This window comes from Lethenteron reissneri, chromosome 21 (genome assembly GCF_015708825.2).
Source record: "Lethenteron reissneri isolate LAM-NWPU_2019-01 chromosome 21, ASM1570882v1, whole genome shotgun sequence".
Taxonomy (NCBI): Eukaryota; Metazoa; Chordata; class Hyperoartia; order Petromyzontiformes; family Petromyzontidae; genus Lethenteron; species Lethenteron reissneri.
Window position 1 is genome coordinate 11,376,693 of NC_083799.1, and position 110,893 is coordinate 11,487,585.

General features: G+C 44.9%; 3 protein-coding genes across 3 annotated transcripts in view; 2 read left to right on the forward strand and 1 right to left on the reverse strand.

Annotated features, from left to right (window-relative positions):
- LOC133345231 (Golgi reassembly-stacking protein 2-like) overlaps positions 1-9,138 on the forward strand; it is a 9,634-nt gene extending 496 nt beyond the window's left edge. The window contains exons 2-10 of the mRNA XM_061555809.1: positions 793-873; positions 1,423-1,626; positions 3,874-3,960; positions 4,433-4,563; positions 4,735-4,849; positions 5,354-5,525; positions 5,836-5,889; positions 6,033-6,122; positions 7,155-9,138. Coding sequence (XP_061411793.1) covers positions 793-873; positions 1,423-1,626; positions 3,874-3,960; positions 4,433-4,563; positions 4,735-4,849; positions 5,354-5,525; positions 5,836-5,889; positions 6,033-6,122; positions 7,155-7,501 — 1,281 coding nt within the window. The 3' untranslated portion in view covers positions 7,502-9,138. The remainder of the gene's footprint in view (positions 1-792; positions 874-1,422; positions 1,627-3,873; positions 3,961-4,432; positions 4,564-4,734; positions 4,850-5,353; positions 5,526-5,835; positions 5,890-6,032; positions 6,123-7,154) is intronic.
- Positions 9,139-11,252: 2,114 nt separating this feature from the next.
- On the forward strand, positions 11,253-45,355 carry LOC133345232 (uncharacterized). Its single transcript, XM_061555810.1, has 8 exons — positions 11,253-12,762; positions 23,450-23,579; positions 36,640-36,847; positions 39,184-39,321; positions 40,498-40,699; positions 42,700-42,794; positions 43,574-44,049; positions 44,326-45,355. Exons 1-8 carry the CDS (start codon positions 11,856-11,858, stop codon positions 44,330-44,332), a joined length of 2,163 nt encoding a protein of 720 aa, XP_061411794.1. The 5' UTR covers positions 11,253-11,855; the 3' UTR covers positions 44,333-45,355.
- Positions 45,356-65,582: 20,227 nt separating this feature from the next.
- On the reverse strand, positions 65,583-110,557 carry LOC133345233 (sodium channel protein type 4 subunit alpha-like). Its single transcript, XM_061555811.1, has 23 exons — positions 110,478-110,557; positions 109,117-109,245; positions 108,264-108,355; positions 107,925-108,125; positions 105,866-105,923; positions 105,113-105,254; positions 103,860-104,072; positions 102,064-102,297; positions 99,920-100,201; positions 98,975-99,086; positions 96,940-97,178; positions 93,630-93,803; positions 91,471-91,830; positions 88,953-89,348; positions 87,345-87,489; positions 86,053-86,207; positions 84,958-85,131; positions 83,142-83,264; positions 82,023-82,292; positions 80,225-80,285; positions 78,049-78,149; positions 76,666-76,936; positions 65,583-71,357 (listed from the first exon to the last, which is right to left on the reverse strand). The coding sequence occupies exons 1-23, from the start codon at positions 110,507-110,509 to the stop codon at positions 70,156-70,158; spliced, it is 5,166 nt and encodes a 1,721-aa protein (XP_061411795.1). The 5' UTR covers positions 110,510-110,557; the 3' UTR covers positions 65,583-70,155.
- Positions 110,558-110,893: the final 336 nt, after the last annotated feature.

The following is a 110,893-nucleotide window of genomic DNA, read 5'->3' on the forward strand; positions in this document are numbered from 1 at the left end:
CGCCTTCGTGATTCCTCCGCCGCTTTGACAGCTCCGTGTTGACTCGAGCAAGCCGCGGCCCTCATTCAGTGCTTGCAAATGTTTAAAACTTCGCACAATGCTTGAATGATGGGCCCCCCCTCCCGACCTAATCTTCCCCCATAGGTTTGTTCACCCCAGTCTGTTATCAGTATTGTTGTTTTAGTGCTTGAGATCCGCCTCGTTCTCTTAGCAGCCGCCACCGCCATGGCAAAGGTGACAGGGAGTGGCTGTACGATGGACGTCTCGTACCATAAATGCTTTTACGTTGACGCGAGGCCATAATTCACCTTAAGGACTCTCCATCTGGTTACCAGAGAGAGCTCTATGTTTTGCTACAATGCCCACGTGTCGCGAAATTTACCCAACTATATTTACACGCGGAATGTAACATTTGCACAATTATTGATGGTGTGGCTTATGGCAACGGTAGTGGTATGGTAAACTTCTTTCACACATTTCGTTGCCAATCGAAGGTGCGGGTCTCTACTTACCTGATTGATGCATGCTCACCAGGACTTACCCACCCAACCGTGGTCACTACCTACCTGATGCCGATGATTACCTGATGCAAACAGCGTGGTTGTCCTCTTGAAAGTGCTGAACAATAATGAGCTGCGCATGCTTGCATAACGTGTGCCTCTGGTTGTTTTACAAAGAGGAAAACACGCTATGTGTCGTGTTTAACCACCATTCATTCAAGATGTGTCTGTATGTATTTTGCACTTCGTTCGCACCGTACGTAGCCAACCGTGCTAATCTGTATGTTTACAGGTACAGGAAAATTCTCCGGGACATCGAGCAGGTCTGGAGCCCTTCTTTGATTTCATTGTATCAATTGGAAACACGAGGCTGGTGAGCTGATGTTATTTGAATGAATATCAATGTCACGAGCTACTCATTCAGCGTTTGAACATTACAACGTTTTCGTTCACAGTACATGTGAAAACATAATTTGTATTCGCGAATAACATAACGTTGATAGATCAACTAAGTTTGGAATAACGCCAGAAATTAACGTATCAAAGTGAACCAAGATTGTTAGGTTCGAAATGTTTTGTTTTGAAAAGGTTTTTAAATAAGATGTGTACAGTAAGCTTCCTTCTATGGGCTACATGGGGGGAGTGATGGTTACAGTTAAAACAAAAACAAGTGGAAAAACAAAAGTAGAATGGGGGTTAAGACGTAGAATGCGTGGTCTGTTTTTGTTCTTGAAAGTAGAGTATTTAACGGGTGAGAAGCAGATAATAATCAAACTGCAATTAAAGCCATGAATGAGTGTAGAATACCATTCCTCCATTCCTTTTTCCCTTTTTCGTAAACACAGTTTTATCTGCAACCTCCGTAATCTGCGCAGGAATAGCGACGTTAACCGTACTCATTGTTGCGAATTGATGTGGCCAGGACAGGGACAACGAGACACTGAAGGACCTGCTGAAGGCCAACGTGGAGAAGCCGGTACGAATGTCCGTGTTCAGCAGCAAGACGTTGAAGGTGCGCGATGTTTCCATCACTCCCAGCAACCTGTGGGGTGGCCAGGGCTTGCTCGGCGTCAGTATCCGCTTCTGCAGCTTTGAGGGTGCCAACGAGAACGTCTGGCACGTCCTGGTGAGCATGCATTGCCCCCACACACTCGCATGGACCACATGGCGCACAGAGCAGACATTTGAATCTGTGGATTAGTGGGATTACGTGGAGGAAGTATAGGAACTACTGGCAGTATTTATGTGGCTTATGTGTCAAATGGGACACACATTGTGAGTAGCTCAGCCACATGTGGCTTTACAGAGTTGAAGCCTCTCAAACATGGGAATAGTGGGAACTTATGACTTCTCGAATAACATGATATCTATTTAAGAATCTAATCTGTCCTTCAGTTAGTCACAGTTCTTGAGCATTTTTTGTCAAACAATATTGAGTGAAGGCTCAATCTTTTGAAGTAACCAGAAATGTATATTGATGGTTATAACTGATGACCTTTGAGTTGAGTAAAATAAAAGGTGATTGACTGGTCACCATGCTAATCACTTGGGGAAGGCTTCATCCTGCTGTAGATAGATCATGGTTGATGATGAATGAGTAGTTTCCCACCTCACAGGCAAAGCACAGTCTTGCAAGTCATGTAAAAAGTGACCGGGTGTTTGGAGCACCAAGCCAATCAGTATTAAGGGACTCATGCATTTTTATCTACTATTTTAGAATTACCTACTATAATCACTCAGAAATGTGTGTCCGTCCCACGCGTGACATCACTCCACATGAGGCCCACCCCCCCTCATTAATTTTCATGAGTGGGTGGATTTTTACACTAACGCAGAGGAAGTTCGCAAAATTGCTTCAAATATGACGTTTCTTTACAGAAAGTGACGGTAAAAAAAAAATATTCGCAGCACAGTGCTACATCCGTGCGTGACGTTACTGCAAAAGAGGCCCCCCCCCTTCATTAATATTCATGCCCGCGTGGAAATTTACACTAACGCACAAGGAGTTTGCGCACTCCACATGCCACACACCTCCCCTCATTAATAATCATGAGTGGGTGACGTCACTCCACATGCTGCACCCCTCCACAATAACCATGAGGGGGTGACGTCACTCCACATACCGCACCCCTCCACAAATCTCATTGACGGGTGACGTCACTCCACATGAGCCAACCCCCCCCCCCCCTCATTAAAAATCATGAGCTGAACAATTTTTCTATTGAATGTTTCAGATTTACTGCAATATATACCCGTCCTTGGATGGGCAAAAAAGCTCGTAGAAATAGAATCATCCCATTCGTAACATGGGCTCATAGCAGTGTGTATTTTATTACTACTATAATGAGCCAAGTAGGTCTGTTTGTATTCATGAGCGGGTGGATTTTTATACTCGTGCAGAAAAAGGTCGAGCGGAAATATGTTTTTTCGCAAATTCGCTTTTAGTTTGGCGTTTCTTTATTTAAAGTGAATCGAATAAATAATTATACGCAGCAACAAAGTGGATTTGGTCTCTATTTATTTCTTCAGCACTAGAGACAAAAGGTAAGTCAAATTAATGCTTCTACGTTATGGTAAAATAGACATTTCTCGGTGATTTTCCAGATATTGTATCGAATTCCAATTTATTTCAACCCCAGCGACCGAAAGCAGAAGAGAATAAAGTATCAGAGCAGTGAATTTAAACAAATTGAAGGTCAGTTATATACAGTGCTACAGTGACATGAAGTGAGGTGTTTTATGACGTAGTTTTGTGCAAGAATCACTGCCATTAATACAGTGCTACAGTGAAATGCAGTGAAGTGTTTGATGACATACTTTCGTGCAAGATTCACTGCCATTAAATTGACACAAGATACAATTATACTCCGCTCAATTTTTAAAAAAATATTACAGCTTCCGTCCTAGGACGGGCAAATATTACAGCTTCCGTCCGAAGACGGGCAAACAAGCTAGTGTATGTGTAAACACCGTCTTCATATATTATGGAGATTTATAATTGTAAATAAGTATAACCTGTAAAAACAAAGTTTTTCACTATAAATCCTTTATATGCGTGGCGGCTAGAGTCCTCTCGTCCTCTGGCTTGAGATGTCTGCCACCTATGGGTCAGATGATTGTCTGCCAGTATTAAGCAATTTGTAATTAAATATTTAATTTGTTTTCCCTAAACAGTGTAAAATTTTGGAAAAAAAATTTCACGAACATTAATTCTCTCGCACAACGAGTCTGTGTGCAAAATGTCAGCTCGATTGAATCACGGGAAGTGGGTTAAAACACTACCGAAAGATTTGCACGGTCGTAAGCAAGCAAGCACGCAAGCAAGCAAGCGAACTTAATATAAAGGATTTAAAAAATGTACCAATGTGTTTAGGACTTGGAGCCACACTCACCAGCTGCTCTGGCAGGACTGCGTCCTTTCTCAGACTACATCATTGGAGCCGATGCCGTGTTAAATGAGGTAATTGTCTTGACCTTTTGTACTGCAATTATCACGCGTTGTTGATTCATCTTAATATTAGTGATAACCTTTGGTGAATATACAGAGCAAAATAGGAATGAATTTAATAACCTGCATTGCTAAAGTACAGGAGCTCCATGGTGGCAAGATGTTAACTACCTATGCAGGAGATCGTTTGTTCGATCACGTCCCTGACATTTGCTGTATATTTGGACTTTGCACGTCTCTCCCCGTGGTCGTGTGAATTTTTCACCGGATCCTCCGATTTTTCCCTCCACATTTAGAATCAACATGCGTTTAGAGTATTTGGCTGCTGTAAAATTCCACGTGATAAGCCACTTGGTTGAGCTATCATTTGTGGCCAGGTCTTTTCTGAAAATGGATTTCATACCTCAGTGGGCCTCACCTGGTAAAATAAAAAAATGTTTTAGTTTACATTGACATGCGGATCCATTCTTTGCATCTTTTTCAGTCCGAGGATCTGTACACTATGATCGAATCCCATGAGGGAAAGCCTCTCAAGCTTTATGTGTACAACAGTGACATTGACAGCTGCCGAGAGGTGGTAATCACACCCAATGGGGCCTGGGGTGGTGAGGGCAGGTGAGTTTATGCATTTGTAAACTATGTTGCAAATAATGAAATAAAACAATGGAGATAAATTCAAAAGGAGAGAAGTACGGAATGATGCACAGTGATATATTTGATTTCATTGTTATATTGAAGATCATAATGCTGTACATTGTGATTATGGTGTTATACTTTCCACGACAGTCTGGGTTGTGGGATCGGCTACGGATACCTGCATCGGATTCCTACACGGCCTTTCACTGAGGGCAAACTCATCAGCCCTTCAACCACAACCAGTGCAAAGGATGGCTTCACTGAGGTGTGGTCAAGCTTCCACACTATTTTATTTGCACTTAATTTTCCTGAATATTGGTACCAATAAAACCCATTAAATAACGTGCACATATAGCTGATTAATACTCTTTGGTTTTTTCGGTAAAGTCACGTAGATAAAATATAAATGAAAAAACAACTAAATAAATCACAACGTTTCGGGGGCGACACAAGATTACTGTAATTTTGCTGTGACGGTTCCACCTGAAGACGGAAGCTTGTGTTGCCTCCAAAACGTCATGATTTAATTTAGTTGTTTTTTCATTTTGTTTTTACGTACGTGACTTTACCGAAAAAACCAAAGAGTATGAATCCTTGCAGTCACGAAAACTTCAAATCTAGAACTGATTAATAACTGGAATATTTTTCTGAATTTGTATTTAATAACCCTGCATCAACAATACATTGAAATGTGCTGTAAATGGAGATCATATAAACCAGTGCAATGAAAACAAAGCTTACTGTCCCTTTGCCTGTGGATTTTTTGTAGGTGTCCCTCTCAGCTGCCAACTCACTGCTGAGCTCCCCAACTCCAGTAAACGTTTCTTCTACCCCGACCATGCTTATCACCATGTCCGGTTTGGAGCCAGGAGTGACCAGCCTGCCGCTCAGCACCATGGCTTCCTCCACGCCCCCGTCTGTCACCAGTGCACTGAACGATGGTAAATAGCAGGCATGCACATTTTAACAGTTTTGTAATATAAAAACAAATCTGACGTATCCATGCTTTCTGTTACACACTGGGCCCAATGTTCATGGCCGGTTAATGACATTTTATCGCTGATTTCTTGGCTGAAAAGTGGTATCTGCTAAAAGGGGTGTTTTGCCAAAAATGAAAAAGGTGTTTTCCCGTGATAGAAATAGAACTGAGGACGTGTTGAAAAACCAAAACACGCTTAATATTCATACAAACAAGTTGGCAGTGAACTTAACCTTTTCTACAATGTTGCTGTCTTGCATATCACCCTGCAGGTGTACTGACAATGCCACTCATACCAAGCCATACGAATGCCTCCCTACCTCCTGGTAAATTTTATATATATACACAATTCTGCTCAATAAAAACGTGCGCACCATAACGTATAATTACAAAAAAAAATCTTTAAATAAAAATTTTATTCGTTGTAGTCATCGACAATATACCGTTAAATGTGTTGATTTTTTTGCAGGTGTCATGCCTGGCACACTACCAGACTTTCCTTTTACACCATTAAACCTTCCCATCAGCCAGCTTGGAATTGCTGATCCAAATGCAGCAGGTAAGAGGCACACGTTGTTATTCTCCGCTGGAGAATGATATGTATACAACATGCAGTCTGATTAGTAATCAGTTAATTAGTATGTGATTCCTCTATAAGGAATTGTATTATGTATTACTTAATATCTAAGCCTGTAGCTATCAGAGCGGTTAAAATTATTTGTATTTCTCTCTGAGTGACAACTCTTACTAATTGGCTGTTAGGTGGTGGCGGGTTTAACCACACATTTACGCGATCTCACCAAAAAAAACCTGTATTATGAATATTGGTCGGGAAAGCCTTCGTGTTAAAGTGAGGAGGTAGTCACGGGATTTCATTTAAGAGCGCTGTGCCAGTAACCACCAAGATCTCGTGATGGTATTTATGTCGTCACTCATGATTAAACTGGTTTCTGAACTATATCGGGGTTTATGGCCTTGGCCATCAACCAGCATATTAGATTTTTCAGTTAATTTGCCAAAATTTTCAGATTGTGGAATAAAAAAAAACTTATTTTTCTTGCCATGATATTAACATCTTAATAGAAGGATGCATGGGAAAGTGCAGCACCCCCTATTTGTGGATAAGAGATCACTGAAAAGGACCTGAGAAGTGGATCTATTTTGTCATTTTACCACGGGACATTCTCTATACAGGGTGATGCACTGCTCTGAGAGAGTTTTAATGGACATTTCATTTGCGCATGACATGACAACACAATTAGAATAAAATTGGGATAAAGGCAAACAAATATAAATTCCACAACATTGTATACACCTGCGAAGCCTATAGTAATTCAACCAACGTGCTTTATTGATTCCAAGACTTCACTTTTGAGGTGCCATACAGAATCAAGATAGTCAGTATTTCACAAATTCCAAATGAGTGCAGTGGTGTTATATGCAACGTATGGTCTTTGTTTTTAAAATTGTCTCCATCCCATTGCACAATGTTTGCAAGTATCAAATTATACATCGACAAGTTAGGTTTCTAGAATAATAAAAAAACAGCATTCTATTTCATTGAATAACAACACTGCATTATGCCTTTCAGGCCTCCCTGCCCTGCACTCATATCCGCCAGTGGTGCCCATCTCCTTCGCGGGCGGCCTGCCCGCATCACTCTCTGCAGTAATTCCTGCATTCCCGACAAGCCTGCCCGATGTGCCGCCGACACAGGAAGCCTCGTCAACCTCACTGCCACCCCCACCGCTGTACACAGCAGCACCAGGCCTGTCCTCCACGCCACCGCCAGAATCGGCCAACACGGACACGCCTTATACGCAGGGCTCGTCATCGCCACCACTGGATGTGGAAGAAACACCCGCAGCCACACTTCCAGCCTCTGAGATGAGCGGAACAGCCGCCGAGAACCTATTACCAACGGAGGAGTCGGGGTAATGGTAGGGCGTCCGTGGATAGGCTTGTGTGTGTGAGTGCGGTATGCTTTTGGTGTAGAGGGTTGTCGCTGTATACATGATATATTTCTACTGTTTGCTGCATTTGAAGGAACGCTGTGTGTGCAGAGCCGCATCTTTGCAGGGGTACGGTGTGAAGATAAAAATGTCATTTTGAGAATGAAGTACAAATGTTGCTCTGCTGATACATTATAATAACTGGCATGTTTTTAATGAAAGAGAATGTAGCCTTGCATAAAAATACAATCACTTCTTTTGGTAATATTGAAAGCCCAACATGCCTATCTTTACAAACATACACCGTTTTAACAGTTCTGTCAAATGTTATTTTTTTGCATTCTCAGCGGTGCACTTTTTATTACACAAACTGTTAACTTGCTGTACAGGAGACTGTTGAATATCGCGGCAGTTACATTCTTGTGAAGTTCCGCAAAAGCCAAAACCGCGATTTTCAATACTTAAGCCTTACCTAAATAATGGGGTTAGGTATACGGCAACCAAAAATAGACACCTCACAATTGAAATACTGCACTGTATGCCAAATAGACTAAAAATGAAATCCTTAAAATTAACATGTAAAACCCTATACAAATATTAAACAGATACTTTAAATACTGAATACTGCACTTACCGATGATCTAAACCAGGTGTGTGTTCGCAAGTGGGAAGCGGTAGCGTCAAGGTTAGCGCGCTGCGCGAGGAACCCGGCCACCCGAGTTTGATTCCCGCTCACGCCCAACACCGGTGACGATTATCTTAATCGGTCCTGGGCATCCCATAGGCCGACTCAGCCTCAAATGAGTGCCTGCCTGGTGCGATGTGTAAACATCGCCACTGGGGAGATGAAGGCGGCCGTGCGTGGTGCTGGTCACCCCCCCACCCTCTGTTTGTGCCATGCCGGCCTTCATAGGTGCTCACTAATACCCCAACAGTCTGTTAAGGCTATAGGGGGGGGTCTTTGTCCGCGAGATTCTTGCACGGCCAAGGTTGAGGGCGCCACTGACTGCCTTGCGTCGCTCGCCCGCCCAGCACCACGGTATCAGCCAATGATACAGTCCTTACAAGTCCAGTCGACCCGCGAAAGTCCAAAGCTGACCCCACGATAGCTAAATTGGTATACAAAGAGGTTGGCATGCGATAGGTCGAAGCTGCGAACGATATGCCCGCGATATTCAATGGTCTTCTGTAGTAACATCCGTTCAAAGCAAGGCAACGACCTGTTAACCCTGTTAAAATTGGTTAAATTAAACCCCCTCCTTATTGTAAGCAGCCTTAAATACATTACAGTTGCAAAGCTTGTACTGTTTATAGATAACTTGAAGATTTTTATAATGGTGTTGTACAGCAATAAAGATGCTGCTTTATGATGTGGGATAAAATAAGAATACATTTTGAATGTGCTTTGGTAATGCCTATTCCATTGCCAGCTCGTTTTACTTCATACAACATCTAAGGCATCACATCATCTGCCAAAAAAAACACGTAGCCTGCACTACCTGATCAAAACTAGTCAGCAATTGTTTTTCTACTGTGGAGGCAGAAAATTGTTCTTTCGTTCTCGGTTGGGATTGGTTTAATTTGTTGCTGTTGGGGAAAAAAATAAAGCTATTTATATCTTGATTTGTCTCAGTGTTATTCCTGGCGTGGCTGTGTATACGACGTCTTCCAGCTGAATCTGATAATGCCACAGCTGTTTTCAATGCTGTACAATTCAATTCACTATTTGATCTGCTGTGGACGTTTGAACATCATATACAATAGCAAATGAATGATTTTTATACACTGCAAAATAAGCAGTCAAAAAGCAAAATTGTTACTTAAATCGCGACGTTTCGGAGGCAACACAAGCTTCCGTCTTCAGGTGGAACCGTCAGCAACATTACTGATACTCATACAGTAATTACTGATACAGTACTGATACTGATACAGTAATTTTGCTGTGACGGTTCCACCTGAAGACGGAAGCTTGTGTTGCCTCCGAAACGTGATTTAATTTATTTGTTTTCTTTTTTAACCTACGTGACTTTAACGAAAAAAGTGTTACTCTTGCAAAGGCACAATTCGTAGCACATACAGATCAATCTCAACTTGGAAATGCTGCCATGTTCAACCAACTGCAGGATGAAGAAGGCCTTCCCAAGCAACTGCCATTTTCTGTGATCCAGCGAAGTAGAAATCCGCCCAGCGCTTTTGCATGAGGTGAACTAATCTCGCCATCTCGGTTAACCCAAGGGGCGCGTTCCATTCTTTGGCTGCCACTCCGTCACTATTCTTGACCATCAAGTTGTGCTCTCCAGAATAATTACAACCTGCTGGCGTCTGCCTCTCATTTAACTGCTTTAATATACGTACAACCGACGTGTACGTTAATAGAGATGTTAACTCTATCGCCTGGTATGCAGGAGGTCATCAAGTTGATCCCGACCCTGATGCCTGTATATTTGGAGTCTGCACGTCTCTCTCCCCGTGGTCGTGTGGATTTTTTTCCGTGTCCTCCGTTTTTTTAAAAATCCTTTACATTAAGTTCACTTGCTTGCTTGCTTGCGCGCTTACGACCGTGCAAATCTTTCGGTCGTTTTTGAACCCACTTCCCGTGATCCAATCGAGCTGACATTTTGCACACAGACTCGTGCGTGACAATTTTATTTTCGTGAAAATTTTTGTTCCAAAATTTTACACTTTTTAGGATTTTTTTTTATATTTAATTACCAATTGCTTAATGGTGGCAGACAATCATCTGACCCATAGGTGGCAGCCATCTCAAGCCAGAGGACGAGATGACTCTAGCCGCCCGTTTCAAAGACCAATGTGGACTGGGTTGTGGCCCATTGAACACGTACTGTAATTTAAAGGATTTATAGTGAAAAACTTTGTTTTTACGGGTTAAATTTTTCCCCCTCCACATTTAGAAACATGCCTTTAGAGTCTTTGGTTTCTAAAATTCCCAACAATAAAAAGCCATTATGTTGAGCTTTAATTTGTGGGCAGGTCGCTTCTGAAAAAGAGCTTTATAGATCAGTGGGCCTTACCTGACAAAACACATATATATATAGTTTCGTTCATGATAAATCGCAAACAATGATGGGAATACATTACTATTGATTTACCTGGGACTTACCTGGTTAATGTTTAGTTTAACCGTGCCCAAGTGCAAATAACATTTCATCATACCACCACGAGAGGTCACCATTGGGGGCTATATTGTACCGCTGATTACATTTGTGTAGCCCTTTCTACTCCCACTGCGAAACGACTCGATATAGTGTCCCGTGTTCGTCGTAGGGGGTGCCCGGGGGGGGGGGGGGGGGGGGGTGGTTGCCCCCATGCTTCACCACGCTGCCCAGTACGCGTTGATGAAATGAAAAGAACCGGTTCAGATATCGCTGGCACGCCGAATAACATAAATCTACACTTGAAATTGTACGTGCAAAAGTGACAATACATTAGAGGGGACAAAAAAACACATTCTAATGCCCAAAGCCAGCCAGGTTATGAAACTGAATCAGCCTCTTAAAGATGTGATATCTACAAAAGAGGCAAGTTGTATTAATAATCAAACCCCGTAAACTTAGAAAGTAATTGGCTGCGTACGGTGCGAAAGAAGTCCAACACAGTACGTACAATTGGGGTCAACTATGCCCCTCCATTTAAAACGTTTTCCAACTCGGGGTTGCGATAAATAACAGCGCATTAGCTGCGCGTGCCTTTCTGTCTGTCCGCAACAGTCGGTGCGCAAAGACTCCCGTCAAGATAATGAATCACGTCCAACGTAAACGAAACTTTCGTCCAAACTCGTTCGAAACACGATTCAAACAAGAGAGAACGGTGCCATCAGCCAAACGAATGTTTGAGAGCGGTATCCGCTGTGGTCTATCACACTAATGTGCGCACGTAGCTGGATCGGGCCGGGAGACACCGGCGAACGCTTCGTGAATAGCCGAACTCCGATCCACCCACGCCTCGCTGCGTCCCCCACCCCTCCCCCTGCCATCCTGCATGTCACAGGCGGACTCGCTCGGCCGTCCAGGTATGAGCGCACTTCAAGTATCATTTTACCGGCGTTAAAGCACACAGCCCCGTCCGTCAAAACAATCCGGGCCGCGTCCACCACTCGTCGTCCACCGCCACTTTGCGAAGGTCTCAATGACGGCGAAAGACCTCGGGCAGAAGACTCGCGATGGACACCGGGCGACGTGCTAAGGCGCGGCTCGCAGTCATCATCGTCACCGCCATCTCATCATACTGGGCAGGAAGGGGAATTGGAGGGATGCCCAACGCGTACTCAATGGTGACGGCGCGCGTGTTTTAGGCTGTAGCCGAGGCTCAATTGAAGAGCGATGGACATGGGAGCGAGACGGGAGCGCGCCCGCAACGAGGACGCGCGCGCCTCTTGCAGCGGTTCCGACAGCGCGCGCAGCCAGGCGAGCTCCGGCTCCCGGCACCGTAACGTGGAAGGGTCCAGCACGGGCTCTAGCAGACGCGCCAGCGCGGAGGGAGGCTGCAGTACAGGCTGCCGACATCCCCACGGCGCGAAGGGGTTCGGGTTATCTTCTGGATGTCACAACGTGGAAGGCGCTTGCCTGGGGTCACGTCCACACGGCCGGCGGGGGGAGTCTGGCTTTGACTCTCGCTGTCCCGTCGAGGACGGCTCTAGCTGGGGCTCACGGCAGCCGAGCGCGGAGAGCTCCAGCCTGCGCTCTCGCCTCTCCTGCGAGGAGGACTCCAAGCTTCGATGCCGACACCGCCACCACAACCACCAGGACGGCGGCGGCGGCGAACGCGACCGCGGCGCCAGAGGGGAACGAGGTGAATTCATCTCGGGGTCCGGAGGCACGTCTTACAGAAGCGACGATGACGACGAAGACGACGACGAGGAGGAGGAAGATAACGATGTCGGTGGCTGTCGACGCGTCGGGATCGGTTCCTGTGCACCCTGCGACCACACAGACCTTTCCGCCATGAGCAGCAGCAGCCAGCCAAGCGACAGCTGCTGCTGCTGCTGCTCGAGCGAGTGCAGCACGGAGCGCACTGGCACCAGCACCCCGTGCTGTTGCTGCACTTGCGGGGACCAGCAGAGCCAGCAGCAGGACCAGCTGCAGAGCCACAGCAGCGACTGCAGCAGCGAGCGCGCGTCGTGGCACACGCAGGGTCCGGAGACTCCGACTCGGCAGGAGCGCAATCACCGGCTGAAGGACGTCGGCACGGGCGGAGGGGTGGACGGCAAGGACCGCAAGGCTAAACGAGGTCTGGTGGTGATAATTGGTTTGTTTACCCTTCTATCTGGCAACAAAACTGACACCTTTTTTTACAAGGAGTCATGTTTGCATAGACCAAAGGTGTCAGTTTTGTTGCCAGATAGAAGGGTAAAAAAAAACAATTATCATGTTTTTTTACTGGCAAATTAGGTTTCAATGGTGTAAATGCTTACCCCGAGCTCTCATACTCTGATGGTGCATTGTCTTTGAGTTGTGCGACGTTTTGGCGTCATCTGGTCCAACCCATGTGAGACTAGGCTCTAAGGAAAGCTGTCTCGGGTGTGGGACCAATCAACTTCAAGGACAGTGCACACATTATCAGAGTTATGTTTTTTGTTTGCATTATGACTGCAGGTATTGTGGTCTATGCAAACATGACTCCTTGTAAAAAGAAAAAGGTGTCAGTTTTGTTGCCAGATAGAAGGGTAAAACAACAATTATCATATTTTTTACTGGCAAATGAGGTTCCAATGAGGTCTGGTGGTGTTGGTTGGTGGTGGGACTGTCGATGCGGAAAGCCTCGGGGTGGCATAGGCATTGACACATTCGTGGCGAGACTTACGCCGTCGTCCACTCAATGTGGCACATTTTGGGAACGAATGATGTAGACTTTATTTAAATCAGCGTGGACAGGGATAAGATGGGCAGTTTTAACTGTAAGAATTTCGCATTATGGATGAACGCAATTAAATGCGTAAAAATGTAAATTTCTATTGATTAATTAATTTAATTCCAAACGGCATCACTCGGTGGAGAGACGCCGTTCGCCCCATCCACCCCGCACGATACGAGGGAATTCGCCAGGTCGGTGCCTCCTCTTTGCTGTGACCTACGATCACCGCTGCTGATGAAATGTCTCGCCGAAGTGGTCGTGAGTCGTTTGTATGTACAGTGATTACGTTCAACTTCATTCGCGAAGTACGTAGGCAAGCGTGCTAATTGGAGGTAGCTGCTGCCTTTCTGTCAGAATGGTTTACCCTACACGTTGAACAGCTCTTTGTCAATCCGCTGCTGCATGAAGGCCTCCCGACTCCATATTATGCGTAGAGGTTGCTGGTAAGTGCATGGTGGTGAACATGGGACATCAGTTCGATATTACTCGCCACTGATGTTAACTCTGGCCGGGATTCTAAATTAGTCTGTTTGGTTCATTGCACAGCGTGCTAACCACTCGTGCACTGTTCCAATTCTCCCGAAAGTTGTGATCATCGCTAAATATGATACTGTGACTTTTTTTTTCTGTTCATAACGGAGGAGATGATCCACGCCCCGTTAATAATTATTATTATTTGTTTAATAATGAATGGGCCTTCCACAACAATGTTTCTCACGAACATTTGTATACACCAGGTGAACCCTCCAACCGATCCTCTTCCTCTGAATCACAGCAGCATGTCCAACGATTGTGCAGCACTGCCCTTCAAGCGCTGTCCAAGCATCGTGTGCATTCCGAGTGATATCCTCATGTCCCTGCAATAATTGTCTGGGGTATACGTAGCCCGATGTGTTTTTCACTTCCAACAAAGTGAACTTGAGTTTTCCTTTGTTGTACTCGTAATTATGTTGAACCCGACTACGTGGCCTTGTTTATTAACACTCAAATTCGACCATTTCACGGATTTAATTGTTTGCTCGATGACTATGTCATGGGCACATCTGAGATGGTTAATAATTTATCCATTCATCTTTACGGCTTCATTTGTTCCATGCGCTTTGTGGCAAAATGTCCTCTAATGATGGTGAAATTAATAGGCAAGCGAGAGCAGGTTGAAATGCTTTTGGAACATTGACCTTGATAATGAAAAAAACACGTAAGTGTCTAAAGAGTAAGGTTATCACTTGGTCGTATTAATTCTAGATTTGAAGCTTTCGTTACTGCAAGGATTCATATTCTTAGGTTTTTTCGGTAAAGTCACGTAGGTAAAACATCAAAATTAATCAAATAAAATGAAACAAAAATCACGACGTTTCGGAGGCATGTGTTGCCTCCGAAACGTCGTGATTTTTTTATGTTTTACCTACGTGACTTGGTGGTATATTACCTACTATTACATATGGGTGAGCAACATGGACACTGAACATTTTGGAGATAAAAAAATATGCTGAAATATTGTGGAAAGTAGTACGAAGAGGTGCATGCTAGGAATTACACCGAAAGCCCGAACGAGGAACACGTAGACAAAGAAGAAATGCAAGTAAGAGATATTGACCTAATACAAATCTAGAATGACCTAATAAAGTTTAGAGCGCTTGGGTAGGAAACGTCTCTAGAAAGACCGATGGCCGATTTGAGAGACTAATGATGAAGTGGCCTGATACAGTTTTTTTTGGGTTACATTGCGTAAATATATAAATGTGTCATTAAACCCGCCAACACCTGACACAGCCAATTAGTAAGGTTTGTCACGTAAACAGAACACGCCAATTCGTTACTAGTACAGCACAACCGGTGTACGAGCACGACGCTTCGCCAGTTCGGAGAGCTTCAGGCTTAGTGCTGCTTTGAAGCGAATCATCAAATAATACATTGTTTAAATGCATGCCTATAAGGTCACCAGACATAAATGGGAATTGCCTGTACGCAAACAGTAACAGGCACTGCAATTTTATTGCACGCAAACGACAGGAGGTACAATAACAATGTGCCTGCATAACGTGCGTGCATAATGTACGTTGATTACCATATCAATAACCCATCTGGCAATGGGTGCCAATTGTAATTTATATGCATTCATTAATTCCCCTCCCCCTTCGAACGTCATCACATCTATCCCTCTATTTAAGGAATGAATTAGGAGGATTTCTACACAAATCTGGCTGTCGCCTGATGAAGCTAGTTGTAATTACGGGCAAAACGTCGTTGCTCTCCAACACACCTGTGTGCTGTACTAGTAACGAATTGGCACGTTCTGTTTACGTGACAAACCTTACTAATTGGCTGCGTCGGGGGTTGGCGGGTTTACGGACACATTTATAATAATAGAGTTTTCCCCTTTTTTCTGGCAACAAAACTGAAACCTTTTTACAAGGATTCATGTCTGCATTAACCACAATACTTGCAGTCAAAATGCAAACAAAAAACACGCTATGATAATATATGCATTGTTCTTGAAACTGATTGGTCAACACCAAGGGACGGCTTTCTTTTGAGCCTCGAACCAATTGGTGCTCGACCAGAGGACGCCGAAAGGCGTACAGAGATGAGACACATTTATATTTACGCGATCTAACCCCCCTAAAAAAACCTATAATATGGATGATATTGGTCACGAAAGCTTGCTACGTGTTAAACTGATAGAGTGGCAGCCAAAGGGGGTTGTTGCATATCTTGTGATACGTTCATCGTGACGATGGAGCGATGAGGTCAGCTCAATGAGAAGAGCTGGATAGATTGTTGCATCACGAGGCCGTGATGGGATGGCGACAACAGCTGTCTCCCCACAAACCTGGTCTTCACCTGAGGACGGCTGCTTGCGTTGTGGCCGAAACGTCGTGGGAATTATTTTATTATGTTTTATTTTTATTATTTCCCTTCTACGTGACTTTACCGAAAGAACCAAGAAGATGAATCCCTGCAGTCACGAAAGCTTTAAATCGAAACAGTGGATATGCATCATGTATGATGGTAATATGCAATTGGGTGGAATGGCTACACAGTGCTTAGGGCACTGCTGCTTATGAAGGCGGCGCTAAGTTAAATTCCTGGCCACACAGAGCAGCGCGGTGTAGAGGCCTTCGCAAATTAATCGATTGTGAACATTTAAATAGGCCATACATGTCTTCTTACGAAATATAACGTTAATAACAATAGGCTCTCTCACCTGGTTAAATAGTAAATCAAATATAGCCATGTCCCTTGCCTCGTGGTGTTCATACGCATTCCGTATTTACCGAATTCCCCCTTAACTCTTAAGCTTCACAAACCTTGTACGAGCATTACAAACACAACCCACTCTCACGCAAACTCTGAGCCAACTTATCCTCCTCCCAATGACGGCGACGATGTCTCTTAACACCATACTCCAAAGTCGCTTCCGATTACACTGCAATCACATACTTTGTTGTGTTTTGAATTTCGGGGTTTCTTTTTTTTCACGCGACCCCTCGGTCCCTTGCGGCGAGAATTTCAGAACGCTCTGTACATCACAGCACAGGTAAGCGCACATCTACGGTGCGCTGACACTGAGGAATCTTGAGGAGGAGTGGGGGGGGGGGTGTCGCTACCCCGAGGAAATTCCTGAGGCAGGGCAGTGGCCGCCCCTTGGATCGCTCAAGTCTGCACACTGTGGGGATCAATTGGCTCTTTCATTCGATCAAAAGTACTCTGGGAAAGAACTGCTAATTATGAGTTAATTTTCTTCCGCCGAGATGGTGGCAATTTACTTTGAACTTCTTTCGCACCGTACGTAGCCAACCGTGCTAATCGGAGGTGCCGGGGGGAAGGACAACAAATTACGGTTTATATCGCGCATTTCATAAAATCTCAAACACATGGTTCACATCACCACAGCTTAAAGACTTCACGGTCTGCATGTGCCTGGTCTGCACACGGCTGCCCCTTTAGGCTGCTGAATGGGGATTGTTGGCGCATCGAGAGAGCATCTGCGCCGACTTGTCCTTCTAACACGACTGCACCACCCTCCTCTCTTGTGTAAATGCGCAACTGGCAGTGTTCCCAACAAACGTTCGTGTTGGATTCGAGTAATGTTTTGTTGCAGTGGATAAACAGTGGTGATTGGGTCACGTGAGCTCGAGTTCTTCAGCAGCAGCGGCGACCACGCTCCTTCTTCCACTCTTGACCTTTGAACTTCACCCCCATGGAACCTTCTTGGCCCAGAATGCATTATAGACATAGCAAGTCGTATTGTTACGCAATTTGTTTAGTGTTGAACATTTGTTTAAAGAGTTTGTTTTAAAATTGAACGTGTCGTGCCCCCTTTGAGTTTATATGTGTTTTAAACAAGGTTCACACTCCAGGGCCGGCTTGCAGAGTGGACAAAACGCAGTTTATTCATCACGCAGACAATGCTTGTTCTCCCTCTAAAGGACGTTAAATCACGTTAAGTCTGTCAGCAGAAGCTAAAATGCCAAATTGACAAGCGGGTCAATGTGTCAAGTATCAATAAAAAACATGGCTCATCTCACCAACCTCACCAGTCGCTATCTCAATTTCATCTGTATTTTTTAAGCCAGCACTGGATGAAGGCTTAAAGCCATTCCCTATGGTATAGTGCAGATGTGGTGAGGCCAACTCATTTAAAGGGCCTGGTCTCTGTCCTCCAGCATCCTCTGCCACACATTCCAGTATCAGAATATGTATTTATCCCGGAGGAATCCGATGAGTTACAAAGCTCTTTTTCACACATGTCTAGTATTTTGCCTACGACCAATTCACCCTGCATGTGCCAAATCTCGCAGAAGTCGGATCCTGGTTGGCAGTCGAATGGGAGGCTACCTCGAAATACCGCGTGTTGTAGGCGTGGGCCTATGAGGTGGCCATGAGATGGGGCTGGTGTGGACTCGAGTCATGTGACTTGGACTCGAGTCAGACTCGAGTCATGAATTTGATGACTTCAGACTCGACTTGGACTTGCATAACAATGACTTTGTCCCACCTCTGAGGTGTGGACTCGAGTCATGTGACTTGGACTCGAGTCAAACTCGAGTCATGAATTTGATGACTTCAGACTCGACTTGGACTTGCATAACAATGACTTTGTCCCACCTCTGAGGTGTGGACTCGAGTCATGTGACTTGGACTCGAGTCAGACTCGAGTCATGAATTTGATGACTTCAGACTCGACTTGGACTTGCATAACAATGACTTTGTCCCACCTCTGAGGTGTGGACTCGAGTCATGTGACTTGGACTCGAGTCAGACTCGAGTCATGAATTTGATGACTTCAGACTCGACTTGGACTTGCATAACAATGACTTTGTCCCACCTCTGAGGTGTGGACTCGAGTCATGTGACTTGGACTCGAGTCAGACTCGAGTCATGAATTTGATGACTTCAGACTCGACTTGGACTTGCATAACAATGACTTTGTCCCACCTCTGAGGTGTGGACTCGAGTCATGTGACTTGGACTCGAGTCAGACTCGAGTCATGAATTTGATGACTTCAGACTCGACTTGGACTTGCATAACAATGACTTTGTCCCACCTCTGAGGTGTGGACTCGAGTCATGTGACTTGGACTCGAGTCAGACTCGAGTCATGAATTTGATGACTTCAGACTCGACTTGGACTTGCATAACAATGACTTTGTCCCACCTCTGAGGTGTGGACTCGAGTCATGTGACTTGGACTCGAGTCAGACTCGAGTCATGAATTTGATGACTTCAGACTCGACTTGGACTTGCATAACAATGACTTTGTCCCACCTCTGAGGTGTGGACTCGAGTCATGTGACTTGGACTCGAGTCAGACTCGAGTCATGAATTTGATGACTTCAGACTCGACTTGGACTTGCATAACAATGACTTTGTCCCACCTCTGAGGTGTGGACTCGAGTCATGTGACTTGGACTCGAGTCAGACTCGAGTCATGAATTTGATGACTTCAGACTCGACTTGGACTTGCATAACAATGACTTTGTCCCACCTCTGAGGTGTGGACTCGAGTCATGTGACTTGGACTCGAGTCAGACTCGAGTCATGAATTTGATGACTTCAGACTCGACTTGGACTTGCATAACAATGACTTTGTCCCACCTCTGAGGTGTGGACTCGAGTCATGTGACTTGGACTCGAGTCAGACTCGAGTCATGAATTTGATGACTTCAGACTCGACTTGGACTTGCATAACAATGACTTTGTCCCACCTCTGAGGTGTGGACTCGAGTCATGTGACTTGGACTCGAGTCAGACTCGAGTCATGAATTTGATGACTTCAGACTCGACTTGGACTTGCATAACAATGACTTTGTCCCACCTCTGAGGTGTGGACTCGAGTCATGTGACTTGGACTCGAGTCAGACTCGAGTCATGAATTTGATGACTTCAGACTCGACTTGGACTTGCATAACAATGACTTTGTCCCACCTCTGAGCTGGTGTGGACTCGAGTCATGTGACTTGGACTCGAGTCAGACTCGAGTCATGAATTTGATGACTTCAGACTCGACTTGGACTTGCATAACAATGACTTTGTCCCACCTCTGAGGTGTGGACTCGAGTCATGTGACTTGGACTCGAGTCAGACTCGAGTCATGAATTTGATGACTTCAGACTCGACTTGGACTTGCATAACAATGACTTTGTCCCACCTCTGAGGTGTGGACTCGAGTCATGTGACTTGGACTCGAGTCAGACTCGAGTCATGAATTTGATGACTTCAGACTCGACTTGGACTTGCATAACAATGACTTTGTCCCACCTCTGAGGTGTGGACTCGAGTCATGTGACTTGGACTCGAGTCAGACTCGAGTCATGAATTTGATGACTTCAGACTCGACTTGGACTTGCATAACAATGACTTTGTCCCACCTCTGAGGTGTGGACTCGAGTCATGTGACTTGGACTCGAGTCAGACTCGAGTCATGAATTTGATGACTTCAGACTCGACTTGGACTTGCATAACAATGACTTTGTCCCACCTCTGAGGTGTGGACTCGAGTCATGTGACTTGGACTCGAGTCAGACTCGAGTCATGAATTTGATGACTTCAGACTCGACTTGGACTTGCATAACAATGACTTTGTCCCACCTCTGAGGTGTGGACTCGAGTCATGTGACTTGGACTCGAGTCAGACTCGAGTCATGAATTTGATGACTTCAGACTCGACTTGGACTTGCATAACAATGACTTTGTCCCACCTCTGAGGTGTGGACTCGAGTCATGTGACTTGGACTCGAGTCAGACTCGAGTCATGAATTTGATGACTTCAGACTCGACTTGGACTTGCATAACAATGACTTTGTCCCACCTCTGAGGTGTGGACTCGAGTCATGTGACTTGGACTCGAGTCAGACTCGAGTCATGAATTTGATGACTTCAGACTCGACTTGGACTTGCATAACAATGACTTTGTCCCACCTCTGAGGTGTGGACTCGAGTCATGTGACTTGGACTCGAGTCAGACTCGAGTCATGAATTTGATGACTTCAGACTCGACTTGGACTTGCATAACAATGACTTTGTCCCACCTCTGAGGTGTGGACTCGAGTCATGTGACTTGGACTCGAGTCAGACTCGAGTCATGAATTTGATGACTTCAGACTCGACTTGGACTTGCATAACAATGACTTTGTCCCACCTCTGAGGTGTGGACTCGAGTCATGTGACTTGGACTCGAGTCAGACTCGAGTCATGAATTTGATGACTTCAGACTCGACTTGGACTTGCATAACAATGACTTTGTCCCACCTCTGAGGTGTGGACTCGAGTCATGTGACTTGGACTCGAGTCAGACTCGAGTCATGAATTTGATGACTTCAGACTCGACTTGGACTTGCATAACAATGACTTTGTCCCACCTCTGAGGTGTGGACTCGAGTCATGTGACTTGGACTCGAGTCAGACTCGAGTCATGAATTTGATGACTTCAGACTCGACTTGGACTTGCATAACAATGACTTTGTCCCACCTCTGAGGTGTGGACTCGAGTCATGTGACTTGGACTCGAGTCAGACTCGAGTCATGAATTTGATGACTTCAGACTCGACTTGGACTTGCATAACAATGACTTTGTCCCACCTCTGAGGTGTGGACTCGAGTCATGTGACTTGGACTCGAGTCAGACTCGAGTCATGAATTTGATGACTTCAGACTCGACTTGGACTTGCATAACAATGACTTTGTCCCACCTCTGAGGTGTGGACTCGAGTCATGTGACTTGGACTCGAGTCAGACTCGAGTCATGAATTTGATGACTTCAGACTCGACTTGGACTTGCATAACAATGACTTTGTCCCACCTCTGAGGTGTGGACTCGAGTCATGTGACTTGGACTCGAGTCAGACTCGAGTCATGAATTTGATGACTTCAGACTCGACTTGGACTTGCATAACAATGACTTTGTCCCACCTCTGAGGTGTGGACTCGAGTCATGTGACTTGGACTCGAGTCAGACTCGAGTCATGAATTTGATGACTTCAGACTCGACTTGGACTTGCATAACAATGACTTTGTCCCACCTCTGAGGTGTGGACTCGAGTCATGTGACTTGGACTCGAGTCAGACTCGAGTCATGAATTTGATGACTTCAGACTCGACTTGGACTTGCATAACAATGACTTTGTCCCACCTCTGAGGTGTGGACTCGAGTCATGTGACTTGGACTCGAGTCAGACTCGAGTCATGAATTTGATGACTTCAGACTCGACTTGGACTTGCATAACAATGACTTTGTCCCACCTCTGAGGTGTGGACTCGAGTCATGTGACTTGGACTCGAGTCAGACTCGAGTCATGAATTTGATGACTTCAGACTCGACTTGGACTTGCATAACAATGACTTTGTCCCACCTCTGAGGTGTGGACTCGAGTCATGTGACTTGGACTCGAGTCAGACTCGAGTCATGAATTTGATGACATCAGACTCGACTTGGACTTGCATAACAATGACTTTGTCCCACCTCTGAGGTGTGGACTCGAGTCATGTGACTTGGACTCGAGTCAGACTCGAGTCATGAATTTGATGACTTCAGACTCGACTTGGACTTGCATAACAATGACTTTGTCCCACCTCTGAGGTGTGGACTCGAGTCATGTGACTTGGACTCGAGTCAGACTCGAGTCATGAATTTGATGACTTCAGACTCGACTTGGACTTGCATAACAATGACTTTGTCCCACCTCTGAGGTGTGGACTCGAGTCATGTGACTTGGACTCGAGTCAGACTCGAGTCATGAATCTGATGACTTCAGACTCGACTTGGACTTGCATAACAATGACTTTGTCCCACCTCTGAGGTGTGGACTCGAGTCATGTGACTTGGACTCGAGTCAGACTCGAGTCATGAATTTGATGACTTCAGACTCGACTTGGACTTGCATAACAATGACTTTGTCCCACCTCTGAGGTGTGGACTCGAGTCATGTGACTTGGACTCGAGTCAGACTCGAGTCATGAATTTGATGACTTCAGACTCGACTTGGACTTGCATAACAATGACTTTGTCCCACCTCTGAGATGGGCAGTACAACATTCGATTCGATTTGTGTCGTCTTATTGCTTTGGTTTTCTCCGTGCACTTTCTCGCACCCCAAAACACTTATTCATGGTATTGTGTAAACATTACCAATGCATGACTCTTCTAAAAAGATGCCTTGAGACTCAGCAATATTTTTTTTTCAGGATGAATAAAGGATATCGTTATCTTGAAGCTTAAGGACACATGCACACATCACAGCTCGTTTTCACAGATGTCCAGCATTCTCACAGATATCCACTCGGAATGGAAGGAGGTTAACATACATACGCACGTGCACCTGCTGTGTGTGACGATTTATCTGAACCGGTCCCGGGCCTCCCCTAGGTCGACTCAGCCTCAAATGAGTACCTGGTGCGGTGTGTAAACATTTCCACTAGGGAGACAAAGGCGGTCGGGCGTGGTGCTGGCCACCCACCCCCTCGTGTGCCGTGCTGGCCTTCATAGGTGCTCGCTAAAAGCACTTGCCCCTAAAGTCTGTTAAGGCTATACGGGGGATCTTTATCTTTTGTGCGTGCGCAGGAAGCGTGAGCAGCTCCCAGGACGACCAAGAGGCGGCTGGACGCGCAGTGGCGTTGGTCATCAATGGGGCGCGTCGCGGCTTCGTGCCGCTGTGCGTCGACGTAGCTGGCCTCCTCCGTTCGCAGCGCAGGTACCAGCGCCAGCGGCCCACGGGGCAGACCCAGTACTCTTATTTTTGTGAGCACAGCAATCCTTTGCCAACTGCCGGGGGTTCATCATCATCATCACGATCCATGGGGCAGATAGCAGAGGTCGCAACCGGGTACCCGATACCCGTACCCTACCCAATACCCGGCTACCCGTACCCGGCCAGGTACGGGTACGGGTACCCGTTTGCGACCCTGGTGCGGCCGGGTACGGGTACGGGTAGGCCGTGAGTCACTGGTGAGTAACCGTTTGTCACTCATTTCGGGTAGGGTACGGGTACAGGTAGGGAACGGGTACCCGTACCCAGCCGGGTACGGGTATCGGGTACCGATTTGCGACCCTGGTGCGGCTGGGTATGGGTACGGCTAAGGAATCAAAACCCGTTTGCGACCTCTGGCAGATAGCCCGTAGTAGGTGTCCACTCCACATTTCGTTATTTTTTTCCACTTTCCTCTGTCTCGTGCATATATTGCTCAAGTAAGTGGCCACATCTTTCTGGCATGAATCTCTTATGTGTCGTCGTCATCGTCGTCAGGCCATTCTCTCTGAGGTATTCCTCTCTTTCCGGTTCCTTCCAATTTTTTCATCCAACACAACATATATGTCCAAATAGTGCCAGTTTCGTTCTCATCACTGCCTGCGCGGAGTTAGGTGTCCTGAATGCTGGGGGTTGGCAAGTCCACAGTTGGCTAGAGGGATTGCGGTACGTTCCTGTTCACGGGTACTCTGCGTTGATGCTTCCGGATTGACCGGGAGGCTGCACCGGTATTTTCCCCCCTTGCCTCGGTCAGCCCCACCTGCTCGTGCATAGCCGCATTGACCAGCGTGGTGAAGTATGGTCAAACAAACCCCCTCGAGCAAAAACGTGTGGGGGAGACCTTCATCCAATAGAAGATGGACAATGGAGTGTGTTATTATAATTATTAATAAAAACAACGCTGTAATATTAAAGTAATGAATCATTATGGCAGATTATTGAATGGTCGCATACTGATATTCATGGTGAGATTGACATGATTATATGAAATATGCATGGCATATGACCCAGTTGATAAAGCAGTAGGACTCTTGATCATGAAATACGTAATGATTTACCATAGCACACTGTTTCTATATAGACACGTGCATATACTTTGCGTATAAACTCGGGTTCCTACCTATCTGCTTAAATACATATGTACATTATGCGATCTTTGTGTTTTTTGAGCACATGACACACGTGCGCCAACTTGCTGCTTCCAGCATGCACCTCGGTTTCTTTCCGCACGCATTTCGTACCTCCGAAAACCACGTTTGGCTACGTACGGTGCGAAAGAAGTCCAACATACATACATACCGTACGGTGCGATGGGCACTCGAGTATTTAGGCTGAAAGACTTTGTAGAGATTTCTATCAGCATACACCCTTTCCAAAGCATTGCATGGCATCAGAAGCATCTCATCGCAAGCGGCAGGCTAAATAGAACTTTCACATACCCATGGTGGCTGAAACATTGCTTGGCATTTTTGCTTCTTAAGATTTTAAAGAAGCAAAGTATAAACACGGTTTCGGAAAGAAGCTGAAAAGAAATGGGAACAAGAGGGCAGAAGTTTTGGCATTTCATTGTGTCTAAACGCCATTGTGAATACTGACGTCTCAGTTACTAAAGAAGGTCAACATGACATGCGGGAAGTATTTTAAGTTGTTACTTTAGTCCTGCTGCGGGTTACCGCCGCCGTGGTGAAAAGGTTCGCACACCGGACTTGCAATCCAGGATCGTCACCGGAGTTCGATCTTCCGGTGGGTGCAACAATTAGCAAACTTTGTTAAATCCCCCCCCCACCCCCCACGGTTCTGTTTCTTCAATGAAAGTCATTCATTCCCGTTCAACCTGACGCAAGGCAGAAACTTGTTTTGTTTTTTTGCCCTCTCGTTAAAATGACACAAAACGGACCAGACCCATTTGTACGATGCAAAACGCCAACAAAGTCAAGTGCCAGACGAATGCACACCGCGCATCGGGGACAGGACTGGCCGTGTAAACCCATGCCAGTGGTGCCATTTCCTCTCCCGCTTGAACCGCCTGCGTCTCGAATGGGCCGCGTGTTACCTTCACTGTGGGGCCCCTTTTGCTGTGTCATGGGGAGATGCTGGTCCAGGCATTGACCGAGGAAGCCAAGGAATGCAAATTACCCAGGGCCATCTCTCATCTGGTGGCGTTGAAGCCAGCGCAGGCACCTGCACGTTCATTTGCTCTCTAACAACCCAAACAGAATATAAGCTCGTTGTTGTTGAGCGTCGGCATTTGGTGAGAGAGAGAGAGAGAAAAATCATTGGAGTTTACTTCAGAATAAAATCAGCAGGCTTTGTCATACAGACGTTACACCTACAGTGTATACGTAGGGTGGGTGGTGGCAGTGGAGCTTTGCACATTGCAATTTGGACCAGACGAACCAAGTTCGATTACAAGGCTACGACTAGCATTGCGTGGTGTCTGAACCAGTCATACCTCTCACCCCCTTCACTAACCCGCACTGACCAATGTGAGGAAGTATGGTAAAAAAATTCCCTTGTCCGACATTGTGTGTGGGGAGGCCTTCATCAAGCAGTGGATTGACAAAATGGGTGTAAATTATTGTTCTGATTTGTAGGAAAGGCCTGCAATTAATTGCTTTTATAAACTAATATTTAAATCATAATGCAGGTTTTTTGGGGTTATATCGCTGATCTAAGCCAGAAAAATCCTGTATTTTGGATATTGGTCGTGAAAGCCGACGTATTAAACTGAATATTTAAGTCAATTGGCCAATGGGCCTTTTGAACCAGACGTGGATATTATTTAATTTTGGTGATGAAACAGAGACACCGTCACTGTTCATGAATGCATGCATAGGCTTCATTCGACTCATTGGTTCTATCGGTAAAGTCACGTAGGTAGAAAAATAAAATAAAATACAAAATAACATATCAATGTTTCGATCGCAACACAAGCGGTCGTCCTCAGGCGGAAAAAGGATTCATCCTGCTTGTACATACGGTGCGAAAGAAGTTCAACACATGTCCATATATGGGGGTCTCTCACACACCATTCTTCTGGTTGTGCTCGTCCCTCTCTTCGCTCTCAACAAAAACATTCTTTAAGATTCCATTCTTGGCAATGACCGTTCTGGGTCTATCTCCTCTCACTTGGAAAATGTCATCTCCAGTTTCAAAATTGGCCACAATTCCTGCGCTGATGACACTCAACTCCGCACTTCCATTGGCTCCTCTGACCCAGCCCGGGTGTGTTACTGTCCCCGTGCTATCTTGATGCAGCCTCAGCTTGAAAATTAGACTCCCTCCTGGTATGTTGAGTTCTTACGTCAGACGTGGTGCGAAATATAGGGAATCATGGCAACCCAAAAGCACATCGGATAGTCATCCTGATGTGTGGTGACACGCAGATGCTTCGTGTATACAACTTGTGGCAAATGTGTGTGTTTTAACCCCCAGGTGATAACCCATTGAGATTTATCCTCTTTTGCAAGAGAAAGCTTGCAAAACAGACGTACCTTGCAATTACACATATTTTGTGTTATCACAACCATCCTTACATCATCTTGTAGGTGAGAACATTGTAAAAAGTTCCCTGCTTCCTTCAATGAAGGCTGTTTGACTGTCCTTAAAGAACTAAACGCAAATCGAGGCAAGTTATTTGAACAACTCAATATTGGCTGACTTGGCTGACGTTGCTCGTGGCTGCGAGAACATAATTGCAGACAGTGATGGACCTATCCCAACTCACAAGGCCTGACACATGCTCTTAAAGAACACTATATTTTTATTCTTTGGGTCTTTCGGTCAAGTCACGTAGATAGGTTCAAAGAAAATAACAAACAAAAAACTATGACGTTTCGATCGCAACACAAGCGGTCGTCATCAAGAAAAGGGGGTTAGCTTCTAAAGGCAAACAGTTTATAAAGGTTTGAAATGGGCGTAGCCCAAATGTCAGCAGCATGGGCGGGGCAGCTAATGTTAATGTAAGTGGTGGGCGGCGACCGCAACGGTGGTGGGTTTTCCACCAATCAAAGAGCTGCCAGGTAAAAATTAGCATGTTAATGTAAGATCGGTGAGTGACCTCCACGGCGAGCGCGCTGAGGTGGCTATGTTAATGTGAGAGATTAGCGTGTTAATGGGAGATCGCAGAGCCATAACCTCTAGGTCGGCGCGCGAAGGTGGCTGTGTTAGTGTGAGAAAATTAACCTGTTAATGTAAAATCGGAGAGCCAAAAATAACAACTAACAACAGAAGGTAGCAGGTTGGGAACATCACAGCCAGTTATGACTTAAGCTGGTTGATAACGTCCTTACAATGATTGCTCAGTTTGTACCCATCTTCTCGGTTGAAATTGTGTCTGTGTGTATATATGGATGGCTTCATGAACGAATCTTTGTTGATAGCCAGTCTTAGAGAAATAAATTTCGTGTGAGCCCACCGCATTAAAACAATGATCAGCCACGGCCGAGGTATTGGTCCTACTGTGTCTCAGATCTACCTTATGTTCACGAACACGGTCCGAGACATGTCGCTTAGTTTCCCCAATTAACTACTGCCGCAGACACAGCTTAGTTTGTAGATGCCGGGGTATTGCATGTCAGGGATCACATCCTTCACAGATGGGATCAGATCACACATTTTATGTACTGTGTTAAATCGAACCTGGATCTTGTGTTTGCTCATGATTTTGGAAATATTTTTGGTGACCCCTGCTATGTATGGCAAGGTGATGGTTTTGATTGGGTCCTTAGATGGTTCTTTCCCAACGGTTGGGGTCACTTACGGATTGTGTAGTCTGAATATCCATTCATCTTGAGAGCTTGGTGTACGTGTTCCAGTTCACTGGCTAGGTGATGATGGTCGGAAATACATCGAGCTGTATGGTGTAGAGTTTTGATGAGGGAATTATGGGATGGATGGTGGTGGAAGTCAGGTTTTAGACAGGCATCCGTATGGGTGGCTTTCTTGTATTTAGTGTCCCATTGAGCCATCTGGTCTCTTTTCGATTAAAACATCCATCTTAGTGTACATTCCCAAAATGCAACTGTATGTCAGGCATGCACTATATATATATTTGTTAAAGTTAAGTGAAAAATTAGGGCAGCAGTTTCATTGGTATGTACGTTGAACTTCTTTCGCACCATACGTAGCCAACCATGCTAATCGGATGTGCGAATATCTTAAGTGGAACATCTTAAGCCTGGACTTAAAATGACCGATGTATCAGTCAGCAGGTGGAGAGCAAGAGGGAGTCCCAGGCAGCATTATTATCAGCAAAAGGATGAGGAGTAACCTCCCATTGAGTGGAGGTTGACTGAGGTTTTCACTAGGATTGACGTAAGAAGAGTTGCCGTAACTTATAGTTCACTTTCATCGGTCAACAAAGGCGTGGGGTGATATCGAGGCGGTTAGTCCACTGTGCTATGGACCTAGCAACACGAGTTTGGAATTCCCAGCCATGAGGATCACATCTGGTACCAATCCTGCCGGTCACTTTCCTTAACCAACCCACACTCACCAGCGTGGTGAGGTATGGTCAGACAACCCCCATGACTGTCACAACACGGGGAAGCTTTCATCCAGGCAGTGACTTGAAAAAGGGCTGTAAATATGAATAGGTTAACGAAAGCGCAGACATTTGGGATATAGGGGATGTGTTACTGGTCTGCACTGGAGATTCCAAAAAGTTTAATAATGCACTTATATCAGCTTGGAATTCCAAAAGCTCTCACAATTCTTGATTGTTCTCATAACATAGATAGGTCGTTAGTTATTTATTTATTAGAAATGTTACCATATGCATGCCTTTGTAAGCTACTTTTTAATATTATTAAAGTCATAATCAGCCACGGAACTAATCTGTTACAAAGCATTGTTGCACTCGCAGTCAAAGCTGCATTCTTGAGAGAACCAACGCTGATTGAGAGATGAAGAGAGGTGCTTGCACTGGCATGTGTTTGCATGTTTTGCATGTGTGCATGTACCCGTGCACACATGCGGTAGCGTAGCGGCCAGCGTGCTGCGCGACGACCCAGGTTCGATTCTCGTCCACGGCCAACACCATTTACAATTATCTGAACCGGTCCTGGACCTTCCCTAGGTCGACTCAGCATCAAATTAGTACCTGGTGCGGTGTGTAAACATTACCGCCAGAGAGACAAAGGCGTGGTGCTGGTCACCCACCCCATTGTGTGCCGTTCCGGCCTTCATAGGTGCTCGCTAACAGCACCTGCCCTAACATTCTGTTAAGGCTATATGGGGGATCTTTGCATTTGCTTGTGCACCACACATATTGGCGACCCAAGTTCGATTCTTGGCTACGTGCAACATTGGCAGTTGGCATTTGAAGCCGACTGGGCTTCTCCTAGGTTAGGTCAGCCTGAAATGGGTAGCTTTTGTGACGTATCAATTTCAGGAATGGGGAGATTTAGGTAGCTGTGCATATATTCTTGGCAATTACCAATTCACCGTCCTATATTGATAAATTGTTGCGATTCAGGGACCATGATTCAATTCAAGAATCGATGTTTTTTTCAGTTGCACTGACCACACTTACCCCTTTGTGTGCCTTGCCATACCTCAATAGGTGTCCACTAACTGCATTATTAGCCCCCCCGCCCCACATCTACGTTAGCTGTTGGGTCTTTGTCTTGTTACAGTACGTCCGTGTGGTTAAACTGTGGCAAGAGCAATGCTCAGTGTCACGACTCTGCGCCTGGCCAATCACCAAATGTCAGTGAAGTTAAGACACCGAAAGCAGTGAGATTGGGGGGAAAAATAAAGGTACAGGAGGAACTGATAAGCGTCCTACCTTCATCGCAATCAACGTGTTTGTTTTGTGGTTGTGGTTTGGTCATTGTGCTGTGTGCAAATGCTGTCATTTTTTTCGGAACTGGACGCTTCTTTTTTTAAAGGATTCCTGCGCGTGTGTGCATGCCTATGTGTGTACGTCATGTATAGCAACATACAGTGGATAAAAGTTGTAGATATGACGGAACAATATTCTCTCTCTTTACACGTGGGCACAAATTATAAATTGTGGCGTTCCTCCAAAGCATTTTTGCACAGCGCACTTTTATTTACTGCAATGAATGAAATGTCAGGCACTACTTGCCATGTTATAGAACAGAACAGTTGATTTAGAATTGCCCTGCGAGCTAAGAAGCTCTTGAATCGGGTTTCACCAACAAATAAAAAAAACTATTAAAAACACGTTTGCAATAGGTCGCATAAAAATTATAAATGCAAAAAATACAGCAATGAAAAGAGTAAAAAAAAATAATTATTTTTTACAATATATGACTTAATTATTCATAATCAACGTTTTTGGGTTTAGATCGCGTTTATTTATAAATGTGGCTTCAACACACCGGTGGGCTAAAGCAGTGAACTATTTGTCTTTGTCAACGTGACACATTTTTACTGATTGGCCGTGTCGGGTGGTGGAGGGTTACGACACATTTATAAATAAACGCGATCTAAACCCAAAAACGTTGATTATGAATAACATTGGTCGCGAAAGCCTACGTGTTAAACTGACTTAATTATTAATTAAATATTTCACTAAAATGAACATTAAGATTAGAGAAACATTACAAAATAGTGCATCTAGAGTGAGGAATAATATTCGATAAAATATTGCAAAACAAGGAACAGAAACGCCTTTGGTAAAATAATTTTCCTATGCAAACAACAAATGTTATTTTAACACTTGTTATTTTTCGTGACCAATATTAGTCATGATAATAGTTTTTGGGTCAGATCGCGTTATTTATAAATGTGTCGTAACCCTCCACCACCCGACACGGCCAAACAGTAAAAAATGTGTCACGTTTACAAAAGACAAATAGTTGACTACTTTAGCCCACCGGTGTGTTGAAGAGTGAATCAACATCATTTACAATTTTGAGTACAACGTTTCGCTGGTAATTACACCACTTGCTCCCGGTCTTAAATAGAGCAGCACGATGACGTCATCATTTAACCCAATCTGGTGCAGTGATTTTAGTTGAAGGGGGTTATTGTAATTATATAAGAGATTGGTAATCAATCTACATTTGAAATCATTAAATTATTATTAATTAGTATTTGTTTCCCCTATAAGGAAGAACATGCTTGTCAACAAGGACACTCAATTAATTTTAATAACGTTGAAGTGTTGTGTAAAACTAATTATTACTGGCCAAGACTAATTAGAGAATCCATTGAAATTGAGAGAAATACAAATAACTTTAATCGCTCTGACAGCTACAGGCTTAGTGCGGCCTGGAAGCGTATTATTAAATGATATATATATTACAATTACAATTCTTTGTAGGGGAAACAAATACTGATTAATAACAATTGAATGATTACCAATCTATTATATAATTACAATACCCTCCCTGCCTAAAATCACTGCACCAGATTGGGTTAAATGATGACGTAACCCTGCTGCTGCTCTATTTAAGATCGGGAGAAGGTGGAGGGCTTCACCATTCTGGCAAATTGCCCGATGATGCTGGATGTAATTACCAGCGAAACATCATACTCAAACATTTTAAATGATTATTCACTCTTCAACAGACCGGTGGGCTAAAGTAGTGAACTATTTGTCTTTTGTAAACGTCACACATATTTTACTGTTTGGCCTTGTCGGGTGGTGGAGGGTTACGACACATTTATAAATAACGCGATCTAACCCAAAAACCTTTATTATGAACAAATGTTATGGTGAGAAAAAATATAAACAAATAAAAAACAGGTCTGTCCAGTTTACTGAGATTTTTACAAACTGTAACAAACATACAGACATGCGGTTGCACTCAGTATTTATATACACAAGTTCAGCAATGACAGCGCATGCATAGCGTTTGGTAAAGAATAGAAAATGAACCATGCGATTGCGACTTTGGCCATACACATTTTTGTGTCGTGTGTCGTAAGGGGTGGAGGAGCAGTGGCGTCATGGTTTTCGAAATGCACTATTCACGACCGTACTATTTTTTTTTACCAGGTAAGGCCCACCGAGCTATGCAGCTTTTACTGGTAGGAACCTCCTGGTTACACCAGCCCACAGGGGATTATTGTGTCCGTCCGTCCGTCGTGCAGGGAGGGGCTGTGTGGGGAGGGGCTGGGTGGGGAGGAGCTGGGTGGGGAGGGGCTGGGTGGGGGGTGGGAGGGGTGGGGCTGGGTGGGGAGGGGGTGGGGCTGGGTGGGGAGGGACTGGTCACCACGTTGTGCCCTTATAAAACTCAACGTTTAACCTATTCACGCCAGCTTGTGCCCGCCCTCACAGTCGGCCATATTTGCGGAATACACCACGCCGCCGTTGACCCTGGCCATTGACCAAGCAACCCAACGTTCCTACCAGCTCCCTCCGCAGGAATGTGTTTTTTGAGAAGCGACCAGGCCATCACAATTGATAGCTCATGTGGACATTTAGAGCAGCCAAATACTCTAAACGCACGTTGATTAATTATAAATGTGGAGGAAAAAACGGAGAGAATCCAGATAAAAAAAATCCACGTGACCACACAGAGAGAGACATGCAAACTCTATATGTGAATCCGGTGACCCGAGTTTGATTCCTGGACCCAGCTGAGAAGCGGTAGCGAGTGATATCTGAACTGGTCCTGGTACCTCCCCCTCATATACTAACCCTCGCTTACCGGCGCGTGTGAAGTATGGTCAACCCCGCCCTCTCCCCCCAAATTGACCACGGAATCCAGAATTGCATTGGGCACCAGAACTCTGATTAATTATTATTTCATATAGAGAACGAAATGACACTGGACTTTAAATGCAAGCGCCCTGTACAGCCGTGTAATGTAAAGGGCGGTCCAGATGTCTTGTGACCTCCGATGAATTGACCCTTAAAATGTTTTTCGTTTGCATATTCATTTATGTTTTAAATAAACCTTAGTTAAAAAAATATGAAGTTTCACAGAATTAAAAGGGGGTCGCAAGACATCTGGACCACCCTGCATTACCCACGCGACTGCTGGCGGAAGGACCTCCAGCGGCGGGAGGTCTCGGAGATGCCCTCTCGAGGGTGATTTTGGCCTACTCTTCCACGCTGACCAGACATCTTATAAGATGTGGCGAATAACCCACGCTTGACCCCATCACACGCGACCTGGCGATAGACAAATTGTAGTGTACCCATGTATGTGTCTGCGTAAATAGAGGCGGGAGATGGACCCCAGTGACCTATGACCTTTACACTGCGGCAGCATCTATCGGGCCTCGATAAAAAAAAAGTATAACACTTTTCTTTTATCGACATTGATACACTATTATTGAAGAATAAATAATATTTAACGTCAAAAATATACATCTCATACTGGACCCTACAATCGAACCTCTCGGTTTCAACCTTCCACGTCTTCCAGTGGTCGACCATCAATGGAATCGGGACCGGGCCACGTGGCCGATGGGGCCACCTGATGCCACAAATGGCGCCATCAAAGATTCGGCGGCCTGCGAGTGCGGCCACGAACCCCAAACCACATCGTAAAAACTCCGTCGCTGTTTTCACTCCCTTAAAGGAGGAATGGACGAGATCCACTCTGCGTCTGAAAAGACAATTGATTGGATGACAAATCTAAAATGGCATCTTCATTCTGCTGCTATTGAGCCATACGAAAGAAGGAGAATTATTATTTAAATAAACATCAGCGCCTTGCTGAAGCTTAATGTTTTAAGGTGTGCTCGTTGAGTCACCAGATTGTGTCATTGTCATTGTGCAGTTTGACCGGTTTCTCTGGGGCGGCTCACGTGACAGATGGAGCTGTCGAAACAGTAATTGTTACTTTTATACCTAAGGGGCCAAGGCTGATGTTGTAACGCAGCACGTGCCAGTAGTACGTGTCCATTTAAGAAGTTCAACATACGTCCATACACAAGTACTATTTTAAATTTAGATTGAAAACTAAAATTATTTTAAAAAGCTTTTTTGTGTGTAGCTTGTTGTCCTGACCCCGCACCTCCGATTAGCACGGTGGGCTACGTACGGTGCGACATAAGTTCAACACACATAACACATTCTGATAGCAGTCTTGTTCATGTCCTGATTAAATCTGCTGCTAATAGAGGACCTCCCCACGCCTTGCGGGCTGTGAGAGCGATATGACGATACTTCAACACGTTGGCCAGTATGCGTTGATGGACGTGGGCGAAGTCCGGAACAATGTTTTTTTTTGCTGCACTGTCCACAGTGTCGATTGCAGGCTTTTATAGATGGTGGTCGCCCATCCAAGCACTATCCAAGCTCAATCAACTGCTTAGCTTCTGAAATCTGATTAAATGATTGCATAGTGCTCGGTATATTGAACTTTGTTTGCACCGCACGCAACCACCCGTGCTATTCGGAGGTGCGGAAGAAGGAAAACAACCTAAACACAAGAATCAGTTGTAAATAAATGAGTTTTCAACCTAGATTATTTTAAAGTGCGTAGCTCGCGGTCGCTTCCTAATTTCGGAAGGGTGTTCCAGATATATAAACACACAAATGCCTGATATTAAAACAACAATGCAAGTGGATTGATGCGTCAGCCAAGTGGTTTTCTTAAGGAAGCTTCGACGGGAACCGTTCCTTTAGTATACTGGAGAGATTGCGTGTTGCTTCACACAACACGAATTATTAGGTAATGTAACATTAAGTTTTTTAAAAAATAGTTTGTAACAAAAAATGACCATCAAGGTTGTTGTCTATAATCGTACTGTTGTTCATTGTTTAGCCCAAACGTAACGTGAGCACATCACTTGCATACAATTTTCATGAACACGATAATGAAACACATTTTCACAGACACAATGTGATGCGTGCATCGCGAGCATAACAATCCATTTGTGTTCGATGGATCAATGAAATGCATCGCTACATTGTGTTGATGTTGGTATCCTTCTGAGGGTCATTTGTATTTGCTAATAGTTTAAGGACTACAATTTGCTAGTCCTTGTTTCATAATGTATACTCCAAACAAAAATAAAGATCCCTTGTATAGCCTTAACAGACTGTTGGGGCAAGTACTGCTAGCGAGCACCTTTGCAGGCTAGCACAGCACACGAGGGTGTTGGCCGTGAACAGGAATCAAACCCGGGGCACCAGGTTCATAATGCAGAGCACTAACCGCTACACTACCGCTCCTCACCGTAAACACACACACACACACCAGTCTGTCCATATTTATTTTTTTAAACCATCGCAAAGTAAGTTGAATGGCCATACAGTAGCAACCCTTGACATTTTCCATCCTCGTACAGTCAACGATTACTACCAAACCTGTTGGGCAGGCTGTCTGGTGCAATTGCACCCAGGGCTGTGGATGCACGCGATTGAGTGGGCCAGGCGGCGGATGTAGATTGCAGCGGGCAGGGCAGGCCGGAGGGGCCCGGCGCTGGACTACAAAGAGGAGAGGGGCGGTGGTTGGGGCAGGTGACGAAATTTGACAGAGGGGCCCTCATTTAGTTCCTTCACGAGGGCCCCTTGATGCACGTATGTACGTTGAACTTCCTTTCGCACCGTACGTAGCAATCCGTGCTAATCGGAGGTGCGGGGGGGGGGGGAGACAATAAACACAAAAAGCAGTTCTGAAGTATTGACTTTTGCACCGATGTGATTTAAAAGTGCATAGTTCCAGTGGCTTCCTAATATCGGAAGGAAGAGCATTCCAGATGGCGGTAAAAGCTCATCTGGAAAGTGCGCGAAGCAGTGACCGTCTTTGTCCGATGGTTAGCCCGAAGCCGCTGCTGCGAGGATGACCAGAGTTTGCGTAATGGTTTATGCTCGTGTTCTTCGTTGCAAGGCCCGCGGGCCACTGGACTGGCGGCCCCCGTGGTGGCCTTTAGTGTGGCCCACTGACATGCGGTCCCCGACAATACACACACATGAAAAAAAAACCCTTGCAGGCGGTGTGGCGGCCCTCACACGGATGATGTCTTATCGGTGAAAGTGCCCCCCGAAAATTAGTGAAGAACGTTGGCTCCCGCTATTCGACGAGACCAGCAAGGTGCCAACGACGCGCCGTGTTTTCTGCTCGCTCAGGCTACGGAGAATGGTGGAGTCACAGGCGCTGGAAATCGAGCGGCTCAGGCAGCGACTCGGCCACGTGGGCCCTGCCGAGCTCTCGCCCGGAGGCTTCTGGGGGTCGTCGGCCAAGCACCGCTGCACAGCGAGCAATGCGGGGCAGCAGCAGCGTCATCATCATCATCACAACGGCCTTCCGCCTGGCACAGCAGCTGTACCCAAGCAGGTGCACTTCCAGCACAGCACGGCGACACAGAACACATTGCTTAGGACTTAATTTCACGTCACTGTTAGAAAGTTAATTTCATCAATGTCCTTCAAAGTGCCCCCCCCCCCCGCGTATTGTGGTCTTTTTTTATTCAATTCGTGGAAGTTGTTCTTGGAGATTAATTGTTCATGCATAACAAAAAAATTGCAATGCACCCGTCCCAATGTTTGGAAAAATATTGCAAAGGTATTTGCGATGTGTAGCATAAATCTCGATTTAGCAAGGGGTTTGGCAAGAAGTCTGGAAAAAAAGGAGTCTGTAATGGTGGGGGGGGGGGGGGATACCTCATGAACAAGAAATGTTTCATCTGATTGAGTGTAAAATTAGGATGCAGAATACATTTTTGTCATCTGTATCGTTGGTTAACCCCATGTATTCACATATCCTATATGTGTATCCCTCAAACGTCTAAGGCTGGCCAACAATTTGTCGTTGCCCTTTAACCTTCCGGTCACAGCAAGGACACATTTGTCAATATTCCCCCATGAACGTACACGCAAAAGAGGCTTCCACAAGCAAATACGCGTCTTTCACACTCCCACACTGATATGCATTGCTTTTTGAAACGTTAATCAACTGTACCACGTCATGGGACCTCCTTTGCCAGTATCAAAATATGATAATAGGTTTTTCCCATTTTTACGGCAACAAAACAGGTGTTAAGAGGACGCCTCTGGTCTAACACCGTTTGAGACGAGGCTCAAAAGAAAGCTGTCTCTGGTGTGGACCAATCAGTTTCAAGGACAATGCATATATTATCAGATTATGTTTTTTGTTTGCATTCTGACTCCAAGCATTGTGGTTAATGCAGACATGATTCCTTGTAAAAGGTTTCAGTTTGGTGTTTTGTTGCCAGAAAAAAGGGGAAAAAACCTATTATCAACTGCACCACGCATGAAAGAAAATAGATGTTGAACCCCCCCCTCCCTCCCCCACAAATTACACTGGAATGCAAGCTCATCTCAGTGTCTGCGACGGGAATGGAGTTGCAGACCTCGGCCAAGTCATTATGAACCATCAGTTCCGAGTGACAGAGATAGGGGCGGGGGGGGGGTGGTGGAAAAAAAACCACACACACAAAGCGGGAGAAGATGAAGTTTCAGGTTTTTATGTTGAACAGGCTGCTTGTTGTGTGCTGCGGGTGCATAACGTTTCTGCACCGTTTGCGAAGAGGAAACCCACAGCCAGTAAAGGGGAATCGGAGAGAAGAGCCGTAGCACATAACGGCACGTGCACTCTGCTCCGTACCACGCTCGCCGCTTTTCCGTAGGTGTTGTTTAAATCCGGTGGGGGGTGGGGGGAGGTTTGCATTACCGGTTACCGAAAAAAAAAAGTTTAACAAAAACGGTTACCCACAATTATATAGAAATATTATTGGTTCTTTCGGTGAAGTCACGTAGAAGGGAAATAATAAAATAATATAAAGAACCAAGAATATGAATCTCTGCAGTCACGAAAGCTTTAAATCAAAATTTATATAGAAATATTTTGACTTAAAAACCAATGGGTAACTGCTGCAGTGGCGAAACGCTACTGGGGCGGCAGTCTACCTAGCACAGGGGTCGTCAGACCAAAATAACAACTAGAGCCGCAATGCACTGTGTGGTGAATACGAGCTCGTTCTATATAAGAACGGGAGACACAGCAGAGCCTCACCATTCTGGCGAATTGCCCGATGATGCTGGATGCAATTACCAGCGAAACGTCGTACTCAAATTGTAAATGTTGTGGCTTCAACACACCGGTGGGCTAAAGCAGTGAACTATTTGTCTTTTATCAACGTGACATTTTTTTACTGATTGGCCGTGTCGGGTGGTGGAGGGTTACGACACATTTATAAATAACGCGATCTAAACCCAAAAACGTTGATTATGAAGAATATATATACCCTGGGGTTCAAACGCGATGAGGTCAAAATAGTATCTCACACCAGCACAGCACCGGTGGCAGTAACGCCATGACTACATGTGTGTGTGATCTAGTGACCCACTCTTTACAAGCTATACAATGTATTTATTTAAGGCTGAGCCACCCTAGGAGAGCTCCGGGCTAGTTTCAGACAGTGATCACCACTGATAATGTGCACAGGCAGGATTCAAACTTGGGTTATGAGGGAGAAGGGGGGGGGGGCGCTGGTAGCACAGCACGTGATCAACCACAACGATGCCCTTCGTGTCGGCTATGCACACCTTTGCACAGGTATGTAAAATAATAAACAAACAGTAAGTCATGCTTTTGGTAAAAAAAATATTTATTTCTATACTGCACTCATTTTGTCTACCTCTTTTTTGCAGTGCCCACATTGTGCTCTACAGAGCGACATCGACTGGGAGGACGAAAATGGCACCGAAAGCGACATCAATGGAACAAAACCCAATTCATGCTTCCTTCCTCCCATGCCCGGTGTAACTGAGAATGTGCTGCATTGTGCGGTAAGGGTCCCTTCACTTAGCCTAGCCAGCAGGGGATGAGAACACTTTGTCTCGCGCTCACGCCAGCCCTGCCTCTATTGTGGAAGCGTCTTGAATGCGAGTAGGCTAACTGGGGGCCACGTGTTACACCAGATGCCGACACCTCGGCGGCGTGTGTGTTAATCTGGCTCAGCAAGTACAGCACCACCGGAATGCATCGTAAGTTATTTCAAGAGCTCTCGTTTGTAAAATGACTTTTAAGATTCAGCCACCCAAAATGAATGATCGCTTTAAATTATTACAGTAATCCCAAGTGCTCAATTGTAAATGTTGTGGGTTTGCTCTCTTAATACACCGGTGTGCTGAAGTAACAACAGATTGGCACGTTTTGTTTGCATGACAAATCTTACTAATTGACTGTGTTGGATGGAGGTGGGTGTACGACACATTTATACTATGTAATCCAAGTGATAATAATGTACAACCCTTTGGCAATCCACTGCTTTGTCAATCATGGAGGTTGTCTGACGATACTTCACTGTGCTGGTCAGTGCAGATGGCCCAGGACCGGTTTACATATTACACGCCGCTGATGGGGGTGATTTGGGCAGAACCGCTGCTGGTCATATTTTGTATCTACGGTGCTTGTGTTATCGTACCATACCAGATACTCATTCTGAGTCGACCTAGGGGAGAACCACACTAGGTTTGCGTTACCACTTGCCATGGATATTAGCCATTGCCAGGAATCGGAACTACTGCACCACCACACCCCACTCACATCCACACACACCCACATGTACACACTCAACCCTTTTGTCACTCCACTGCTGGATAAGGGTCTCCCGACGCCCTGCAGTTATTTTACCGTCCTTCACCATATTCCACAAACCTGCACTGATGCCCCTCAGTGAAGGTTGGTGAAGTATAAATGTGTGTGGGGGGGGGGGGGGGACATAGCGCAGTACAACAATGGAGTTTGATGTGCTGCCTTTGCACTGTCAACAACTGCCTTCTGCCTTTTCTAGATTTGAAGCTTTCGTGACTGCAAGGATTCATATGCTTAGGTTTTTTTGTGTTGCCTCCGAAACGTCGTAATTTTTATTTGATTTTTATTTTACTTTTATTCATTTAAATTTTTTACCTACGTGACTTTACCGAAAAAACCTGAGAATATTCTGCCGTTTCGCCGGGCAGCGCCTGAACGAGGCCCTCTCAGCCGGCGAGACGCACCGGGCCCACGTGCACTCAGCTGCCGAACAAGTGGCGGCACACCTGGGCTCGCGGGCCCTCCGCAAGGGGTCTCGCGACTCAGCGAGGGGTCGCCAAGTGGAGGAATCGAGCAGCGGGTCGGCTTGCTCCAGCACCTGCGCTTTCAGCGTCGACGCGGATAGAAGAGGTTTATACATTGCCCTTAATGGGGGTTTAATATATATTTTTTTACATTTGAACGTATTTGGTGGTACACCGGTGCGCGGGGGAAAAAAAAAAGCAACAATTTTTGCAAGAATATTTTTTTTTCGCGCGATTCGCAACTCCGGTCAGAAAATCTAGGCGGAGTGGTTAGTACGTCAAAATCAGTTCTCGTGATGTCGAAGCAGTCGGAAGACGAATCTCAATTCAAATTTAGATTTCAGACGGTTTTATGAGGACCCAGTGTGTTATGCTGCACCGGTTTACCCACCAATACGTCCACTTTCCAAATGAGATTGAAAGCGACTATGCATTAGCTCCATAATGGGTGGGGGGGGGGGGACACATGATTAACTCTCGAAAATATGAACAAACTGTATTATACAGTTATGTTAGCTATGAGGGATTTTCCCTATTAAACAGCCAGCAAAATCAAAGGATTGTCCATATTTTGAGGCACAATCTAACGCAATAAGAGAACTATTTAAAATTGTGTAAACGTGTTTTCACTTGACAACTACTTTTCTTACTTGCAAATCTGATAGTTGCACAGACAAAAGCACTTTGGAACAATGAGCACGAATGGCTTTTTCATAACTTCTCCGTACTATCGTGGTAAATCTTCACAACAAGGTGAGAAGCCTTTGAGAATAAAAGTACCTTTTGTTCAAGCGAGGCCTCCATAGCACAGAGAGTAAATTTAGTTATTCAAAACAGCACCATATACAGTGATACCTCGGTTCACGAACGCTTCTGTTCACGAACAACTCGGTTCACGAACAGAAAAGTTCATAAAAATATGCTCCGGTTCACGAACGCTTCTGTTCACGAACAACTCGGTTCACGAACAGAAAAGTTCATAAAAATATGCTTCGGTTCACGAACTCCGCTTCGGTTCACGAACAGGAGCCGCGGCCATTTTATGCTAATTCCAGGCTGTCACATGGTCGTGACTTCCTGTAGGAAGATTGTGGAGAGAAGAAGAGACACCGAAAGAAGTACTGTGAGTACTGTGAAGACACTTTCAGTGACTTTTTGGTGTGCTTTTTAGCACATACAGTACTGTACTGTACTACTGTACTGTACAATACTGTACTTACTGTATTGTACAGTTCACCCATTTGAGTGCTTACTGAAGTCATCTCAAGCAAGGTTAGTGTTCTCTCTTTATACATTACTAAACTGTACAGTACTAATGTGTATTGTAATTTGTTTCATATTTTTGTGCTTCAAAAAACAAAAAAAAAGGTCAGAACGGATTAACCGGATTTACATTTAACCCTATGGGAAAATGTGCCTCGGTTCACGACCAATTCGGTTCGCGACCAGAGTCAGTTCATGAATTAAGTTCGTGAACTGAGGTATCACTGTAAATGGTATGAAGAGACACATCATTACTATGAGTGAGAACCTCAGTTTAAATATAACACCTATAAAAAAGACATTTTGCAGTCTATATCAACTTGTAAGACTGCTTGTAAAAGTGCCAGCTCCTGTGGAGATTATGTCGCACGGTGATTCACGTGGTTTTATTGGAACCAGGTTGACCTTGAGAAGGTTACAGGTGAATGGAATTGTTTGCCCTAAGGACTTTGACAAATAGAAATGCTCGTATGAATTGCAAGAAAACTAAATTAAATGTTCACGATAGTGATTTTTTTTTATATTGCCAAATACTGTACATTGACATAAAAAATAAGCTTTTGTGCATAATTATACCAGACAAGAGTGCAATAATAAATCTTAGATCATAGACATGAGAGACAAATAAAATAGGAGGAAACACTTTTACCAATCAACGCTCCACCAATTCGTGCAAGCCACAATTTAATCTCGCTCGCTTTTCGCCGACCAACATGAGGCACCGAAGAAGTTTTTTGTTTTTTTACCAATACAGGTTGTAATCGTTCTATTTCCTCATTAAATGAGAATATTCACCAGCATTCCAAATTTTGCCTACCCCCCCCCCCCCATCCTGAACTGTAGGTCAGACTTCAGTGAGCTGGGACAAAGACCGCGTGTGCGATCTGCCAGGGACATATGGAGGGATTTTCACGTCGCTGGATGGTGCGCGAGGAGAGGTGAGTCTCTGGCGTCAACAACACATTCCTCTCCGTCGTGTCGTCGAAGGTGACATTCACGTCTGCGCTAATCCCTTGGGGAGTTGCCCTGATAAATGCTTATTGTTAATAACCGCGTTTCACACAGGGTTCGTCTGCCCGCGGGACAACAGCGTGGCAACAAGGCGGGGGGACGAATGATGGGTGGGGGGGGGGGTAGCTAATTCTCATTGTACAACACCTGTAAAGGAAGCCTCCATCAATGAGTCGCATGCATTTATTGTGCACCGATTCTTCATTTGCATACAATTACTTTTATGGTGGTTGCATCTGGTATGCTTTGATGCCAGCAACAGGTTTAGTCTCTTTGCGGAGAATGTTTTTGCAGGCGCGAATTTTTTTTGTACAGCGGTGCAACTGCACTGAGGCCCGCAGGCCACGGGGGCTTGAGGGCCAGGCTATGAAGAGGGGACATTGGACAGGGCACCCTATTTCATGGAGTTGGCCAAATCATAGCACGTGGGATCACAGAGCTTCAGGCAATTGTTGGCACCAATTTCGCTTGCCTTTCCCGTGCCCCTATACAAAACCTATGCACGTTACACATTCTAAATTGTTTTGAGATTGCAATATGCATGAATGATGCCATATGAAAAGAACACATATACTTAATTATTTTATCACTTGCACAATATCCCGTGCCAACGATGCTACGATACTGCTCTGAGCCACCCCAAGCAGTAAACTGGGATTTGGATTGTGTGACCACATTCCGCGGTGTCTGCATTGCGTGCGCCCAGTCCTGCTGCAGCGCAGGACGTCGACGTAGCGGCCTCTCCCTGGACTCCAGCCGGCCCAGCGACGGTAGCATCAGCGAGGACGAACCGCTGAGCGGCACCGAGCGCCGCGTACCCCGGCGTCCCGACCTCTGGGCGGAAACTCAGAATCCAGAGCCCTTGGCGCTCCTTCCTGACGGGGCTGAACGCGAGGGCCGGGACGCGGATCCAGGCGCGGTTGTCGCGGTCGCGGACGGAGTCAAGGAGGTCGCGGTGGAGCCGGGCCTGGTGATCGCGCGCCGTCTGTCCGAGGAGAGGCCCTCGGCTGCCGAGATGGGCATCACGCACTCCTTCGACCCGGGGGGCCGGGCACAGCCCAGGGCCCGCCGGCCGTTCGCCCGCAAGAGTGGCCAGGCGGAGGCGTCCCCGCCGCCGCAGTCCAACTGCGCGCTCAGGCGGCTGAAGAAATTTCAACTGAGCCAGCTCACCTGCAAACTGAGGTGACTCGCCGAAATGGGGGGCATGCGGGGGTGCACTCGTTGATGTATTCGTATGTACACGCAGAATACGTGCAGTCGAGCTGTGCGTGCAAGAGTGTTGATGATTTGCTGCAAACCGTGTGCAAATAATATTACGTTTTGACTTAATTGGGTTTATAAAAATGTAAAAATTCGACGAAAATTTGGGAAAGGATACCAATGAAATGACTTCGCATCATGACACTTGGTAGAATTTCTGCTATGCTTGATACAACCCCACGTTCATTTTCTCTGCAGGAGGTGACGAATCCCAGAAGCTGTGAGCGAACATTCAAGGACCACCAGACACGCAAAGGCAAAGCTCCCATGTATGGCCGTATCGACTGTTGGAAGTGTCGTTCACGAGTGCCTATGCAGACGGCACAAGACACGAGGGGGTGATGTGGCCAGAACTGAGCCCGGCCGTATGTGGCTGGCCACTTCCGAAGTTAACACATTGTACTACGTACTCATTCAAGGCTGAGTCGAGAAAGGGGAGGCCCAGGATCCATTATTATATCACACGCCATGTTAGCTGTGACAAGGTATTGAACCATGGTGGCCGAACTTGAAATGCAGTGCGACAACTGCTCTGCCACCTTGAAGCAGGACATCACAGAGAGCATTCATAAAGAACAAATAAAACACATAACAGTGAGACCTCAATATTGAGACCTCAATGTTCTATGCAAACCCAGGAAACTTCCTGAAGACCAGATGTGTTCATTTACAACTCAAGTGTGGGGCTGTCAAGCGCGAGACAGTTTTGCACGAGGAAGTGAGTTTTGTTGCTCTCGTTTGCGAGCCACCGTTGTCGTGGGCCACCGCAAACGAGAACGGAGTGCTGGGGAGAGAGAGGATCTCATAAAATGTTATCACCCAAAGTGGGTTCGCCCAGAAGGGCCTTGATGTGGACACCAGTATCCTGATGGTGACGACTTCACAAAAAACCCACGTTGTGTTTCTACAGGAATGTAGTTTATATGACTCATTAACAACTAAAAAGATGTATTAGTATTTTGCCAGTTAAGGCCCACTGTGGTATACAGCTCATTTTCAGAAACGACCTGGCTACAAACGATAGCTCAGCGAAGTGGCTTATCACGTGGACATTTATAGCAGACAGCCACATACAGAACTCTAAATGCATGTTGATTCTAAACGTGGAGGGAAAAACCGGAAGACGCACAGAAAAATCCATGCGACCATAGGGAGAACATACAAACTCCAAATATACATCTCCTTGGTTCTTTCGGTAAAGTCACGTAGAATTGAAATAATAAAATAATACAACAATAAAATAATTCTCACGACGTTTCGGCCACAACGGCTACTTGCGTTGTGGCCGAAACGTCGTGACAATTATTTTATTATGTTTTATTTTTATTATTTTATTATTTCCATTCTACGTGACTTTACCGAAAAAACCAAGAAGATGAATCCCTGCAGTCACGAAAGCTTTAAATTGAAATCCAAATATACAGGCGCTGGGGTCGGGATCGAACCCACATTCATCCCGCATTACCAGGCGAGGTAGTTAACGTCTCGCCACTGTGGCTGATAGTATCTCTCTCCTTACACACATGCACTCCCACCGCTTCCCCACAACCCACCCACCAGCCCACATTCACAGCTGGTGCCGACTCACGATTTGATCGGAGGAGAAGGAGAAGAGTGGTGAGAAAAATGTTTAACCTAAAGTCACCGTACCACTATTGATTCTTTTCAAGATGTGCGTCTGTCAATCCACTTATAACGCAAGAACCAAATGTTGTCCAAAGATGAATTCAACAAAAGCTGCAAACAAAGAAATCCCTGTTTCTAATGGTGTGAGCAGAGCTGGAGAGAAGGCAAAAACATTTAAAAGAAAAGGTTAACAGCTCGGCAGCCACCTCCTCACTGCCATCTGCGAGTCGCACAACAATAGATTTTGAGTGAATACCAATTACCGCACAGCAGTGCTTGTTTGCACAAAGTTTAATGAGAGAGTAGGGATTGCAAGCCACTCACTCATTCATGCATTGCCACGTACGAATGACAACTGCAGACACAACTGTGGTTTTAAGATGGCCCTTGACGTACTACCGAAACTGTGCACGGTGCGGTGCTTTGTTGTATGATTCCTATGACATGGGAAGTTTTTTTGCAGAATCATAAAAAAGCAAAGTACGGAAAAATGTAGCATAATTTTTGTTATTATTGTTAACATTCAGTATCTTCAGTCCTGTGAAACAAACCGTTACACGTGGTTGACAACCACTCTCTTAGTTCAGATGCTTAAGGGTAGATGTAGCAGCTGTGTTGAGCGTTGTCTAACACATAGGGCTTTCGCGACCAATATCATCCATAATACAGGTGTTTTTTGGGTTACATCGCGTAAATATATAAATGTGTCGTTAAATCCGCCTCCATCCGACACAGCCAATTAGTAAGGTTTGTCACGTGAACAGAACGTGGCCAATTCGTTACCAGTACAGCACAACCGGTGTGTTGGAGAGTAAATCCACAACATTTACAATCTGAGTACGACGTTTTGTCAGTGTAATTACAACCAACATCATTAGGCGACAACCACATCCATGTTTACGCGATCTCACCCATAAAACCCCGTGTTGAGCTTTGTTAATAAAACATTATTCTGCACAACTGACATGTTACAGAGTCTGAGTTGTTCTGCTAAGTCTCAATACAATAATAACAAACGTGTTTTTAAATGATTGGTACAAAAACATATTTTTGAAATATACTAAGAACATATTCTTTTTTTTAAATGTACTAAGAATATATTCTTAGTATATTTAAAAAATATGTTTTTGTACCAATATATTCTTATTACTAAGAACATACTCTTACAATTAGAACACCACAAAATACTGCGGGTGTAATTAAAAACATGCTTAACAAAGTGTCAAGTCCGTTTTTCACAACTCTAAATGGTACGAAATGGAGGTGTAATAATGCGCTGATTTATGAATATATTTAATTCTTAAGCTTAACAATGCATTTGTCGAATCACGTAAGAATGTGGTTCTTTTTTTATTCAGAAAGGTGTATAATGGGTTCGTATGATCCCCTGCAGCTGCTCGTGCCTCTGACATTCATTACATTGCAATAGAAGTAAGGTGTGAACCGTTACACCTCTGGAATTTGATGCATTGCCATTGTGGGTAACAACTCGGCTGACACATGGGGCACTGTCATACACATGGGACAATTGACTATTATAGTAGCGAGAAAATGTGAAGATTAAAATAAAAATGTGTTCGCGCCGGTTGACAATTTGTTTTGAAAACAGCTTTCGAGTCGAGGTATGCAATTTGAACCCCAGCTTTTCCATAATGCCGTGGTCATGTTAAATTTCATGCAGCAATATACGCAGAAACAATTGTCATTAATCTCAGAAAATTAGCTTTACAATATGCAGTGAATTACAATTCAATTATATATCAATTGTGTAAAAGGGTATCTTTTTAAAAAACGTTGATATATTTAATAAAATCCAGGTGGTCACACACCAAGACAACATTTAGCACTGAAGGCATTGGACATAAACAGTGGCTGTGAGATGGCCATGATTTTTAGTGCCAGCGCCTCGTATGCGTGATGGGGTCTTCTCTCGTTCTCTGGCTTCCTCGCCCACACGAAGCCAAACGCTCATGCATTGAGTTGGCGAAAATCCCAATGCAGCACTCCCAGAAAATGTGCTTCTAGTCTCAAGCTTTCCTGGATAAATAATTGGCAATGATAAAGGATATTTATACAGTTACTTTTATAAAAATGCAGTTCACTTTATGGAATACACACATATATCAGAACATACATTATTTGCATGTGCTTATAAATACATGTATATCAAATACAATGAGCACAAGCAGTTTGGTGCACACATATGAACACAGCCAGTAGCATAGAGCATGCTCCTGACTCGTGCTGAGCTGACACCAGACTTTGTGAGGTATGTATGTGGAACTTGTTTCGCACCGTACGTAACCAACCGTGCTAATCGGTGGTGCTGGGGAAGGACAACAAACTAAACACAAAAAGCAGTTCTAAATACTTGAGTTTTCAATCTAGATGATTTAAAAGTGCATAGCTCCAGTGGCTTCCTAATATCGGAAGGGCCTTACAGACGGTCGCAAAAGCCTATCTGAGAGCGTGCGAGATGCAGTAAGCACCTTTGTTCGATGGCAAGCCAGAAGCTGCTGCGAGAACGACCGGAGTTGAGTGATGCTTTATGATCCTTGACGAGATCAGCGAGGTATCGTGGTTCATTTGTGGCAATACAGTTATGTGTAATGAGTGCGATCTTATAATGTATTCGGCATCGGGAAGCCAATATCAGCTCGGCGAGCACTGGACGTACACGGTCAGATCTTGCAGGACCCGTCACGACGCGTACCAAAGAATGTTGTCCACCCTGCCGCTTGGTGATGCTTCTGCCAGACGTTCCGTAGAGAAGTGAGTTGCAATGATCGAGCCTCGTCGATACTATGCAACACGCCGCCGTGCTGGCTATGTCACGCCCCGAAAATGGTCGAATGTGTCGTACAGCCCTGATATGAAAATTACAGAACCTGAATATTAAAACTGCAGGACCTGTGATCACGGCAAGCAATTGTGATCTGGTCATGTCAGTGACACACTACCACACCTTAACCAGATCTAGAACCAGTGACGACCGACTGATCACACGAGTGCCAGTCTGCCATCAATTGCTCGCCATTGTCACAGGACATGTTTACACGTGGGTGTGTGTTTGGCAGTGGTTTTGGCGCACGCGGTGAGAATACTGATACATTCATAAACATATGTTTCCGCAAACACATTGACATCTTTCTGGCAACAATTTCACCGTAGGAAAAATAATCATCATCGCATAACCCACGGACACGTGTTTTCATCGATGGTTTTTCTTGAGCCGCTTATTCGGTTGTGTGGCGTGACTAAAATGGTCCCCGGTGGAAGGCATGGAATTGTCCCCTCCGGCCTGCGCCATCGGTGCACCGCCTGCACGCTCGACAGCTCCCCCATCCTGCACTGGCGCCCAGAGGTCGCAAACGGGTTTTGATTCCTTACCCGCACCCGTACCCGGCTGCACCAGGGTCGCAAACGGGTACCCGTACCCGGCCGTACCCGTACCCTACCCGTACCCGGCCGGGTACGGGTAGGGTACGGGTATCGGGTACCCGGTTGCGACCTCTGGGATGAAGCCATGTTGCAGGCGCGGGTGGGTTGATTCTAGGAACTTGAATTGTGAGAAGAGACAAGACGTTGGGAAATGAGTGACAAACGGTTATTCACCAGTGACTCACGGCCTACCCGTACCCGGCCGCACCAGGGTCGCAAACGGGTACCCGTGCCCGGCCGGGTACGGGTAGCCGGGTATCGGGTAGGGTACGGGTATCGGGTACCCGGTTGCGACCTCTGCTGGTGCCCCATCCACCCTCGGCTGTGCCGCCTCCCAACGTGACTTTTGTCTGCTGGGCCAGCTCATATTGAGAACTACCACGAGGGGGCACACGCAGCCAAGACCAGCCACGACGCCACCGTCAGCCGCCCCTTGCTCAGCCATTCTTGTTGTCCTTCCTTCCCCCGCACCTGCAATTCGCACGATTGGCTCCGTGACAACAACAGCAACAAAAAGGCTCGAAGCTTTCGAAATGTGGCTGTATCGAAGAATGCTGAAAATCCCATGGACAGCCAAAACCACCAATACACAAGTTCTGCAAGATATGGGCACTGACAGGCAACTGCTGAAGACCATCATTAGCAGGAAGTGTTACTACCTAGGCCACATTGCCCGAAACGACCACAAATACCAGCTGTTAAAGCAAATCCTGGAAGGAAAAATCGAAGGGAAAAAACGACCAGGACGGCCAAAAACGACATGGCTCAGTAGCATCAAAACATGGCTACAATTAACAACAGCAGCACAAACTCTACACGCCGTGCTAGACCGGGACCAATATCATCGTGAAGTCGCACACGCCGTTAGGCAGCACTAAAGAAGAAGAAGGTGCAGTGACGGTACCGAAGCCCTCACGTGAGAATGGAATCTGCAAAATAGTTCTGGCATATGGCACAAATGCAGTGGACGCTGGATGTAAGCACACCGCATAAAAGCACATCTCTGACATGAGTAACACGTGTTTACATTACACTGGTGGTGAGTGTCAAAGGGCAACTTCTTGTACAAGCACACTTCTTCAGTTATAAACGCACTTTGCCTCGCTCCCATGAAGTGTGCTTACATGCAGCCTTTGCTGTATATCACTTGTCGAGAGCGGACATTGCTGATCGCTTTTTCTTCTCGATAGTCCCTTCACGTGGCGTGCGTTTGGGCAGTTCCAGTGACGGATTCAGCCTGTGCGGGGCCTGCAGCATTGACTACGATAACGAGCCAAGAGTGTCTGTGTGTCCCGCGCGTGACGTCACTCCACGTCGCCCAGCCCCCCTCATTAATAAACATGAACAGGTGACGTCCTCCACATGTATTTTTCAATTTGCTCTACAGCCGGATAATACGACAAATCGCTAACCTTAAACACCCAGTCGTTCATAAAAGTTGAAGGCAGTATGTAGTACTATAGTAATAGAGCAAGTGCAGAATCACTGAACCGGAATTGATAGCTTGAAAGCATTTAGCGCGGGGCCCTTGAAAGTGTGGGGTCCGTAGCATATGCTACTTTTGCTACAAGGATAATCCGGCACTGGGGAGTTCACCACTAGTGCAGTATTACAGAAGCTCATGCCCCGGACATATCTTCTCACCCTGAAGCACGTGGTAGACAGCCCTTTCGTCAATACACCGCTGGACGAGGGCCTCCGCTGCAACGTGCGGGTTGCGGGGGGGTATTTGACCATACTACACCACGCTGATCAGCGTGGGTTGGTGAAGGCGAGAGCATGGAAGCTCAGGAAAACGAAAGGATGTTGTTGATGCACTGGCTTAAAGGCATCCTTATCATCATCATCAGCAGCAGCCTAGGTCGTGACCTACACTGGTCAACAAAAAAAAACATTTTTTTCTGGCCTGGACTTTTGCAGCTGTTTTAGACTAATTTCAGGGTGCTGATTCCAAATCTGATCTCAGATTTGCTCTATCACATCTCCTTTTATGCTATCGGCATATCCCATTTTCATTGATTTTACCCGAAATTAACTCTGTCACTTATGATTGCAAGCTGTTGCGAGTCAGTGACTGCTTTAGTGTTAAAATATGGTGCTGTATTTTTAGGATAGTGTGTTTATAATATCATTTTATGTAGATATCCACATTTATTTAATATTTTTATTCTGCAGTTTTATTGAAAATGCAATATTTGATATCTCAAAAACCTGATGCGATAGACAAAAACTGATGCCAGATTTGGAATCAGCACCCCAAAATTACCTTAGAACCGTTAAAATACCTTATGACAGAAAAAGTGTGTTGACCAGTGCTCTCATTTGTGGCCAGGTCGCTCCTGAAAAAGAGCTATATAGCTCGGTGGGCCTTATCTGGTCAAATAAAATAAAAATAAATCCAATGCCAAATGAAACCCTCCTCAAGTCACTGCCGTCTCGACTTCCAACCCTGCGCTAGAACTTAAACGTTACACGCCAATGTGTGTGTGTATATGTTGAACTTAATTCTCACCGTACGCAGCCAACCGTGCCCATCGGAGGTGCGGGGGAAGGACAACACAAGGACATTGGCGGTACAGTTTACGTGCAGAACTAAACTAATACCCAAGAAGATTGCGCACTCAGCGTGTGCGCTCGCAACCATAATATTGACCAATGCGATTAATTTCTGTTTGTGTTTGTAAGTGTATACAGCATTTGGTTTAATGCAGAAAAACTATACATATATGTTCGGCTCTCTCTCTCTCTCTCGTGCTTTCAACCACTTTGGTGCATAGTTATCGGGTTACAAACACCACAACTGCATGGGTGTATGGCTAAAATCCCTGTATGCTGCAGTCTGCCCAGCTAATGTGTCACACCGGAGGATATGTGCACTAAACGCAGCCTCCCCTCCCCCGAGCGCTAATTCACCATCTCCACGCGGTACCACGGGGTGTGCCCTCCACTGCCGTCTTATCAATCACAGTTTTGATGAGACGGCGTGGGAGGGAGATGTGGGATTGTGTGTGGCGGGGAGAGGAGGGAAGCTACAGTGCAGGTTCAACTCTCGATTATACATGGGGAGATAATCCAGATTGCACACTGTATGTGTATCTATTTTGAACGTCTTTCGCACCGTACGTAGCCAACCGTATTAATCGGAGGTGCGGGAGAAGGACAACAAACTAGACACAAAACATGCTTTGTAGAAATTAGTTTTCAATCTATATGGTTTAAAAGTGCATAGCTCCAGTTGCTTTCTAATATCAGAACGACAAGCGTTCCAGATGCAGTGACCATCTTTGTTCGATGGCGAACAAAAAACATCTCCGACCATGAACACCTAACCAGTGAACTCAAACACGTACACCAAGCTCTCAAGGCGAATGAAAATTCTGACTACACAATCCGCAAAGCCATCACACCAACAGTGAGAAAGGAGCCATCTGAGGATCCAATCAAACCATCACCCTGCCATACATAGCAGGGGTCACCAAAAATATCTCCAAAATCATGAACAAACACAAGATGCAGGTCCGATTTAACACAGTACGTAAAATTCGTGATCTGATCCCATCTGTGAAGGACAAGATTCCTGATATGCAATATCCCGGCGTCTACAAACTAAGCTGTATCTGCGACAGCAGTTACATTGGGGAAACTAAGCGACATGTCTCGGACCGTGTTCGTGAACATAAGGAAGATTTGAAACACGGTTGGACCAATACTTCTGCCGTGGATGATCATTATTTTAATGCGGCTGGCTCACACGAAATGTATTTCTTGAAGACAATGGTACTTTGTTAGCATACTACCTATCAACAAAGGTTCGTTCATGAAGTCATCAATATATACAGACACAGACACAATTTCTACCGAGAGGAAGGTTATAGACTCAGCAATCATTGGCAAGATGTCATCAACCACTTTGGGTCATGACTGGACTTGTGTTTTCTTGTCAATCAACCTCCACCGTCAGCAGTGTGGTGTGTGGAGCGGGGTGCAGTGATTTCCTAGCGGCCCTTTGCTGCATTGGCATTGTTGCTGCATTGGCATTGCTGCTGCATTGGCATTGCTGCCCCACCCATGCTCCTGGTGCTGCTGATACACTTGGGCTACGCCCATCTCCAAACCTTTATAAACAGTTTGCCTTTAGAGGCTAACTCCTTTTCCTGATGACAACCGCTTGTGTTGCGATCGAAACGTCGTGATATTTTTATTCACTTTTTTTCAATCTACGTGACTTTACTGAAAGAACCAAAGAATATAGCATTAACTGTGCTTTCAAAAAATATATATATGTGGGCACTCTAGTTAAACATTTATCTGCTACTCACTCGTCGTTGGTCAGTGATTCTGTGCTCAAATGTCTGAAAACACCAACCGATTTTACTTTATATGAAGCAATTAAAATATTTGATAGCCTACATCATGACTTGCATTGTAGGGAGGTCAACAATACATACATTTGTATAGACTCATTTACATTTTCGGTATTATCTGTTTCCATTTTATCCAGGTTTCCCCTCTGCCCTATTACCCTGGGTAGATAATCAAGAGTCAAACTGTGATTGAGAACGCAGCGGGTGTCACTGAATGCCAGCCAGGGTAAATTGCACAAATCGATGTCTGCTCAATTATTTACTGGACATAACTATTGTGGAAGAAACCTTGCTTCGCCAATTAGCTGGTTAGCATGACACGGAATTCTCTTGCTGCATACGCGGTGGAGGTGTCTTGGGAGCAGGCAACCACGGAAATGGATGTGAGGGTTCGGCAAAGGTGCGAGTTGAGAGTCGCAATGTTGTGAGTTTAACTCGCAGTCTGAGTCTTGAGCACTTTATTTTGTCCTTGCAAAATGGGCAATGTGTCGCGAGTCTCAATGGGTTTACAGTTATTCATCTCCTGGTAAAATAAAGGACATGCACTATAGGGTGACCGAAAGGATGACATCGCGAGTACAAGGGGCTGAAATGAGGTTTCTCCGCAGGGTCACTGTCTGTGATCGGGTGAGGAGCTCGGTAATTCGGGAGAGCCTCAGAGTCCAGCCGCTGCTCTTCCGGACCGAGAGGAACCAGTTGAGGTGTTTCGGGCACTTGGTGAGGATGCCCACCGGTAGACAACCCCTGGAACTCTACCGGGAAGCACCTCCCACTTGGCGAAGACCCTGGGGCCGGCCCAGGACACGCTGGTGGGAATATGGCGCTGAGCTGGCCTGGGAACACTTGGGTATTCCCCAGGAAGAGCTAGAGTCAGTGTATAGTAATGTAGAGCTAGAGTTTGTCGCCAGAGAAGGGGAGGTCTGGACCGCCCTACTGAACATGCTGCCGCCGCAACTATCATCAGGACAAACGGACTTAGAAAAGAACGAACTATAGCGTCGATAAAACGAGTACTGATTTGTAACAAATAAAAAATGGTTGTCAGTGGGTGCCGGGGTGGCGAGATGTTAACTCCCTTGCCTGGCATGCAGGAGGGTATGGGTTCGATTACCGACCCTGACGCCGGTATATTTGGAGTTTGCATGTTCTCCTCGTAGTCGCATGGATTTTTACTGGTAAAATATATATTTTTATATATTATATAGATATGGTGTTAAGACGATGTGTCTTAACACCATAATTCACAGTCACTTCCGATTACACTGCAATCGTATACTTTGTATGGGTTAGATTGCGTAAATATAAATGTTTCGTTAAAGCCGCCACCACCCGACACAGCCAATTGGTAAGGTTTGTCATGTAAGCAATACAGCACGACGGCATGTTGGAGAGTAAACCCACATTTACAATCTACGCGTCTATCGTGCATTCTGCCTTATGCTCTAGCGCTGAACCGCTGCGTATGCGAAGGCCGCAGCACCCATTGCTTAATTCTACTGAATCTTGCAACATGTAGCTATGGAGCTAGGGCATCATCACCACACACGGTCGTACCACTCTCCCAGCTTCTTGCAAGTGCCCCATGTCGGGAGAGAGAGATTCATGTTGATAGGAAGTTACGGCATTTCTTCCCTGGATTAGGATTGAGAATTAGAAGGTTTTGAGTTCAAAGCTGTCTGGGTCTTCACCCCTTGAGGTCACTCATGCAAAAGGAGCAATAGTATTTCACGTGTATCAATGGGTTTACAGTATCGTATTTCATTTGATTTCAGGGTGAATAAAATAAGCACCATATTCTTGGGTCTGTCTGTAAAGTCACGTAGATAGGTTCAAATAAAATAACTAAAATAACAAAAAAATACAAAATGAGCACCGCTTCGTGGCAAATCAACATAGGTTGTTCAAAGGAATAACTGAGCCCTGTTGGAATTTCCACCATTGGCCAGGGCTGTAAACAGAAGTGACTTTACCGAAAGGCCCAAAGAGTATGAATTCCTGCAGTCACGAAAGCTTCAAGTCAAGATTTAGAAGTGTAATAACTTGTATTAATGTGTCCCCTTGTACTCTTCACGATGCTATTAATTTTTGGATTAAGAGTCACAATTTCGTTCAACAATTAACCATTCCCCGGATTCTAAGATATGCTTTTTTCGTTATATTTGAAAGAAAAACTTGTAAGTACGTTTAATAATCTGGTAATTATCTGGTAGGTGTGGATGCCAGCAGATTTTTTTTTTAATATGAAAACTTTATTGACACCAGCCACACATTTTGGGTGCATTTTACTTTCTGGAGCATCTTCTAATCTGGAGAGTACAGAATTCTTGCATGCAACGAGTTCGTCCCTGAACGCCAAAGGAGTCGCTATTATTTACAAAAGTGTTGTAAATAAGCAATCGTTTTTTTATTGAATCGAGACAAATCACCGAAGGGTGAATCATTCTACCCATGTCGACCATGTATAATGTATTAAATATTAGGTGTTTTATTTATTTATCATATATTGACGTCAAGGTGATAAATGGTTCGGGTAATTTATTCTGGGAAAGGTCGCATACGGCAGGAGTGAATAATGAAGTACGTATTCATTCTGGTGTGGGCATAATTGTACATTGTGGAGTGTGTCCAACGCTGGTACTCTTTATAATACTGGGAGGAACCCCCCCTCTAATTTGCAACCCCCCCCCCCCACCACATAATTGGGTTCCCGGATTTTAATCTGACATGATAATAACTAGGTGGCATTTTTTTTTTGTTACGACGGAAAATGTGTACGGTCCATTTTATTAGGCTGAGTGGACTTCGAAGATGACTAAGACCAGTTCACATATTCACCACTGATGTTGGCCATAAGTTGGAATCAAATGCAGTTCGCCAATCCCCTGCTCATCAAACGCACTTAAAACAAAACCTTACTTATCATTGGCTAAACCGAATTGTCACTCGATGGCACAATGCCAATTCCTTACCAAGCTACTCACTGCAAACGTGTTGCCCGTGACAACTGCCGGTGGCATGCATCTGTAGTGTAATAACGCTGGCTGCTGACGGAAAAGTGGTACTGACAGCAAAGGGCAGCACACATGTCAGCAGAGGGGATATATACGGGGGTGAGGAGATCTAAGGAGAAGCTCAGGATGGACTCTATCTGGAAGCCCGGGAGCCTAGTAGTAGGTTCCAGAAAGGGGGCGTGGCGAGGCCACACCGGGAGGATAAAAGGGGGGCCCGGGGCGAGAGCTCGTTGCTGTTGCTGGAAGTGGATCACCTCGCTGTGTCGTTGTTCGTCACCTTCATCACCGCCGTCTCGACCACCCTTAGACACCGCTATCTAAACAGCCTGCCAACTTTACTAGCACGGTAGTGCCATCAACAGAGACAGATGTGTGACTACTGTGTAAGCACGTAGAGCGTCTGTAGTTCCCTGACGTGTAGAATAAAGAAGGTGTCTTAAGAACCATGTCTCCAGAGTGAATCACTACACATCTACAGGCCTTCGTCAATCCACTGCTGGATGAGGACTTCACTGTCCACAAAAGTGGCATCGCCTTCAGTGAGCTGCAATACGAGCTACTCTTTCTGTGACTGGTGTTTGACGCAAAGAAGCTCAGCATACATACGTGCAGCATATATACGTATGTTGAACTTATTTCGCACCGTACGTAGCCAACCGTACTAATCAGAGGTGAGCGGGGGAAAAGACAACAAACTACACACAAAAAGCACATACATACCAATGGCAGTTACCATCTGAACCTTAAATTGATACCAATCATGTGCGCTGTGTGAGCATCATGAGCACAAAAGTGTCTGGTTGTGGTTCATGCCACATGCCGACCTTAAACGTGCTTACTAATCCTAGGAACAAAGTTGAATCGGTCATTCCCCTTGTGTAATGTCTTCCCTTTCCGACCCTGCCATTCACAATTCTTCATAAAACGTGGTGAGGTATGGTCCAACTCACAATCCCCATCGCCCTACTCACAACACGTCTATTACGCACCTCTGCTGAGCACGGTTGGCTAGGTACGGTGGGAAAGACGTTCAACATACACACAACACATGGCCATGGGGAATTGTGAGTGACGATTACCTGAACCGGTCCGGGGTCTCCCCTAGGTCGACTCAGCCTCAAATGAGTACCCGGTGTGGTTTGTAAAAATCGCCACCAGGGAGACACAGGCGGCAGGGCGTGGTGCTGACTACCCACCCCTTTCATGTGCCGTGCCGGCCTTCATATATGCTCGCAAACAACACTTGCTTCAAAAACGTTTTTTGAGGCTATACGGGGGATCTTAGTCTTTGTCTCTCTTCTCGACTCGTCGCTCGGGTGAGTCCAACGGCAATTCCTGAAACCCAAGCAGCCGGTGGGAGTCGTTGGCTCTCAGTTTCTACTGTCGCTCCTCCTCTGTTTAAATCACTTTGCAGATAAGCGATGACACCACTCGCTCGCCCCTGTAATCTATCCGCAGGCAGTTACTACCTCCATTTTGATAATTAGACCAATTATAAACCATTTCCTCTCTGGACAGAGACCAGACACAGGAGCTATGCAACTGTATTGATCAATGTCTTTCTGCCCGCTAACGATTCAGAGTGGCAGGCATGATGCTCCGATTGAAAGACACAACGAATACAAATGAGTACACTGTTTGTCGTCAAACTATTATGGGTGTAATTATTGCACCCCGCTCTCAATTCAATGAATTGTCACAATTTTATTAAATACTTTTTATAAATCATCAGCCACGGTCAATCCACTGCTGGATGAAGTCCCTCCTCTCCCAAAGCTGCCACCGCCGCCTCCCACGATCCTGCATCCAGTATCCTGCACATTCACTGATTTCCATCTCCTCGGCTGTCACTGGTGAATGTAGTCACCCCTCGTGGTTGGAGGTGCCACGTGAACCCACGAAATACAATACGGATACTGTACCGTATAGAGTTTTAATTCAAAATCAACGCATGCATCGTGAACGTAGGGGACGTGTTAATAAATTCGTGCGTCATTTGTTTTAAAATCCATGGTGAATGGTATGTCCATTATATTATGTTACATGTTAGTATTTTTTAACTAAGGTTGGTGGGTGGGTGTCAGTGAGTTAATGAGCCCTCGGTAGTGTGCCTTTGCATGAATGAGTTAATGTTTATCAGTGAGTGAATGTCATAACTAATTAGTGTCATCGTGTTATTGTTCACCAATGAGTGAATGATTTTCAATCAATGAGTAAGTGAGCAAATAAATTAGTCAAAGCCTGGCTTGTGACACAACGACCATCGGATACATCAACGGGCCGATGCAGACATCTCTTTTATGAATGGAAATGTAAAGACACATGCCACAGTAGTGCGATCGTGGCCATGTAACCCACGCTACGGACCGTCTGGTAAACCACAGTGGTATGTGCTCATTCAACGGAGGAGGAGAAACAGCAAAACCACACGAACTCTCTCTCTCTCTCTCCTTAAGCCATCTCGTCGTGGCCAGAAGCAGACCTCGACATTGTCATTTAGCTCCTGAACGCATTGCCAAACGCAAGAATGTAAAGTTTAAAGTAGTAATGAAAAGTAACATTTCTGTTGACATGAATATTATTGTATTATTGGGTCTTTTGATAAAGTCACGCAGATAGGTTCAAAGAAAATAACAAAAAAAAATACGAAAAACTACGACGTTTCGATCGCAACGCAAGCAATCATCATCAGCAGAAAAACATAGCTGAAAAGCTGCTGAGGCTGGAGGTTTTAAAGGTTTGAAATGGGTGTAGCCCAAGGGTCATACGCGAAGTGGGCGGGGCTAGTGACGTCAAGTGAGGAATTTGCATGTCAATGTAAGATCGGAGAGCTACCTCCACGACGACGAAGCTGCGGAGGTGGTCATTGTATTGTGAGAGATTAGCATGTCATTGTAAGATCGCAGAGCCACCGCCACACCGAGGAGAATGAGCAACGGTGGCTGTGTTAGTGAGACATTTAACCTGTGAATGTAAAGACATTTAACCTGTTAATGTAAAACATCGGAAGGTAGGATGGAAACATCACAGCCAGTTATGACTGAAACTGGTTAATAACGTCCTTCCAATGATTGCTCAGTTTGTATCCATCTTCTCGGTTGAAATTGTGTCTGTGTCTATATATCTGGATGGCTTCATGAACGAATCTTTGTTTATAGCCAGTGGGCTTGCAAAGTACCTCCGTCTTAGAGAAATCAATTTCGTTTGAGCCCACCGCATTAAAACAATGATCGGCCACGGCCGAGGTATTGGTCCTACCGTGTTTGAGATCTGCCTCATGTTCACGAACACGGTCCAAGACATGTCGCTTAGATTCCCCAATGTAACTATTGCCACAGACACAGCTTAGTTTGTAGACGCCAGGGAATTACATGTCAGGAATCACATCCTTCACAGATGGGATCAGCTCACGAATTTTATATACTGTTTTAAATCGAACCTGGATTTTGTGTTTGCTCATGATTTTGGAAATGTCCACACCATAGAGCTCGATGTGTTTCCGACCATCATCACCTAGCCAGTAAACTGGAACACATACACCAAGCTCTCAAGATGAATGGATATTCAGACCACACAATCCTTAAAACGATCACACCAACCGTTGGGAAACAACCATCTGAGGACCCAATCAAAACCATCACCTTCCCACACATAGCAGGGGTCACTGAAAATATGTTAACTACCTCTTCTGGTATACAGAAGGTCGTGGGTTCGATCCCCCCACATTTAGAATCAACATGCGTTTAGAATATTTGGCCGCTATAAATTTCCACACGATAAGCCACTTCATTCAGCTATCATTTGTGTTAGCCTGGTCGCTTCGGAAAAATAGCTACATAGCTCAGTGGGCCTTACCTGGTAAAATAAAAACAAAATGTGTTTAATCCGTATAAATAACTGTAAGATATAAAAGTGCGAGGAGGGGAGTTAAAGAGAAGGGGCAGGAGGATGTCGGTGTGCGAGGATGCGTCCAAACATACGGGCAGCTCACGGTCACGAACGCTACTGCTGTTATTTTATTATTATTTCATTATCTCGTCTGGTCCACTCGAAGTGATAATCAGGGTTCCATTGACGACAGTGCGGACTCACTGTGTGTGCACAGCGACAGACACACGCACAACAAAAAGCAACTGCTTCACTGTAAAGGCCACCATTACTGGGGTCGTTTGCTGCCATTTATTAGATTGTTTTTTTTACAATAAGCTGATTATAACTGTTATTGGATAGGATATATTACGTGGAGTTTATTTTGAAGCATTTATCTAATACAATACTGTACGGAGAACATTTTATCCTGTTCGCGAATAGGATACGTGGTGTGTAGGGAAATGCAGCGCTGTACATTGTACACAACATTTTTGTATATCGAGTAGCCAGTGAGGTGAAGTATGGTCAAACGACCATCATGACTGGACACGAAACATGTCTCAAACGGGGCACCTCACAGTCGCGTATAAAAAAAATATTCGGAACAATTTTAACTAAACAAGAACGATGCCTAAGGGAGGGGGAAAAAACGTGCAGTTTAAAGAGCTTATGAGCCATTACTCGCACTACATGTGTCACGTGATTTATAGGAAAGTGCTGATAACATGAAACACGTTTTTAAAGTGCAACAAAAAGTTTTTGTTTCATTCCATATAGAATTATTCATGCACAATAGCATCGATCCAACATCTAGTAAAGATGCATCACTGAAAGCTGGAGGGGGGGGGGGTAAAAGTGCTCCTGGTCCTTCGTTAATGCAGAAGAAGACAGTGAAAAGGTGCCTGGTCGGTATAGAGATGGGGGGTAAGGGATCCTTGAATAAGTCGTTCGATTGTTCCTCTGAACCTCCGTAAGGACCTAATGCCCTCTGCTCGCTTGCCACACAACCTAAAACGATCTGAATCGTAAGGTTTCAGTGTCACTGTCTGACAAACCAATGTTGGGCAAATCAAAAAAACTAAACGGACACGGGAAGCCCTCCCCAGTTGGCAATGTGGGTAGCTAAGTAAATACGTAGAGCTTTTTTTTGACTTACGGATGCATTGGCATCGACGCACTGGTACGTATTAATAATATCTTTGTAAACGCGACAATCTTGTCTGGTGGTGGGGGGTTCATAACACGAGTGTTGGCATGAAATGATTTCGTGGCCTCGCCATCCAAAAATATATAATCGCTGTTCACATTGCAATCATACACAGTTCCACACATTTAAAATAGATGTACACTGGCAACCACATAAAGGATGTCAATCAAAAATAATGTTCAAGCCAGAAAAGTAAATAATTTCAAGAATAAATATATTCTTCCAATTAACTTATTTTCATTAATTTTGATGTTTTACCTACGTGACTTTACCGAAAAAACCTAAGAATATGAATCCTTGCAGTCACGAAAGCTTCATATCTAGAATTGACGAAAGAAGCTTGTCTGCAAAACAGACCAGGCACGTTAAACACGCACGCGTACTCCACGTAAGTAATTTGAGGTTGTGCATGTCGTATTAGATGTTTTCATTTTATATTTGAGTTGTGGTCTTTCCCCCAATCTCATGCCAACTGCGCTGTCAGTGTGTGTATATGTTGAAATTCTTTTGCACCGCACGTAACCAACCGTTCTAATCAGAGGTGTGGAGGGCGGCTGCAAACTGAATTGTGTCCTGTCGTGAGACTCGCCATGCCAGCACTGTTGCAGACAGTTCATACCCCACCTGATGACGGACGCTCGTGTTGCGCCCGAAACGTCGTGATTTAATTTATTTTATTTCATACCTACGTGACTTTACCAAAAGAACCAAAGAGTATAGTTTATACCCCATTTGTTAGAGAATGGCCTGTGGAAGAAAAATACGTGCAATTGCTTCTAAAATTAATTGGTGGGGGGGGGGGCGGTGCACTTTCACACATGTTCTGTGTGGCAATCAAAGCCATGCTCTGACTTTTTTTTCAAGGGAATTTAAACAATCGGCAGGACAAAAAAAAAGTGATTTCATGTACATACAGTAATGAGTTTTCTTGTGGGCTGTCATTGGTGAACGGGCTGAGAACATCATCTCTTGGATATCCGAAACTCAGACTTGAACCCATAATCTCGGCAGTTCCGGGCTTCCGTCTCTGTGCACTGATCCCTGATCCACGCGGTGATGACAACAACGATGGATTTCTGTGCAAAATTCGATTTTCATCAGGCAGCTCACTGCCACCCTACTTTATGCACCGCCAGGATGCTGGATGTCCTGGCAAGCACACCGCTAAGCAGTAGAGCGTGGTGCAAAGATTGTAGTTTTGGGGGGTTTTTTTGGGGGGGGATATTGGAGAATCCTGAGCACATCATCAGCTGTGTTCGCTTACAATTATAGAAACAGCTCAGGCAGTGCTTTTGTATTTGTTTTCTTCGATGCATTTTACCAAAATGCTTTATTTAGTTGGGAAAAAGACTGCTTGTTAACCCGTTGTGTAAACAACCCGCACAATAATAAATATGTAAAAAAAACAGGTGGCCGTTCAGTATTTAAATATTGCATATCACAAATCACCTGGGAATGTGTCCAATTATCTCTTCGGGTCTCACTCGGAAGCCTGGATGGTTTCTGGTATCATAAGCAGCTGCGGGACAGTACAGCAAAATGCTCAGACATGCTATGCTCCTTGCTTTCACCAAGCGTGGTGAAATATGGTCAAATAACCCCCAAATCCAGCACCGCATGGGGAGGCCCTCATCCAGCAGTTAACGGTTGCCAGTCCGAATTTCTGCACATCCTTATTTAATGCCACCTTGATTCACCACTAAAAAGTAGTGAGTACCATGGCACCATCCTTCGTGGACAAGCTTGATATAGTTGATATCATTCATCAAATGCATTCAACCATTTGGCCTTGCAGCTAAACACAGACGCACACGGTGTGGTTTACTTGCGGTCAGCCAGTGGCAGCTCTTCATAAAATTAACAGGCAATGTCATCTTCTTACAGCAACCACTCGCTTACATGATTAAAAGATAAAGGCAATTTTTTCCCTTCTCTTCCACAGAGATCTTGGAAAAATTTGAAGTTCCAACAATATTCCCTGTCACACTTGATCTGTCGATTGACTTTCGTCTACTCATTTGGTCCTGGGTGGACAGGTGGAGGAGATTGAATGATTTACGTTCTTCAATGTTCCAACTGCCATGCCAGGGCATGAAATCGAACCAATGACCTCTGAATTGCAAGTGCAGCGTGATAACCATTACACCATGGCAACATTCCAAGATAATGTAAATTGATGAGAAATGCAGCTGCCAAATTCACCACGAGGCATCTGCTGGGCTTAAGTGAACGGATTAACACTGCTTCACCGTACAGATTCTAAGACAAGCACTAGGCATGTAAGAATGTATCCATTCATTGATTCAAATGTATTATTCACGTTCCAGATACGTGCGTCAAATTGCACGTGTGGGAATCGATTATATACAATTCCTCAAAATTATACACAAATTATATTTCAATGTTCAATTTAGGATTACGGAGCAAACTAAACTGTGCAAATGAGACAGACACAAATAGGAATACAAACCAGACGACAATAATAAGACACAAATTCCACCCCATGGATTAAATGACCCAAAATTTTGAAAAAGACTTAAATAGGCTAGGGGGATGGGGGGGAGAATTGCATTTGCCTGGGCAAGCAATCTTTATGGAAGACATTTGAAGAAAATAACCGTCAGAATGCAAGCAAGTAAAAAACATTTTCAAATGAAGTGCAATTTTATTCAACAAAAACGCACCATTCTGACAGAAGATAATATGGCGGTAATAATAATAGTGTAACATTCTATGCAGTGCTTGCAATACAGTACGCAATACAATGTGTTAACACATCCAAAGCATTACCATCCAACAGACTTGTCATCAGATGGCGTTGCTGCATGCTTCGCATTAAATGTGTTTGACAACCATTAGGGGCATTAATGATTTAAGTGAATTTTAAATGCACATAAAAAGCCCATATCCCACATGACCTTTGTCTGCACGAAAACAACATGGAAGGTGGCTTGGAATGTAAAATAAATTAATTTATTCCAGGGTTCAAGGACAGTATTGTCCCATGCCAGCCTGTAGCATTGCTAACTGCCATTTTCATCTCGCTACATATTCGAGGATGCCAAACATTCTCAGCGAGCAAATCCACATTTTCTGGATAAATCCGATGAACAACCTTTTTTTTCCCTCAAATTGTTTTACCAGTGTATTTCTTCCAGTTTTAACCCCTGTTTTTTTGGAACAAAATACCATGACAAAATGCCTATCGTATCTGCGAAGTATTGTCAAAATAAACGTGAACTGAAAATCACATTGCAGGGTTGTAATGATGCATCGACTTAACACTCGAGTCCTAAAGCCATTAGTGCCTGCATCGAATCGCGTGTGTAAATATCAATATTTCACGACTGCACTAGCGCGTGTGTGTGGTATGTAATTGGATTTCCGTGACCTCTGCAGCTGCTACACTCACCATAACGTTAAACTGAAATGTGATTATTAAATTCAATCACAACCCCGAACCATGACAATTCATCGAACTGCCTGCGGGGAGCAGGTGGGAGATAAATCCCTACACCCCGACGAGATAAAACAATTAACGTGTTTACGAAGGAAAGCCTCATTGAGTCTCAAGACCGTTTAGTAGGAGGCTCCTGCCAAGTGTATGCAGTAGGGGGGTGATTTTTCGATTTAAAGCTTTCGTGACTGCAGGGATTCATCTTTTTGGTTCTTTCAGTAAAGTCACGTAGAATGGAAATAATAAAATAATAAAAATAAAACATAATAAAATAATTCTCACGACGTTTCGGCGACAACGCAAGCAGCCGTCCTCAGGTGAAGAACAGGTCTGTCGAGAAGACAGAGTCATTCAAAAGAACAGGTCTGTCGAGAAGACAGAGTCTGAATGACTCTGTCTTCTCGACAGACCTGTTCTTCACCTGAGGACGGCTGCTTGCGTTGTCGCCGAAACGTCGTGAGAATTATTTTATTATGTTTTATTTTTATTATTTTATTATTTCCATTCTACGTGACTTTACCGAAAGAACCAAGAAGATAGGTGGGTGATGTTGCGGTCATGGCAAATGAGTAATTTGTAATAAAAAAGTTGCATTGTGTGATTTTTATTTTAGCTATGGGAGGAAACCAGAGAACCTGGAGGAAACCCATACAGAACAGGGGAAGAACATACAAACTCGACACAAAAAGGGATCCGAGTCAGGGATTGAATCCAGGCACTTTTTGCTACGAGATGTCAGTGTAGCCACTGCACCACCCTGCTGCTGAATGCGTTACACAGTGTGGAGTGGGAGTGTAGCGGTTCGCGCGCTGCGCAATGAACCCCCGCGACCCAGGTTCGTAACCCACTCACGGCCAAAACCAGTGATGAATATCTGAACTGGTACTGGGCCTCCCCTAGGTCGACTCGACCGCGAATGAGTACCTGGTGCGGTGTGTAAACATCGCCACTGGGGAGACAAAGGTGGTCGGGCAGGATGCTGGCCACCGACCCCTTCGTGTACCGTGCCGGTCTTCATAGATGCTTGCTGACAACACTTGCCCCAACAGTCTGTTAAGGCTATACGGAGGATCTTTGTATTTGTCTGTGTTTATTGTCCATAAATACATGTACACACATTCAGTGCTATGAACATGTTGCACGTAAATGTACAGATATGAAGGATCATCAGGGAAAGTAGTTGCAAATTCCCTGTGCCAGGTGTTTGTGGATTGTAGGGTTACTGTGAATAAGCTGACGATATAAGTACTCATTAATTATGTATCTCTCTTGGCCTGTGTCTCTAGTGAAACCAGGAGCACACAGCTCCACCTCAAACTGCTGGAGTCCAGCCATTAACCCCAATTAATCATATGCCAAGCGCTGTCATGCAATGGTACTTTAAGCACATTATTTTATTTGAATTTTTTTTTTAATGAGGCCAAACATTTTTTTGTTTCAGATTTATCCAAAAGTAAAACGTCATGAAAAACGTCACACGTTGCATCACATCAGTGATTTTTCTCACCAAATGTGTCAGCATGAAGATACGTTAAATAATTAACGTTTCGAAAAAAATCTAGATCGGAAACATTCCTTCCACAGATATCTATCCACCACTGCAAGCATCTTAGAAACACTGTGTCCTGCATTGCAACTTTGGGCATATGGGAGGAAGCTGAAGTATCAGACAAAAACTCACACGTACAAAGGGATACAACTATTTAAGAACCGAATGCTGTACTTCCATCATCAGTTGACCTCGCAACGCAAGCCTACAACACCTGATACTGGTAGGAACCTCCTGGTTACACCAGCCCACAGGGGATTATTGTGTCCGTCCGTCGTGCAGGGAGGGGCTGGGTGGGGAGGGAGGGGCTGGGTGGGGAGGGGAGGGTGGGGAGGGGCTGGATGGGGAGGGGAGGGTGGGGAGGGGCTGGATGGGGAGGGGCTGGTCACCCCGTGGTGCCCTTATAAAACTCAACGTTTAATCTACTCACGCCGGCTTGTGCCCACCCTCACAGTCGGGCATATTTGCGGAATAGACCACGCCGCCGTTGACCCTGGCCATTGACCGAGCAACCCTCGTTCCTACCAGCTCCCTCCACAGGAATGTGTTTATTTGCTGGCAGCCTCCCATCCAATGACTAACCAGGCTCAACGGTGCTTAGCTTGTGTAACAGACTGTTCTCACACAGAACATGGAAGCATTTTACATCGAGTAGGTAGAGAAGGCAACAAACAACAGGCATTTACATGAAAAGAAAACAATTATTTTCCACTAACTTGGTTGTTTATAATTACCAAATTATGTCAAGTATGCTATTTGACGATATTAACCACTATCAATAAATAAGTGGTGTCACCAAAGGAGAGAACAGGTTTTTGAAAAGCCACTGCGCTCAGTGTGAGTTATCTACTCTGTATTAAGACTTGAGAAACTATATTGGCTACTTAGGATGCGAAAGAAGTTCAACATACATACCTTCATATATACCCCACAAGATCCATCAGGCCATTGTATAACTGCATCACTGATCCAAGATCTGTTACACAGGGTGGCTGAGTTTAACACGTCGGCTTTCGCGACCAATTTTATTCATCATAAAGGTTTTTGGGTAAGATCGCGTTATTTATAAAATGTGTCGCAACCCTCCATCACCCGACACGGCCAGAAATCAGAGGTGGCAGAGGGGTGGGGGGGGGGTTATTGTAATTATATAATAGATTAGTAATCAGTTAATTGTTATAATTAGTAATTAGTTGTAGATTAGTAATGAGTTTTAATGTGTATTATTTAATAACTGAACCCAAACACGAAACCCAATCATGTGCAGAACTCAGAGGTGGCGAAGGGGGCGAGTTATTGTAATTATATAATAGATATACTCTGCACATGATTGGGTATAGTGTTTCGGTTCAGTTATTAAATAATACACATTACAACTATTACTAATCTACAACTGATTACTAAGCATAACAAGTAACTGATTCCTAATCTATTATATAATTACAATAACCCCCGTCTCCGCCTCTGATCTCTGCATCTGATTGGGTTAAATGATGATGACGTCACCCTGCTGTTCTATTTAAGACGGGGAGCAGGTGGATGGCTTCACCATTCTGGCAAATTGCCCGATGATGCTGGATGTAATTACCAGCGAAACGTCGTACTCAAACATTTTAAATGTTGTGGATTCACTCTTCAGCACACCGGTGGGCTAAAGTAGTGAACTATTTGTCTTTTGTCAACAATTAAGCCGTGTAGGGTGGCTTAATTGTGTAGTATTGTGTTTGCTTTCAATGCCCTGGTTAAGGTAACAAGCAAAAGAGACATACAAAAACAAGTAGATAGCTAAAAAGCTTAAAACTATTCGTCAAAAAAACACAATTGGCTCGAGATGTGAAACAACAATATAATTGATTTAATTCCCTGTATATGTTACTTGCGAATGACGCTCTTCCTGGTCTCTTTGAGCTCTCACCTGGGTCAATAACCATGAACTCGCCTCTAGACAGTGCCGTATTGTTTGGTTGCAAGAAAAAAAAACCCCAAAAAAAACATTTGCTCAGGTTTGTGAAGCAGCGATCCAAAGTACAAAACTATGAAGATAACCACCCCCTGATGGAATGCAGCAATGTTGGCAGTTGCGCTAAGGCTCAATAGCCTGGCTCTTTGGTTTTGACTTTGGCAAGCAACAACAGAAAATGCAGACGTTGTGAAACGGGCACCCCATCAGCCCATGGGGCCACTCCCGTGCGCACTCAAATTTGATGATTGCAGCAAAACGGTCCTCGCAATTTTTTTCCAGAACGTAAAATGTGGAATACATTTAAAAACATAGGCACTCAAAGAGAGGAGATACAGATCCGAGGAAAAAAAAAATCCCAGAATCCAAATAATTATTTAAGGACATTCAGATATATATTTTTTTGTAAAAAAAGGAGACCTTTATATATTCCTATAGAAAGAAAAAATATCCCAACAGTCATTGTGTCGTGGAACTCCGTTAGACAATGCCGAGCCACACTGACGCGACCGACGGATGGATAACAACATCAAAACGTGTAAAGTTACGGTCTTGTCTCTCACCACCCCCATTCAGCCATAGGACGTGAACCCATTCGGCCTCGTGATGAACATCTTCGCTCGTGAAGCCAACGTAGAGCTCTTCTGGTGAATTACAGTGCGAGAGCCGTTCTATCATTCAGCACAATAAATATCTGGCCGCTTGCTGCTCTTCTTTATACGCTAAAGAATGTTCGGCATCTGCGCTGCAAAAGGCTTGGCCATGCAACAACAGTCGCGTTGCTCCTTTATGAGTTCCATTCACTTTGATGCAAAAAAAAAGTTATCATATCACTTAAAGCAACAGCAACAGAGTCTGGGAAGGGGGTTTCAGACTGTTTCATAAATATTAATTATAATATATGTTTTATCTGCTTTATGGCGCTGTATATTATGTTTAGGAACTTAGAAAATTACCGAAGGAATCTTTTTTGTGTGTTATTTATTGTATACTGTTTATAGCTTATATACAAATAACATGCATAACACACCTTTGAAAAATATGCCCTTTGCATATATATATACCATGCATATTTACTGGAAGTATGCAATTTGTCTTGACATGCCATGCTCATGGCTGTGCTTTTATCTGAATTATGGAAATGGATACACAAGCGCTTCAAATAAATATTTCACGTGGTTAATGTATTATTTGGCAAATGTCTATTAGTTGGGCATTACCAAACAGAATATGAATTTAAGTTAGACGCTTTTAGAGGTGAAGGATTTCAGGAAAGGTTTCATACACGTAAAAAAAAAAGTCTCTGGTAATATTTTAATAATTTTAAAACGTTTCTCGCAATGGAACGATATTTACTTTGTTATTTTCTCTGCAATGCCGCTAATGTTTATTTTGAGCTTTGTAATAATGTGGTCGATCTGCTTCTCGTCTGCTGTATCCCCAGTTAATATGTACGTACAACTTTTAAAGCCCTTTTCTGAGGTCCCACTCACGGAACAAGGAGACCCAGCCTCAACGAGTGGCGCAAAAAAAAAAAATCCCTTCACGAAAGTTTCCCATCATGGTCAGCACAATTCACATCCGCACAAATGACGATGTTATCTCCTGACGAGAAAGAAGGCAATGTAACGATAATCTTCACCTTCTCGTTGCCCGTATTGCCGACGTAATCTTGCGGGGCGTTGATGATTGGGGCGACGGCGGTGGCGCCGGCGGTGGCGGCGGCGGCGGCGGGCACCATCATCCCGTCGGAACCCCCGGCCCTGGCCCAGCTGGAACCTCTCTGCAGTGTGGGCGAGGTACTTCTGTTGGTGAGCCGCTTCCTGAACGCGCGCTGGATCTTGATGGCCGCCAGCTCCTCCTGCCAGCGCCGGAGTGTGCTCGAGATGGGTGCGAGCGTGCCGTTGCCGGCGGAGCCGCTGTCCATGAAGCGCTCCTCCATCTGCAGGCGCATCGCGTCCATGCCTTCGCCCTCCCCCAGCACGCGCTTAGTGAGCGCGAACAGAACCTCCAGGCAGTGGATGCGATCACCGGCCACGATGGGCAGGTCGAGGGCGGCAATCGCCAGATGGTTGGGCTTGGGCACGCGCAGCGGGTCGTCCAGAGAGTCCAAAAAGACGGAGAGATTTTTGTAGGCTATGAACTGCGTCACCGTGGGGTCGAACTTGCCCCACACCTCGTAGAAGGCCTCGAAGTCGTCCTCGCTCAGGGGCTCGGCGCTCTCCTGCGTGGCGATAGCGAAGTTCTCGAGGATGACGGCGATGTACATGTTGACGACGATGAGGAAGGAGATGATGATGTAGCTGACGTAGAACGCCACGCCGAAAGAGGTGTTGCCACAGTTGCTCTCGACCGACGTGCCCGGGTGCTTGAAGGAGCGGTCGCAGTTGAGCGGGAACGTCGGCGCCAGCAGCCCGTCCCAGCCGGCCGACGTCGTGATCTGGAAGAGGCAAAGCATGGCCCCGCCGAACGTCTCGAAGTTGAACATGTCGTTGATGCCGGCCTTGTGCTGCAGGTATCCGAAGTTGGACATGCCGAAGATGGAGAAGATGTACATGACGAGGAAGAGGAGCAGGCCGATGTTGAAGAGCGCCGGCAGCGACATGAGCAGCGCCAGCAGGAGGGTGCGGATCCCCTGTGCGCCGCGGACCAGACGGAGTACGCGCCCGATCCGGGCGAGCCGAACCACGCGGATGAGCGTGGGCTCAAAGAAAAAATTCTTCATGGTCTCAGCAAGCCCCATTCCTGAAAGGGTGACCCCCAACACAAAAAAACACATCGCAGCTGTGTATACGAGATGGCTGGTCGGGAGGCATTCACTCGCTTTCTATCAGCTTCGGTGTGAAACCGGTCCAAAAAAAGGGTGCTGGAAAAGTGAGTTATTAAACGTGTCATGCTTCTATTCAGTGCCCTTCAAAACCTCCAGATTAAAAGTTTAATTGGTGTACACTTTAAAAAACAGAAAGTTCAACAGTTTAACCCCCATTTGTGTTGTTTACCTTGGGGGTGGAGTTGATGGTCTAAGCAGACTTTCAACCAAGATTAAAAAGTACAAACTTCCAGATTCTCATTCAGGTGCTGTGCTGTTGCCAGAATTTGTACTCCGTGTTGAAGTGAAATGTTGCTTCATTGGCGCAATTTATACATGACGCAGGGTAAAATATTTGAATGACATTTGATAGTATTATCATCCAAGACGTTGAACAGTTTATTCTAACTGAATCACAATGTAGGACTTGTTGTTTTGATCTTGTGCCAAAGCATGACCAATTCAGGATTTTTTTCGATTTAAAGCTTTCGTGACTGCAGGGATTCATCTTCTTGGTTCTTTCGGTAAAGTCACGTAGAAGGGAAGTAATAAAATAATAAAAATAAAACATAATAAAACAATTCTCACGACGTTTCGGCTACAACGCAAGCAGCCGTCTTCAGGTGAAGAATGAGACAATGCCAAGCTAGGAGCTTATATATAAGCTGCGTTGGAGGTGGAGGAAAGAGCGCCTTAACAAAAGAATGTGCATGTGAAGAGGAATTTAGCATATTCATGGAAAATGCGTAGGAGGTGGGCGGGGGGGTTTCAAAGTCATATTATGCCCATGCATTATGCAGGATCAACAGCACCAAGGGGGGGGTGCAGGGATTAGCAGTAACAAAGGAAAGGAATGTTAATGATATGTAGCTGCAGTTACTCAACCACCACGTAGAAAACTAAAGTATAAACTACATAAAAAACTAAAGTATAAATAGCATAGCACCATCAGTATACTTACTATACTCTACACTAAGCTGAGTTACTAACAGCAAGTAATACATTACAATTCTACGTCGTAAAAATTATATAATATGCTTCCATCTAAACTTTATTCTATTGCATCAACGAGCATATACCGTACTATATACTGCCAACATTAAATTATATACTGTATTGCTGTAAACCAACCTATATCTTATACATTTAATATAACACTATGTATTATTCTACCCACCCTAATGTGTGTCGAAATGGTTTATTACGTCCTTCCAATGATTGCTAAGCCAGAATCCATCTTCTCGGTTAAAATTGTCTCTGTGTTTGTATATGTGGATCGCCTCATGAACGAATCTCTCATGATAGCCAGATGGCTTGCAGAGAACCTCTGTCTTGGAGAAGTCAATGTCATGTGAGCCCACTAAATTGTAACAGTGATCTGCCACGGCTGAGGTGTTTGTCCTACCGTGTTTCAGGTCTGCTTTATGTTCACGGATGCGGTCCGAGACATGTCGTTTGGTTTCTCCAATGTAACTGCTACCACAGAGGAAACTTAGTTTGTAGACGCCAGGGTACTGTATGTCTGGAACCACATCTTTTACAGACGGGACCAGATCACGGATTTTATGTACTGTGTTGAATCGGACCTGGATCTTGTGTTTAATCAGGATTTTGGAGATCTTTTTTGTGACCCCAGCAATGTAGGGTAAGGTGATGGTCTTGAAAGGCTCCTCAACAGGATCCTTCTTGATGGTTGGAGTGATGGCTTTGCGGATTGTGTAGTCGGAGTAACCATTAGCCTTAAGAGCTTGGCGTACGTGTTTGAGTTCACTGGAAATGTGTTCATGGTCGGAGATGCATTGGGCTCTATGATATAGAGTCTTGATGAGGGAATTCTTCTGGGATGGATGGTGGTGGGAATCCGGTTTTAGATAAGCATCCGTGTGGGTGGCTTTCCTGTAGACAGAGTGGCTCATTGAACCATCAGGTCTCCTTTTGATTAGGACATCCAAAAAGGGTAGCTTGCCATCATTTTCGACTTCCATGGTGAATCTGATGGCTGGGTGTATGGAATTGATGTGGTCAAGAAATTGGTCTAGAGCAGGCCGGCCATGTGGCCAGATGACAAAAGTGTCGTCTACGTACCTCTTCCATAAGGTCGGGCGTAGAGTGGCAGTCTGGATGGCGTCCGTCTCAAATTTCTCCATGAAGATGTTGGCTTCTACAAGCAAATTGAGGGCACCCCAATGGGCTCCCCCCTATCTCCGGTTGTAGCCAACATCTTCATGGAGAAATTTGAGACGGACGCCATCCAGACTGCCACTCTACGCCCGACCTTATGGAAGAGGTACGTAGACGACACTTTTGTCATCTGGCCACATGGCCGGCCTGCTCTAGACCAATTTCTCGACCACATCAATTCCATACACCCAGCCATCAGATTCACCATGGAAGTCGAAAATGATGGCAAGCTACCCTTTTTGGATGTCCTAATCAAAAGGAGACCTGATGGTTCAATGAGCCACTCTGTCTACAGGAAAGCCACCCACACGGATGCTTATCTAAAACCGGATTCCCACCACCATCCATCCCAGAAGAATTCCCTCATCAAGACTCTATATCATAGAGCCCAATGCATCTCCGACCATGAACACATTTCCAGTGAACTCAAACACGTACGCCAAGCTCTTAAGGCTAATGGTTACTCCGACTACACAATCCGCAAAGCCATCACTCCAACCATCAAGAAGGATCCTGTTGAGGAGCCTTTCAAGACCATCACCTTACCCTACATTGCTGGGGTCACAAAAAAGATCTCCAAAATCCTGATTAAACACAAGATCCAGGTCCGATTCAACACAGTACATAAAATCCGTGATCTGGTCCCGTCTGTAAAAGATGTGGTTCCAGACATACAGTACCCTGGCGTCTACAAACTAAGTTGCCTCTGTGGTAGCAGTTACATTGGAGAAACCAAACGACATGTCTCGGACCGCATCCGTGAACATAAGGCAGACCTGAAACACGGTAGGACAAACACCTCAGCCGTGGCAGATCACTGTTACAATTCAGTGGGCTCACATGACATTGACTTCTCCAAGACAGAGGTTCTCTGCAAGCCATCTGGCTATCATGAGAGATTCGTTCATGAGGCGATCCACATATACAAACACAGAGACAATTTTAACCGAGAAGATGGATTCTGGCTTAGCAATCATTGGAAGGACGTAATAAACCATTTCGGCACACATTAGGGTGGGTAGAATAATACATAGTGTTATATTAAATGTATAAGATATAGGTTGGTTTACAGCAATACAGTATATAATTTAATGTTGGCAGTATATAGTACGGTATATGCTCGTTGATGCAATAGAATAAAGTTTAGATGGAAGCATATTATATAATTTTTACGACGTAGAATTGTAATGTATTACTTGCTGTTAGTAACTCAGCTTAGTGTAGAGTATAGTAAGTATACTGATGGTGCTATGCTATTTATACTTTAGTTTTTTATGTAGTTTATACTTTAGTTTTCTACGTGGTGGTTGAGTAACTGCAGCTACATATCATTAACATTCCTTTCCTTTGTTACTGCTAATCCCTGCACCCCCCCCTTGGTGCTGTTGATCCTGCATAATGCATGGGCATAATATGACTTTGAAACCCCCCCGCCCACCTCCTACGCATTTCCCATGAATATGCTAAATTCCTCTTCACATGCACATTCTTTTGTTAAGGCGCTCTTTCCTCCACCTCCAACGCAGCTTATATATAAGCTCCTAGCTTGGCATTGTCTCATTCTTCACCTGAAGACGGCTGCTTGCGTTGTAGCCGAAACGTCGTGAGAATTGTTTTATTATGTTTTATTTTTATTATTTTATTACTTCCCTTCTACGTGACTTTACCGAAAAAACCAAGAAGACAATTCAGGATTCCCACTCCCTTCCTGCCCTCCCCCAAGAAATTAATGGCACCTCATACTTAATTTACATCATCACATTGCTCAGAATGCAAAATGAGACGAGGAAAATGTTAACTACTTTCAAAGAGTCGATGAGCAGGGCACATTACAACCACAGTGATTCATGTGGTTGTAATGTGACGTAGAAAGAAAATAAATTAAATAATAAAATACGACGTTTCGATTGCAACACAAGCAATCGTCATCAGGTAGAACTAAATTTGAGAGAGAGACAAAACACAGAGACACAAAGACAGACACACAAGCCGAGAGATACAACACAGAGACACACAGAGAGACTTTACCGAAAGAACCACAGAGTAATTCCTGCAGTCACGAAAGCTTCAAATCACAGTGATTCCATTATGTAAACGTTGGTAAGTGGCAGATCACTAAATTGCAAGACGTGGTCTCCACTTGGTGTGGAGTGCATGGTGGTCGGTCGGTACATTAGCACTGACTGGTGATTATGAGGACGATTAGATTATCCTCAAAGCACAAAAGAGACGATGTCAAACACCCAAGGGCTCTTTGAGCCACACAAACAACTCTATAGACAGTTTACTGCCATTTCCGTTGCATTGACATTTTAAAGTGATAACAGCAATAATGTATAGCCTTTTTGTGTTTGCAGTGCGAGTTATTTTGACAATTCCACAACACTCGTCAGACGGCGAGTTTGGGTAGGGTGGCCAGGATCGGTGAACAGGAAATTTGCGCTCAAGCTTTGTAGCAGCGATACAGAACTCCATTACAGATTGTGTTACGAAACGGTGACAATTGGAGTCTGCATAACCAAATCGTAATCCATTTCCTTTGTTGGAAAACATATAAGAAGAGCGTTTTAACCACAATCGAATCAATTGCCTTAAATGTAAAGTGCAGTTGTGACGTGTGAAGGAATGCAACAGATGTTTTTGGGGCCTTTTTACGATTGCTCATCACAATTTACAACTGGATGACGTTCCAAAAACAAACTAACGGAAATAGCTCTATCAAAAACACTCGATAGCGTGCGAACATTGAGGTCAACCGTTGCCAATTGTGCAACCTTATAATCTTCCAAATTAATTGGTACACGTCGAGCAATTAAAGAGGAGAGGATATATCATATAAACTGGTTTAATTCACAGATACTGCTGCGCAAATCAATCCCGTTCTCGTGGTCTACATTTCAGTCTTCACCCAAGGCCGACCAAATCAATTTCTCCATCTGAAGGTTTTTTTTTATTTCTTGGCAGTGCATTGCAGCGTCTCACAACATTAGCGTCCGATTGTCGTAAATAATACATCGTACACGGGAGAAAAAAAAACTCAAAAGAGGCCAACCATCTCCTCACCCACAAAGGACATGACGATGACGACAATGTCGAAAATGTTCCACGCAAACTTGAAGTAGTATTGTCGCAGGGCGAAGAGCTTGAGCAGGCACTCGGCGCTGAACATCGCGATGAAGATGATGTTGATGTAGTGGAGGGCGTTCTCCATTTCCTTGCTCTGGCTATCGGTCTCGATCATCATGACCAGCATATTAAGGCAAATGAGCGCCATGATGGTCACGTCGAAGGCCTGGGTGCCCACCAGGTCGTAGGCAAGATTTTGTAGCTTATTCTGCACGCCAAATCGACACCACACGAAACGGGAGCATTCATGTTTAAGGATTTGTCCCCGCTGTTCTGTTTTTTTTAAATATTATCTCTGTTACAATAAGGAATATTCCTGGTCAATGACCAGATCGGGTGTCACCAATCCAAGTGTAGTTTGAACCCCATTCTGGAGAATACACTAGAAAAAAATAATTCATATTTAAATGATAAACTCTTTTTTGGAAAGAAAAAATAACACAGCTGTCATTACAAATATGTTGACGCATTGAGCGAGTATATCTTTAAAAAATAATAAGTGTATGTAGAAAGGTGTCGTCGATGCATCCTTGCGAGCGACTTGAGTTCAGTAAATACATCTGCATTCAATAGCTTTCGCAATAACGGAATGTTACCGTAAATGAGCCTCAAATTTAGCGTTTGCACCTACTAATGAAAGGTAGCAGACCTTTGCAGCCAATAATTACTTGGCCAGCCCTGCCCAGTCTCCGAGAACTATTTGAAAATTACTCATGATGATAAAACCATTCAACAGCTTCTGACACCTATCAAAGTAAATAACTGGAACATTTGTAGGAGCAGTTTGTTTTTATTTGCATTGTTCTGAAGTTTTTTTCTCATTGAAATGTAACAGTTCATGGAGAACCATAACTTTCCTCAGGAGCAGAGTGCAAATCGCATGTCAGAGAAGATACCATGGGCTAAGACACAAGTGATCCTCCTGGTGTCTCAGTTAATCTGTCACTTCACCAGGCAACCAGAGAGTGCTCTTAAGCTGTGCAAGCACACACCGATAGCACACACCTGGCACGGGAAGGCAGCAACAAGCAATAACTGTAAATGAACAGAATATTTTTTTTTACATTTGAACATCGCAAACTACTAAAGAACAGTTGTATTTGTCTCAGGTGAGGACCTATTAGATGTGTAGCCCATAGGGATTTGAACCAATATATGCCTCTTCGACTGTGAGATTGAAACTGGGACCCAAACACCCCCTTTTCAGAGAAATGCACAATAGTTACATTCACCAAAAGCTTGTGCGTGCTAATGAGAAGCCCACCAACCGTTTCACTGGGTTAAAGAGTGAGATCCAAGGCCCTGGAGACTGGTACTTACATGCGGCCTAGGCACAGGCTTTTGTGGTTTCTTTGAGCGGAGTTTCTTCATTGCACTGTGGAATTTCCTTTGTTCTTCTGTCAGGAATATATCTTCCCCTCCTATGTAATGCATCAACATATATGGCATTCATGTTTAACATTTAACTCTCCTCTCACTGTAATTGACAAACATGTGAATCTGCCGACTGTGATTTTAGTCCAATAAATAACATAACAGAAATATGAACTAATGACTTGTGAAAATAAAATAAAGAATACTGTGTCATTATGTAAATACGGTTGTAAATTGGTCCACTTAAAACTGAAAGTGTGAATGTAATATGGCGGGTTTTAAATAACAAACATGTATTATATGTAATGTTCTAAATTAATAATGGATTTAATGCTTGGAGTCGTCAATGCAGCTTTTCACATTACTTATAATTCATGGAATTCAGCGGTCATTAAATATTTTCAGTAACCATGAAAATCCCCAAATCGACCACATGTCTGGTGAGTCTAGCATCCACGCAAAGCAAAACATTAATGTTCAACATATGGAAATGTGAATGTTGATGTTTGTGGAAGAAAACAAGATGCAAAGATACCTATCTTTTTCTTTTGCTGGTTGAAGTTATCAATGATGACACCAATGAAAAGGTTGAGGATGAAAAATGCTCCAAAAGTAATGAAGAAAACAAAGAAACCGTAACTGTATTTGTTTTCCTCAAACTTAGGCTGTTCATCGTACTGTGCGAAACGAGACATTGAGATCAAGGTTATAAAATGCTGCACTGCCAGTTACCACATATTAACGAACATATAAATGAACCTTATGGCGGGACCCCGGGGTTCCCATAAGCCCCGGCTCTCGCATAAACATATTATAATGCAAACACAGAATTTGCTCTTTTTCAACAAGGGGTTTGAAGGATGGTGGCAAGTGTTGTCTTGTTAAACTATGACTTTAAAACTGAAAACTACTTACCTGTAGTTGCTCTATTTAAATACACTATCGAAAAAAATAATTTACAATCATCGTATTTCTCAATGTGGATTTGTGAACACACTTTGTAAACAGTACGTGAAATAGTGCACGTTTTCAATGCGCTGTTCATATTGTAACAAGCGTTTATACCAATGTTACTCTACAGAGTCGTGGGTCATCGCTCCTCTTATCCGCATTCATACGAGCGGTATTCGGGGACTAGGGCTTAACCGCAACAAAAAAAAACTATCTGCACAGATGCATACGGACGAGAGAAGTATTATCAAACAGGAGTAATTAACGGTGCAACGCACCTCATCTGTTAAATATCTGCAGGTAATAGGATTGTCATCGATTGATCCTGGCTGCAGACATTGGTAGGTCTCAAATAATAATGAAGATAAGAGAGCAGTTTCACTGTATTATGCATCCCGTGATGACAAATAGGCAGTTTGAGCGGCTTTGGATAAGACTTATGATCCTGCACATAACCGAACACTGAGTGCATTCGCTTGTTCAGCTCTTCTGCGCATTCGTCCTCGCTGCTGCGCTTGGACACGACATGACAGCAGAATGATCCGCGCCAAGCGGGTCGCGGCATTTATGTGCGCGGTGGGACGGAGTCGCCAAAAGTAAATAATTTAATGAAGATTTTGACTTCCGTTTATTTGGGACCCTGGGGTCCCGCCATAAGGTTCAAATACTGAACTACGCGTAAAAAACGTTCACATCGTCAAGGGCTTCATCTTCTTGGTTCTTTCGGTAAAGTCACGTAGAATGGAAATAATAAAATAAAAATCTTATTTTATTATTTAAATCGAAATCGTCAAGGGCTGTTACGTATCTCCATGAGAATTGCAATGCATGCGTATCAACATGGCCTTTAATATCTTATGAAATATTTTCCCAGGTTGCTATTAGAGATTGGAAGGAATGTGACGAGAAAGCACAGCCATAACGCCAGCTCTACCAAACGTCGTGTGCCGGGTAAGGAAAAATTTTCCAGGTCACTGACACGGGCAAACCCGGTGAAATGAAGCCCTGAAATTAACAAATGTGCATATAAGCATCATCCAGTGATTGGTAAGTGGCTCTGTAGTGAACCAAAGTGTATCACGACTGGTCAGAGAGGCCGTTTGAGGTGCAAACATTGGGGTCAAAAGCTATTTTATTCACAACAGACACAATAATTGTATAAAAAAATGACTTATCTTCTTGGTGGCATCAACTGCAGCAGACATGATGTCTATCCACCCCTTGAAAGTAGCCTACGGATGCAAGAGCAAACACAGAAAGAAACACTCGCACGCACGGTAAGTTGATCAGTCGCTCCCACGCCACCGCAGGTGGGGGCATTTCTCTTCTGTCAGCGCTGCTGTCAATATCCTCAGAAGGTTGGGGAATTGTATCAAAAAGAGAATTAATATTTTAAAGGATGAAAAATGAGGCGTTCTCTTTTTTTCCGTACTGTAAGTCGTGCAATTTCACGGGACCCTTTCTCTACGTGTAGGCAGATTTGAAAAATGCGAGTAGCATCTAATGTTCCGCATTATCTGAGAAAATGTACTTGATTTCCATACCACCAGCAGAGCGAGACTTGAGTAAACAACTGCAGTGGATGTTAGGGTTATAATTTAGTGTAGAGTGATGGAGAGGGGAGTGTGTACATGTGCTATCGAACCCTAGGCATGACTGTGGGTGAGGACATTATCACAGAGATGTTTAAGTCGCATGCGTTTCAGCCCCGACCTATGCTAACCCGCCAATGCAAGAACATTGCACGTCGATTTGCCCATCTCCAACCCCCACCATAAGGCAGACACATTAACAGACGCGAAGTAAACTATAGAAAATGCACGCTTTCCACAGCAAACACTCCTCACCCACGTGCAAACACTCCTCACCCAGGTGCAAACACTCGTTTATGCCCAGCCATAGCTGATTTAGTGGTGATTGTACTGCATTGGCAGTCGTGCACAAGCACAAATAACAAATTTTTTTCAATAACTACCTTAAATGTAAAAAAAGACATGTAATTTGGTGACATTTGTGGCAATGGTCTTTCAAATTACTTAAAGAGAGTCCAGAGAGAGAGAAAGAGGGAGTAAGAGCAGGCGAATGCAACTGCCAAGCCCCAAGAGTGTAAAGTGTATTTTCCATCTCTTGTCCACTCCATCTCTCTGGCCTTGCCATAGCTCTGAAATCGAACTCTACCATCACCTGGCCATAGGGCATTGCGTAAACCACTGCTGCATTAAATTGGACAATGAGAACGCACACATTGTCACGGGGTGACGTGTGCCACGTGCCCACGACCTCTTAAAAGCGAGCCACCAATCAGAGGTCGCAAACGGGTTTTGATTCCTTACCCGTACTCGTACTCGGCCGCACCAGGGTCGCAAACGGGTACCCGTACCGCCGGGTACGGGTAGCCGGGTATCGGGTAGGGTATGGGTATCGGGTACCCAGTTGCGACCTCTGCCGCCAATACAAGCCGGCCCACACTGAGCGGTGCAAGCCAGCTTCAAAGTGGGCTACATGGGGAAGGACACCGCACACATTCGCCCACGCCACACTCGCCACAACAGCCGCGCTGCCTCATGGGGGTCAATTAGAAAGGGAGGCGCGTGAGCAGCGTCATTTATCCGAGGTCAATTTGAGCTCCAGTGCTGTTTAAACATATAAATATTTGCCGAGGGTAGCACAACTTAACCACGAGAATACGTTAACCCCTTGTTTTGTTTAAAAACAAACAAATAGTGCGATCACTTCCTTCCAGTTGCAAAGGGAGGGTGAGGGGCAGAGGGAGGGAAGGGCAGAGCTCTTGAAGCATTTAGATAAGGAACGACCAAATGCTGGAACGTTCCAGAAACAGCGCGGCACACCTCAGGGTCTGCTTTTCCAATGGTTGTGTAAATGCTGAACAAGGCATGCACGAACAGAAAAAGTGATCATATATATACATGAATGAAGAAACACATTGTGTGCATAATGCATGAACTTACAACTTGCAGTAAGGCCAGGTACCCCGTGGCCACGTTGTCGAAATTAACGGGCATGTTAACCCAATCCTGCGAGGCATTCACGTCGCATTCATTCTTGTTTCTGACGACCGAGCTGTTACAGATCTTCATGTCGGTCTTGTTGACGCACTTGTAGAATTTCCCCTTGAAGAGGTCGACGCCCATGATGCTGAAGATGAGCCAGAAGATGAGGCACACGAGGAGGACGTTGACGATGGACGGGAATGCCCCGATCAGCGCGTTCACCACGACCTAAATTCGCGCGCACGCCCAGCGGAAACGCCAAGAGGGAAGAGTAGCAAGCTGAGTGGCAGGTGGCAGGTGAGAAGGCTCCATTCTCTCCCTCTCTCTAACCCCTCCAGGGAAATAGTTAACTTTTCTCTGCACAATAAACCCCGCCATCCACACCTGGGCCTGCCACGGCAGAATGCGTCAAACAGCGGCGCAGGTGCGGGTGTTAATTGTGGAGCGTACCGCACTCTTTTCGGTCGGCGGTATGAACTTGGGCGATGATTTTTTTTGCGAATGGCTTCGAATGTAAATATTAACGGGAACTTTCATAAGCAAATTTCACCCCTGAGCTGTTATTTGTTGGCGTAAAAATGTCAAGCTAAAATGTTTTCTGTATTAACCCAGGTGAGAACTCAAGACACAAGCTCACCAAAAGCAAAAAAAAAGTTACAACAATGAAACGAAACAATTCGAATGCAAAATCAACAAAATAGAAATAAAAAAACTACCATACAAAGCATCAATATTATTTTCCTGTAACAAATGGTGGCTATGATACATTACTTTTAAACACCGTTAAAATTGTTTATTAGGTCAAATGAAGATTTGGATGATTTTGGCACGAGTATGTAATTAGTACCACCTGGTTTAGCTACAGCACCATTTTCTGCATCTCCAGCAGCACGTGGCATGAATTCATCAGGGAACTGTCAGTACTAACCCAGGTAAAATGTAGCCGCTCACTTTTGGACGATAAGCATCATTTGTACACAGTATGTAAAAAAAACATTTTAAGGGACTTTAATACATAAAGAAAAAAAATACGCTATCCAGTGATGCAAATCTGACGTTTGTGTGCACACAGCATACCCTCATGCCCTCAAATCTTGATAAGGCTCTGAGTGGTCTGAGAGCCCGGACGGTCCTCAGAGCTTTGATGGCACTGAGCTCATCGTACTTGAGCAACGTGGCAACGAGCGATGTTACGGACACCTGCGCACGACGGGAAAGCGTGTTCAGCCGCGAACGAACATCACCGAAGGGTCGATTTCAGAGTGCCCCGATTTTATGGCTGCCACAACAATTGCACGGGCATTAATTGTCCGCAAAAATCCGCTCCGCTGCAGAGAAAAACATTAATTAGGTCATGAGATGTACATGTCCGGTAAATGCTTCCTGCATATTTTCACTTACTTCCACTGTGCCTTCAAGGTGGCATACTGGCACAGTGGTGGCTTTACAGCAAGAAGGATCTGCGTTCGAATCCTGACTTGGGTACCTTTCTGTGTAAAGTTTGTATGTTCTCCCCTTGTCCTGCATGGGTTTCCTCTGGCTTCTCTGGTTTCCTCCCATAGCTAAAGCCATGCGATGTAATCGGTGTTGGACAAACATCCCCCCAATGCTGTACCGTCTTAAGAATATTTGTATTCGGTGTGGATTTCTTGGGTAAATAAGTACTGTAATCATTTAAGGAAATTGGCAAGCACGTTCACATAGCCATATACGTACTTAGTGTTTGAAAGAACTCCATGCAAATCCAAGGGAAATCAAGAGATGAATTACTGTTCCATAACACAATTCAATTTACACACAGGTGAACTGACTGATTTCGCAACGTTCAATTTTCTTCTTTGGTTCTTTCGGTAAAGTCACGTACCAAAGAATAATTCCTGCAGTCACGAAAGCTCCAAAATTAAGGTTCAATTTTCTCTTTTCAGCTCGCCGCATCAGTCACTGGGTTGCCATTGGGGTAGCAGCAGAATGATCTCAACTTATTTTCGTGAAAATGTCTTGCTTTTATGCCGATAAATCGTGTAAGTTATCAAATTCCATCGTGGAATTGTTTCCATCCTGGCACCCTGGGCTGTAATTTAGGCATCGTGTACGCGCCTTCAACGGAGGAGAAAAAACAAAGCGACGCAAACTCTCTCCTGAAGCCGTCTCGCCGCGAGCGGACCTCGGCATTGGCGTCTAGCCCCTGAACGTGTCGCCGTGCACATGAAACAGAATCTCACCTTGATAGTGCCGCGTGCTCTCTGTGCAACATCCCGAAACAAGTGTGCATTCAGAATACGTACTCTTTGGTTTTTTTCGGTAAAGTCACGTAGGTAGAAAAAATAATAGATCACGACGTTTCGAACGCCACACAAGCAATCGTCCTCAGGTGGGATACGCTTTTCATTGATGTAGTGTAACAGGAGCATGGCCGAGTGTAAACCTTCGGTATTTTAATTAAATTGACAACTTGTTTTGACTTAAAACCTCATTGTGTGCATCCTGGATGCTCTTATTCCATGTATTTTAAAGGACACGTAAATTTGTATCCGTCCGTTGCAAACGTTTAAATTGTACAGACCTTTATCAGTCCATTACTGGATGAAGGCATATTTTTCCAGGGGGGTTTGTTTGACTTTACTTTACCACGCTGGCCAGAGAAAGGCTGGTGAACGGTGGGATGCAGGGGGGGGGGGGTCCAGTGATTGCTCGTCACTGACGTTAGCCGCGGCTCAAAATCAAACTCAGGTGGCTGAGTTTATTCGAGCAGCACGTGACCAACTGCACCACTTTATTTAAGAAATACAGCAATTGAAAAAAGCTGGTGAGCAGCAAGAAGATAAACAATACAGTGCTAGGAGGGAGGGTGGGAGGGGTTGGGGGGCTGGTGGGGATAGCAGCAAGCACGTACCCCTACGATTAAGAAGTCGAGCCAGCACCACATGTTGGTGAAGTATTTCTGCAATCCGTACGCCAGCCACTTGAGCAGCATCTCCAGGATGAACACGTAGGTGAACACCTTGTCGGCATATTCGAGCACTATCTGTATCGTCTTCCTCTTAGCGATGTAGACATCTTCAAACGCCTACACGGGTCACAACAACAACAACAACAACCGCCATTCGCCACTAAGTGGCGGTGACGTCACCACGACGCTTGTGCCAGGCCAAGTGCACCTTGATGCCACGTGAAGTGTCGAACGCCCGCTGGCAGGAGGTCACGGGGCAGACCCAGGTGCCACAGGTCGACTGACCGAGATGACCGAGATGACTGGCTGATGCACCACCTGTGCCCCCTACTGTACCAACTTGCTGTGCTTTAGCCACCCGGCGCTCCGCTCGTTGTTGTGAGCATCGCTCCCCCGCCCTCCGTTGTTGTTGGAGGGCGACTGCCTCCAACTGCCCAGTAGCGTCCTTCACGAGCCTCCTCCACAGAGGCCGATCTTGACACCGCTGGTACCAGTCATCGGCAAGTCCATTCAGCTCCACGTCTTTCTGTACCACATCACTCCATCTCTTCTCTAGCCCGTGCCGCGCCCGTTTAGCCCCCTCGATCCGGCCAAACAAAAGCTGTTTAGGCATGCGGTGGCTGGGCATGCGGGCTACATGTCCCAGCCAACGCAGCCTTGCACGGGTCACGCACACACATACACAAATATCTCGCATATAGCCTTCAACAGACTGTTCTGGCAAGTGTTGTTAGCGAACACCTACGAAGGAAGATACGGCCTAATTCATGTAAAATGTTATTTAACCCTTTCCACACAAAGGCCTGCAGACACCAGGAGATAAAGGCCCTGCCAAAAGTGTCAAAATCAAAGCCAAAATAGCTACACAAGTCAGACCACAAATGTTGTACTCTTCAAACAGCTTCCCATCTTCCAAATACCACAAGCCACCTAATTAAACACAAGCAGGGCGAGAGACCAGCCAAAAGGATTGGTACTGGCATGAACGTCAATTGGCATGAATCTTGAAGTGTGCTTCCAACTGGCACGGGTACTCACCAAGACGCCGCTGCTTAGCAGGATCATGAAGATGATGAACGTCTCAAACCAGTTATGCTCCACGATGATGAAGCAGGCCTTGCGTAGGGTGGACCAAAACATGCCCACTTCACTCGCCTCGCCAGAGGCACAGCAGGGAGAACGAGCTACGCACCCTGAGCAGAACAGTGCCGTGGCAAAAACTCACTCACGTACAAAAAGGAGGGAGGTGACTGAGAGTTGAGGACACTTAAATCCTGGGTTCTATTTCAGGTTTCAAGCTGAAATTTTGCCTAATTAGTGAGAAACCCCAAAAACATTACGGTGGTTTCAAAAAAGAAATTGGCGCAGTCTTCAGTTTTGACCTTAGCCCTCCGCACTTGAGAATCTGGTCTTAATCATGGGTGGCTGCCTGGATTCAAACCCAGGACCTCAGCGATACCACATCAGTGCTCTGACCCTCAAGCCACCAAACCACCTCCTACCAAAACCACTTGTATATGTAATGCTTTGCATTATATCTTTGCTTTGTATTATATCCATAAAAACGAATTTAACAGCTCTTGAGGAGCATTTACGGGTAATAATACATATAATCGATTTCCATTCATCTTTTATACTTTAATAATAAAATGGTTTGCCTTATTGGCCTGCTGCACTTACACAGCATCATTTATTTAAGCGAGCAAACTGTGGAATGGTTTCAACCTTCTGGGTCTCATCAGAAGAGGCAGGCTTGTTGAGGAAATACTGCAATTTTGCCAACCCTATCTATTTTAATGGTAGGCTGCCAAGTTTTAAACCCTTTTCATCATAAACCGATTGCATCTTATTTTTTTTTCTCAAGATATTTCTATCGTGGGTTGATTGGCTTTGAAAATCAATAAGCATTAAAAGGGGGTAATAAACTATACAATATTTTTTTTATTTGATTTGACTATAAAATATTTTTATTTTACCAGGTAAGGCCCACTGAGCTATGAAACCTGGCCACAAATGATAGCCCAATAAAGTGGCTTATCACATGGAAATGTATAGCAACCATCTTAATGTGGAGGAAAACAACCAGAGGACCCGGAGAAAAATCCACGCGACCACAGGGAGAACATGCAAAACTCCAAATATAGACATCAGGGTGGGGATCCAACCCACGACCGTCCTATATACTATGCGAGGTAGTTAACATCTCACCACCGTGGCGTCCTAAACATCGGCAAGCCTGCCGCTTACATCGCTGCAGTTGGAAAAGTTGCTACTGCTGTCATTCCACCACTTCAGGTGTCCACCACACACAAGGGAATCATGATCCTTACACTGTGGGAAGCAATCATCCAGTCTGTCCTTTTCCTTCTCTTGCTGCTGCTGCTGCTGTTCAGATGGCTCCTTCTCAACTTTCTCATGATTCCTTGCACAGTCCGCAAAGTCAGGCTCTTCGTAATCATACTTCCACTCCTGAATCTGCACGTATGGATAAGACACATATTGTACGGTTATTATGGCCCTCCCTATGAAAGATAATATGCTGATGATGGTGGAAGTGTTTTCCAAGGGTAAACAACATATATTATTTCTTCACGCTCTAACAGCAACAGGAGGAAGCAAAGGAAAATGTACAGAAAAGGAAAAAGCAGATGAGCAGGAAGAAGAGAAGAACATAAATTCATGCAAAAGTTGAGGAAGATGCAAACCAAGATCAGGAAGAAGAACTGAAAGAAGGCGATGAAGTAGTAATTAAACTAAACTATAAACTAGTTTTTATTTTACCAGGTAACGCCCACTGAACTGTATAGCTTTTTTTTCAGAAGCGACAATGGCCACAAATGATAGCTAACCGAAGTGGCTTATCGTGTGGAAATGTATGGCAGCCAAATACTCTAAACGCATGACGTTGATTCTAAATGTGGAGAGGAAAACCGGAGGACCCAGAGAAAAATCCAAGCGACCACGGGGAGAACACGCAAACTCCTAATATGCAGGCGTCAAGGTTGGGATCGAACCCACGGCCTCCTGCATACCAGGTGAGGCAGTTAACATCTCGCCACCGCGATGGGATCTTATTTAGGGTGGTGACACGGGTCACTGGTAGCACATTCGTCACTTGTTTCAGAGACCTGCGGTTTGGTCTGGCAGGTCGCACTGGTTATTACTGTGTGTATTAAATAAATAATACGTGCCATCTGCTTCCCAGTGGACAATGACGATCCCGTGATGTTATTCGAAAATGAGTCGGCCGTCGTGCACTGACGTCACTGTCCATATTTGCGAAATTTGAAAATTGCAGCACAAATTACTCAACTGGGGTTAACACACGTAGCAACTGCGGTTGACACACGTAGCAAACCACCGACCGTGGAACTATCCGCAGGTTGCTGTTTTGATCACAAACGCCAAATGTGCTGGATCATTGACGTGAGTAGTACAGAAATAAGAACATGAATAAGTGTCAGAAGAAGCAAAAAAGAAGATTCCGAAAACTGTACGAAGAACTGGAAGGATAACAAGAAGACAAAACATTCTCCCAGCCCCACACCCGGTTCCTCCCTTACCCTCCTTTCCCCTGTCCCTTTAATTTTCCCAGTATGTTAGTCATCTTTCGCCTTACCCTTTTCCCCTCCCCATATAAGCTTTCATATCCCCCGCTCGTGGCCCCCACCTGGGTGGGGCAATGAGCCGAGTTTTTTTGCCGAACTCGTGCTGCTGTTCGCGGAACTTTCTTACAGAAGAACAAGAAGATAAATTTCGATTTAAAGCTTTCGTGACTGCAGGGATTCATCTTCTTGGTTCTTTCGGTAAAGTCACGTAGAAGGGAAGTAATAAAAAAATAATTATTTTATTTTATTATGTTTTATTTTTATTATTTTATTACTTGCCTTCTACGTGACTTTACCGAAAGAACCAAGAAAACAAGAAGATAGCCGTACCTCAATCATCTCGTGCTCCGTCTCGGGCATGGCGAGCGTCACGTGCTCGGCTGAGCAGCGCACTCTGCAGTTGCCGCCACCACTGCCATGAGCCGGGCGCATGCACGAGCGTCGGGCCACCACCACCGCGCAGGGCTGACCCACGCGCCGTACTGGCGTCGCGCAGGCGCCCGCCCTGCACCCGTTGGCGACGCCGTCCGAGCCGCCGGCGTCCTCCCTCGTCGTCTTGGCCAACTTGCAGAAGAAGGCGGTGAGCGTGGCCCTCGTGAAGGCCGCCACCCTCCGGATGCGGTCGATGGCCAGGTGCATGTTGGATGCATCGGGCTCATCCTCCGATGCCGCGAACTTATCCGCGCTGAAGGAGCTCAACAACAGGGCCAGGAAGAGGTTGAGCACCTGAAAGGAATGAAACGAAAAATTACTTAACAATAAGTACATTTGAAGAGAAAAGTGGAACCAATGGCAAGCGCACGTTTACGCTTGAATGGGAAAAAAACAACTTGGGCATTATTGTTATATAACTGTCCTTGTTGCATCACAGCACCGTGAGAGATGGTGACGCATTGGAGTGGCCTACATCCTGTAGTGGATTGACTATGACTAATGATAGTAGCTTTTATATCAGCACAGCACAGCTTACAGTTACAAATGCGTCACAGGCATAATACTCGGAACAAATATACCGATCGAAGATGAGAATGGCCCAGCTAGTTGCCTTCACCACCTCATCATAGAAGCTGATTTCAAGCGTCAACAGAAAACTGGCACAGCAATGATTGATCTCTCTGCTGCCTATGGCACTGATTGGCGTCATGGCTTGCTTTTGAAATTGGTCAAAATCACGAGATGCCATTCTACTGTATACCTCATCAGCCAACGTACTGTCAGGGTACATCTTGCTGGTAAACACAGCCAAAAGATTATTACAAAATTGGTTCGGTACTATCACTGTCACTATTAAACATGTATATACGTGACCTGGCGTGTACGTCATGTCGCAAGTTCATACATCCAGATGACATAGCCCTTGCTGCAAAGTGCACAAATCTCGAGGACATTACCAATATTCTAAGAGTCGATGTCATTTTCATGGAGGCATATTTCCGCCACGGGAGACTCCAACAAAATCCTTAAAAAAACGACCACAAGCACTTTCCACTTGGACAATCATGCAACAGATGCCACCTTTGATGTGTCCTTCTGTGGTAGCACAGTACGCTGTGACCCCACTCCAATATATCTAGGGATTATAATGGATGGAAGCCAGACCTTCAAGCCCGGCGATTTGTGAAAAGACCAAATAAACAATAGCGTTGCTGCAGAAACTGCTACAGTTCGTCAGTCGGCCTCGCAGAAGCGACCTGGGGAGCCTCACAGCTGATGTGCTGCGAGCATGCCGTCCTCTCACTGGTCTCCTCAGTGGCAGGGGTCACTGTGCTCAAGCGTGGTCCGGGAACTCGTACACAAAACTGGTACGCCCACAATGAAATAACGCGATGCGCACCATAACCAGAACACTGATACAGATACCAATCCCCCTGGCTCTCGGTACTGACTACTATTCTGCCACCAAATACCCGTGGAGACATCGTGCAAACCGCAAGGGAGTTGACACGTTTCATTGCTAACGATAACCACGTGACCCATCATCAACCAAGACCTCAACAGTGTCCCTCGCTGCCAACTCAAGTCCCGGTCCACCTTCTGGGATCGTGCTGCTGTCACCATCCTAGAATCTCTCCCAGATCGAGAAGAATGCTGGCGAACAGAGTGGACCCGTGCAACCTAAACGCCTCATTCGAGATCCAAACATCATCGCACCTCCTGGCTTTGACATTCCTCCTCTTTGACGATGCTGTGACCATTAAGCGCATCAGAACACCAGCAGTTAGCTGTGCACCACGTCTCCTTCATGAATGGAAAATTAAAGATAAATCACAGTAGTGTAATTGTGGCCATGCAACCCAAACTATGGACCACGTGGTAAACCACCGTGGTCTGTGATCCTTAAAAAGAGGAGGAAGAGCGAAACTACACAAACTCCTCAACTATATTGCCACACCAATAATAGAATTCGTTCATCGACTCACCAGGGTCGGGTGGCAGAGGTGTTGGTTCTAAATGAGTGAATTATTCCACAACTACTGTAGTTAACACAGCAGCACGTACATGTGACGTTTTTGGGGATGCTGCTGAATTTGCAGTGGTGCACAAGCACAAATCACAACAACAACAAATCAACACATTTGGCAATAACACTGTGGCCTAAAAAGAAAAAATGCATAGAGGTTGATGTTTTAGGCAATGGCACTTATTCATAGCACATTGACAAGCTATGTCAGTCAGTTGATTTATGGTAAGGCCCATCTAAGCCAAAAAGCTAATTTTCCACGGCAATCCGGGCAAAAGGCTGAGTACGTTACATGGAAGGACCATGGTCTGAAACGTCACCTATTACATATTTTCCCTTTTTAGGCCACGAACACGTCGGTCGGGGCACAGGGGTCTGCTCGCTCACCACCAGGTTGCCGATGATGAGCACCGCCATGAAGATGATGATGCAGCGAGGCTTTCCGTCCAGCTGCATGCATATCCACATGTTCTCAATCCATTCTCCGCACAGGATGCGGAAGACGATCATGAAGGAGTGTAAGAAATCGCACATGTGCCAACGCAGCGGCAACATATCATCGGGCAGCAAGCTCCAATTTTCTTTGGCGTAGCTATTTTTAAAGAGCTGCATGCCCACCACTGCGAAGATGAAAATGATGACCACGAGGATGATCGTCAGGTTGGCAAGGGCTCCCACCGAGTTCCCGATTATCTTAAGCAGCGAGTACATGGTGCCCCAGGACTTGGCCAGTTTAATCACTCGCAGCTGCAACACAAAAACAAATAATTGCTACAACAACAACAACAATGCCAGTGGTTGAAACTGAGTATGGGTGTGTCACAAATCTCCTGCTTAGAGGCTTCAGCCATTGGTGGAAATGTCACGTTCCTTTGGTGGGGAAATGGAGTTGACTTTCATGCAAATTGGTACATATTTTATCCACCACAAAGAGATAAGACTACGTCTACTCCCCCCCACAAACCCCAGCCAGGAATTGAGCTCACAGCCGCCATGCACTCTATTCTACCTCTGAGCCAGCCAGTCAAATAATCACAACGACATAATACACCAATATCAATAACATAGACTCAACGCAACTGAAATTCAATGCGGACAGAATGGCCATTGCCTACAACGTATCCTATTGCATGATGTTTCCTCTTTTAGGGAAGCATTATTGTCAAATGTGTTTAGTTATTTTTTGTCATTTGCGCTTGTGTGCAACCCTGCCAAATGCAGTATCACGATTTTTGTTGCTCGATGACAACAGACAATTCAGCATAAGGAGAAGACGGAGGATGGGAGATTGATGGAAAAGTTAATTTCAACCTGTAGACAGGGTCCGCCCAACCAATTCTCGTAAATCAATTGGGGGACAGACATTATTGGGCGGTCTAATGCAGATAATGCTTTTAGGTGCAGTCACGCGAGAGCACTGCAGTTATGATAACTTCCATTTGTGGTATTGGCTTTGCCGCTTGCGGTTACAAATCCTCTGCTGAACAATTTGCAGCACCGAGTACGAAATGCCATCTGTTGGCAGAATATTACAGCTAAACACTTACATACATTTTAAGTTGAATCAACGGGTTAATAAATAATCATTTATTGAATTTGTGTTTCATTGTAAAGGAAAACACAGACGTTTGGTGAGTGTTTATACTAAAACCGCACTTGCGCAGTAAACCTGAGTTGTAAAAAAAGTAGACTGGAAATCGACATCGAAGACCCAATGCTGACAATGAATAAGGGGAATTGGATAAGCAGACAATGATTGATATGCATTTCAAGTCTAGTTCGGCCGCTGAACATGATTATATTTTGCTTGAGGGGAATATATATATAAAAAAATTCAAACCCAGTTCTCAGCTCTGCGTGTCTGTTGGCAGCAATGAATAAGTGGTGGAAATTCCACATTCCTATGGTTAAGACCAGTCTCTCTGAGGGACAACCACTGGTATCGTCTTCACATGTGGTGCCTCATTTTATTTACCTTGGAGAAATGATGGGCTGAGTCGACCCCCCTAACCCCAAATTTTTAGTTTTATTTCACCAATTAAATTTTGCTCACGCTTTCGGCTTCATGTGATGAGATGAAGACATTTCCATTCATAACGCTGCAGTGAGCAGTGCACCACCCCGTGTCAGATAATGTGAACTACTGCCAAAGTCAATTAAATAGATCTCTCATAGCTACACCTGGGGATGCACCTTTTAATGCCCTGCAAACATTGTTCATTGCATCGCAATAAATGCAAAATGTATTATATCTCAGAACTTGAATGAACCAAATAAAGTGATAAACCATATCATCATTTTTATTCAGTCATTGGTCAAATGTCTGAGACCTTCAGCTCAATGCAATTGAGAAGCCAGGTTAATCACAGGTGGCTCAAAACCACATTTAAACCAAGGATTTGAAGGCTGCCAGCTCAGATCTCTGACCCCTGAACCAACCTGGCAATTTCATGATCAAGATTTTGCTCTCGTTTTTTTTTATTACTCTTGCCTCAGTGTGACCCGGCTGAATATTCAATAATTGCCCCGTGCAAATTTTCATTTACCAGCCGGAAGGAGCGCAGCACAGACAGATTATCGAAATCTGGCAACCACATCTCCACCAGGCTGACGGTGACGACAACAGAGTCAAACTGGTTCCATTTCTCCTGGAAGTAATAGTAAGGGTCCATGGCGATAATCTTCAGCACCATCTCTGCTGTGAAAGTCCCTGTGAAGAACTGGTGGTAATTGGAAAAAGTCACACTCGTCAGTAAGGTTTGCCTTCGGACGCTCGCTTTCTAACAACTTATTATTCACCAAGATGCAGTCACAACCACGGTTAATATGATTGCATTTTCAGTTAAGTATTTTACCATAATTTTATCAAAAGGTAAAGGTACAGCGCTGAAACTCATTGCTCGCGCTCCTGTCGATGAAAAAGCATCCAGAGCTTTAGAGCCCCTCCTGATAGTATTTTGCCTACTCTTTCCCGCTGGCTGGGCATTTTTAAAAAGGTTGGAGTACCCACACTTTAGGCCACCATACACGACCTGCCCATCGATGATCTGCAGTTTACCCATGTCTACTCCTGGGTGGACGGAGAGGGAGAATAAAAAAAATGCTCCATCGCTTCAATGAAACCAGTGACCTGTCGTTCGCTAGTCCAGTGAACCAACCGTTACACCGCAGCAGCATACATTTTCTAACACTGCCGCATTTTGTGTTTTAGACATTTCCCATCATTGTTTCTTGCGTCAGAAATATTACGTCTCAAGGGGCCTCATTTGCTTCTAAATAACATAGGCTATCGATGTGTTGATTTTTTTGTTCCAAGTGAAAGGCGAAGAGCATAAAACAGAATTGTCCCGCATTTACTGGAGCAGCGCTTCAACGCCAAGATCAAGCACTAGTCTAACCGATCTTAGGGTCTCTACACTCCCCAAATATTAATTGCAAAAATCCACAAAACCAGGCTGCACAAAGGTTTCAAACTATTTCAAGAGGATGTTTCAATTAGTAAACAAACATTATTTTCTGGAGAACATTTGTTCACAACATTGCTAGCAATTTCGATTTAAAGCTTTCGTGACTGCAGGGATTCATCTTCTTGGTTCTATCGGTAAAGTCACGTAGAAGGGAAATAATAAAATTATAAAAATAAAACATAATAAAATACAATTCTCACGACGTCCTCAGGTGAAGAACAGGGCTGTCGGTGGCCTAAAGTGTGGGTACTCCAACCTCATTCAGACGCTACCGAAAGAACCAAGAAGATTAATCCCTGCAGTCACGAAAGCTTAAAATCGAAATGCAAACAGCTTGTTGAAGGCAAACACCACAAAACCAGGCTGCACAAAGGTTTCAGACAATTTCAAGAAGCTATTTCAATTAGTAAACAAACATTATTTTCTGGAGAACATTTGTTCACAACATTGCTAGCAATGTCACCCTCTACCAAAATGCACGTGTCCCAGGAGCCGGCAAATGTTATGCCACCCTTGTTTTCTCAATGCGAGCAGGATTACATTTTTTATTGAAGTTGAAGCATTAACTGGGTTGCCACCTGCATGATATTCACAAACATGGTCACGTCCTCATTTACAATTTAGATGCATTGTCGCAATTCAGGAACACAATTAAATGCACGAATTGGTTGTATATTTTAACACTATGGTGCACCTTCTTGGTTCTTTCGGTAAAGTCACGTAGAAGGAAAATAATAAAATAATAAAAAATTAAACATAATAAAATACAATTCTCACGACGTTTCGGCCACAACGCAAGCAGCCATCCTCAGGTGAAGAACAGGGCGTCTTTCCGACAGCGTCTTTCCGACAGCCCTGTTCTTCACCTGAGGACGACTGCTTGCATTGTGGCCGAAACGTCATGAGAATTGTATTTTATTATGTTTTAATTTTTATTATTTTATTATTTCCCTTCTACGTGACTTTACCGAAAGAACCAAGAAGATGAATCCCTGCAGTCACGAAAGCTTTAAATCGAAACTATGGTGCACCTTAGCGCCTCTAGTGGCAGCGGAATTCAAGTACACCTATCTATATATATAAAATCGCAAATCTGTCTGTCTGTGTGTCGCCGGACCATACGCAGTTTCATTGGACGGCGGTTGCCCCTGGCAACGGGTAGCGACGCATTCGCTGCGGGATGGACGCCATTTTTAATTCCCGTTAAAAATATGCGCACGCATTAACACGCGACTCTGAGGTAAGTTCATCAAAGTTTCACGTCCTCTTCACTCCCCCCCCACCCCAATGTGTGCTATTACTATTATAGGGTCGGTAGATAATAAAATTATAGCGATTAGACAGTATTATTGTAGCGCGGGGGGGGGGGGGGGGGAACGGCACCCGTACCCAGCCTCAGCCGGGTGGGCAATTTAGGCGAGGCCGGAGGCTCTGCACGGTACTAGGCCTCGACACCCCACCACACTATAGGCCGTACATATTGCTGCACAGCGGCCGAGGAGATCGTGGCTGGGGGGGGGGGGGGGGCAGGGGTAGCAACCCATCTGTGTATATATGTAAGGTTATTAAGAAATATATTTTTCACCCGGGCAACGCCGGGTACTTATGCTAGTCACGTATACGCGTGAAGAGGATACTTGAGTTGGTTAAGCAGGATGTTTATTTCCAAGGAAAATCACACCATACTTCCACTCATCATCGGAAACCAACCCCAAACCCTCCAAATCATCTCCCTTATATAGCCCCCACCCCCCTTTTTAACACCCATTCCCTTCTGGGGCTTTCCGCCCGTGTTAACCCTCCCGGGGTTTTCTCCCGCTTGCCAAACCTTCTCGGGTTTTTGCCACCGCTAATTCTCCTGGGGCCAATCCGATTACAGTGTCCTCCACTCAATGATCTGATTGCGTGTCGTACACGGCAGCGCTCCCGTGACCCTTAACCCGCGTTCCCGTGACCCTTAACCCGTGGTTGTGTGGCGTTTGTGTGAGGATGTCCCGAACATCCTCTACACGTGTATGTACGTTGAACCCGTTATGCACAGGAAGTAACCAACCGTGTCAATCGGAGGTGCGAATCGCATACGTAATATACAAATAGAAAAAAATGTACACAATTCGACGCATTTCTCGTGAGCTTAGAGAAAGTTAGCGCAAATTACCTAATAGAAAAAATCTGTAAATCACAATGAAACCCATTTTAATCGAAAAATAAATGCAGGCCAGAAAACCATATCTTTCGAAACCACACACAGAAACGTGCAATGTATTTCTTCAGTAAATTTGGACCACAATACAGTTCTTCAGTGAGTGTTAATGCTTTTCTTTTGCATAATTCACAAAGGCTGAATGGTGCTGATCATTTTTTTTTTAAACGCAAATCCCCTACTCACGACATTTCCATTCCGGAGCACTTTCTTGAAGTCCTCGCTCATAGAGTCGTGCTCCAGACTCATGAAGACCGTGTTGAGCACGATGCACAGGGTGATGGCGAGGTCCATGAAGGGGTCAAAGGCCACGAGCTTTGCGAGCCGCTTGATGCGAATCCACATTGGACACCACTCCCAGATGAGGGCAGCGTTGGCAAACGCGTGCCAGCACGGAGGACACTTCTGCTTGGACTCGTGAGCTTCTGCAGCAGTCCAGGGAGTAATAGTTTAGTCATTCAGCTTTGCTTTCCACTTGCACTTTTTATTATTACGTGCGTATCCAAAGAAAGACTTGAATTTCAAGACAATTTTTTTTCAGAATTGGCTTCAGAAATACATTTTTGGGTCTTTAGATTTGGAAGTTAAAGCAGGGTGTCAAGCCTAGTTAGCCCTTGGATGGGACAAGTGTGCGCCTGGAAATACCAAGTGTTGTAGGCGTTGGGCTGAGAGTTGACCAAGAGAGGGCAGTACAGCAAAGGAATGTTAAATAGATCTGCGTGGAGCGTTAAGTGTATTCCATCATAGGCACACTACTTCGTTGGGTGTTCATGTTTCTTCTTGTATGTCTGGCCAAACATCCCAACGCAAGACCATCTTAAGAGCCTAAAGACTCAATGAGACTTTCCTTAATATGTAAAGGGGATTTAAATATATATGTATAATTGAGGGGTTTTCCCCATTCGTAGCATTCTATCAAAAGTTGGAGTGGGTGGGAAATACACAAAGTAAAAATTTAGAATTTAGAAATGTACCAGAGGTAAACCCTTACCAATTATCTGATCAGGCTGAAATCCAAAATCTCTCAAAGCATTGATTTTGTTTGGAGTGCAATTCCCCTGTAAATTGTGGCAATATTGTTGTTGTTCTTACTATAACTCGTTTTATCCTGAACATATCTGTTAATGATGTAAGTGCCCACGTAATAATTGTATTCTTTTTTTATAATTCACTACATACACAGCTTTTTTGGACCTAATTCGTGTGTTGGCAGAAAATCAGTTTACGATAATAATTGGTAGAAAGCGATCAAATCTGTGGGGGGGGGGGGGGGTTTCGACTGATTTCCTTGTTTTCTAACAATGGCAGAAAACTTGTTTCTTCCAACAGGCGAACGTGAGCCCCTGTGTGTACAGTATGATCATGAGACACAAACACCTGGGCAGTCCCCAATCACGTGAGAACATAAGCTCAGCAGGGTTGAGCCTGGATAGTGCTTGCCTGAGTGACCACCATGCTGCACAGGTTGTTCGAGGCTACGGGGCTATGTGTTGGAGCTGTAGAAAGCAATTCAGAAACACCCATTGTTGTTCTGTACGCTGCCACACGTCCTTGCTCATCGTGGCTCGGCTCTCCAACACACCGGTGTGCTGTACTAGTGACGAATTGGCACGTTCTGTTTACGTGACAACCCTTACTAGTTGGCTGTGTCGGGTAGTGGCGGGTTGAATGACACATTTATATATTTATACGATATAACTCAAATACCTCTATTACGGATGATATTGGTCGCGCAAGCCTACGTGTTAAACTGACTCACCACTGATGTTTGCCATGGCTGGGAATCAAACTTTGGTGACCAGTGGTCATAGCGCAGTGTGCAAACCAGTGCTCACCCACAGTTGTGGTATATGTGTGTGCGTGCCGATGCCATATATACATGTATACATTATATATTAGGGATGGAACGATACATTTATTAATTGATTAATATATTTATTCTTAATACGACGCACGCATTTAATCGCACGTGCAAAAATCAACGTTTACTGATATCTGTACATTGGATGTGATGAGTTTCTTGTGACCCTTGCAGCCAATAGAGGACCTACTAATACATGCCGATGTAAAAAAAAACAATAATCAGCTTCTTTAATCGAATCGTGACTTTAAACCGTGACAAGTCATCAAGTTTCTGGAGGTGAAAGAGGAAAGTGGGGAGTATGGATGCATCATTATGCGCCGAACATATATATTCTTGTATCAGCATTCCATATTTTACCTGTCATTGCACTTATTGTGCTGACTGCCCTCTTCCTATTCACTGGGTCATCAAATATCTCTGACGGCACCTGGATGGAGTTGGACCTCATTCGCAAAGGAATCCCATGGTCCTATTAGAAACATCGGACACACGCACAGCCCACACGCTCACATTTAGTGGTCAAAAAAGCCAGCCCCTGTTGCGATTTAATGACACTAACCCAATTTTCAAGCCTCTCGCAACACCCACAGGGGGAGGCACTGGGAGCTCATAAGTGGCCCCTACGTCCACAAGTAAACCCGTTACGGGCTGAAAACGTAATTTTGTTCTTGCGCCTGGGGTATTCTCCACAGTTGCAGCGTGTGTGTTTCACCACTCACGGCTCATAAATTAGGGGAATGACCTTGTCGGCATATTGCGAGAGAATTTGAAATCGGCTCTGGCACGACGGCGCATCGGGAGAGTGCACGGCTCTAAATTGGAAATTTGCGAGTTTTTAATGTCCCAGTTGGGTGGGGGGGGGGGGCGATTCAGCGTTTTATCCCTCCTGGGTTGATAAAATTATTATCGTTTGTTCGGATGGAGAGACTTGCCCCCACCACAAGAATGTGGAATTTCAACTGGAGGATAAGGACTCTAAAGAAGAGATAAGCGCTGCACCAGCACTCAAATGATTGTCAGTCTTAGGAAGGGAACAGGAAAGCCGTGGGCCTGGATTCGAATAGAGAAATTGTTTCGGCATTGACAGAGGGAATTCCAGGATATGGCGGCAGCAGCAGTGACTTCCCAGGTGAGCGGACAGTCACCTGAGGGTTTTGACAGGAGAGCCTGGGCCGTTGGAGCAGTGGACACGAGAAGGAGGGAGAAGCGGAGTTACACGAGAGAGCAGAGACATACACGAGTGCGAGTCCACGGGCGGTAAGATGATACCGTCGCTGGCCACGCGTCTCCGCGAGCGCTCACCGGTGAAAGTACGTCGCTGTCCTCGAACGCAACGCACGGCCGGCCTGGCGCTCCCCTGGGAGGCAACCCGACGGAGTCGCCGCTGCCGCACTGGCTGTGGAAGCTGCCGAGCCGGTTGCGCTCCAGCCAGACGTGAAACGCCATGTCCTGCATGGACTTCTTCTCCTCCTCCGTCAGGCTCGTCTTCTTCGATCCTCGTTTGCTGCCGGGCGAGCCGCTACCGTCGGGGTAGTTGAAGACGTTGCACTGGCCCATTTGTATTGGCGTTGGTGGGAACAGGGGCTGTCAAGAACAAAGGAGGTCACGGTGCGGGTTAGGGCTGGGACGATTGGTCAGGGTAGTAGATCAAACGACTATAAATGACCCTCTGTTTGTGGCCGCTTACGTGGGGCTCCTTTTACAAATGACGGCCATCCCTACATCTTGCCTCCCGAAAGCGCGAACCCCCCTGCATGCTACACATAGCGTGACACAGCCGGCGATGCCAATGATTTCACCAAGCTCTGCAATCACCTCCCGTCCAGCAGCACACTTGAGAACTTCCATAAGCCGACCACTCGAGCTGACAAACGGATGAGTAATCGATCACTTATATAATTGGAAAGCCCAGCTGTAGTTCAGTGCTACAGAGGTAGAACTGGACTGACAGGCTGTGTGATATCAGACATATACCAATGCGCCTGCATTTGAAAGCAGGATCCTAATGGCGCAAGCTCGATGCTCAGGTGGTGGAATGAAATAATTGTATTGGGATGGGCAAGTGGGTGGAAGTGGGTGATAGACAGACACAAAGAGAGAAAATAAGGTATGGAGACAAATCTATATTGAAAATAATTTCTTTAGAACTTATTTTTGCATTTAGTTTATTGTCTTTCCCCCACACTTCCAGTTAGCATGGTTGGCTATGTAGCCACTCAAGACACAGGTAAAAGTGTCTGTATCTCTCTCGTTGACACGCTGGTCTGTCCTCGTAGTGGCTCTTGCGGGTATTTTGTTACGTGTTGACCGGTTCTCTGACATTAACATTCTCATCTTCTCATTGGCACAGCCCCCGGTTGCTGGAGCCGTTTGACATTGCCATGCTAATCTCTTACATTTACGTACGAATTCCATCTCTAGCTCCGCCCACTTACCTATGGATTGAGCCCACCTAAAGCCTCTATAACCTCGTGTTGCAGCAGCTCTTTCTCCTGCGTCAGCAGTTTTCCTGCTGTGTTTGTCTCACCTGATGACGGTTGCTTGTGCTGCGATCGAAACGTCATGATCTATACATTTTCCAGCTACGTGACTTTACCAAAAAAACCAAAGAGTGTGGATTCCTGCAGTCACGAAAGCTTCAAGTGAAGACGGAATAAAATTGGTAAGAAAAAAATAGACAAAAAAATAAACACATTAAAAAACAGCAGTGAATTCAAGCTAAAATACTGCATCTAAGCTGGACCCAAAAATTAACCAACGTAGAAGTAAGAAAAAGGTTGCACGTAGAAGAAGGCCTGATGATGATGCTGCCAGTGATGGGAAGGAAACTGGCACTATCTGAACACATATGCAGGATGGGCAACAACAGGGAAATTAAAAGTGCGTTGTTCTGAAAAATGAAAGGAAAGAGAGGGAGACCTAACAGAGGATGTCTTAACGACGACATCAGAGATTGGTGCCAGAAAGACGTGGTCACTACTTGAGCACACTGGCACAAGACAGAAGGAAATGGAAACCCAATGATGAAATGTGCGGTGGCACCTCTATGGGATATCTGCCACACGGATCATGATGACGATGACGATGAATTTCGATTTAAAGCTTTCGTGACTGCAGGGATTCATTTTCTTGGTTCTTTCGGTAAAGTCACGTAGAAGGAAAATAATAAAATAATAAAAATAATACATAATAAAATAAAATAATTCTCACGACGTTTCGGCCACAACGCAAGCAACCGTCCTCAGACCTGTTCTTCACCTTAGGACGGCTGCTTGCGTTGTGGCCGAAACGTCGTGAGAATTATTTTATTTTATTATGTTTTATTTGTATTATTTTATTATTTCCCTTCTACGTGACTTTACCGAAAGAACCAAGAAGATGACGATGAATTTGAGACCAACAGCTCACGTCCGTCCACCGATTGGCGCGTGCGCGCCGAGACTCACGTCGACCACCTCGTCCTCGGTGTAGTCGGGGTGCAGCATGTACACCTTCCGTGAGGGGGGCGCAACGGGGGCTGGGGGGGACTCCACCTTGTCGTCCGCCGCGCTCGCCGCCGCCACCTGCGTCGACCCACCGCGTATGCTCCGTCTCCCCTTGGTGCTCCCCGAGCTGCTGCGTGACCACTCGGACGGCGTGCAGGGGCGGAACCGGCTCTTTCTCCTGGAGAGCCCTGCAGCCTGCACCGCCGCGTTGGCAAGATGTCAATTACCTCGCCTGGTATACAGGAGGTCGTGGGTTCGATTCCACTGGAAGCGGACGGAGCTTGTTAATGCTCGCACAGCAATGACCAGCGCGACCTTGCCAGACCAGAGACCCGCGGGTCTCCGGAACAAGCGGCGGATGCGTGACCAGTGGGCCGTGTCAACGCGCAAATTAACATCTCGCCGTGGTGGCGAGATGTTCACTGCCTCATCGCCACTAGCTCAGTGGGCCTTACCTGGTAAAAAAATAAAAATCAATAGTTTTAGTTTAGTTTAGCATGGGCGCCACAGACTTTGTAGAGTGCGGAGTAAAAATAAAATGGGCAAGGAAAATCACGCGAGTGCGTTCGAACGATGCTTTCCAACGTGCGTTTGTCCTTATTATTTTCGTGGGCGATAGCAACGTTCATTTCCAAGGTTAGGTCGTGCCTAGCGACATATTTGGTGTGTCACGTGGGCGGCACGTGAGATCATCACATTGGCCGAAGGGGATTATATATTTGAGTGCTCTTTTTTATCACTAAATATTGGGCAACGCTTTGATTAATTTTGAAAAGTTTTTGACAGGCTTAGTCCCGAGAAGAAACACAACTTTAACCTATTATGTATTTATTGGGTTCCTCTTTACGAGCATTATCGTAACTCCATGTTACAGATGGACGGACAGATGGAGGGATTTCATGCATTCGTGCTTTTAGCCTCAGCTGTGAAGCGAAGTCAAATGTCCAAATCAACAAGTGTGGTGGTTGTCAGCAGTGATGCTAAATTATGGGAATTCAGTGGGAGATCTCAAGAATAATGATGAAGCCGAATGGTGCAACTTCCCTGCTTGAAACTTGCAGATGTTGCACATCATCTTACGTTAAAAAAAATGCAATGCAGCTGTGGCTGTTTTGTGACAGAGTTGCACATTAATAGATCATTCAAAGTCAGTGAGAGCTCATTGCCAATGTACGATAAGCAGGGAGGCCCGACCTCTGCCCAGCCCTGCTCCCGCCTCTACCATTTTGCCTGGATAGTCCAGCCCAGGGTAGCTGGTGGGGAATATTAATAATATAAACATATTTGGGAGTGGTCTATGCAAACATGACTCCTTGTAAAAAAAGGTGTCAGTTTTGTTGCCAGATAGAAGGGTAAAAAAACAATTATCATATTTTTTACTGGCAAATGAGGTTCCAATGGTGTAAATGCTTACCCCGAGCTCTCATACTCTGATGGTGCATTGTCTTTGAGTTGTGCGCCTTTTGGCGTCATCTGGTCCATCCCATGTGAGACTAGGCTCTAAGGAAAGCTGTCTCGGGTGTGGGCCAATCAACTTCAAGGACAGTGCATTCATTATCAGAGTTGTGTTTTTTGTTTGCATTATGACTGCAGGTATTGTGGTCTATGCAAACATGACTCCTTGTAAAAAAAGGTGTCAGTTTTGTTGCCAGATAGAAGGGTAAAAAAACAATTATCATATTTGGGAGTGTCCGGTCACCAACGACATCCACAGTGGACTGTGTCCGAGTGTGAGCAGATGGCGACTGTGGACACACCAGAGCTTCCTGCTCCTCCTGCTGCAGCCGGAGCTGCTGGAGCATCTCCTCAAACTCGGCCTCTTTCGCCTTGTCCTTGTTCTGCATCGCCCTGTTCTGGTCCTCGTAGGACTTGGCCACCACAGCCAGGATGAGATTGATGAGGTAGAAAGAACCCAGGAAGATGACCATGACGAAGAAGATCATGTACACCTTGCCCGACGATCTCAGGGTCTGGGTGGAACAAAACGATACAGTGAAAGGGTTTTTTTTGTAGGAGTAATTATGAGGTGCAATGATTCCACACCGCGGCGATTCAATGAATTGGGGTGATCCACTGACCGCTCACCAATGACAAAATACATCATTACAGCAGTGCAGCTACGAAGCTCTTTTTCACAGATGTCTAGGAGACAAGGTGGTTACAAGGTTACCCCGTGGGAGCAAGGCCAGAAGGGTGCTTTATCAGAAGTTGTCCATTGCCTTCCCCTACCAGCGTAATGTAAGGATGTATTGCTTACATCACAGCTTGACTTATATATGGTGTGCTTATATCGAGATTTTTGCTGTGCTGTGTATGTACTACCACGATTTAACAAACATAATGGTGATAATTACAGCTTTTGGAACTAGATTAAAAACTCATCGAATTAGAGAGATCCGGAGAAAGCAAAATACAGTCAAGATATTTGATAGCAAATGCCAATGGTAGCAGATGTTACACCAAAGACGCATTCCGGCTTTTGTGCAAATCCATTCCAGGAATCTCAGTGGAATAGCTGTGATACGGCTGGGAATGGTGGCCGGCAAGAACGCCACGTTGACGAGATGTTAACTACCTTGCGTGGTATACAGGAGGTCGTGGGTTTGATCCCGACCCTGACGCCTGTATATTTAAAGTGTTTGCATATTCTCCCTATGGTCGCATGGATTTTTCTCTGGGTCCTGTGGTTTTTCCCTCCACACTTAGAAACGTGCTTATAGAGTATTTGGCAGCTATACATTTTCACACGATAAGCCACTTGGTTGAGCTATCACTTGTGGCCAGGTCGCTTCTGAAAACGAGCCATATAGCTCAGTGGGCCTTACCTGGTAAAATAAAAATAGTTTCATTTTAGCTTAGTAGTTAAATAGTTTCAACAAATTAATTGAACATCTTGAGTGATCGTCTTTAACCTTTGCGTCTTTCGTGTAACAGGGAGGCAGGCGGACCGCGGAAACGAGCCCAATAACAACACAAAAATGAAAGACACAAAACGAGTCTTTCGACTCACCTGCTGGTAAAGATACTCCCAGGAGTCTTGGGTCATGAGGCGGAAGAGAGACAAGAACGCCCACCCAAAGTGGTCATAGTTGGTGAAACCAAAGTTGGGATTGTCTCCAATCTTGAAGCACAAGTATCCCTCTGGACACTCCCTGTAAGGGACGGCGCAGCCACGGGTTAGCCGACACTGGGGCATGCGGTCGTGGTGAAACGTGTAGTCTTTCTGCACCGGTAGAATCCCAGATTTGTGTTAGTTGCGCAATAACAAACCGACTCGAGACAATGCACTGCATACAGCTCTTTCTCTCCTGGCATTGTGAGATATTCTTCTCACTTGAAAATGTTCCGGTTATTTGTACCTCAGAGAGGGCAACCTTCGGCAAGCATCCCATCATCACACGTGTCGTGCTGTACATGTACAGCCGGTTTTTTTGTCAGTCCACTGCTGGATGAGGGGGTCTTCCCCACACCGTGCGGTTAACGGAGGCTGTGTCACCATACTTCACGGCGGAGGCGAGTGTGGTTCGCGAACACGGGGAGCACAGACATCGGAGCGTAGTGCAGGACAATCATTGATTTTTGCTGCGCCGCCCTTTGCTGAGAGTGCAGTCTCCACAGCGGCCTACAGCACCTGTGTGATGCATGTCTGTTCCAACCATTCAAGTACGGTCCAAGCCTAAAATCCCGCTGAGCTCCTGAGATCTGTACCAACGTGCAGTAGGGGCTACAGGGTTTGAAAGTTAAAACAGACATGCACACTCACCCGGCCCCTGAGCTGTTTCCGCAGAGTATTGGCTGATTGTCGGACTTGTAATAGTTATCTGTAAAAATGCAGTGGCAACAGTTTGATGTGTTAGAACACCGTTTGAATTACGGGCAGATGCAATTATCCATGCAGCAGGCACATTGTACATTGGGAGGCTGATCGATGCATAGGTGAGCATTAAGGCTCCTTATTGATCAACCATATTACATATGCTGATGATCTAGTAATTGCTGCTCACTCTGGGAAGGAGTTGGAGGCTCTGCTGCTGAACCTGGAGCATGTCACGAAAAAGTGGGGCCTTACCTTCAGCCCCACCAGAACTAAGCATCTGCCTGGGTAGTTTTGTGTCATCAAACACTCTAACCCCTCAACTCCCCATGAGTGATGGGACAGTTGTGGAGAGAGTGGAGAAGTTTCCGTACCTGGGTAGTGTGCTTATGACAAGCTCCAGTTTGTCAGCAGAGATCTCGCTCCGAAACAGTCGAGTGGAATAATCTTTCCATTCGCTTCGTAACGCTGTGTGAAAGCTACGTGGTCTGTCTCTCCAGATAAAGCATCTGGTCTTCTCAGTCATAGTTTTGCCCTCCCTCCTCTATGTTTGAAAAACCTGGACCCTTCTGAATGAACATCTGTGCTGGTTTTAAACAATCAAGTTAGCCTGCCTAAGATCCGTCCTGGGTTTAACCAGGCTGGATTGTGCGAGCTCACAAATCCTTGAAATATTGTGGGAACATTCCCATCGGTGAACTCCTCTGGCAGGCAAGGCTGCATTGGCTGAGGGATGTAGCCCACATGACCCAGCCATCGCATGCCCAAGCAGCTTTCGTTTGGTCGGATAGAAGGGGATAAATGGACGCGGCCCGGGCTAGAGAAGAGATGGACTGATGTAGTACAGGAGGATGTGGAGCTGAGCGTATTTTCCGAAGACTGGTATCAACGGTATCAAGATTGCCCTCCAACAACAGCAGAGGGTAGAGGAATGATGCTCATAACTATCGGTGGCACACTGAGCAGCTAAAATGCAGCAATTTGGCATAGTGGGAAGAACAGTTGGTGTATCCGCTGATCATCTCAGTCAGTCAACCCATGGCTCCTGGGTACGTCTCATGACCTCGTGCCAGCGAGCCTTCGACACTTCACATGGCCTCAAAGTGCACCTATCCTGGCACAAGCGCCATGGTGATATCACCGACACTTAGTGGCGATTGGCAGCCTGTATGCACATGCGCTGAATGTATTGGGAGTGGTGGCTCAGCTCAAGAGCAGACATCATCTCTCGTCAAGGAGCATAAACCATCACACAAACCCCGATGATCCTCGCAGCAGCTTGTGGCTAACCATCGAACAAAGACGGTCACCGCATCGCGCACTTTCAGACGTGCTCTGCGGACGTCTGGAACGCTCTTCCTTCTGATATTCGGAAGCCACTGGAGCTAGGCACTTTTAAATCTAGATTGAAAATTAATTTCTTTAGAACTGCTTTTTATGTTTCGTTTGCTGTCCTTCCCCCGAACCTTAATTGAAATTATGGTTAATCGAATATAAGAAATACATGTTAAAGGCTTAATTTGTTCCAAGAGGATCGGAAATTGACCTCTTTCACCATAATAACATAGTTTATAATATTTAAACACGCTATTTTAATAAATAAAGTTATTACAACATATTAAAGCATTCATATTGATAGAAACATTGATAAATAATGAATAAATAGGGCATACAGAAGTGCATAAATAGGACATTTAATAAAAATTCTTACCTTAGGCTAAGAAGATGGATGGCTTAACAGGATGATGGAGAAGTTGGGGTGGGAGAAAATTGCTCTCAAAAACGCTCATAAAAGGGCGTCACTGATTGGCTGAGGTCTGCCAAGTCCACTTAGTAGCGATGCGTTTGTCCGAAATTGACAAGTCCACGTGATTATCGTAAACACATCGTTCATCCAAAATGTATCGTTAATAGAAACAATGGGACCCTATGGGAGGTGGGTCGTTAATCAAAATATCGTTCATCGATAGCATCATAAACCGAGGGACCACTGTACAAGCGTACATACTTGGGTCTTCGAGGTACGCGAGGGTTTCGTTGTCCCAGGTTCTGTTTCCGTCCGGCCACAGCACGCACTTGTTCTTCAGGTTGCCCATGAAGAGCTGCTGCCCAATGAGAGCGAAGATGCTCAGGCAGAATATCGTGAGGATGATGACGTCGAAGAGCTTTTTCACCGACTGGATGAGAGCCTTCACGATGGTTTTGAGACCTGTAAAAAAGAGAGACGTGACGACAAAAACAACAAAGGGACAAAAGTTACAACGCTTTGAGTGCCTGATTTACATTCGTGCGTATTCTCATATGTGAGTAGTAGTTTTTCAGATACTTAGCTTTTAAATTGACACACCAGGAAAGACGGAGATGGTTTTGAGGACACGAAGCACTCGGAACGTTTTAAGGGAAGACATTTTTTGTTTCGGATTCACATATGTCACGATCCTAAACAGATGACAAAAAAATAATATATATTAGTACAAACAAAAAGAGATTTTTGTTTGCAAATTACAAAGCGCTTAATCCTGAAGATGCCAAAATAGGCAAATACATTTCACCAATTGGACACGTACATTTAAGACTATAAACCTCACTACATAATTATTTCCTCTAAGTGACAGTTCAACCTTGTTAGTTGTCATGTTTAACTAACGTCTTCTTCACCATACAGGTTTTACCGAAGCAACACTTTTATACTGGACGAGTAACCAGTGGTCGACTGTGCCAACTATTCAACTCCAGCACCACATCCCAAAGGAGGCACATCACTTGGTTTGCTGGTGATGATAATCACATTTTTGTAAAGTGTTGAGCACAAGAACGATATCATAAAACTTTGGGCTGAACCTGCTCTAGAAGTGCTACTTATAAACCTCAGGACTGGCATATTTTGTGGTCCAAAGTCAATTATTTCAGTTGTTTTGTTAAAATACAAGTACAGTATAGCCTGGACAACTTTATACTCATTTTATACTTTAACGCCCTTCATGAGCAGTGTGGTTCGTAGAGTGTGAAGGCAGAGCCCCTGTGCCATTCTACTAGACGTAGAATGGTCCAGGACAATTCTTTGGCTGGGAAGAAAACTTGTCAGCAGTCGTGAATCATAGCTTTGGACCATAGCACAGTCCACAAACCACTGTAACGGCGCAGCTTTCATCTCCCTCAAAGCCCACACATAGAGAAGCAAATATAAAGATATTCCGTACGTAAAGATCACCACAAGTAAATCCAACCAGTTCCAGGGGTCACGAAGGAAAGTGAACTGCCCCATGAAAAATCCTCGGGCCAGGACCTTGATCACCACCTCCATCATGTAAATGGTGTTCATGGTGTACCTGGAATTGTAAGAAAATACATCACATTTGTCAAGGACATCTGCAGTGGGGGATGTTAGACAGTTAGCTAAAAGAACACTTGAGTTTCAAGTTAATGAAATACATATTTAAGAGTAGATAATGGCTAAATACATAATTAAGAGGAGATCATGGCTAATTCCATTAATCTCACTACCACCTTGCAATTGCTTACTTTCTTCAGATAAATTAAGTCGTAAAGTATTTAAAGTTTTCTCTTTCAATATTCCGCAATATGGCTATAAATATACTCCTAGTTGAAATATTGACACGTCCTTCAAGGCCCACTCACGCAGTCTGACCATCACTAGGTTTTCCCCTTGGTCACTGTTTGTGTCTCGATGCCACTCAATGCCTGTCTCGGCAACTTCCCCTCCCACACCAGGTCCATGTATTCCACCCATCACAACCTCCTTCATTTCATTACATCGACGGCACTTTGCTGCGATGTTCTATTCGAAAACTTCCATATTGTTATCTCTATCCTGCCTTGGCATTTCTAATATTCCCCACCATGCATCTGGATTTCAGAGGCTAAGAGGTTATGTTCTAGTTGCTTTGTTAAGTACAATTATCTCACCCAAACGGTAACAGACATTACTTTTAACTCAAACACCCATCTAATAACCGTAAAGTCGACATCTCCATTATTCCAAAGTGGCCTATTCAGTCGATGATAAAAACCTACCTTGTGAACGCAACATACAGTGCAGTCTTAAACTACGTTGCATTGTTGCATTTGCAATCATTATAATTAATTCTGGGTTAATTATATTAACTTAAAGATATATGAATGTCGATTTAAAGCTTTCGTGACTGCAGGGATTCATCTTCTTGGTTCTTTCGGCAAAGTCACGTAGAAGGAAAATAATAAAATAATAAAAATAAACATAATAAAATAATTCTCACGGAAAACAGAAAGTTCTGTTTTCCGTGATAATTTTTTTATTATGTTTTATTTTCCTTCTACGTGACTTTACCGAAAGAACCAAGAAGATGAATCCCTGCAGTCAAATATGTTTTATTTTTTATTATTTTATTATTTTCCTTCTACGTGACTTTACCGAAAGAACCAAGAAGATATATGAATGTTTCATGCACTTCACCAAATCCACAAACACTTACACTGAAATATCCGACTTCTAACAACCAATGTGTGAAACAGGATGATCTGTACCATCGTGTAGAGACAGTGCAGCAATTGTAAAACTCACTCCACTGGAACGTAATCTTTGTCCATCGCCATGAAGACACAGTTCGTTAAAATAGTCCCAACGATGACCAAGGTGAAGGCTGTGTGACGGCAGTCAAGGCAAAGGGGTTTCGCTTCACGGAGGAGATGGTGGTAGGTGACACCTGTGAAACTTTGGGATTGATACTGTAGTTTGCCTGCCCTAATCCCATGGTCGAAATGCCACATCCCCATGGTGGAGGGCAGCGTCTCTATAGGACAACCGCTGCCGGCTCGTCAAGGTCATGCTAATTTTATTGACCTGCCCCCCCCCCCTGAAATATGTTGAGCTGAGTAGACCTCGGCAGGTATTTCAACCTTAAAAATGTGAAAGGAGTCCTGTGGCCAAGCGCTATGTAGCCTCCAATAGGTTCTGTATGATGAGAGATTTGCAAACTC

Bases quoted from the DNA above. Each gene is read 5' to 3' on its own strand.
- LOC133345232 (XM_061555810.1), top strand. From the start codon at position 11,856: ATGGACATGGGAGCGAGACGGGAGCGCGCCCGCAACGAGGACGCGCGC. The intron at 12,763-23,449 runs GTCTGGTGGTGA...GTGCGTGCGCAG, and splicing joins GGACCGCAAGGCTAAACGAG to GAAGCGTGAGCAGCTCCCAG. The intron at 40,700-42,699 runs GTTTATACATTG...CCTGAACTGTAG, and splicing joins CGTCGACGCGGATAGAAGAG to GTCAGACTTCAGTGAGCTGG.
- LOC133345233 (XM_061555811.1), bottom strand. From the start codon at position 110,509: ATGGCGATGGACAAAGATTACGTTCCAGTGGA. The intron at 104,073-105,112 runs GTGAGTCGAAAG...TGTTCCACCCAG, and splicing joins GGGAGTATCTTTACCAGCAG to ACCCTGAGATCGTCGGGCAA. The intron at 78,150-80,224 runs GTCATTTTTTTA...TGCATTACATAG, and splicing joins TGATGCCACCAAGAAGATAA to GAGGGGAAGATATATTCCTG.